We start from the raw sequence: 144,179 nt of genomic DNA on the forward strand, positions 1-144,179 counted from the left end.
AAAACGGATGCGTTTTCAGTTTCAAACGGATCAGTTTGTTACATTGGCATGAGTGTTTCATCCGTTTTCCCGCTCCATTTTGCACTGGAACCGTATACTTGTCGCCCTCACATTCGCGTTCATCTGCCTCAGATGGCACCACCGCTTGGGTCCACTGCATAGGAGAAGCGATGGTATATAGACTAGTGCCCCAGCAGAAGCATTGAAGCTCCTAATTGGATTGCAACAGACCAATAAGAATACTCCCTCAAACCAAGGGACTATTCTCATTGGCATTGAAAGAGGAGGAAGAAGGAACGGCACTGCAAAAGCATTTATTCCATAGTGAGGCACTGTAGCAAAATCACATCATGGTGAACAACATCAGAATCATGAATAAACATACTGGTGCAGGCGGGTAGTGTGATGCTGGTGGGTGCTGGGCATAGAACGCCTGATGGCCATTTCGCGCTGGAAAAGTGCTTCATTTCGCGCTGGAAAAGCGTGGCACCTAGTAGAGGGAAGTGTGAACTCTGCCTTCCTCCTCCATAATCAGCTGCCATACTGCTGTAGTGCCAGCCAACCTCTCTTTCATCCACCAGTATTCTCACTGTACTGTTAAAATCCAGTGGGAACCAAATGCTTCTGCTGGGGTTTGCTTGGATCAATATAAGCAGTCCCTGGACTCCTTACTGAACAGGTTTGGGCTCCAGCCAGGGTTCAAACGCTGGTCTATTAACCACTTGAGGACCTAGGGCTTTCTACCCCTTAAGGACCGGCCACTTTTTTTCCATTCAGACCACTGCAGCTTTCACGGTTTATTGCTCGCTCATACAACCTACTATCTAAATGAATTTTGGCTCCTTTTCTTGTCACTAATAAAGCTTTCTTTTGGTGCTATTTGATTGCTCCTGCGATTTTTACTTTTTATTATATTCATCAAAAAAGACATGAATTTTGGCAAAAAAATGATTTTTTTAACTTTCTGTGCTGACATTTTTCAAATAAAGTAAAATTTCTGTATACATGCAGCGCGAAAAATGTGGACAAACATGTTTTTGATTAAAAAAAAACCCATTCAGTGTATATTTATTGGTTTGGGTAAAAGTTATAGCGTTTACAAACTATGGTGCAAAAAGTGAATTTTCTCATTTTCAAGCATCTATGACTTTTCTGACCCCCTGTCATGTTTCATGAGGGGCTAGAATTCCAGGATAGTATAAATACCCCCCAAATTACCCCATTTTGGAAAGAAGACATCCCAAAGTATTCACTGAGAGGCATAGTGAGTTCATAGAAGATATTATTTTTTGTCACAAGTAAGCGGAAAATGACACTTTGTGAGAAAAAAAAAAAAAAGTTTCCATTTCTTCTAACTTGCGACCAAAAAAAATGAAATCTGCCACGGACTCACCATGCCCCTCTCTGAATACCTTGAAGGGTCTACTTTCCAAAATGGGATCATTTGTGGGGTGTGTTTACTGTCCTGACATTTTGGGGGGTGCTAAATTGTAAGCACCCCTGTAAAGCCTAAAGGTGCTCATTGGACTTTGGACCCCTTAGCGCAGTTAGGCTGCAAAAAAGTGCCACACATGTGGTATTGCCGTACTCAGGAGAAGTAGTATAATGTGTTTTGGGGTGTATTTTTACACATACCCATGCTGGGTGGGAGAAATATCTCTGTAAATGACAATTTATTAAATTTTTTTACACACAATTGTCCATTTACAGAGATCTTTCTCCCACTCAGCATGGGTATGTGTAAAAATACACCACAAAACACATTATACTACTTCTCCTGAGTACGGCGATACCACATGTGTGGCACTTTTTTGCACCCTAACTGCGCTAAAGGGCCCAAAGTCCAATGAGTACCTTTAGGATTTCACAGGTCATTTTGAGAAATTTCGTTTCAAGACTACTCCTCACGGTTTAGGGCCCCTAAAATGCCAGGGCAGTATAGGAACCCCACAAATGACCCCATTTTAGAAAGAAGACACCCCAAGGTATTCCGTTAGGAGTATGGTGAGTTCATAGAAGATTTTATTTTTTGTCAAAAGTTAGCGGAAAATGACACTTTGTGAAAAAACACAATTAAAATCAATTTCCACTAACTTGTGACAAAAAATAAAATCTTCTATGAACTCGCCATACTACTAACGGAATACCTTGGGGTGTCTTCTTTCTAAAATGGGGTCATTTGTGGGGTTCCTATACTGCCCTGGCATTTTAGGGGCCCTAAACCGTGAGGAGTAGTCTTGAAACGAAATTTCTCAAAATGACCTGTGAAATCCTAAAGGTACTCATTGGACTTTGGGCCCTTTAGCGCAGTTAGGGTGCAAAAAAGTGCCACACATGTGGTATCGCCATACTCGGGAGAAGTAGTACAATGTGTTTTGGGGTGTATTTTTACACATACCCATGCTGGGGGGGGAGAAATACCTCTGTAAATGGACAATTGTGTGTAAAAAAATCAAAAGATTGTCATTTACAGAAGTATTTCTCCCACCCAGCATGGGTATGTGTAAAAATACACCCAAAAACACATTATACTACTTCTCCCGAGTACGGCGATACCACATGTGTGGCACTTTTTTGCACCCTAACTGCACTAAGGGGCCCAAAGTCCAATGAGTACCTTTAGGATTTCACAGGTCATTTTTGTTTCAAGACTACTCCTCACGGTTTAGGGCCCCTAAAATGCCAGGGCAGTATAGGAACCCCACTAATGACCCCATTTTAGAAAGAAGACACCCCAAGGTATTCCGTTAGGAGTATGGTGAGTTCATAGAAGTTTTTATTTTTTTGTCACAAGTTAGCAGAAATTGATTTTAATTGTTTTTTTTCACAAAGTGTCATTTTCCGCTAACTTGTGACAAAAAATAAAATCTTCTATGAACTCACCATACTCCGTACGGAATACCTTTGGGTGTCTTCTTTCTAGAATGGGGTCATTTGTGGGGTTCCTATACTGCCCTGGCATTTTAGGGGCCCTAAACCGTGAGGAGTAGTCTTGAAACCAAATGTCGCAAAATGACCTGTGAAATCCTAAAGGTACTCATTGGACTTTAGGCCCCTTAGCGTACTTAGGGTGTAAAAAAAAGTGCCACACATGTGGTACCGCCGTACTCAGGAGAAGTAGTATAATGCGTTTTGGGGTGTATTTTTACACATACCCATGCTAAGTGGGAGAAATATCTCTGTAAATGACAATTGTTTGATTTTTTACACACAATTGTCCATTTACATAGAAATTTCTCCCACCCAGCATGGGTATGTGTAAAAATACACCCCAAAACACATTATACTACTTTTCCTGAGTACGGCGCTACCACATGTGTGACACTTTTTTGCAGCCTAGGTGCGCTAAGGGGCCCAACGTCCTATTCACAGGTCATTTTGAGGCATTTGTTTTCTAGACTACTCCTCGCGGTTTAGGGCCCCTAAAATGCTAGGGCAGTATAGGAACCCCACAAGTGACCCCATTTTAGAAAGAAGACACCCCAAGGTATTCCGTTAGGTGTATGGCGAGTTCAGAGAAGATTTTATTTTTTGTCACAAGTTAGTGAAAAATGACACTTTGTGAAAAAAACCTATAAAAATCAATTTCCGCTAACTTTTGACAAAAAATAAAATCTTCTATGAACTCGTCATACACCTAACAGAATACCTTGGGGTGTCTTTTTTTCTAAAATGGGGTCACTTGTGGGGTTCCTATACCGCCCTGGCATTTTACAGGCCCAAAACCGTGAGTAGTCTGGAAACCAAATGTCTCAAAATGACTGTTCAGGGGTATAAGCATCTGCAAATTTTGATGACAGGTGGTCTATGAGGGGGCGAATTTTGTGGAACCGGTCATAAGCAGGGTGGCCTTTTAGATGACAGGTTGTATTGGGCCTGATCTGATGGATAGGAGTGCTAGGGGGGTGACAGGAGGTGATTGATGGGTGTCTCAGGGGGTGGTTAGAGGGGAAAATAGATGCAATCAATGCACTGGGGAGGTGATCGGAAGGGGGTCTGAGGGGGATCTGAGGGTTTGGCCGAGTGATCAGGAGCCCACACGGGGCAAATTGGGGCCTGATCTGATGGGTAGGTGTGCTAGGGGGTGACAGGAGGTGATTGATGGGTGTCTCAAGGTGTGATTAGAGGGGGGAATAGATGCAAGCAATGCACTGGCGAGGTGATCAGGGCTGGGGTCTGAGGGCATTCTGAGGGTGTGGGCGGGTGATTGAGTGCCCTAGGGGCAGATAGGGGTCTAATCTGATAGGTAGCAGTGACAGGGGGTGATTGATGGGTAATTAGTGGGTGTTTAGGGTAGAGAACAGATGTAAACACTGCACTTGGGAGGTGATCGGACATCGGATTTGCGGGCGATCTATTGGTGTGGGTGGGTGATCAGATTGCCCGCAAGGGGCAGGTTAGGGGCTGATTGATGGGTGGCAGTGACAGCGGGTGATTGATGGGCGGCAGTGACAGGGGGTGATTGATGGGTGGCAGTGACAGGGGGTGATTGATGGGTGATTGATAGGTGATTGACAGGTAATCAGTGGGTTATTACAGGGGAGAACAGATGTAAATATTGCACTGGCGAATTGATAAGGGGGGGTCTGAGAGCAATCTGAGCGTGTAGGCGGGCGATTGGGTGCCCGCAAGGGGCAGATTAGGGTCTGATCTGATGGGTAACAGTGACAGGTGGTGATAGGGGGTGATTGATGGGTGATTGATGGGTAATTAGTGGGTGTTTAGAGGAGAGAATAGATGGAAACACTGCGCTTGGGTGGTGATCTGATGTCGGATCTGCGGGCGATCTATTGGTGTGGGTGGGTGATCAGTTTGCCCGCAAGGGGCAGGTTAGGGGCTGATTGTTGGGTGGCAGTGACAGGGGGTGATTGATGGGTGATAGGTGATTGGCAGGTGATTGACAGGTGATCAGTGGGTTATTACAGGGAAGGACAGATGTAATTAATGCACTGGCGAATTTATAAGGGGGGGGGGGGGTCTGAGGGCAATCTGAGCGTGTGGGCGGGTGATTGGGTGCCCGCAAGGGGCAGATTAGGGTCTGATCTGATAGGTAACAGTGACGGTTGGTGATAGGGGGTGATTGATGGGTGATTGATGGGTAATTAGTGGGTGTTTAGAGAAGATAACAGATGTAAACAATACATTTGGGAGGTAATCTGACGGCGGGTTTGCGGGCGATCTAATGGTGTGGGTGGGTGATCAGATTGCCCGCAAGGGGCAGGTTAGGGGCTGATTGATGGGTGGCAGTGACAGGGGGTGACAGGGGGTGATTGATGGGTGATAGGTGATTGGCAGGTGATTGACAGGTGATCAGTGGGTTATTACAGGGAAGAACAGATGTAATTAATGCACTGGTGAATTGATAAGGGGGGGTCAGAGGGCAATCTGAGCGTGTGGGCGGGTGATTGGGTGCCCGCAAGGGGGAAGATTAGGGTCTGATCTGATAGGTAAAAGTGACAGGTGGTGATTGATGGGTAATTAGTGGGTGTTTAGAGGAGAGAATAGATGTAAACAATGGATTTGGGAGGTGATCTGATGTCGGATCTGCGGGCGATCTATTGGTGTGGGGGGGTGATCAGATTGCCCGCAAGGGGCAGGTTAGAGGCTGATTGATGGGTGGCAGTGACAGGGGGTGATTGACGGGTGATTGACAGGTGATCAGGGGGGATAGATGCATACAGTACATGGGGGGAGGGGGTGTCTGGGGGGGGGGGGTCTGGGGGGAAACTGAGGGGTGGGGGGGTGATCAGGAGGGAGCGGGGGGCAGGGGGGGGATAAAAAAAAAATAGCGTTGACAGATAGTGACAGGGAGTGATTGATGGGTGATTGGGGGGGTGATTGGGTGCAAACAGGGGTCTGGGGGGTGGGCAGGGGGGGGGGTCTGATGGGTGCTGTGGGCGATCTGGGGCAGGGGGGGGGGAATCAGTGTGCTTGGTGCAGACTAGGGTGGCTGCAGCCTGCCCTGGTGGTCCCTCGGACATTGGGACCACCAGGGCAGGAGGCAGCCTGTATAATACACTTTGTAAACATTACAAAGTGTATTATACACTTTGTATGCGGCGATCGTCGGGTTAACATCCCGCCGGCGCTTCCGTATGGCCGGCGGGATGTTGCGGCGGGTGAGCGGCGCCAGGCGGAGGCGGAGGATCGCGTCACGGATGACACGATCGCTCCGCCCATGCCCATACAAGGACCGCCGCCAATTGTCAATACGGCGGTCCTTGCGGCGTCCACTTCCCGGCCGCCAATTGTATATACGGCGGTCGGGAAGTGGTTAAAGAGGAACTCCAGTGAAAATAATGTAATAAAAAAGTGCTTCAATTTTACAATAATTATGTATAAATGATTTAGTCAGTGTTTGCCCATTGTAAAATCTTTTAAATCCCTGGTTTACATTCTGGCATTTATTACATGGTGACATTTTACTGTTGGCAGGCAATGTAGCTGCTGCATGCTTTTTTTGTCAGTTGGAAACAGCTGTAAACAGCGATTTCCCACAATGCAGCAAAGTTCAAAGACAGGAAACTGCCAGGAGTACATACTCAAGAGTTTCTTGTGGGAGGGGTTTCACCACAATATCAGTCATACAGCGCCCCCTGATGGTCTGTTTGTGAAAAGGAATAGATTTCTCATGTAAAAGGGGGTATCAGCTACTGATTGGGATAAAGTTCAATTCTTGGTCTGAGTTTCTCTTTAAGTCAAAGATGGTGTCTTTAACCGATACACTATCCAGCCATATTTACCCATGGCTACACTGGGATATGTTCACTAAACTGCAGTAATCAAAATATAACAATACATGACATGCAATGCATTACACTCTATCATGACTTTAAGTATGTTTACCTGATTACCGCAGTTTCATGACTATGTCCCGTAGCCTGCTATCCAAGGTTCACAATAATAAAGCTTCACCCATCAAAGAAAACTGACCGGGCTTTTTTCCCCTGATACTGTGCAAAGCATGATGGGATTTCCAATGTTGTTGTTCTTGTTGCCTAGCAACTGGGAGGGGTGATCAGCACACAGGACAGTTGGAACTGTGTCTCATGCTCCCTGTCACCTCCTTTCAACCAAAAAGATGGCTGCCCTCATGAAATCAAACATTTGCCTGTTCTTTTAAAACAGGGTGGGTAAGAGATTATATTACCTATCTATTTTAATTAACATAACTAATGTAACTTAATGACAGTATGTTTGTTTAGGCTGAAGTTCCTCTTTAAGTCTTTGTGTAATGGATAGCGGGGATACTGCCGCAACAGCAAGCGGCAGGGCGGCTATCTCCACGTCGCAGCCGGCGGTTTCCGCCGCGCAGTTACATGCTGGTTCCTTTCCTGGTCCTTCTATCGCTCATAGACTAAGGGCTACGTGCGCGCGCCGAGTGACAGGACCTTTATGCATCTAGAAGGGGAGTCAGCTGATCACCAGTTCAGCTGACTCCAGCTATGCTCAGGATTGGCTGAGTGACTGGGGCGGCGCTGTGGAGCGCGTCTTGTATATATAGGACCTGCCTGTCAGTTGCTCCGCGTCTGCTGTTGCAAATGCTACGTGTTAGCACTCAGACCTATTCAGATCCCAAAGTGTGCTTAGAACCAGCAGGAGCTGGGGGTCCACACTTAGCCAGATTCTGTTGATAGCTTAAAGTATTAATTGAATTGTATTATTTGTTATGACCTTCTGCTATCTTGACTATTCTTCTGCTCACTGATCCTGTACCTTTGCCTATCTGATATAGTTGCCGACTTTGCCTGAAATACTACTCTGATTTAGCCTCCTGTCTTTGTACTGTCTCTGTCCGCTCGTTGCTGAACCTGCTTGTCTGACTCTCCTGTCCTCGCCAGTGAGTTAGTCACTGGTGAGGGATCCTCTGCTAAGTATCACCTATTCCTCCGGTGAATACTAACTGCAGTACAGTCTGAATCACCTACTCCTCCGGTGAATACTAACTGCAGTACAGTCTGAATCACCTGCTCCTCATGTGGTCAGTAGCTGCAGTACAGTCTGAATCACCTGCTCCTCAGGTGGTCAGTAGCTGCAGTACAGTCTTAATCACCTTTGTCTCAGGCGAATAGTCACTACAATACTATCCTCTCTACCTGCTCCTCAGGTGATAGTGGCTTCAGTATAGTCTGAATCACCCGCTCCTCGGGTGGTCAATACACTTGCTTTATAGATTACTACCCGCTCCTCGGGAGATCTACATCACTATTGTCTACTTCTCCAGCTTGCTGGAGTTGGTTCACATCTGTTATATTGAGATATTCTCTCTCCCAGCTCCTCTGGGAAAACAAGTATCTCTATCATTACTGTTGCACCAAACACCTGTCATTACATTGGTTGTCCTGGTCCCGGCTATACTAGTATTATTGGTGATTCTGCAGATCACACATAATCAGGTATAGCATCTGTATTATTGGTGATACTGCAGATCACCAATAATCAGAGAAATCTGTTCTCGCTGACACCAATCATTACACTTTGATTATAAATGCAATATAATTAATTTATACAGAAAATTATTAAAAATAACATAGAGACAGTATCCACAGTTAAAATAAAAGGGTCAAAACCAAAGAGAATGAATACTTAAAAGTTTTGAAAGAGGAATGTCATTTGAGTGGAAATCCAAAAAATTCAACGTTCCTTTGTTTCAGAATTCAGGAAACCAGCCTCACTGTCCTCTTCTAGCTTCAGTGGTGTTTCAAAATGGAGGACTCCTTGTTGAACTTGCTTTATTTCTTTTATCTAGACCTGCTCTGAGGGTGGAACTCAGAGCCTGACCCTGGGCTGGGCTTTGGGAGTTATTTTATTTTTGTCGGGAATCTTAAGTCCAAAATATGTGACATGTCCATATCTCAGCCCACGTTCACCACGCACAAATAATAGTGGCAAAAATCGGCAACCTCAAAGAATATGGATCACATTAATACCAGACATGAATAGTGTGTGACATTCCCTTCCTGAGAAGTTTAATAACACGGTTGCTGGTTATGCCAACTTCATAAATGAATTATGAGGATACTCAGCAGGACCTTAGCGATCACATAATATGATTTTCACATACATCATAAGTGCAGTATCTCTTAAAAAGGCAAAAATAAGAAAGTATAGTTGTTAAATATAGCCAGGACTCTCGCTTCCGCTCTGTTTGCCCCCATGCTGAGCTGAAGCTTGCTGGCTGCAGAGTACTACCAAATGTCTGGTGGTCACACCTAACTGTGAGGTGCCAGCTGAAGGAAGATTCTTTTCAAACTAGAATTCACACTTAGTTGTTAGCTGGGGGAAGCTATTTCCCAGAACAGAGATGTCACATGGTTTCCTGAATAGAATCTGTTATCTAGCTGGAATAGCCAGACCCTAGGTTTTGCCTGCTGCTGCTCCTAGACATGCAATCTGGATTATACTTTGAATCACAATTGATTGCGTTTCTTCACAGGTCGTCCCTGACACAGAACATATGCAGAACAGGAGTGTGCTTCTAGTAGTGGGGGCTATCATTCCACCCCCCTACTTTACAGGGCATCATAATATTAAAACAAAGACATAATAAACCAGGGCTGTGGAGTAGGAGTCGTGGAGTCGGAGCAATTTTGGGTGCCTGGAGTCGGGAAAAAATGCACCGACTCTGACTCCTAATGAATTTAAACTGTAATTAAAATAGAAAATATGATAAAATGTTCTATTTCTCACAGGGCTGTGGAGTCGGAGTCGGAGCAATTTTGGGTGCCTGGAGTCGGGAAAAAATGCACAGACTCCGACTCCTAATGAATTTAAACTGTAATTAAAATAGAAAATATGATAAAATCTTCTATTTCTCAGATAATAGTCATCATAAATAATTTCTACATACAGTAATAGCTGTGCTTAGTCCACAAAAATGAAATAAACCAATCAAAATTAGTTACTTGTGCTGCCTCAATAAAGCAGTCCCCGTATTTTTAAAGTCAGCTATATACATCTGATTGTGAATGTACAGTATATATGATGTGTACACAGGAATCTCTTATATATACTAAATAACATCTATGCTGTAAAAATAAAGCCTGATGTGTAGCCGTGTCACTAAAAGAGATGGTCAATGAGATGGAAATAATTCTGCGTTGATTCTGATTTATGCAAATGTGCTTTGCTCATGAAATCAAATCATTTGATACGTTGTTAAAATTTGGTTTGGTGACTACGAATTAAATGGTACCTGAGAAGGAAGAAAAGAAAAGTGTTATACATACCTGGGGCTTCTTCCAGTCCCCTTCAGGCTAATCAGGCTGTCCGCCTCCACCACCCGGATCTTCTGCTATGAGTCCTGGTAATTCAGCCAGTCAGCGCAGTCCGGCCGCATGCCGCTTCCACAGCCAGGAGCGCTCTGCACCTGCGCAATAGTGCTGCACAGGTGTAGTACGCTCCCGGCGGCGGAGTGTGTGCATGCGCACTATGCCAGACTGGCTCATGTACCTGGACTCATAGCAGAAGATCCTGGTGGCGGAGGAGTACAGCAAGAGACTGATTAGCCTGAAGGGGGCTGAAGGAAGCCCCAGGTATGTATAAAACTTTAATTTCATCTGTCTCAGGTTTACTTTGTTACACAGTAGTACTATACTCTACATATGCACTCTCCACAGAGCTGCAGGGAATCCACTGAGAATGTTGTGCACATTGAACACAGAGGTGTTGTCTATCACCCATAAACCTGGTTCAGATTGTACATGAAGAATGTGTAATAGAGGAAGAATCCCCTTATTCCCCTGCAGAGTACCTGCACATCACTCCTACATGTACCCTCAGTTACATTGCCTAGGGCCTGATAGGTGTTCTTTGTTCTGGTCTGTACCTTTTACAAGTACTCTTACCAAGGACTAGTTTTAGTCTATGACTAAAGGGAATAAATATGGCAGTCTCCATATCCTTCTCACTTCAGTTGTCTTTTAAAATTCCTAAGCGTTGGCAGTTAAGAGACAAATTTCATGTTACATACTTTCCATCAACAAGATTGTAATATGCAAATTAGAGGAGTCGGAGTCGGTGGAATCCTAAACTGAGGAGTCGGAGTCGGTGGATTTTTGTACCGACTCCACAGCCCTGATTTCTCAGATAATAGTCATCATAAATAATTTATATATACAGTAATAGCTGTGCTTAGTCCACAAAAATGAAATAAACCAATCAAAATTAGTTACTTGTGCTGCTTCAATAAAGCAGTCCCCGTATTTTTAAAGTCAGATATACATATCTGATTGTGACTGTACAGTATATAAATTGTGTACACAGGAATCTCTTATATATACTAAATAACACCTATGCTGCAAGTATAAAGCCTGATGTGTAGCCATGTCACTAATAGAGATGGTCAATGAGAAGGAAATAATTCTGCGTTGATTCTGATTTATGCAAATGTTTTTGCTCATGAAATCAAATAATTTGATATGTCATTAAAATTTGGTTTGGTGACTACCAATTAAATGGTACCTGAGAAGGATGAAAAGAAAAGTTTTATACATACCTGGGGCTTCTTACAGCCCCCTTCAGTCTAATCAGTCCCTCGCTGTCCACCTCCTCCACCTGGATCTTCTGCTATGAGTCCTGGTAATTCAGCCAGTCAGCGCAGTCCGACCGCATGCCGCTTCCACAGCCAGGACCGTTCTGCACCTGGGCAACAGTGCTGCGCAGGTGTAGTACGCTCTCGGCGGCGGGGTGTGTGCATGAGCACTACGCCAGACTGGCTCAAGTACCTGGACTCATAGCAGAAGATTCAGGTGGCGGAGGAGGACAGAGAGGGACTGATTAGCCTGAAGGGGGCTGGAGGAAGCCCCAGGTATGTATAAAACTTTAATTTCATCTGTCTCAGGTTTACTTTGTTACACAGTAGTACTATACTTTACATATGCACTCTCCACAGAGCTGCAGGGAATCCACTGAGAATGCTGTGCACATTGAACACAGAGGTGTCTATCACCCATAAACCTGGTTCAGATTGTGCATGAAGAATGTGTAATAGAGGAAGAATCTGCTCATTCCCCTGCAGAGTACCTGCACATCACTCCTACATGTACCCACAGTTACATTATCTAGGGCCTGATAGATGTTCTTTGTTCCGGCCTGTACCTTTTTACAAGTACTCTTACCAAGGACTAGTTTTAGTCTATGACTAAAAGGAATAAATATGGCAGTCTCCATATCCTTCTCACTTCAGTTGTCCTTTAAAATTCCTAAGCATTGGCAGTTAAGAGACGAATTTCATGTTACATACTTTCCATCAACAAGATTGTAATATGCAAATTAGAGGAGTCGGAGTTGAGGAGTCGGAGTCGGAGGAATCCTAAACTGAGGAGTCGGAGTTGTGGATTTTTGTACCGACTCCACAGCCCTGTAATAAACCATTCACTACTAGTGCTCTGCTTCTCTGCACTTAACAACTTTTCACAGACACACAGCGATCATGCAGTTCCCTGCATCTAATGGGCATGTGTAAGATTTACATAACATTGCAAATACTAAAGAAGAGTCTGTAGTCAAGTCTTCCACTGCCCTACCCAACATGGCCACTCCCACATTTGTGCCCCATCACAGGGCCAATACTATGGTTTGCATTTAAATGAAGGGGTGACAGGTCACTATTTATATCATGTCTATGAATCTATATTTGATCATTGGGTTCAATCGCATAGCGTTTTTTTTTACTGATGGTCCTCTTTAAAGAGGCACTAAAGCAAATTGGGAGCATTTCAGTTAATTTAAATAATTAATATCTGCCAGAGGTCTGAGTTTTAAAAACGACAGTGGCTTGTAAAAAGTGAAGAGGAGACACACAAAACTTACATCAGCTGTGGGCAAGACGTCGGAATTCAAGTTACGGTATGGTAACGGTATATGCAAATTTGCAGTAGGTGGAATTAGAAACTGAGGAGTTGGAGTCGGAGTTAGATGATTTTTGTAACTACTCCACAGATCTGTCATATACAGCATCCACCCACAGCCGGCTTCCCAGAGAGAAGCGTCCTCAGTGTAAAAATTGTGATTGGTAATTTGGATGCTGGTTATTGTTGTTTTTTGAATATCGTGAAAGATATTCAGATAACAGCTTTAGCTTCGGTAATCTGTGTGGTGCTATTGCCGTCGCTTTCTAATGCTAACCTGTAACGATTGGTGTCAGCAAGCACAGATATTCTGATTATTGGTGATCTGCAGTATCACCAATAATACAGATGCTATACCTGATTATATGGTGATCTGCAGAATCACCAATAATGCAAGTATAGCGTGACACAGACAATCGGATGCAAGAAGGTGCTTGGTGCAATAGAGTATCTCTATAGGGCACAGGAATACAACCTCCAGCAAGCTGGAACAGCAGACAACAATGATATACAGTATGAATTCACAAGTATTGTGGAAAAGTCCACCACACAGTAATTCCTCAGAGGTGTGGTTACCTCTGAATGGGAACCCCGTGTGTGAGATCCTCCAAAGGACGTAATGGAGGAGTCTCGGCCTCTAGCAGCAAGGGTTTGCTAGAGGCGGTCGTCTCAAGAGGCAAGCCTGTGATAGAACCCTACAGTGGGAGACGTTCCACTGAAGGGAGAAAGGTCAGACAAAATGAGGTTCGGCAAAAGATCAGGCGGCAACAGTACAGAAACGTGAGACAAGAGAATAGTCGGAAACCAAGCCAATAGTCGATAACGGTACGGGCTGGCAAAGTACAGAATCAGGAAGCAGAAGAATAGTCAAGACAGGCACAGAATCATACATGGTAAATCAAGACAGTATAATATGTGTAGATATTGGCGATAAACCAATATATAACACAATATCAAATACAAGGCTGACTAAATGTGACAAGAGCCGGGGTCCTGCCGGATTATCACACGGGAACTGACAAGGTCTGAGTGCTGACACAGGGTATCGCAAACACAGACGAAGTGTGACTGAAAAGCACTTCCTTGTATACTGCTTGGGAGAGAAGTCTCCACCCCAGGCAGCAACCAATCAGAGCAGGCTAAAATGTCAGCCGACCTCCAGGTCAGCTGACACGCTTTCTAAGAGTATAAAGGCGTGTCTTACCCCCTAGAGGTAAGATGGCAGAGCCCTGGTGAGCAGCATGCTGGTGAGTTTGGAGCAGAGTGCTCGGACGGGTTTGCGCAGCGGATGCGGACGGATTTCCGCATCCCGCGTTGGAAGGTCCGCTTGCCGGACTGGATGCGACCACATTTCCGCAATCCATCCGGCGTTGCGGATTTTTCGTTACATAACCTGTATCAACCTTTTTTGAGCTGAGGAACCCTTAAAATTTGTTTCATCTCAGGGAACTCCTGCAAGAAAATGATGCCGACAAACTTTGCAACTTCAATTTGCAGTCTACTACAAATGCCGTTAGTAAAACCAGCAATGACCTCCACATGAAATGCATGATATCCCATATGCAATGCAATCACCCTACATACAAAATGCAGCAATAATTCTCCATATAAAATGCAGCCATCACCCCCATATGCAGTGAAATTACCCCACATATACAATGCAGTAATAATTATCCATACAGTAAAGTACTGTAGCGTCTCAGTTATCTGTCACCAGTGCAGATCGGCTGATGCCCAATAAGTATGCTTTCTGGTTGCTTGAGGCTCAATGTTAAAAATAGGCCTAGCTAATATAGTACTATACCCCACTATATAAACATACCATGAACGCTGTATTAAATGTTAAAAAAAAACAGTAACTGAAAGTATCATAACCTTGAGGGAGCCGTGGAACTCAGTCTTTAACCACTTCCCGACCGCCGTATATACAATTGGCGGCCGGGAAGTGCACCCCGCAAGGACCGCCGTATAGACAAATAGCGGCGGTCCTTGTAGGGGCATGGGCGGAGCGATCGCGTCATCCGTGACGCGATCCTCCGCCTCCGCCTGGCGCCGCTCACCCGCCGCAACATCCCGCCGGCCATACGGAAGCGCCGGCGGGATGTTAACCCGACGATCGCCGCATACAAAGTGTATAATACACTTTGTAATGTTTACAAAGGTTTACAGGCTGCCTCCTGCCCTGGTGGTCCCAGTGTCCGAGGGACCACCAGGGCAGGCTGCAGCCACCCTAGTCTGCACCAAGCACACTGATTTCCCCCCCCCCCTGCCCCAGATCGCCCACAGCACCCATCAGACCCCCCCCCTGCCCACCCCCCAGACCCCTGTCACTATCTGTCAATGCTTTTTTTTTTTTACCCCCCCCCCCCCCCTGCCCTCTCCTGATCACCCCCCCACCCCTCAGATTCTCCCCAGACCCCCCCCCCATGTACTGTATGCATCTATCCCCCCTGATCACCTGTCAATCACCCATCAATCACCCCCTGTCACTGCCACCCATCAATCAGCCCCTAACCTGCCCCTTGCGGGCAATCTGATCACCCCCCCACACCAATAGATCGCCCGCAGATCCAACATCAGATCACCTCCCAAATCCATTGTTTACATCTATTCTCTCCTCTAAACACCCACTAATTACTCATCAATCACCCATCAATCACCCCCTATCACCACCTGTCACTTTTACCTATCAGATCAGACCCTAATCTGCCCCTTGTGGGCACCCAATCACCCGCCCTTATAACGGTACGGGCTGGCAAAGTACAGAATCAGGAAGCAGAAGAATAGTCAAGACAGGCACAGAATCATACATGGTAAATCAAGACAGTATAATATGTGTAGATATTGGCGATAAACCAATATATAACACAATATCAAATACAAGGCTGACTAAATGTGACAAGAGCCGGGGTCCTGCCGGATTATCACACGGGAACTGACAAGGTCTGAGTGCTGACACAGGGTATCGCAAACACAGACGAAGTGTGACTGAAAAGCACTTCCTTGTATCCCTCTGACCCCCCCTTATCAATTCACCAGTGCATTAATTACATCTGTTCTTCCCTGTAATAACCCACTGATCACCTGTCAATCACCTGCCAACTACCTATCACCCATCAATCACCCCCTGTCACTGCCACCCATCAATCAGCCCCTAACCTGCCTCTTGTGGGCAATCTGATCACCCACCCACACCATTAGATCGCCCGCAAACCCGCCGTCAGATTACCTCCTAAATGTATTGTTTACATCTGTTATCTTCTCTAAACACCCACTAATTACCCATCAATCACCCCCTATCACCACCTGTCACTGTTACCTATCAGATCAGACCCTAATCTGCCCCTTGCGGGCACCCAATCACCCGCACACACGCTCAGATTGCCCTCAGACCCCCCCCTTATCGATTCGCCAGTGCATTAATTACATCTGTCCTTCCCTGTAATAACCCACTGATCATCTGTCAATCACCTGCCAATCACCTATCACCCATCAATCACCCCCTGTCACTGCCACCCAACAATCAGCCCCTAACCTGCCCCTTGCGGGCAATCTGATCACCCACCCACACCAATAGATCGCCCGCAGATCCGACATCAGATCACCACCCAAGCGCAGCGTTTACATCTATTCTCTCCTCTAAACACCCACTAATTACCCATCAATCACCCCCTATCACTGTTACCCATCAGATCAGACCCTAATCTGCCCCTTTGCGGGCACCCAATCACCCGCCTACACGCTCAGATTGCCCTCAGACTAGGGCTGCACGATTTTAGGGAAAAATTGAAATTGCGATTTTTTACTCAGAAATTGCGATTTCGATTTTTTCACGATTTTTTTTTTCAAAGCAAGCTTTAGCACCAAATTGCACATATATGCAGGTGGGGCCTTCTGTGAGGACGCTGGGCTGGGGGCAGTTAACAATGTGTGGCGTATTGCGGAGTGCTTGAGCCGGGCAGCGGTTTCGGTTTTAAACCGCAAAACCGTGCAGCCCTAACACACGCTCTGACACACACACACACACACACACAGACAGACACGCTCTGACACACAGACAGACACAGACAGACACACACGCTCTGACACACAGACAGACACGCTCTGACACACAGACAGACACACACGCACACACGCTCTGACACACAGACAGACACGCTCTGACACACAGACAGACACGCTCTGACACACAGACAGACACGCTCTGACACACAGACACACACGCTCTGACACACAGACAGACACGCTCTGACACACAGACACACGCTCTGACACACAGACAGACACGCTCTGACACACAGACAGACACGCTCTGACAGACAGGCACATGCTCTGACACACACAGACACACACACTGGCACACACTGTACACTCATCTCCCCACCCCCACCTCCATGCAATCACACAGCTGAAAAAAAAAAAGTTACTTCATGGGGCAGCCTTTGAAGTTTCCTAAGTTTCCTGAAGGAAGGAGGGGGGAGAGCATCCCACACTCTCTTGGCTGGAGCTGCCTGTTCTCTCCATAGAGCTGTTCCATGTCATCCTTTTCAGGGAGGGAGAAAGCCGTGGATACAGCAGAAACAGCTCTGCTTGAGCGGCCACATTCTCCTGAGTCTCCCGGCGGCATAAGTTGTGCACAGCGCCCCTCCCCCGTCGCAGGGGCTGTGAGGTCAGCAGATAGCTGTCTCTGGGAGATGAAGTGCAGAGCGGGGCAGCATAGAAGCCAGGGATTAGCGTACGCCGGTGGGAGGTAGCAGAGCGGGCGGCAACACAAAAAACCGAAGCTACTGACGATCTCAAGATCGTCTGCATGTGAATCGCGGTTTCGGTTTTAAACCGCAAAACCGTGCAGCCCTACCTCAGACCCCCCCTTATCAATTCTCCAGGGCATTATTTACATCTGTCCTTCCCTGTAATAACCCACTGATCACCTGTCAATCACCCATCAATCACCCCCTGTCACTGCCACCCATCAATCACCCCCTGTCACTGCCACCCATCAATCAGCCCCTAACCTGCCCCTTGCGGGCAAACTGATCACCCACCCACACCAATAGATCGCCCGCAGATCCGACATCAGATCACCACCCAAGCGCAGTGTTTCCATCTTCTCTCTCCTCTAAACACCCACTAATTACCCATCAATCACCCCCTATCACCACCTGTCACTGTTACCCATCAGATCAGACCCTAATCTGCCCCTTGCGGGCACCCAATCACCCGCCTACACGCTCAGATTGCCCTCAGACCCCCCCTTATCAATTCTCCAGGGCATTATTTACATCTGTCCTTCCCTGTAATAACCCACTGATCACCTGTCAATCACCCATCAATCACCCCCTGTCACTGCCACCCATCAATCACCCCCTGTCACTGCCACCCATCAATCAGCCCCTAACCTGCCCCTTGCGGGCAAACTGATCACCCACCCACACCAATAGATCGCCCGCAGATCCGACATCAGATCACCACCCAAGCGCAGTGTTTCCATCTATTCTCTCCTCTAAACACCCACTAATTACCCATCAATCACCCCCTATCACCACCTGTCACTGTTACCCATCAGATCAGACCCTAATCTGCTCCTTGCGGGCACCCAATCACCCGCCTACACGCTCAGATTGCCCTCAGACCCCCCCTTATCAATTCGCCAGTGCAATATTTACATCTGTTCTCCCCTGTAATAATCCACTGATTACCTGTCAATCACCTATCAATCACCTATCAATCACCCCCTGTCACTGCCACCCATCAATCACCCCCTGTCACTGCCACCCATCAATCACCCGCTGTCACTGCCACCCATCAATCAGCCCCTAACCTGCCCCTTGCGGGCAATCTGATCACCCACCCACACCAATAGATCGCCCGCAGATCCGACGTCCGATCACCTCCCAAGTGCAGTGTTTACATCTGTTCTCTACTCTAAACACCCACTAATTACCCATCAATCACCCCCTGTCACTGCTACCTATCAGATTAGACCTCTATCTGCCCCTAGGGCACTCAATCACCCGCCCACACCCTCAGAATGCCCTCAGACCCCAGCCCTGATCACCTCGCCAGTGCATTGCTTGCATCTATTCCCCCCTCTAATCACACCTTGAGACACCCATCCATCACCTCCTGTCACCCCCTAGCACACCTACCCATCAGATCAGGCCCTAATTTGCCCTGTGTGGGCTCCTGATCACTCGGCCAAACCCTCAGATCCCCCTCAGACCCCCTCCTGAACACCTCCCCAGTGCATTGATTGCATCTATTTTCCCCTCTAACCACCCCCTGAGACACCCATCAATCACCTCCTGTCACCCCCCTAGCACTCCTATCCATTAGATCAGGCCCAATACAACCTGTCATCTAAAAGGCCACCCTGCTTATGACCGGTTCCACAAAATTCGCCCCCTCATACACCACCTGTCATCAAAATTTACAGATGCTTATACCCCTGAACAGTCATTTTGAGACATTTGGTTTCCAGACTACTCACGGTTTTGGGCCCGTAAAATGCCAGGGCGGTATAGGAACCCCACAAGTGACCCCATTTTAGAAAAAAAGACACGCCAAGGTATTCTGTTAGGTGTATGACGAGTTCATAGAAGATTATTATTTTTTGTCAAAAGTTAGCGGAAATTGATTTTTATTGGTTTTTTTCACAAAGTGTCATTTTTCACTAACTTGTGACAAAAAATAAAATCTTCTATGAACTCGCCATACACCTAACGGAATACCTTGGGGTGTCTTCTTTCTAAAATGGGGTCACTTGTGGGGTTCCTATACTGCCCTGGCATTTTAGGGGCCCTAAACCGCGAGGAGTAGTCTAGAAAACAAATGCCTCAAAATGACCTGTGAATAGGACGTTGGGCCCCTTAGCGCACCTAGGCTGCAAAAAAGTGTCACACATGTGGTAGCGCCGTACTCAGGAAAAGTAGTATAATGTGTTTTGGGGTGTATTTTTACACATACCCATGCTGGGTGGGAGAAATTTCTATGTAAATGGACAATTGTGTGTAAAAAAAAATCAAACAATTGTCATTTACAGAGATATTTCTCCCACTTAGCATGGGTATGTGTAAAAATACACCCCAAAACACATTATACTACTTCTCCTGAGTACGGCGGTACCACATGTGTGGCACTTTTTTACACCCTAAGTACGCTAAGGGGCCCAAAGTCCAATGAGTACCTTTAGGATTTCACAGGTCATTTTGCGACATTTGGTTTCAAGACTACTCCTCACGGTTTAGGGCCCCTAAAATGCCAGGGCAGTATAGGAACCCCACAAATGACCCCATTCTAGAAAGAAGACACCCAAAGGTATTCCGTTAGGAGAATGGTGAGTTCATAGAAGATTTTATTTTTTGTCACAAGTTAGCGGAAAATGACACTTTGTGAAAAAAAAAACAATTAAAATCAATTTCCGCTAACTTGTGACAAAAAAATAAAAACTTCTATGAACTCACCATACTCCTAACGGAATACCTTGGGGTGTCTTCTTTCTAAAATGGGGTCATTAGTGGGGTTCCTATACTGCCCTGGCATTTTAGGGGCCCTAAACCGTGAGGAGTAGTCTTGAAACAAAAATGACCTGTGAAATCCTAAAGGTACTCATTGGACTTTGGGCCCCTTAGCGCAGTTAGGGTGCAAAAAAGTGCCACACATGTGGTATCGCGGTACTCAGGAGAAGTAGTACAATGTGTTTTGAGGTGTATTTTTACACATAACCATGCTAGGTGGGAGAAATACCTCTGTAAATGACAATCTTTTGATTTTTTTACACACAATTGTGTTATTTCTCCCACCCAGCATGGGTATGTGTAAAAATACACTCCAAAACACATTGTACCACTTCTCTCGAGTACGGCGATACCACATGTGTGGCACTTTTTTGCACCCTAACTGCGCTAAGGGGCCCAAAGTCCAATGAGTACCTTTAGGATTTCACAGGTCATTTTGAGAAATTTTGTTTCAAGACTACTCCTCACGGTTTAGGGCCCCTAAAATGCCAGGACAGTATAGGAACCCCACAAATGACTCCATTTTAGAAAGAAGACACCCCAAGGTATTCTGTTAGTAGTACGGTGAGTTCATAGAAGATTTTATTTTTTGTCACAAGTTAGCGGAAATTGATTTTTATTGTTTTTTTTCACAAAGTGTCATTTTCCGCTAACTTGTGACAAAAAATAAAATCTTCTATGAACTCACCGTACTACTAAGGGAATACCTTGGCGTGTCTTCTTTCTAAAATGGGGTCATTTGTGGGGTTCCTATACTGTCCTGGCATTTTAGGGGCCCTAAACCGTGAGGAGTAGTCTTGAAACAAAATTTCTCAAAATGACCTGTGAAATCCTAAAGGTACTCATTGGACTTTGGGCCCCTTAGCGCAGTTAGGGTGCAAAAAAGTGCCACACATGTGGTATCGCCGTACTCAGGAGAAGTAGTATAATGTGTTTTGGGGTGTATTTGTACACATACCCATGCTGAGTGGGAGAAAGATCTCTGTAAATGGACAATTGTGTGTAAAAAAAAATTAAAAAATTGTCATTTACAGAGACATTTCTCCCACCCAGCATTAGTATGTGTAAAAATACACCCCAAAACACAGTATACTACTTCTCCTGAGTACGGCAATACCACATGTGTGGCACTTTTTTGCAGCCTAACTGCGCTAAGGGGCCCAAAGTCCAATGAGCACCTTTAGGCTTTACAGGGGTGCTTACAAATTAGCACCCCCCAAAATGCGAGGACAGTAAACACACCCCACAAATGACCCCATTTTGGAAAGTAGACACTTCAAGGTATTCAGAGAGGGGCATGGTGAGTCCGTGGCAGATTTCATTTTTTTTTTGTCGCAAGTTAGAAGAAATGGAAACTTATTTTTTTTTTTTGTCACAAAGTGTCATTTTCCGCTTACTTGTGACAAAAATTAATATCTTCTATGAACTCACTATGCCTCTCAGTGAATACTTTGGGATGTCTTCTTTCCAAAATGGGGTCATTTGGGGGGTATTTATACTATCCTGGAATTCTAGCCCCTCATGAAACATGTCAGGTGGTCAGAAAAGTCATAGATGCTTGAAAATGGGAAAATTCACTTTTTGCACCATAGTTTGTAAACGCTATAACTTTTACCCAAACCAATAAATATACACTGAATGTTTTTTTTTTTTATCAAAAACATGTTTGTCCACATTTTTCGCGCTGCATGTATACAGAAATTTTACTTTATTTGAAAAATGTCAGCACAGAAAGTTAAAAAAAACATTTTTTTGCCAAAATTCATGTCTTTTTTGATGAATATAATAAAAAGTAAAAATCGCAGGAGCAATCAAATAGCACCAAAAGAAAGCTTTATTAGTGACAAGAAAAGGAGCCAAAATTCATTTAGGTGGTAGGTTGTATGAGCGAGCAATAAACCGTGAAAGCTGCAGTGGTCTGAATGGAAAATAAGTGTCCGGAAAGCCCTAGGACCTCAAGTGGTTAAGCACAGCAAAACCCACAAGCAGCCTAAGAAGTTGCCTTCACCACTGTGAGTACTACCAGTGATTTCTGCTGGTTGGTTGACACTGCTGGTGAGCTGAGTTCTGTATAACCAATACTCTACTGTATAATATGCAGTCATCACCCCGCATATAAAATGCAGCAATAATTCTCCACATAAAATTCAGCCATCCCCCCCATATGCAGTGCAAGCACCCCATGTATGAAATGCAGCAAATCCCCATTATAAAAAGCAGCCATTACCCAAATAAGCAGTGGGCATTAAACCTCCTCCCCTTTCATCATTTGTGTCCGTGGACTATCACTTCTTTCCTCCGCCTCACTTTGCCAATAATCATATTATCACATACAAAAAAAGCCATTGGTGCCAGTGGGCTATCAGCTATCACCCCTATCCATAGCTAACATTAACTCCTCCTACCCTTACCTATCCCTGACTGCTGCACCAATACCTCTCCATCACAGCCGATAACGGTAGTTGCTATAGGTATAGCTGCATGATAGCGAATTGCGCCCCTGGCAGACCATTTAGGTGCTATAACCATAATCCACGGGTTTTGCTGTATTTTAGCAAGACTACGACACCAACATTGTACACTTGGTGCACCACAGCTGCAATTACCAATTGCAGTCTATGGTAGCGCCCAAATACTGAATAGGGCCCTAAGGCGTCTCGCCTCCATATACTGTGTTGTTCAGTAGTGATGCTTCTTGTGTAGTTGTTTTTTCAATGTCCCCCTCCTCTTTGTGCAGCTTGCAGTGTAGCCTGTGTTTTATTTACCTCTCTCCCACTGCGTCATGAATTAAGCTGGCACATTTCTTGTCTTGTGTCTCCTCGGCTGCAAGCACCACATGGCTATGATTACATCAGGGGATGGGAGCCAAGAAGGTGCATAAGATAGACTATCTAATTTTCACTTCAGAGCAGGTAAATGTCATCCACCGCCACACCAAAATCAGTGAATATGCTTACCGGCCTAAGACCCAATTTACAAGGTCTTACTGTGTGCAATCAATTGATAGCTCATGCCTTCAAACATTCACACTTTAAACACTCACACATTAAAGCGGACCCAAACCAAACATTTTTGTAATTCTAAATATTTAGTTGCACCACTCTGACACATACAAAGATAAATAAACACTCCTTCAAGCCTATGTGCATTTCAGTGCATGCTTTTCACCCTTCTCTTTTCATACCTAGGGTTATACAGGTGGCAGCCATTACTTCTGAGCTTAGTAGGAAGTTTTAGATCATGGGTGTGTTTGTCATCAGCTACCCTCTCTCACAGTGGCGTCGTCTATGTGAAGTCTCACACAAGCTGAGATCACCTCCCGTGTGACATCATCAGTAGCAGCCTGTGTTTTGTTTTTGATCTCCTTCACCAGTCTGCCGGATTCTGTCCCGGCAATATGAAAGGAAGGGAGGGGTTCCTCCAATAAATGTAAAATATATTATATTTGTCATCATGCAGCTGAAAAAAGGCTGCTATAAGTTAGAAAATAGATTTTATTTCTGAAATCTTGTATTTTTTATTTGGGTCCACTTTAAAGGGACTCTGAGCAGTGCAGAAACTATGGAAAGATGCATATCATTTTAAAGCTCTCTTTCTCCTCTTTCCAATGATATATAAACCGCCGCCCTACGCCTTTTAGTTTTCACTATTTTCGCGATTGAAATTGCAGCGGCCGCGATTTCAATCACGAAAATAGATAAATCTAAAAGGCGTAGGGCGACGATTTAGGGGTCACCAGAAAGAGGAGAAAGAGAGCTTTAAAATGATATCCATCTTTCCATAGTTACATTGTATTACACAGGGCGACTTTTTCCTAAAGTCAGCAGCTCCATTCTGCTGAATGGAGCTGGTGACACTTGGGAAAAGTGTCGTCCTGTGTAATACAATGTAACTATGGAAAGATGGATATCATTTTAAAGCTCTCTTTCTCCTCTTTCTGGCGACACCTAAATCGTCGCCCTACACCTTTTAGTTTTCTCTATTTTCACGATTGAAATCGCGGCCGCTGCAATTTCAATCGCAAAAATAACGAAAACTAAAAGGCGTAGGGCGGCGGTTTATATATCATTGGAAAGAGGAGAAAGAGAGCTTTAAAATGATATGCATCTTTCCATAGTTTCTGCACTGCTCGGAGTCCCTTTAAGCACATCCACTGTATCCTGTAAAGGTGGCCACACACCACACAATTTTTTAAATATCTGTTCAATTCAAGAATAGCAATCAATTTTTCTGACTGATTGTAACATTTCAAAAATATGACCAATGTACCACGCACATATGTTAAATTTTTCCTCAATTATGATAAAAATGATTGGAAACTCTGAGAAAATTGCTTGGGTGTATATATTAATAAAGTGACAATCTACCACACACCATTCAATTTTCATAGAAATTGATCAAAAAAATCCACCATTCCTGACCGACTTTTATCGAATAAAAATGGAAAATCCGATCAGATTTCTTGCTCGAATAAAAAAAGAAAACTTTCGATTTTTTGGGAAATCCGATCTTTTTTATCGTATTGCTGTAAAATTGGATCATTTTATTGTATTATTTGTGATTTCACGGATCTCAGGCATTACCTCAGTGTAATTACTGTTGTTTTGTACTGAACAAGGTGTGTTATACCTCTGCATTCTTTTAAATATTTTATGGTCTAAGGCAGGCCTGGTCAAACCTTTAAAGGTTATTGTGCTGTTGCGTATCTTTTAGAGCAGAGAAGAGTTCAGGTCCGCTTTAAGCTGGCCATGCACTATACATTTTTTTCCCCCTAATTAGACATTCAATTAGACAAAAACATCTAAGGGCCTGTACACACTGCTGCATTTGTGCTGTGTTTTTAAAATAGCATGTGTTTTTTAAATCGCAAAGGTCTTTTGAAAAATCATGAAAATAGTGAGGACCGTACAGGTCATCATGGTTTTCATGATTTTTCAATAGACCCATCACGATTTCATGGTTTTTTAAAAGACCTGGGGCCTGATTCACAAAGCGGTGCAAACTTTTTCGCGGACTTTTGCGCGCGCAATTTGCCGAGATCGCGCGAATCGCGGCACATTGCGCGCGCAAAAGTCCGCGAAAAAGTTTGCACCGCTTTGTGAATCAGGCCCCTTGTGTGCAACACTGGTGCAATGCGCTTTTAGAAAAACACAATCGCAGTGACTGCTACGCTTTTTAAGCACTGCGTTTGAAAAAATGCGATTTTCATTGCATTTTTAGGTAAACAATCAGGAGACCAGGAAAAGATAGCCTAAGGAAAATCGCAAGCGCACAGAAATAACAAGTAGTAAAAACTAAATCGCATCACACTGTGTTTCTGCTTGCGATTTTCAGTGGATCATGGAATATAAAGAGGGACACCTTTAAAGGGAATCTGAGGTGAGAGGGATATGGAGGCTGACATATTTAGTTCCTTGTTAACAATGCCAGTTGCCAGGCAGCCCTGTTGATCTTCTGGAATAAGTAGAGTCTGAATCAAAATCCTGGAACAAGGATATGGTAATCCAGTAAAACCTGAGTCTGCTGAGTCAGAGTACCTGATCTGCTCATGCTTGTTCAGGGTCTATGGCTACAAGTATTAGATACACAGGATCAGGAGGACTGTCAGGCAACTGATATTGTTTAAAGGACAACTGTAGTGAGTGGTATGTGGAGGCTGCCATATTTGTTTTCTTTTAAGCAATACCAGTTACCAGGCAGCCCTGCTGGTCTATTTGGCTGCTGTAGTGTCTGCATCACCCCAGAAACAAGCATGCAGCTAATCTTGTCAGATCCGACAATAATGTCAGAAACACCTGATCTGCTGCATGCTTGTTCAGGGTCTATGGCTAAAAGTATTAGAGGCAGAGGATCAGCAGGACTGCCAGGCAACTGGTATTGCTTATAAGGAAATAAACATGGCAGCCTCCACGTACCTCTCGCTACAGTTTTCCTTTAAAAGGAAATAATTATTGCCTCCATATCCCTCTCAACTTGGGTTCCCTTTAAGACACGTCCATGTCACACCCCCACTCAGTGGCGTAGCAACAGGTATTGCAGTAGTTGTGACCGCATCGGGGCCCATGGGCCAGAGGGCCCCCCTCAACCACAGTATTTGCTCTTTATCAGTCCTGTGCTGATAATATTTACTTCTATAGATGCTTTGAATAGTAGTGATTCAACTAGTGATCATTAATACACTGTTTCCCATCACCTTCTTGCACTTCTGACGCTGTGGTTGTCCTTGATTGGTTTTGGTGTGCTGTATCAATTGCTTCGTATATCATGCTTGGGGGGCCCCAATGTAAAACTTGCACCGGGACACACAGCTTCGTAGCTACGACACTGCCCCCACTGCACCCTAGTAAGGAATACCATAAAGAGTTCATAAGCAAAAAATGTAAATTTATAATTCAATCCACACTGGTCATTTTTATCATCACTACTTTCCATCATATTACAGTAAACTGATATAATTAAAGAAAAAAAAGAAAACAGCCAGATATTTACCTAAAGAAAGGGAAGGCTCTGGGTCCTAGAGCCTACCAGTCCCTCTCCCAGTCTCCTCATTGCAGTCAGTGTTGCCAACTCATCCCTTTAATTACTGACACATATGAATTATACAAGTTTTATGGCTAGGTAGATGCAGTTAAGGCACTGATTATGTGCAAATAGCCCCAGAACCTGTATAACTTAGATGTGTCAGTAATTAAAGGGATGAGTTGGCAACACTGATTGCAGTGATAGCTTTCCTGTTTGAATTCCCCACCGCGAGGTACTTCGGAAGTCTTCAGGAGCCGAGCCCTCCTGAAGACAGGTGGCTCCATACTGCGCACGCGTGAGAGAGGGCACAGTAAGTAGTGGCCCATCTTCAGGAGCACTTGGGCTCCCGAAGACTTCTGAAGCTTACCCATACGGGAAACGGGGACCGGCTAATTTTTCCTGCCACCCGGCTGGAAAAAAATTCTGGGGAGAACACTAGGAAGGCACCATAGGTAAGTATCTGGCTGTTTTTTTTTTTATGATTACCACTGACTTTAACCTATTTTGGTTCCTGGACGTAGTTTCTACGTCCAGGAACCATGCGCGCTACCGCGCGCTCCTGCGGCCAATCGCGCGTGTGCACGCGCACTCCCGGCCGCGGATTCGGTAGCCAGGGAATCAATGTATCGGGCTACGGAGCCCGATCATTGATTCCTCTCCCCCGCTGAAAAAGCGACAGCTTCTCTCAGAAGCTGCGCCTTTTCTGGCCGTTCCCTTCCCGATGCGCCACTCTAAGCGTGTGTTACGCTTAGAGTGACGTCATGTAAACAAACTCATGGCCGCCATCTTGTGGCCAAAAAGTAATACTACACCTGTAAAAAAAAATAATTTAAAATTAACACACATTTACATTATAAATCTATTGTTTACCTCCCACCCTCCCAAAACTACCCAAATAAAATGTTTACAATAAAAAAAAAACATGTAAATATTTACCTAAGGGTCTAAACTTTTTAAATATCAATGTAAAGATGAAATATTTCTATATTTTTTTTATTTTAAACTTGTAAATAGTGATAGATGCAAAACGGAAAAAATGCACCTTTATTTCCAAATAAAATATTGTCGCCATACATTGTGATAGGGACATAATTTTAACAGTGTTATAACCGGGACATATGGGCAAATACAATACGTGAGTTTTAATTATGGAGGCATGTATTATTTTAAAACTACAATGGCTGAAAACTGAGAAATAATGAATTTTTTCCGTTTTTTCTTATTCTTCCTGTTAAAATGCATTTACAGTAAAGTGGCTCTTAGCAAAATGTACCCCCCAAAGAAAGCCTAATTGGTGGCGGAAAAAACAAGATATAGATCAGTGCATTGTGATAAGTAGTGATAAAGTTATAGGCTAATGAATGGGAGGTGAACATTTCTCACGTGAAAACGACGGAACCTGAATGGGTTCACAAAGTAAAAATATATCAATTTAACGGCAGAGAATAAAGTTTAGAGTCCAATGCAAAGAAGAGGGACTGCGTTCCAAAAGGACAGCTTTAGTCTCATCTTCAGGTTCACATTGAAGGCTGGTCCCTTCCATCCCCTTACAGAGCAAAGCCCCTGTGGTGAGGCCTCATTCAACATAGCTGAATGATACCCTTGCATCAAAATACTGTCTTGAAGACAATTTTTATGGAGCGCTGTACTGCATGTACTATAATGACTGAAACTTTAGATCAGGGGTCTCAAACTCGCGGCCCGCGGGCCATTTGCGGCCCGCGATACAATATTTTGTGGCCCCAAGGCCCCAGAGCTTGTAGGGGCCCCCAGTGGCTACAAGAGGAAAAAAAAATTTTTCAAATCGGCCTTATAGTTTTTGAGAAAATCGATTTTAAAGTTGCAAAGGAAAAAAATACACATTTAAAAACCCGCCGACTTTAATGGTTAATAGCAAATCCACCTTAAATGCTAGAAACCCTAAATTTGCAGGATATGTTAAGGAGATCATTAGGAATAAGAGGAAAAAACAATTTTTCAAAAAGACCTTATAGTTTTTGAGAAAATCGATTTTAAAGTTTCGAAGGAAAATAGTATACTTTTAAATGCGGTAAATGTCACTTTTAGTAGCAAGCCTAACGGTAGTGTAATTTTACATGTATCAAAAGAAAGAGCAATACATTTCCTGACAGAGTTTCCAGGGGGTCCATACGCAGCCGCAGCGCTTTGGCCAGGTATCGCTATACAGCCGTAATATGGCTGTATGAAGATTCCTGGCATTTTTTCCTATTTTCCCAATTTTTTTTTTTATGTTTAGAGTGGGCGGGCAGAGGCGGCGATCCGCCGCGATTGACGTCAGGAGGGGCAGAGCTGAAGCTGAAAGCTCTGCCCCTTCCAGGAAATGCCGGCGGATTGCCCCCGGGGCAATTTGGGGGCTCTGCAGCCCTCGTTTTGCGGCGGGGACACGTGAACTCCCTTATGCGGCCCAGCCTCATCCTGACTTTGCCTCCTGCGGCCCCCGGGTAAATTGAGTTTGAGACCCCTGCTTTAGATGGAGTTCCACTTTAACAATTCTTATCAAAATCTTTGTATAACTTGTACCTTTATATTTTATAGACACCTGCTAATTTGCTGAAAAAAACGGCTGCTAAGTATATGCATTAAAATTCGTTCGAACTCTTCTATAGAGAGCTGCATGCAAAACACACTCACCATCAATAGTACAGCGAGCGGCCCTCCTCCCGCCGCATAGCGGCTGGAGGCGCGATGACGTCACGGAGACAGACGGCGTGACTCGCAGGCTGGACGGGCCCGGACAGTGTTCTATGCAGAACTAGGTGAGTAGAGAGGCAGAGTGGGCTGTTGGAGGGAGTGGGGGTAGCTCGCACCTTATGTTGCACCTTCGTAGCTCAGTCGCTGGTGCGCTTTGTTGCTATGGGTTTCCTAGACGGAAGACACATGTATGTCATTTAGGCTACACACACCATACACAGCTCGTAACAATGCTATGCTGTTTGATATTGGAACAGGGATGGATCTGTAGTATGTGTGTATTTGAACTGAAGTAGAGTTGCCCGGCGTTACAAATGCTGCTGTCTTGTACTTGCGAACAGTGCTGCTGTGTTGTTGCTTTTTATTGGACGCACATAGATTATGTGCTACATTCAAAGGGTTCGGCTTTTCTGCTTAATTATCTGTATGACTCAATGCAGACTTGTCTAAACTTACGAGTTAGAAGTCTTATTAAGACCAGTGTTGTGACTGAAATATCAAAACAAAAACCTGTGCGTTCTAAAACTGGTGCACAAGTCCAAAGGAACCAGGCAGGTGTTTCAGCTGTTAGTGGAAACCACAATGATTCTGATTGGTTGGTCTGGGTAGCTACTTCCCCATAGCAATTGTTTTTTTTTGTTTTGCAATTCTCTTGCGATTCTGACTGCGAAGGAAAAGTATGCTTATCACACTACTTAGCACGCAAAGCGGCTGATTTTGCACGCAAAGTAGTGCGCACAAAACTTTATGCACGCTAAACTTTACGTGCGAAGAGACAGTTTGCACGTGATAAGCGTCTTTTCACTGGCGTGCTAACACTTAGCACGCTTTTGTGAATCAAGCCCTATATTTGTCTCTTCCATGATGTTGTATTGCAGCGCTCAGTCGTTCTGAGGCAGTATGGCTGCCTTTCATAGTCATGCACTGCAGGTGCGTGCGATGTCCAGAGCCAATGCATGTTGCAGTGCACTAATAAACATCATACTATATTTGTCTGTTCCATTGCAGCGCTCAATCTTTCTCATGCAGCATGGCTGCCATTCATAGTCATGAATTGCAAGCGTGTGTGATGTCTGGAGCAAATGCATGCAGCAGTGCATTGCATGCATACTGTGAAAGGAGCCTGATGGGCCCATTCACACTTGCGTTTGCGAAACGCGGTGATTTTTGAAAAATCACTGGACACTGCGGCGATTTTCCTGTGATCGCGCTTATATAGCATTGAAACGCGATCGCCGGGAAATCGCCTGAAAATGGTGCAGGCGACTTCTTTGTGTTTTGGGAGATTTGCGATTAGCGCAAATCGCCCAAGTAAGAACAAGCTTATAGGGTTTTATTACACTAGCACTTTTTAAAAGTGCTAGCGTTTGAGCGTTTTGCCGAAATCGTGGAAAAACGCTCTAGTGTGAATGGGCCCTGAGGGTGTGTACACACATCCATTTTTGATTGGCCAGTGATGGACAACATTTTACCACTTCCTTGTAGTTTGAAATAAAAATAGCACGCAATTAGGGCCTGAGCCCATGGACGCAGTTGTGTCCGTTTTCAGTTAAACATCAATGTCAGGGCTGGAACCCACTAGAGCGATTTTCTGAGCGTTTAGGGAGCGATTGAAACTGCTAGCGATTTCCCTAAACGCTCAGCTAATGTTATGGATGGGCCAAATTCCACTGGAGCGATTGCGATTACCAAAATCGCAAACACAGGACATGCAGCATTTTTGAGCGTTAGTGATTAGCTTTTCTGCAATGTAAAGTATATAAACGCTGGCATAATCGCTTGTCAAAACCTACACAGCAATTTTGCTAGCGTTTTTACATTACTGCACAATCGCTTGTCAAAACCTACACAGCAATTTTGCTAGCGTTTTTACATTACTGCACACTGTAACAAAATTAAAATGAATTGAAAGGACCAATCAAAATTAAAACCGCTAATCGCTACACAACCGCTGGCAAATTGATTACACTTTTGAAATTGCTACCGAAAAACGCTTATGAAATCGGATACAAAACACTAGCGATTGCGATTAGCAATAGCGTTTTGTAGTGGTTTCCAGGCCTTACAGATGCTGAAAAGCAGACAGAAGTGGATACAACTGCATCAGTGGGCTCAGGCCTTTAATCTAGTCCGACTTCAGTCAGAGCATCGAATCTGCATGCTTGTTCAGGGTCTATGGCTAAAGGTCATAGGGCTGGATCACACTGCAAGAGCTTTGTATAAGTGCTTGTGATTTAAAAAGCTCTTGCTAATGTAGGCCTGAACGATTTTAGGAAAAAATTGAATTGAGCGATTTCTGTTTGAAATTGCGATTTCAATTTGATTCACGATTTCCTTCAAATCAAGTTTTGTCCTGCTTCTGTGCCTGTTTGTTCCCCCTCTGTCCCCCTGTCTTTCTTTGTGCCCCCTTTGCCTCTTTCTGCCTCCTCTGGGTCTCTCTTTTGCCCCCTTTGTGTCTCTGTGCCCGCTTTGTTTCTCTCGGTGTCTCTCTCTGTGCCCCCTCTGTCTCTCTTTGTGCTCCCTCTGTGTCTCCTGTGTCTTTCTCTGTGCCTGCTCTGTCTCCGTACTCGCTGTCTTTGTGCCTACTCTGTCCCCCAAGCTGCATCAGTTCTGGACATAGCTTCAAGCACGAGTCCAGCGATGCCCGTCTAACCACTTCGCCTCCTGCAGACTCTAATGCACGAAATACTTCCTGTATGTCATGTGACATAGAGGAACTCAGAGTTTTGCCAAGCACAAGAGTCGGCAGAGGACGGACATCGTTGGACTCGTGCGGAAGGTATGTCCAAAGCTGCGGGCCGCACGCGCCGGGACTTTGAGGAGGTTTGAAGCCACTTCTTCAAACATCCCCATGTGGAAATGGCGTGATCGCGATAATTGCTACTTTAACGATTCCGAAATTGTGATCTTGGTGATTGCGATTTCGGTTTAAATTCAATTTTTCTTTCAGGCCTATGCTAATGTAATGCTATGTGTGTGTTCACTTGAGCGATGTGACTTTATAAAAATCACCCATAGCATTGCATTAGCAAGAGCTTTTCAAATCACAAGTGGTTAAAAAAAACTCTTGCATTGTGAACAAGCCCTTAGAGGCAGAGGATCAGCAGTACAGCCAGGCAATTTGCATTGTTTAAAAGGAAATAAATCTCTCTCACTTCAGGTTCCCTTTAAAGAGACTCTGTAACATTCAAAAGATCCCCTGAGGGGTACTCACCTCGGGTGGGGGAAGCCTCCGGATCCTAATGAGGCTTCCCACGCCGTCCTCTGTCCCACGGGGGTCTCTCCGCAGCCCTCCGAACAGCCGGCGACTGTGCCGACTGTCATTTCAATATTTACCTTTGCTGGCTCCAGCGGGGGCGCTGTGGCGGCTTTCCATTCCGAACTACACGGAAATACCCGATCTCATTCGGGTCCGCTCTACTGCGCAGGAAACTTGCGCCTGCGCAGTAGAGCGGACCCGACGGCGATCGGGTATTTCTGTGTAGTTCGGAGCCGACAGCCGTCAGAGCGCCTGCGCAGGAGCCAGGAAGGTAAATATTGACGTCACCGCTGCCCGGACTCCACGGAGGGCTGCAGCGAGACCCCTGACGGATGGAGGACGGCGTGGGAAGCCTCATTAGGATCCGGAGGCTTCCCCCACCCGAGGTGAGTACCCACCAGGGGATCTTTTTATGTTACAGTTCCTTGCCCTTGAATCCTGTCATCAATATCTTGACTAGACACATGACAGTTGGTCATCGGTAGCATTGAATCAAATCAGAGGAAGCAAACTATGCTGCGGGCATCCCTTTAGATGTGTAAAATCTGTATTCTAGCATGCAGGAGAGCTCCCCCTGGTGGCTGCAGCACATCTAACGGGATGACAGGCTGCATTGGACAGAAAACCTCGTCACACACACGGTTCCCTGCATGCCTGCTGCCCTGCTAGAAGGCTGGTAAGTGACACTTACCGAGCGGGGCTTAGTGAATTGAGGCATGTTTGTTCAGTAAATTACAGAACTTCTGCCTCATGGGGAAAACTTTAGTGAATTTGGAAAAAAAAGTGTAAAATACCGCATGAGGTATTTTACCGTTCAAAATGATTTTACCAAACTGACAATTGTGAATAGAGCCCAATGAGTGGAAACTCCTCTGGGTTGAACTGGATGTTTGCACAGGACTGATAAGATTTGTATGGCTATGTCCCAGTTCACACTGCAAATTGCAAAATGCAATTCATTGCAATTTTTTCAAGCGGTTTTTAAGGGATGTGAAATTTTGCAGCATTGCTGTAAGTGTATTTGCGCTGCATGCAGCATTTTCTGAGCAATTGTGTTTGATTTTATGCAATTTGCAATGCTATAGTGAAAAAAAAAAGTACATTGTCACAGAGCTTTGCTGGTCGCCTGTGAACAGCAAAATGCTGAAAATCTCAGAAAAAGCAATGTGAACTAGCCTTAATGCTATTTGACAGCTAAATTTTACTATATATGTCATATACAGTAAGGCCTGGTGCACACCAGAGGAGTTTTTCTGAGCGTTTTGAGTTTTTAAATCTGCTGCTAATGTTATCCTATGTGTCTGTGCACACTGGAGCAATGAGGTTTTGTAAAAACCCCATAGCATTACATTGGGAAGATTGAAACCTCTAAAAGCTCTTCCCAATGTAATGCTATGGGGTTTTTTACAAAACCTCATTGCTCCAGTGTGCACAGACACATAGGATAACATTAGCAGCAGATTTAAAAACTCAAAACGCTCAGAAAAACTCCTCTGGTGTGCACCAGGCCTAAGTGCTTATTTTTCTGGTTTTCAAAGTCAGTGTTTGCCCATTGTAAAACTTTACCTCATCCTGATTTACTTCTGTTTTTCTTTCCAACTTTAAATTTGTTTTAGATATGTATCAACCCTTACATGCAATGCCAAGTTGGCTCAAATACCAAAATCCAATCTCTGATGACGGTGCAAATTATTTCATAACATACACATAAGTGTAACATACTCAGCTTTAATATCTGAAGATCTGGTATAAACATTGAGGGCTTAGAGATAAGCAAGGCAAATACAATATATTGGTTTTGTTTGATAAACGAGTAGCTGAAATGACTATAGTCAGCTTTGCTATCTATATTGCATTCAGAATAAAACTTTAAGGTGTCCATTATGGTATAATTTTTAGCAAGCAATCATAATTTCAATAAGATCATTCAGGTTGAAAGAAAATATTGTATTTAATCTATCCACACAACTAAAGAATTCAACTTGTGATCATAACTTTGCCAGTTATGATTATCTCTACCGTATTTTTCAGAAGATACACTTTTTCTTCAGGTGCGTCTTACATTCCAGAGATGGTATTGTGGCCCCCGGAGTATACTTACCGGAATCTGCTGCTACATTCCTCTCCTCCCCCGTCTCGCTTTGGTCATCCCAGGGGGGCCCCCGTCATTCAGGATAAAGCTCCTCAGGGCACCAGCTTCCACACTCCTCTTCACTCTCCGTATGTAGACTGCAGCATTGCGGTGTACGCGCGCTGTTTCCGTTGCCGCTACATTTCACTTACCCCTGCTGTCACCACAAACTACACTCCACTAACTAACCCCTGCTGCCACAGACTACACTACACTTCACTCTTCACTTTGCAGCCTTGCGGTGTACACATGCTGTTTCCATCATCACCATCCTTGGAGGAAGGTTACAGCATCCTTGGCACTTCCTGGTTACAGTGGCTCTACTGCTTGACATGCGGCAGGGTCACACATGATGCCATGTCTAACCCTGGTGCACGTGTGCTGCAAGTCATGCAGTAGATGCACTGTAACCAGGAAGTGCCAAGGACGTTGTAACCATCCTCCAAGACTGGCGATAATGGAAACCATATGTGTTAGTAAAGTGTTGTTGGTGGCAGCAGGAGTTAGTGAAGTGTGGTGTAGTTTGTGGTGGCAACAGGGGTAAGTGAAGTGTAGCTTAGATGGGCAGTTTACGGGGTAAAGGTCCATAAGACACCCCTTCACTATAGACGCATCTAGGTTTCGTTTATTTTTACATTTTTTTGCCCTCTAAATCTAGGTGCGTCTTATATTCCGAAAAGGAAAGTATGTAAAAAGCAAGCAGATCATTTCTTTGAGGATTTAGGAATAGTTTATAACAGTCAGCTTCTCTGTTTTCATGCAATACCATCTGAACAATCTGATTGAAGAAAAAAAACAATAGTTCACTAAAAAAGTGTATTGTTAATGAGCACCTTTAAGGCCCATACATACATGATGATCGCCTGTGTGTACAGCGGGCCGTCGACCAATCTGGCATGACGGTTGTTATCACCCACGCGATGCCAAGCGACGTTCACATGACTGTGCACCTGTACCCACGTCACAAGATTGTGAAAATGACTGTCGCTCAAAAAAAATGCTGGTCATTGGGAAAATTGTCGGAAAACAAATCATGAGGTGGGTACAGGCCTTTAGATTCTGTAGAATGTACATAAACTTGATATACTACATGCTAGGACACCAGAACTGAGAGGGATATGGAGGCTGACATATTTATTTCCTTTTAAACAATGCAGATTGCCTGGCTGTCCAGCTGAACCTCTGCCTATAATACATTGAGGGCCTGTTTCCACTACACGCAGAATGGATGCAGAAAAACTGACTCCAATGAATGCCTGTTTCCACTAAACGTGATATTTCTGATGCAAATTTTCCCATAGACATTCATTGGAGATAGTTTTTCTGCATCCAATCTGCGTGTAGTGGAAACAGGCCCTTAGCCATTGACCCTGGACAAGCATGCAGATCAGATGTTTCTCACAAAAATCTGACAAGATTAGCTGCATGCTTAATTCAAGTGTGTGATTCAGACACTACTTCAGCCAAATAGATCAGGAGAGCTGCCAAGCAATTGGTATCGGAAGAGCTGTGGGAAAAGAAATCGCAATTGGTTTTCTGCACCGATTGTTGCTAGCGAGCCAGATCAAAATTGTATGTTTAGGTCCTAGCAGACTGCAGCCTTGGGGTTTTTCCTTTGGTGAAATCTTGCCAATCAGCTGCTAGCAGAGTTCTTTTCATGAGATATGTTTGCTCTCTGATAAGGAATGTTTGTTTATTTACCTGGTTCAAAAGGAATTCCTTCAGGGACCAGCAACCCCAAATGGCAAAGTGTTGCTGGCTCCCTTTATGGATAAAATAAACACCACAGGAGGCCTCTTCAGGATCTGGTCTCTCCAGACCCGCTGGAGCGGTCAACCAACCTTAGGAATACATGGAATATATGATTTTTGCTTGTTTAACCACTTGAGGACCACAGTCTTTTTTTTCCCTTAAGGACCAGAGCCTTTTTCTTCATTCAGACCACTGCAGCTTTCACGGTTTATTGCTCGGTCATACAACCTACCACCTAAAGGAATTTTACCTCCTTTTCTTGTCACTAATACAGCTTTCTTTTGCTGCTATTTGATTGCTGCTGCGAGTTTTAGTTTTTATTATATTCATCAAAAAAGACATGAATTTTGGCAAAAAATGACTTTTTTAACTTGCTGTGCTGACATTTTTCAAATAAAGTAAAATTTCCTATACATTTGAGCGCGAAAGTTATTCTGCTACATGTCTTTGATAAAAAAAAAAACCATTCAGTGTATATTTATTGGATTGGGTAAAAGTTATAGCGTTTACAAACTATGGTGCCAAAAGTGAATTTTCCCATTTTCAAGCATCTCTGACTTTTCTGCGCCCCTGTCAGGTTTCATGAGGGGTTAAAATTCCAGGATAGTACAAATACCCCCCAAATGACCCCATTTTGGAAAGAAGACATCCTAAAGTATTCAGTGAGAGGCATGGTGAGTTCATAGAAGATTTTATTTTTTGTCACAAGTTAGCGGAAAATGACACTTTCTGACACAAAAAAGAAGAAAAAAAAGTTTCCATTTCTTCTAACTTGCGACAAAAAAAAAAATGAAATCTGCCACAGACTCACTATGCTCCTCTCTGAATACCTTGAAGTGTCTACTTTCCAAAATGGGGTCATTTGTGGGGTGTGTTCACTGTCCTGGCATTTTGGGGGGTGCCTAATTGTAAGCACCCCTGTAAAGCCTAAAGATGCTCATTGGACTTTTGGCCCCTTAGCGCAGTTAGGCTGCAAAAAAGTGCCACACATGTGGTATTGCCGTACTCAGGAGAAGTAGTATAATGTGTTTTGGGGTGTATTTTTACACATACCCATGCTGGGTGGGAGAAATATCTCCGTAAATGACAATTGTTTAATTTTTTTTACACACAATTGTCTATTTATAGAGATATTTCTCCCACTCAGCATGGGTATGTGGAAAAATACACCCCAAAACACATTATACTACTTCTCCTGAGTACGGCGATACCACATGTGTGGCACTTTTTTGCACCCTAACTGCGCTAAGGGACCCAAAGTTCAATGAGTACCTTTAGGATTTCACAGGTCATTTTGAGAAATTTCGTTTCAAGACTACTCCTCACGGTTTAGGGCCCCTAAAATGCCAGGACAGTATAGGAACCCCACAAATTACCCCATTTTAGAAAGAAGACACCCCAAGGTATTCCGTTAGGAGGATGGTGAGCTCATAGAAGATTTTTTTTTTTTGTCACAAGTTAGCGGAAATTGATTTTAATTGTTTTTTTTTCACAAAGTGTCATTTTCCGCTAACTTGTGACAAAAAATAAAATCTTCTATGAACTCACCATACTCCTAACGGAATACCTTAGGGTGTCTTCTTTCTAGAATGGGGTCATTTGTGGGGTTCCTATACTGCCCTGGCATTTTAGGGGCCCTAAACCGTGAGGAGTAGTCTTGAAACCAAATGTCGCAAAATGACCTGTGAAATCCTAAAGGTACTCATTGGACTTTGGGCCTCTTAGCGCACTTAGGGTGCAAAAAAGTGCCACACATGTGGTACCGCCGTACTCAGGAGAAGTAGTATAATGTGTTTTGGGGTGTATTTTTACACATACCCATGCTGGGTGGGAGAAATATCTCTGTAAATGACAATTGTTTGATTTTTTTTTTACACACAATTGTCCATTTACAGAGAGATTTCTCCCACCCAGCATGGGTATGTGTAAAAATACACCCCAAAACACAATATACTACTTCTTCTGAGAACGGCGATACCACATGTGTGACACTTTTTTGCAACCTAGGTGCGCTAAGGGGCCTAACGTCCTATTCACAGGTCATTTTGAGGCATTTGGATTCTAGACTACTGCTCACGGTTTAGGGCCCCTAAAATGCCAGGGCAGTATAGGAACCCCACAAGTGACCCCATTTTAGAAAGAATACACCCCAAGGTATTCTGTTAGGAGTATGGTGAGTTCATAGAAGATTTTTTTTTTTGTCACGTTAGCGGAAAATGACACTTTGTAAAAAAAAAAACAATACATATCAATTTCCGCTAACTTGTGACAAAAAATAAAATCTTCTATGAACTCATCATACACCTAACAGAATACCTTGGGGTGTCTTCTTTCTAAAATGGGGTCACTTGTGGGGTTCCTATACTGCCCTGGCATTTTACGGGCCCAAAACTGTGAGTAGTCTGGAAACCAAATTTCTCAAAATGACTGTTCAGGGGTATAAGCATCTGCAAATTTTGATGACAGGTGGTCTATGAGGGGGCAAATTTTGTGGAACCGGTCATAAGCAGGGTGGCCTCTTAGATGACAGGATGTTTTGGGCCTGATCTGATGGATAGGAGTGCTAGGGGGGTGACAGGAGGTGATTGATGGGTGTCTCAGGGGGCGGTTAGAGGGGAATTTAGATGCAATCAATGCACTGGGGAGGTGATCGGAAGGGGGTCTGAGGGGGATCTGAGGGTTTGGCCGAGTGATCAGGAGCCCACACAGGGCAAATTAGGGCCTGATCTGATGGGTAGGTGTGCTAGGGGGTGACAGGATGTGATTGATGGGTGTCTCAAGGTGTGATTAGAGGGGGGAAATAGATGCAAGCAATGCACTAGCGAGGTGATCAGGGCTGGGGTCTGAGGACGTTCTGAGGTGTGGGCGGGTGATTGGGTGCCCGCAAGGGGCAGATTAGGGTCTAATCTGATGGGTAACCGTGACAGGTGGTGATAGGGGGTGATTGATGGGTAATTAGTGGGTGTTTAGAGGAGAGAAGAGATGTAAACACTGCACTTGGGAGGTGATCTGATGTCGGATCTGCGGGCAATCTATTGGTGTGGGTGGGTGATCAGATTGCCCGCAAGGGGCAGGTTAGGGGCTGATTGATGGGTGGCAGTGACAGGGGGTGATTGATGGGTGGCAGTGACAGGGGGTGATTGATAGGTGATTGACAAGTGATCAGTGGGTTATTACAGGGAATAACAGATGTAAATATTGCACTGGCGAATTGATAAGGGGGGGTCTGAGGGCAATCTGAGCGTGTGGGCGGGTGATTGGGTGCCCGCAAGGGGCAGATTAGGGTCTAATCTGATGGGTAACAGTGACAGGTGGTGATAGGGGGTGATTGATGGGTAATTAGTGCGTGTTTAGAGGAGAGAAGAGATGTATACACTGCACTTGGGAGGTGATCTGATGTCGGATCTGCGGGCGATCTATTGGTGTGGGTGGGTGATCAGATTGCCCGCAAGGGGCAGGTTAGGGGCTGATTGATTGGTGGCAGTGACAGGGGGTGATTGATTGGTGGCAGTGACAGGGGGTGATTGATTGGTGGCAGTGACAGGGGGTGATTGATTGGTGGCAGTGACAGGGGGTGATTGATGGGTGGCAGTGACAGGGGGTGATTGATAGGTGATTGACAGGGGATCAGTGGGTTATTACAGGGAATAACAGATGTAAATATTGCACTGGCGAATTGATAAGGGGGGGTCTGAGGGCAATCTGAGCGTGTGGGCGGGTGATTGGGTGCCTGCAAGGGGTAGATTAGGGTCTAATCTGATGGGTAACAGTGACAGGTGGTGATAGGGGGTGATTGATGGGTGTTTAGAGGAGAGATGTAAACACTGCACTTGGGAGGTGATCTGATGTCGGATCTGCGGGCGATCTATTGGTGTGGGTGGGTGATCAGATTGCCCGCAAGGGGCAGGTTAGGGGCTGATTGATGGGTGGCAGTGACAGGGGGTGATTGACGGGTGAGTGACGGGTGATTGACAGGTGATCAGGGGGGATAGATGCATATAGCACACGGGGGGGGGGGGGGTCTGGGGAGAATCTGAGGGATGGGGGGGGATCAGGAGGGGGCAGTGGGCAGGGGGGGGGATAAAAAAAAATAGCGTTGACAGATAGTGACAGGGAGTGATTGATGGGTGATTAGGGGGGTGACTGGGTGCAAACAGTGGTCTGGGGGGTGGGCAGGGGGGGGTCTGAGGGGTGCTGTGGGCGATCAGGGGGCAGGGGGGGGGAAATCAGTGTGCTTGGGTGCAGACTAGGGTGGCTGCAGCCTGCCCTGGTGGTCCCTCGGACATTGGGACCACCAGGGCAGGAGGCAGCCAGTATAATAGGCTTTGTATACATTACAAAGCCTATTATACATATGTGCAGCGGCGATCCGGGAGCTAGTAACCCGCCGGCGCTTCCGAACGGCCGGCGGGTTACTACGAGCGGTGGGCGGAGCGAGTCCCCGGCGGCTGATCGCGTCACGAATGACGCGATCGCCGCATAGCCACTCCCGCAGCCGCCCCTGCCGATGGGCGTATTGCGGTCGTTTGGGCCCGGACTTTGCCGCTGCCCATCGGCTGGGGGCGGTCCTCAAGTGGTTAAGGAATACTGTTTATATGAGAAGTATGAAAAATATATAAGGCCCCGTTCACACTTGCGTTTTGGCATGCAAACGGACCGGATCGGATCCAGTCCGTTTGCATCAGGAATGTATCAGGCTGCCATCCGGATCCGTGTGGTAAAAACAGCGAAATTACTAATAAAATTGTTGGGGTCAGCAGAAGGTGCACCTTGTGCACCTGTAGAATCGGGTCCTCCGCTGTTTAGGCCTCACCTCCACCTCCGACATACTGCCAAACAGCTCCAGCACGTTAGTCACTGCTGCTCCACTGCTGCCCATGTGTCCCCATCCGAAATGGCCGCTAGAATACGCATAGGAAGTGGGGTAGAACGTCAGGTGTTTGTATCCTGTGTGTTCTGTGCTTTCCGTTCCCCATAGGTTTCTATTTCCGGATGGTGCAGTCAGGCTCCGGTCCGGGTGCGTGGGCCGGATGATCCGGACCCGAAAAATAGCACATGTTGGAAAAGTGTCCGGATCCGATCCGGCTCCGTTCTGTACGCAACGTACGCATGTGAACGCAGGGCGGTGGAGTCGGTCCAAAAATCCACCGACTCCGACTCCTCAGTTTAGGATTCCTCCGACTCCTCGACTCCGACTCCTCTAATTTGCATATTCCAATTTTGTTGATTAAAAGTATGTAACATGAAATTCGTCTCTTAACTGCCAACGCATAGGAATTTTACAAGACAACTGAAGTGAGAAGGATATGTAGACTGCCATATGTATTCCCTTTAGACTAAAACTAGTCCTTGGTAAGAGTACTTGTAAAAGGTACAAACCGGAACAAAGAACATCTATCAGGCCCTAGGCAATGTAAGTGTGGGTACATGTAAGAATGATGTGCAGGTACTCTGCAGGGGAATGAGGAGATTCTTCCTCTATTACACATTCTTCATGCACAATCTGAACAAGGTTTATGGGTGACAGACAACACCTCTGTGTTCAATGTGCACAGCATTCTCAGTGGATTCCCTGCAGCTCTGTGGGGAGTGCATATGTGGAGTATAGTACTACTGTGTAACAAAGTAAACCTGAGACAGATGAAATTAAAGTTTTATACAGACCTGGGGCTTCCTCCAGCTGCCTTCAGGATAATCAGTCCCTCATTGTCCTCCTCCACTACCTGGATCTTCTGCTATGAGTCCAGGTACTTGAGCCAGTCGGGCGTAGTGCGCATGCACACACTCCGCCGCCAGGAGCATACTACACCTGTGCAGCACTATTGCGCAGGTGCAAAATGTTCCTGGCTGTGGGAGCGGCATGCGGCCGGACAGCGCTGACTGGCTGAATTACCAGGACTCATAGCAGAAGATCCGGGTGGTGGACAGCGAGGGACTGATTAGCCTGAAGGGGGCTGGAGGAAGCCCCAGGTATGTATAAAACTTTACTTTTCATCTGTCTCAGGTACCCTTTAATTTGTAGTCACCAAACCAAATTTTAACAACATATCAAATTTGATTTCTTAAGCAAAGGGAGTGCATACATTTGCATAAATCAGCATCAATGCAGAATTATTTCCATCTCATTGACCATCTCTATTAGTGACACAGCTACACATCAGGCTTTATTCTTACAGCATAGATGTTATTTAGTATATATAAGAGATTCCTGTGTACACATCATATATACAGTCACAATCAGATCTGTATATCTTACCTTAAAAATAGGGGGACTGCTTTATTGAAGCAGCACAAGTAACTAATTTGGTTTATTTCATTTTTGTGGACTAAGCACAGCTATTACTGTGTATATACTGTATATATACATTATTTTTAATGACTATTATCTGAGAAATAGAACATTTTATCATATTTTCTATTTTAATTACAGTTACAAATTCATTAGGAGTCGGAGTCGGTGCATTTTTTCCCGACTCCAGGCACCCAAAATTGCCCGACTCCACGACTCCGACTCCACAGCCCTGTGTGAACGTCCGCATAGACTTTGCATTGCTATGCGGAACGTACGTTCCGTTTGTACAGTATATGGTCCGGATCCGATCAGGCGGATCCGGACAGGAAACGCTAATGTGAACTAGGCCTAATTCTGCTGGTCCAGATCTGGTGAATATTTTTACACTAAATTGGTGGCACTGACATACCCAGCCACCAAGTTATTCAGCTGCTTGGTGCCAGAACATGTGACGCCAACCAAGTTTGATGTCATAAGAATTGTCATATTCTGAGGAATCTGAATCTGTGGTTGGTATGTGTGTGCGGGAAGCATGAGCTGAAAAATGAAAATGTCATATTTTTGTGGACACAAACGCCCCACCCACAAGGTTGACCGCACCCTGGGCTGAACCTGAGACCCCACCCAAAAATGTGGGTCATTCAAACCAACTCGACAAGGACTCCTCTCCAGTCCTCCATCTTAAACACGGACAGGAGAGCATGCTGCTAGCCTGAGGACTGAGCTAGTGGCCATCTTGTTTGAACTTTGCTCTGAAACAAAGGAACCTGTACTGAGAAAAACCTCCCCAGGGGTACTCACCTGGGGTGGGGGAAGCCCCCGGATCTTATCGAGGCTTTCCCCATCCTCCTCGGCGGAGATAAAGCTCCCCAAACAGCGGGGATGTAAATATTTACCTTCCCGGCTCTGGCGCAGTATCGGCTCTCCCCTCAGAGATAGGCGGAAATAGTGGATCGCTGTCGGGCCGCTCTACTGCGCAGGCCTAAGTCTCCTGCGCAGTAGAGCAGACCCGACGGAGGTCGGCTATTTTCGCCTATCTCCGTGTGGAAAGCCGCAACAGCACCCCCGCTGGAGCCAGGAAAGGTAAATAAATCAGCGCTTGTCAGGCTTGTCGAGATAGGATTGCCAGACACTTCGGGAGAGCCAGTGCTGGACTGCCTGCAGCTACAGGAGAGGGCGAAGCTTAATTGGGACCCTGAGGCTTCCCCCTCATGAGGTGCATACCCCCCAGGGGAACTTTTTTTTTTTTGTTACAGGTTCTCTTTAATGTGTTTCCCAAAGCAGACATATTTCTGAAAACCTGAAACTTAAGTATTCGTTTTTCTTCCCTTTTATTTTATACTGTTACTGCTATTTTTAATTGTTGATTTTAATGATTTTCTGTGTATATTAATTATTTACAGTGTTCTCCTCAGGCTCTTTTAGCCGGGTGCTCCACCCAGCTAATTTTGGTGACCACCCGTCTGTCATCCGCTCACCTCCTCATCCTCCTCCTATGCTGTAAACAGAGTTGCAACGGCCCTACATTCCCCCGGCTGTGCCCCACCCGGCTACTTTTTCATGCCACCCGACTGTAAAACATTTCTGGGGAGAACACTGTATTTATATTGCATTTATAAATACGACTTCTAATAGTCATTTATTTTTTCAGCTACACCTACTATTCAGCCACACAGAACAAATCCTAGCTCTCCGTAGAGTCGCTACTACTGTTCATATATTTGTAAACAAAAGGGGAGTCCTCACTTAAGATCCATGCTGAAAGACTTTTTTCCCCACGGGAGCACTTCACTCCTCTTTTTTCCCCAGCTTATTGGGCCCTATAACTTAACCACAGAATTAATGTCAACCAATTCTTTAGCTAAAAAAGGGGGCCTCACAGGATCCAAAAATACAAAACCTTTATTGTGGAACAAGATTACGGCAATCAACATACATTAAAATACTTTAAAAACTGAGAATCTCCGGAGTCTCTCATCCACCCCTCACACACTTCACCATGCATACCTCACATGCCATATTCATCATAAATTGCTGCAATCGTTGGTAGCTACCATAATAATCACATGAGTTGCTTGCACTGTCCCTTTAAGGCCAAGGCTCTAAACGGAGCAGCCTGCTCTGAAAGTTCCTCCTTCCAAATGATGAAAAAATTAACAACAAAGGGCTTGATTAAACAGTCCACTACTTTTTCCGTAAAGGGAGAAGGAAGGAAAGTAGCTCCCAAACAGTTCCAGTTTACTAGAAACTTCCATATATACCAAAATGGGTCTCTTCCAAGAGCTTCATAGTGCACTATCAACAGTTCATGCAGATAACAGGTCACAGCAATTTCATATGACTTTTGTAGCTTACTTGTACTCCCATGGAGTCAGCTGGTCACGGGTCACTTGAAACCGTCAGGACTCGCAGGTCCCCAACACTGCGGTCCGCGGTGGTTAGCGTGATTACAGGCGTCTATCGCTGCTCCCGTACGCAGCACTTAGTCAGCTGGATGGCATGGATGGCAGCCGGTGCTGAGCGCGATCAACCCGCTTGGAGCTAGTTGGCTCAGCGTGACGGCGGGGATCGAGCGCTCCGGTGCTACTGGTGGTGGGTGAGACCGGTCTCCTGGAGCTCCTCCCACTTACATGTTTCGCCAATAGGCTTCCTCAGAGTGACGTCAGGGGGAGTGTCAGGACATCTTTGAGGCTTTTTTATACTTTTCCTTATAGTCACGTGATGTATCCTCGGCGGCCATTTTTAATATTGGAATTTCAGCGATCATTTGCCAGTAGATAGTGTTTATATTCTACCATTGTAAGCAGAGCAATATACAGTTATACCCAGCATGTCTTTATCTGGGACATCCGGACGTTAAGAGCAGGACCATCCCTCTAGGCTCAGAATTCATTCCTTTTCCCATAGAGCTTCTTATTGACAGATATGTCTCAGACAGTGAGGTAAGTATATGTGATAGTATGCATGCAGCCAATATGGGCAGCTACAAATAAATGTTACAATCTTATCACGAACTATCAATCATCCATCACTTGCACTCGCATAGGCGCACATCTTATTTTTATCAAACACGATTAATACATCCCACTGTCATTATACCTTCAATTAAGGAATACAGAGAAATCAATCTCTGAATTTAGGCCAGAGGGAGATAACGTGCCCAATTTATAGATCCACATCGTCTCTACCCGGCACAGTTCCTTCTCTATGTTGACCTTTCTTGCTCCTTTTTTCAGGGACATCAGGACCTTTACCAAACTTCCTTTAAAATTACCCCCATGGTACCGCTGATAATGATCCCTTAGGGGGCCCTTACAGTTCTCATTTTTATTTCCCACATTTGATACATGTTCCAAGATGCGAGTCTTGAAGGCTCGCGTAGTCATTCCTATGTAGTGTAGACCACAGGGGCAGGTAACCATGTACACCACCCCCGTGGTCTCACAATTCATGAACGCATCAATATTATACTCCTTTTGGTGTTTTGCATCCCAGAATGTTTTAGTTTTATGTACAAAGGGGCATATCTTGCATCTGCCACAGCAGTGCATACCTTTTGGGGGGGGGGACCGATGAGAGCCAGTTTTTCCTTTGCTCTTCCTCCTTTTTACTCCGAAATTCTGAGCTAACTAGGTGGTCTCTTAAATTCCGTGCCCTTCTAGCTGTCATTGTGGGAGAAGGTCCCACAATCTGGGCTATATCAGGAGATGCTAGCAAGATTGGCCATAATTTGTTTAGACAATCCCTCAGGGAGTTCCAGTGAGACCCATACTGTGTCACAATTCCCTCCTTTCTGGCAGCATTCGATCCATCCCTTCCTTCCTGTGTGAGGAGTGATTCACGATCGCGGTCCCTAGCCCTCTGCAGACACCTCCTCAGGGTCCTGTGGGAATACCCACGTTCCCTCAGGCGTCCATACAGCTCACGGGACTCAGCTCTAAAATCCTCCTCTTTGGCACAGTTCCTCCTTAAACGGAGGAACTGGCCATATGGGATGTTCTTCACCAGGTGACCGGGGTGATGGCTGGAGGCGTGGAGGATGGTATTACCAGCTGTTGGTTTTCTATACGTGGTGCTCACCAGGTGTCCCCCCTCGACCGCAATTTTTAGATCCAAGAAGGGCAATTCCCTGGAGTCACACGTATAGGTCAATCTAATATTCTTATCATTGGCATTCAGAGTATCAATGAATACCTCCAATTCTGCTCTTCCTCCTCTCCACACCACCAGCACATCATCAATAAATCTAATCCAGAGGGCAACGTGGCGCCGGAACATATCCATAGTGTACACATCCCTCCTCTCCCAGTATCGTAGGTGAAGGCATGCATACGCCGGCGCACACGCCGCCCCCATCGATGTACCGGCCACCTGGTGATAGAATCTGCCTTCAAATAAGAAGAAATTTTCAGTAAGTATTAATTCCAATATGTCAATTAGGAATTGATTATGTTCAGGTATATTCGGATGGGACTCTTCAAGGAAGAAAGAAACTGCTTTCAGGCCCGCCTGGTGGGGAATTGACGTATAGAGTGACTCAACGTCTATCCCCACCAGCAGGGCCTCTGGAGGAACATGGACAGTCGAGATGACCCTTAGGACATCCCTTGTGTCTTGTACATATGATGGAAGGCCTTGAACTAGGCTTTTTAGTTTTTTATCCACAAACTGTCCAAGCTTCTCCGTTGGGCCCTCTATGCCTGACATAATTGGGCGGCCCGGTGGTCGCTCTCTATTTTTAGGTAGCTTTGGGATAAGGTAAAAAGTGGGTCGCACATACTCGAAAACCTTTAGGTACTCAAACTCTGACCTTAATATAAGGCCTTCTGAGAGAGCACCTTCCAGTTTTCGGTTGATTTTCTCAATCAGGGGGGGAAAGGGGTCTCCACTGAGGCGTTGATATGTAGCCCCATCATTCAGGTGACGATACACCTCGACCAGATAATCCTCCTCTCTCCAAAGAACTACGTTACCCCCCTTGTCACTTGGTTTTATCACCACCCCCTTCAGTTCCCTTAGCTCTTTTAACGCTTGCCATTCCTCTTTGGACAGGTTATAGTCTGTTTTGGGGTCAATTTGCAGGGACTCTATTTCTTTTCCAAAAGTTTCCAAAAATACCGACAAATATTTATTTGAACTGATTGGTGGCATAAATTTTGATTTCTTTTTCAAACCAGTTGTCGGTATTTGATCCTCTTTCAAGTTTGGGGTTTCCCCCCCCTGGTCGTCCTCCTGCAACTCTACACTCCCTTCATCCCACAATGTCTCTAGGGCTATAAGGGCTTCTCTCTCACTTAAGTTCAGGCACTGATAACTGTTTCCCACATCTAAATTCTCATTCTCTAATTTTTGTTTATCCTTGTACATAAGTTTCAGCATAATTCTTCTCAAGAATAGTAGAACATCTTTATAGATCGTAAATTCATCTCCTTTTTGGATTGGAGCGAATGATAGACCTTTTGATAATAAAGAGACATGGCGTGGTTCAAGCCTGAAGTCAGTGAGATTCACCACATTATTTCCTACCTGTCCTTGACCTCCTTGTTCTGACTGCGTCCTCTCCTTGGTTCCCCTTTCTGGTCTTTCTCCTTTTCCTCCTTGCCCCTTCGATCTTTCCCTTTTATTCCTTTCCCTGAACCTTTTCCTTTGTCCTGGTCGTCGCTTTCCAGATCCTCCCCATTGTTGTCCTCTAAAAAATTGACCTGTCTAGAACTTACCTCATCTCCCATTTCCTCCAATTCTTCATCCCCATTTGGCTCTGGGGCACCTTTTGGTACTGAGGGGCGTGGGCGTCGTGGCCGGCTCCCACTTCCCCTCCTCTTTGATCTCGAACGTCCCCTCTTAGGTTTCAGGGATGGATCGAATGCTGCTTCCAAATTCCACTCTGATACATCTTTTTGAAATTTAGTCTGTTTCATCTTTTTAATAGTATATTGGGCCTTCTCTATATATACTTTCAAGTTATTATTCAATTTCAAAAAGTCAGGATTCTCTTTAAAGGCATCCAGTTCTATTCCACTTTTCTCAACTGCCTGTGATAGTTCCTCTAATTGTAATTTCTCTTCCTCTATAAATAAACTCAGAATGTGCAAGCCTCTCCTTAAGCAGTCCTCTTGCCATATCTTTTTAAACCTTTCAGTTTGCAAATTTTCAGCTGGTAATATCCTCTCACGGATCCCGTGTGGGACAACCTTAGCTTTATAGTAGGACTGCAAAAAGGAGACGTTCCACCTTCTTTTGAGTTGCTTTTCCATTAAATTCCTATGGTTACGAAATAACTGCCATAGAGGCTCCTTCTCACTGGCAGCATCATTGGAGCCTGAGACCCCTGACCTTGAGAAAGCTGTTTCTATTTCTTGTTCAAATGTATCTGGTAGTCTGTAAGCCATTTTTAATCACATACACTCCCCTGACTTAAATACAATCCACACATATACCAATCAGATTGCTAGAAATCAGAATGTCCACAATAACGGGGTCCCTAAGAAAGATAGGGTACTTTTGAAGGGACTGCAAGAACTAGTGGTTTTTAATAAACCTTCTCACAAGCAGATATTTGTAAACAAAAGGGGAGTCCTCACTTAAGATCCATGCTGAAAGACTTTTTTCCCCCACGGGAGCACTTCACTCCTCTTTTTTCCCCAGCTTATTGGGCCCTATAACTTAACCACAGAATTAATGTCAACCAATTCTTTAGCTAAAAAAGGGGGCCTCACAGGATCCAAAAATACAAAACCTTTATTGTGGAACAAGATTACGGCAATCAACATACATTAAAATACTATTATGGTAGCTACCAACGATTGCAGCAATTTATGATGAATATGGCATGTGAGGTATGCATGGTGAAGTGTGTGAGGGGTGGATGAGAGACTCCGGAGATTCTCAGTTTTTAAAGTATTTTAATGTATGTTGATTGCCGTAATCTTGTTCCACAATAAAGGTTTTGTATTTTTGGATCCTGTGAGGCCCCCTTTTTTAGCTAAAGAATTGGTTGACATTACTACTGTTCATATAGTCAGATAAAATAGTGTGTTTTAACCATTTTATCCGCAGGTTTTAGAATCAGTGAGGTTAGGTCTTCTGCCCTTCTGCAGAAGTGGTGGCAGTTTTGTACCCTGAAAAGTGTGTAATTTGTGTTACTGTAACTCACAAGCTGCCTTCTAGCCTGTCTGCTGCCAAAATTCCAACGGTTTCAGCTCATCCATTGCGCCAACGAGATTGGAGGGTCTGTGTGCTGAAACCGATTGGAAGGCATTGTGCTGTCTGGCCACCAGAGGGTGTGTGATAGTATCGTTTAGGCTGGTTTCACAGTGGGACATTAAAGTCCCACGTTACAGCAGCCAGTAACGCAGCCTAATGCTGCATACACACTTGAGATAAAAGTCTTTGGAAAAGGCAAGATCACAGACCAATTATACCCCATTCCATGTAGTATGAGAGCCATACTCTACACAGTCTATTCTATGGAGCTGCACTCCCCATCAGATAAAATTTTTGCAAGATGCTGCACACAAAGATGCTGTACACATTCAAAAGATCATTATCTGCAAAAGATCTCTTCCTGCAATAGATCCATTCCTGCAAAATGCATTCATAGTCTATGAGATCTGCAGATCCTCATACACACCTTGTTTAACAGACTTTCATCTGCATATCTGGCAATCATCTGCAGATCTGAAAATCCATCCCGGTGGATCTGATCTGCAGATGATTGCCTGTTAAACAAGGTGTGTATGATGATCTGCAGATCTCATAGACTGAATGCATTTTGCAGGAATGGATCTATTGCAGGAAGAGATCTTTTGCAGATAATGATCTTTTGAATGTGTACGGGCATCTTTGTGTGCAGCATCTTGCAAAGATTTTATCTGATGGGGAGTGCAGCTCCATAGAATAGACTGTGTAGAGCAGTGGTTCCCAACCTTTTCCAGGTCGTGACACATCACGCCAAACATTCAGATATCCGTGACACGTCACATCACGCCAAACATTCAGATATACGTGACGTGTCACGTATGATAGAAAAATAAGGATAATAATTTGAAAATCAATAGAGTGCATTTTTCAGAACACACTTGAAAATGAGGGCTAGAGCTTTTCATGTATATGATTAAGGGCTGCATCGACAGTCTGCTTCTGCTGCTGGAACAATGGGGGGCTCAGAAAATCTTCTGCTGGTGCAATGGGGGCTGCAGGGACAATCTGCTGGTGGTGCAGGGACAATCTGCTGATGCTGGTACAATGGGGGCTGCAAGGACAATCTGCTGATGTTGCTGAAACATTGGGGGGGCTCAGAAACAATCTGCTCTAGCAATGGGGGCTGCAGGGACAATCTGCTGCTGGTGCAATGGGGGGCTCAGAAACAATCTTCTGATGCTGCTGGTGCAATGGGGGCTGCAGGGACAATCTGCTGATGCTGCTGCAATATACTGCTGCTGACACAATGTGGGGGGGAGGTGGTTAGAGGGACGCAATGCTGCTGCACAATAAACATTGGGCTGCAGGAATAATTTGCTGCTAATGCTGCTGCTGGCGCAGAATAGCTTGAGGGACAGTATTCTATATGATTGGTACAGGGACAGTGTACTGCTGCTCACACAGTGCCACAGGAAGAAACTTCCCTAACTCACCGCTCCATGGCCACCCCGTTGCCCCTTATCCTCCTTCCCTCCAAGCATCCAGACTTTGGCTCCGTCCTCAATGCTCCGCCTCCACCCTCTGACTCGTAGTTAGTAAAGACTACAAGAAAATGGCCGCCGATGTCTGCAACTGCAGACGGCGGCAGCCATTTTCTTGTAGTCCTGCACTAATAGGAGGAGAAGGGCAATTAGCGGGGAGGAGATAGAGCGGGGGAGATGAGCGGCAAGCAGAGTGGCGACACATAGCCGGTGCTGCTGCGACACATAAGTGTGTCGCGGCACACCGGTTGGGAACCGCTGGTGTAGAGTATGGCTCTCATACTACGTGGAATGGGCTATAATTGGTCTGTGATCTTGCCTTTTCCAAAGACTTTTATCTCAAGTGTGTATGCAGCATTACTCACAGCACTGTAAAATCAATTGTGCTGTTCACAGTGCACACGTTGGGTTTCATAGTACCGCAGCACGTTTAAACAAAGTGCTGCATGCTGTACGTTATACTGGGCTAAGGCACGTTAGACTGCTTGCACATGCTCAGTATTGTTGGAGGAGGAGGTCTCCCCTCCTCCTCTGCAGCCAGCCACATGGCTAATTAATATTCACTGCACTGTGATGACTCGTGGTGGGACTGTAGTGTTGTCTGGTTCATGAACGAATCCTTCATTTGATCCATATCCTTTTTGTGAGTCGAATCATCCGGATCATCACAATGAAAGATTCGGTTCACAGTGGATGTCTGTCGGGAAGAAACAGGAACATACAGAATGTACAGTGCAGAGAAAGTCCTGTCCTGCTAGTCATTTCACCCCCAGTCTGCTTCCCTAGTAAAATGATTCAAATGATTCGGTTCAAAGATCCGGATCTTTTCAATGATCCGATTCAAATGATCCGAATCCTTAAAAAGATCCGGACTTCCTATCACTAACCTGGAGCTGCTGCTTTGAGAGCTGCATAACGCAGCTCAATCTGACGTCCAAATTCAACACCACCATGCGTTGAGTTAGGGGCACGTTATGCCTTAATGGAAATAAATATGGCAGCCCCCCTGTACTTCTCGCTTCAGATTCCCTTTAAGCAATTCTGTTTTTGTAAATTGTTTGGTATCCTTCTCCTGTTAGTTTCCTAGCTGTAACTAGTCTTGTTGATATATTACCCTACCCTCAATACTAACACTTTTTTGATGCTTAAAGGAGAACTGTAGTGAGAGGTGAGGTGAGGTGAGGTGAGAGGAGGCTGCCATATTGATTTCCTTTTAAGCTATACCAGTTGCCTGGCAGCCCTGCTGATCAATTTGGCCGCAGTAGTGTGAATCACACCAGAAACAAGCATGCAGCTAATCTTGTCAGATCTTACAAAAATGTCAAACACCAGATCTGTTGCATGCTTGTTCAGGGTCTAGGGCTAAAAGTATTGGAGGCAGAGGATCTGCAGGATAGCCAGGTAACTGGTATTGCTTAAAAGGAAATCAATATGGTAGCCTCCATATACCTTTCACTACAGTTCTCCTTTAACCAATATTTCACAGCCCCACCCACATCTACCCAACCTAACATTAAAGTACACCTGAAGTGGCATGAGATAAACATACACATATAATACTAGTCCTACTAAGAAATTAACTAAAGCCCCTTTCTGTTTTCCAGTACAAGTGAGTTAACTGGAGCAGTTGCCTATACAAATAAGCTTGTCAAACAGTCAAATTCAGTCCAGGTTTTTGAAAATTATCAGAAGCCAAAACTGTTTATCTGACAGAGAATGGGCTGCTGATAAGGTTTTAATACTGGAAAGTTTTTAATGCTAGGTACACAATACTTTTTTTTCGTTCGATTGATAATTTCCATCATGTCTAATATTACTTTAGATTGTTTTACCACTCGATTTCTCATAGAAGTGAGTGGAAATTGATAAGAAAAGATAAGAGAATTGAGCGGAAAAACAAATCGAAAATTGATCGAACGGCAGAATTGACCGAATAAAACGCAACGTGTGTACCTAGTGTAAGCTTCTGTTTATCAGTTCAGCAAGGCAGATTTGTCATTGCTCCTGTTTACACATACAATTAATCATCTCATACGTTTATTTTCACTTCGGGTTTGTTTTAAGCTCTTCTTGATGCCTAACGTCTTCCCATATAATTCTTTCCTGGTGCCTAACCTTAATTTTTTTAAACAACAATGAAAGCTAATTTCTCTCTATACTCTACACTAATTTTCTTAAACTCACACTAACTAGTGATCCTAACTGATACCTTCTGCTGAATCAATTTCTTATGAACTGTTCATTTAGTGCGTATTGACTGATGCATGTTTTTCATTTAGCAATGTCGCCAATACTAATGGGAATACCTTTTTCATTTAGCAGTGCCGCCTGTACTAATGATTACATTTTTGTTTGCTTTGAGTGGTGCCAAATTGACTTTCTTGACTCCATAATGGTTGTAAACATGTTACATAGCTGATTGCCTTTATAACAATCATTGGTGGTCCATGTACCCAGTTGCCAGTCAATCCCTCCTCTCTATACTTTTTGCAGCAGTATCCTAATTGGTTCCAGGGCTAAGTTAAAAAGAATGTTTAAATTGTTGTAGTCAGTAATGTTCTGATGCCTAATAAATTGAGATTGTATTTACCATATATGTGTATATAATCTAATTAAAAAAAAATTAAGCTCTCTGTTTTACATAAGAGGACTAGAAATTTAGAAACATTACAGGTTGACAAAAAACTTCACATACCCGGTAAGGAAAATAAACTAGAATTGCATAGCTATAGCTTTTAGACTAAAGCTTAAAGAGACACTGAAGCGGAAAAAAAAAATATGATATAGTGAATTGGTTGTGTACTATGAATAATTACTAATAGATTAGCAGCAAAGAAAATATTCTCATACTTTTATTTTCAGGTATATAGTGTTTTTTCTAACATTTCATCATTCTATAATATGTGCAGATTACACAACACTCAGCATTCAAAATGAGTCTTTCAGAGCAGTCTGTGAAGTAATGACCTCTCCTCTAGCAGAGTAAAAGTAAATAGTCCAGGAACAGTTGAGATAATAAAAGTCAGATAACAGCCCTCTCCAGGACTAACTTAGTCGGAGAGCTTAATGGCTTGTTTGCATAGAGATAACAACTGGAGTTTCTCAACTCTTCCTGTACTGGAAACAATTAGACTGTTGTATCTGATCTTAATGTTTTATTTCTTAGCTGTGCTACACATACAAATCATAATATCATCATTTTTTTTTTCGCTTCAGTGTCTCTAAACCAGTTCAGTGTTCTCTCCAAGCACTTTTAGCTGGGTGCTCCACCCGGCTAATATTGGGGAGCACCCAGCTGCCGTAGAATCACAAACTTATCCTCCTCCTATGCTTTAACCAGAGTTGCGCAGAGAAGTGCTGGAAAATATATTTTGTGTATTTAGAATTTTTCTATTATGGATTCAATATGGATTTAGAAGTCTGAGTTTGAGGTACCATAAATAAAATCAACAGTGAGTAAAAGGTGTTATGAGATGAATTCACATCCCTGCTAGGTTTGCCACAACACATCAGCACAGACACCTCCACTGGCTCCAAGGTCTATACATAAACACTTATTCCTTTATGCCATGTCCCAGGAAGTGGCACATTGTTATTATTTATTGTTTTTATAAAGCGCCAACATATTACGCAGCGCTGGACAATTAATAGGGATACATACATTGCAATGAGGGGTAACAGGCAGAGAGGTAGCAAATGGTTATACAACATAGCACAAGGTTATACATACAATCAGGGTATAAAATGCGGTTTACAGAAACCCGGCAAAACAAGTACGAGTTAGTCCATGAGAAGGGTGTAATTGCTGGGGTAGTAAAATTAAGGACACACTGAGGGGGGAGGCCCTGCCAATGCTTACAATCTAAAGGGCATGCACATGCGTGTACGTGTGGTTCATACTGACACTGAAATGCAGTGGCTGGATAGATGCTCGGTTTCTGGGTAGACTTTGCTTAAAAGTTAGCCATGAAGTTGGCCAAGCAGCTAGGGTGTTTATTATTGTAGAGGCATTTTGTGAGGTCTTTTTAACAGTGCACTTTTCTCTAAATGTGGAAATTCATGTTTTGTTTTTTTTCACTGAAACTACCGTATATACTCGCAAGCAAGCCGGCCCGCATATAAGCCGAACCTCCAACTTTTACCCGAAAAACCAGGAAAAAATGATTGACCCCCATATAAGTCGGGGGTAGGAAATGCTGGCTGCGTGCTCCCCTCCCCCCCACCCCCCCCAGTGTGTCCCAGTATAGCTAGTATAGTGCTCAGTATAGCTAGTATCATGCTCAGTATAGCTAGTATAGTGCCCAGTATAAACAAACAAACAACAACAACACAAACAAACACAGAACATTTATATCGTGCTGGCGGACTCAAAGCGCCAGAGCTGCAGCCACAAGGACGCGCTCTATAGGCAGTAGCAGTGTTAGGGAGTCTTGCCCAAGGTCTCCTACTGAATAGGTGCTGGTATACTGAACAGGCAGAGCCGAGATTCGAACCCTGGTCTCCCGTGTCAGAGGCAGAGCCCTTAACCATGACACTATCCAGCCACTTTACACTATCTAGCCACTATATATAGCTAGTATAGTGCTCAGTATAGCTAGTATAGTGCTCAGTATAGCTAGTATAGTGCTCAGTATAGCTAGTATAGTGCTCAGTATAGCTAGTATAGTGCTCAGTATAGCTAGTATAGTGCTCAGTATAGCTAGTATAGTGCTCAGTATAGCTAGTATCGTGCCCAGTATAGCTAGTATCGTGCCCAGTATAGCTAGTATCGTGTCCAGTATAGCTAGTATCGTGTCCAGTATAGCTAGTATCGTGTACAGTATAGCTAGTATCGTGTCCAGTATAGCTAGTATCGTGTCCAGTATAGCTAGTATCGTGTCCAGTATAGCTAGTAAAGTGTCCAGTATAGCTAGTAAAGTACCCAGTATAGCTAGTATAGTGCCCCAGTATAGGTAGATAGCGCCGAGTATACTGCTCAGGGTAGGTAGGTAGTTCCCCCCCCCCCCCCCCCCAGCCGCCGCTGTGCTATTACCTTACATGCGGCTTCCAATATTCCCCTCTCCGTCTCCTGGGGCATGTAAATAGTTCACAGCAGCTCGCCCCACGGCGGCTGCTGTGTGATGACGGAGGAAGCTTAGAGAGCGGCTTCCTGTAGCGGCGATATGTATCGCCGTTACTATGGGAACCGCTCTCTCTATGCTTCCTCCGTCATCACACAGCTGCCGCCGTGGGGCAAGCTGCTGTGAACTATTTACACGCCCTGCACGGAGACGGAGAGGGGCATATTGGAAGCCGCCGGTAAGGTAATAGCAGCGGCGGCCGGGGGCTAACCCCGGGGGTTAGCCTACGCGGACATGACTCGCAAGCAAGCCGACCCCCCCCCAACTTTTGGCCCACTTTTGGGGGGTCAAAAATTCGGCTTGCTTGCGAGTATATACGGTAAGTGGTTAAACATTCCAGTGTATTTTCTCATCCAAATGTCCAACCATGACCTTTGGCATATACTTTATGACCTGATTACATGTTGTTCAGGTTAGTTTTTTCCCCCCTTCCCTTTGGAAAATCTTGGACTGTATAACCAGTAGAATGTAAGCTAGGCAGACAAGAGGCTTCCATCACAGCAGAATAGTTTGAAATGATTTTTTATTTTTAGAAACTCTGTATTATCTATATATATAGCAAGACTTAATTGCAAACATTTTCAGAATATTCGGACCCATTTCTAGTACAAGTTTGCATTTTACATGTAAAAATCTGCATGCAAATGTTCACATGAAACAAAAATGTGCAAATTTGAGGACCCGTTTCCACATGTGGGGTTTGTAATCGCCGCGGAAAAAAATTGCATGCGGATGCGAATTTCGCATGCGGTTGTATGCAAATTTTCATGCGAATTTGCGTGGATGACTATGCGAATTTAACCATGGCAGTGCCTGTGTGCTTTTCCATTGTTTCTATGCAAAATCGTATGCGAATTTGCATGAAAAATCGCATACCAAAACCACATGCGAATTTCCTATTAAATACATTGTATGCGAATCGCATAGCGGTATGCAAATTCTGATGGCTCTGCACAGAAAAACGCTCAGACATCCTGACAAGTGGAAACAGTCGCATCCACTTGTATTGTCTATACGAATCTGCATGCAGGAAACGCATGCAGATTCGCTCTAGTGGAAACGGGCCCTGATACTTTCAAAATGTTTTGCCTGCATCTAGGATATATGCCAACTTACTCCTACTTTGCAAAGCGTGTTTTCACATACCTGGTCTGTATGCATGTTTCAGATGTGAACACATGCAGCAGGCTGTCTGGTGACACTACTGAACTTTCAGCATATTATATACAACCAGCATTTTTTTTTTACTAGAACAGCATTCAAAGGGTTACACACAGGACTTGAACGTTCAGTGCAGAGAAATTTGGACTCATCCTAAGTGGAGATAATGTTATCTTGTATTTACTTATTGTATCAAGTGAGGAATGTGACACATTCTCTGACTGTGCAGAAGCTCCTGGACACAGACAGAAACTCAAAGCATTTCTGCCTTCAATACATAATGAATAAAACCAGTTATGAATACAATGCAAAATCAATTCTCAAAGCAAAAAACTGTACTTTTGGGAACTTGTAATTTATAAATGAATAATAATACTTATGCACAAATGCAAATATAACTGTATGGCATATAAAAAGTAGGAAAACATGTCTTTATCGAATACTATGTCAGGGTTTTATACCGCTTTAAAGATAAAATTAAAGGAGTACTGTAATACCAAAAAAAAAAAACCTGGGGCTTCTACCGGCCCCCTGCAGACTTCCTGTGCCCGCGCCGAGACAAAAATCCTCCGTTGACCTGCTGTGGGTTGCTTCCCCACGGCAGGGCATCAGAGGATCATTTTGTCCCTGCGGGCACAGGGCGTCTGCCAGGGGGTGGGGTTATTTTTTTTTTGTTACTGTACTAACTTTAAAGTGACAAAAAATATGCATATTGCCATTTGTAATATAAAAGACTACATTGTAGGTTTGCTATATGGATTATCTGCCTCAAAAGGTACAGGGAGTCTCCAACGTATAAACTCGACTTACGAATGACCCACTGATACAAACAGGCCAAAAAGTTTGATTCTGCGGGAACAAGTTACAAAAAAAAAGTTTAAAATGGCCTTGCTTTTGAGAAAATCGATTTAAATAAAATTAAAAGAAAAATGTTTTTTAAACTTTGTAAAGTGACATTTTGCCGCAGTGCACTTTACTGTGTAGTGAGTGTTGAGTTCATGCACATTTTAAAGCAAACTTGTGATTCAGCACTGGGACCCTCTGGAAGTTGCAGAGGGGACACTGAGGGGACAGAGGTGATACACAGGTGGGGGACAGGGATGGACAGAGAGGGGGACACTGAAGGCACAGGAGAACAGAAGTGGTTCAGAGGACAGCACAGGGAAGCATAGAAGAGGTACAGGGGACAGAGATGACACATTAAGACTTATGGGCTGTTTCAGGTTAAAAAACACACAGTGCCTATCTTGTTTGTTGATCCGGGACTACCTGTATATACAAACATTTTGCCAAAAAATCAGCAAATTACTCATGCCAAAATTATGGTAATAGTTGTTACAAAGCAAGATACCATATGTTTTGGAGATTGTACTAAAATGTAATAATTTTATTAGGTGGAAAAATGTCTAGATGAGCTTTTAGACCCTTTTGGACATTCATAGCTGACTGAATTAAACTGAAGTTGAGACTTTGGTTCCTTAGACCATCTATACAGACAGCTAGAAAGGAGATAAAATGTATTTAACTGTGGAAATGTAGAGAAGGTGAGTCTTCAAAAGTTGACCTACCCACCAGACCCTGAATCTCCTCCAAAATCCAACAGAATTTAGGTCTGCTAGCTCCAGAAATTACAATTGTTGCAGAATTGAATATGGTAGCTACAAGAACAACTTAATATAACCAGTACTTGAAGCTGGTGCTTCATCCCTGCTGCCATTACAGATCAGTTGGTATGAGCCATAAAATCATTTATAGACTAGCCACAGTCAACTCTTGAAACCTATTACGAAGGGTCAGTGGAGATAGACAACCAGAAGGAAGGTGATAATTGCCACATGACATTCTAATATTGGCAGTTCTGCACCATTTGTCATCTTTGCATTTTTCTTTTAACCAAACTAATGCTGATTCTAAAGTAGAGTTGACCTGTTTCTGGGCCTTTAGAAGAAGTTGTTAATGCTGCATACAGATATTAGATTATCATTACCCAGTCTGGGCAATTGCAGATGGATCTGGCAATAGTCATATTCCTATATGAGCTTCTGCTGTGCTCTAGGTCTAATTCTGCTTTGGGGAACAGCAATGTGCCTTTTTGGGTTTACGGAGTTTGGTTAATTTGAGCATCAGGAATTATGGTACTGGATTGTGCTTTGCATATCTGACGGCATGCATCTGCACTTTGTAAATGCATGCGCTTTTAAAAATATTACATGTGGTCTTCCACATGAGTTGTAATGTTATTGATGGCAATGGAAAGCATCAGTGCACAGCGAAAACCACAATTATGAATGCAATCTAAACCTTTTTTTTTAATCACCTTTCTCCAACTTGTTGTTTTCTCTTATATTTGTCATAGTTCCTGAAATTTGAAATAATTACTTTTGGATGATTTACAAATTCTGTACAGGGACAGAGTTTGCCTTGTTGAAGTTGGTGATAATAAAGTGTTCTGCAGCTGGTTGTGTTTACACTGGAGAACTGAAATAAGTTAATAGGTTGCTAATGTGTTTTCCAGGATCTACAGAGATACCCTATCGCCATGCATCAGAAGCTGCTCAAGAGCGCCCACTACATTGAGCTGGGGAGCTATCAGTACTGGCCAGTTCTTCTTCCCAGGGGAATTCGACTTTACACCTATGAGCAGATTCCTGTTTTTCTGAAAGATAATCCATACATTACAGATGGCTACAGAGCTTACCTTCCATCCCGTTTATGTCTGAAAAGGTACAGTCAATGCTTAGTAACTGTGTTGAAAAGAAACTGCTGTGTGTGTTCTGGAAAGAAAATGCATTATATTGGGATACGTTCAGTTGTTGGTCTTGCAGCTTCCAGTTGTGATTTGGGACAGACATAGGCCCTTGCAGGCCCTGCAGCTGCACACGGCCCCATGTCCTCTGGAGATCATGCAGCTGCAGCACAGTCAGGGCCAGGATATCCTCTAGGTTTATGTATGTGTCGGCACTCAGCCCATTCAGAAGCTGTCTCTCCCTCCCTGTGTCTTTCCCTCCATGTCATTACCCCCATAATATTTGCTTGTGGCCCAGTCATGCATGAGAAATAATGCATAGGTAGAAAATATGTTCTACATTAATAAAATGCTTATACCTCCCAACTTTTTGAGATAAAAAAAGAGATACAAGCCACACCCCTAATCACTCAAACCACATTGGTCCTTTCTATCCTGTTTCATTTTCCTTTGTTTACCTTGTGAAAACAAAAAAATATAAATTTTAAGGATGGATCTCTGTACATCAGTCCTGGAAGAGGGACAAGTCAGGAAAAAAGAGGGACAAAGGAATTGGGTTCCAAAAGAGGGATAGTTGGAAGCTATGAATGCCTACAGAATGCAGCCTAGGTTCAGATATGTTATTGGTCATTTTTGCATCCACCCAGGATCTGTTATGACAACTCGCATGGGGCCCACTACAATTTTATTCTGCAGAGGGATCCACTGTTGGCTTTGTCCATCACTGATTTGTTGCATTGTTTTAATTTATGCCACTAATCTCTTCACAGTAGCTGAAAGCTTTAACATCCAATAAGTAGAGCTAGATGGGGAAGATTTCAATATTGAATCTTGGTTATGTTAAAGTACACTGAACGTTGCCTTAAAGAGACCCTGTAAAAAAAACGTCTGGGGGATACTTAACTTGGGAGGGGGAAGCCTCAGGGTCACAATGAGGCTTCCCCATCCTCTGTAGCTTGGGGGAATACAGTGCTGGCTCCCCCGAATCCTCCTCGACAAGGCTTGAGAAGCAGCGCAATATTAACCTACTGCAATCCTGTGCAGTAGCAGCTCTTCCTTCGGGCTAAGGCGGAAATAGCTGAGCCCAATTGGATCCGCTCTACTGCGCAGACGCAAGTCCTTTGCACCTGCGCAGTAGAGCGGATACGATTGGCTCAACTATTTCCGCCTTAGCCTGAACGAAGAGCTGTTACTGCGCCTGTGCTGGATTGCGGTAGGTAAATATTAACCACGCGCTGTTCAGGGGGACGCAGCGCTGGATTGACAGGAAGGGGGAAGCCTCATTAAGATCCAGAGGCTTCCCCCTCCAAAGGGTTTCTGTAATATGGTGCCAGCACATATGTCTTTAGAGAACATTCACCCACTATGTGCTTGTAGTTCTCTAAACTTTAGAAGCACAGATACTGATTCTCTGAATGTTAGTATTCAGTATTTGTATGGCTTGGGCAAGCATTACACCCACATCTCACAGGGCTGTATATGGTTCTGGCTGTTACACTGGCACTATATTAGAGTGGAAACAACGGGATATCAATCATATATTCAAGTGTTCGTCTCACCCATGAGCATATCTATAGAACAACAATTGGGTTGGGGAGCCCAGAGCATAATGTAATTCAAAAAGGCTTTATTAAATATCTAGTAGCAAAAATGCATACATACAAACCATATAAAATTCCCCCCTTAAAAAAATCAGAAGCACCTAGTGCTAATGGCCATAACTTAGTCCTTGTTGGAGTGCACTCCCATTTAACCAGAACTATATTGTGTACACAACTTTTAATCTTCAGGCCCATAGAACAGGTAATCTTCAATTGTAACAGCCAGAAATCCAGTAAAGCTATTATAAGCCTCAGTCCATTTTTAAGGGGGGAATTTTATATTGTTTGTATGTATGAATTTTTGCTACTAGATATTTAACCACTTCACCACTGAGGGGTTTTACCCCCTGAGCACCAGAGCAATTTTCACCTTTCAGCGCTCCTTCCATTCATTCGTCTATAACTTTATTATTACTTATCGCAATGAAATGAACTATATCTTGTTTTTTTCGCCACCAATTAGGCTTTCTTTAGGTGGGACATTATGCCAAGAATTATTTTTTTCTAAATGTGTTTTAATGGGAAAATAGGAAAAATGTGGGGAAAAAAATAATTATTTTTCAGTTTTCAGCCATTATAGTTTTTAAATAATGCATGCTACTGTAATTAAAACCCCTGAAACGTATTTGCCCTTTTGTCCCGGTTATAAAACCATTTAAATTATGTCCCTATCACAATGTTTGGCGCCAATATTTTATTTGGAAATAAAGGTGCATTTTTTTCAGTTTTGCGTCCATCCCTAATTACAAGCCCATAGTTTATAAAGTAACAGTGTTATACCCTCTTGACATAAATATTTAAAAAGTTCAGTCCCTAAGGTAACTATTTATGTATTTTTTTTAATTGTAAATTTTTTAATTTTTTTTTAATTACAAAAAAAAAAAAAAATGGGGAGTGTGGGAGGTAATGAGTTAATTTTATGTGTAAAAGTCATTTATTTGTATGTGAAAAATGTGTAGGGTGTAGTTTACTATTTGGCCACAAGATGGCCACAGTAACTTTTTGTTTTAATGCGACCTCCAAGCTTCCTTCCGGAAGCTTGGAGGAAGAATAAGGAGGCTGGACACGTGAGTTTTTTCTCACAATGATCGCGCTGCCCATAGGAGAGCAGCTGATCATTGCGGGGCTTAGATCAACGAACGGGAATGGATTTTCCCGTTCATTGATCTCTGGGCGAGCGGGCGGCGGCGGTTTTACTAGCGGCGGGCGGCGTGTTTACGAGCGGCAGCGCGGGCAGCGTCGGGAACGCGGAAAGTACGTGTTTCTCCGTCCCTGGTTTTTAAAGGATGGAAAAAGGGGCGGAGAAATACGTACGCGCGGGGGTAAAGTGGTTAATAAGCCTTTTTGAATTACATTATGCTCTGGGCTCCCCAACCCAGTTGTTACACTGGCACTCTGCCTAGTCGGCACTAGTGTGAACAGGATCTAGCTGTACTTCAGAATTCTGCTAAAGAAAATTAGTTAGCTCCAGAGGTACAGCGGCAGATCACTCGATTTAGTATTTCAACAAATGATCCAGGTTAGGTTTTAGCCAATATGCTGCTGTCATTGTGTTGCCTATGTAATATAATCTTTTCTGTATAGTCTTGAACATCCTGAAATATCATGGCAGTGTTCAGAAAAATTAATTTGTGCTATATAGCGCCATTCTCTTTATACAGTATCTCACAAATGTTAGTACACCTCTATCATTTTTTGTAAATATTTTATTATCTCTTTCCATGGGACAGTACTGAAGCTATGACACTTTGATGCAATGTAAAGTAGGCAGTGCACAGCTTGTATTAGTGTTGTTGCTGTCCCATCAAAATAACTCAACACACAGCCATTAATATCTAATTTGCTGGACACAAAAGTGAGTATATTCAAAAGTGAAGACTGTTAACATTCTGCCCAAAGTATTAACATTTTGTGTGCCAACCATTATTTTCCAGCACTGCCTTAACTCTCTTGGGTAAGAAGTTCACTAGAGCTGCACAAGTAGCCACTGGATGCCTCTTCCACACCTCCATGAGGAAGCAGGTGGATGTTTGAGTCCTTTCGCTTCTCCACCTTGCATTTGAGGATGGAAACATGCTTCTCTAGTCCAGCGCCTTTACCCTCAGTTTAACAAGGCAGTGGTCATCTTGGAGGTTTATTTGGGGTCATAATCATATTATATGATAGTATGGCATATCCTATCATATATAGTATGGCAGCCTCGGCTCTTGGCTTTTGGACATTACCCCCCCTCCATCCTTCCAGAACCTGTATGTTGCAAAACCAATTCTGGGTACAACCCCCCGTTTGTACTTGGCAAAATAAATGATTCTGATTGGAATACTGCCCTACAGCCCAGTTTCTGAAGGGAGGGGATCATATTCTATTTCAGTATGTCACAGGACGTGTTGGTGTTCATGGTTCCCTCAATGAGCTGTAGCTTCCCAATGACGGCAGCACTTATGAAGCGCTAAACCACCATACTCCCACCACGATGGTTCACTGTAGAAAATACACACTTATCTTTGTACTCCTTACCTGGTTGCTTCCACACATGCTTGACACCATCTGAACCAAATGCATTAATTTTGGTCTCCTCAAACCACAGGACAGGGTTGCTGTAATCCATGTCTGTAGTCTGCATGTATTCAGCAAAATGTTTGCAGGTTTTGTTGTGCATCATCTTATGAAGAGGCCTCATTCATGGACGACAGCCATGCAGACCAATTTGATGTGGTGTATAAGTGTGTAGTGTCTGAGCACTGACGGTCTATCCGTCCACCCTTTCAAGCTCTGTAGCAATGCTGCCAGCACTCGTGTCTATTTGCAAAAGACAACTAGATACGACTGAGCAATGTGCACTCAACCATGGTGAGGCTTGTTCTGAGTGAAACCTGTCTTGTTTAATCATTGCTTGGTCTTGGCCACTGTGCTGCAGCTCCATTTCAGTGTGGTGGCAATTTTATAGCCTAGGCCATCTTTATATAAAGCAACAATTCTCTTTTTTTTTTTTTTTCTTTCTTTCTTTCTTTCTTTTTTTTCTTTTTTTTTTAAGAACCTCAGAGAATAATCTGCCATTTGGAGCCATGATAAACTTCCACTGACCAGTATGAGAGAGTGTAATGAGCGATAACACCAAATTTAGCACACCTGCTCCCCATTCACCCCTGAGACCTTGTAACAATAGTAGCAGGTAACAGGACACTAGGGAGCGAAAATGTTTAATTCGGCACAATTTTGACCTTCGCTAAATTTTGTTGCCAGTGGTTTAGACATTGATGGCCGTGTGCGATTTTGATGGGACAGCAAATTTACACTGTTACACAAGCTGTACACTGACTACTTTACATTGTATCTGTGTCATATCTTCACTGTTGTCCTATGAAAAGTTCTAATAAAATATTTTTAAAAAATGAGTTGTACTTGCTTTTTTGTGTAATACTGTATCAAAGGAAAATAAGAAACCGGTAGCATGGCCTTGCTGTTACACAGTACCATGAGAAATTAGATTTCAGCTGTTACAGATACAATTAATGATGCTGACCCTCTAAACCTTCCAACTCTTCTAAGCAAATTTGGATACCTTAGCATTTGAAGGTTTCCATAGTTGTTCTTGCCCTTACAAGACCATGTTTAGGTCCAGGGTCAGAAGTAATGATGCTGGTGTCAGGAGGGTAAATCGCTGTCACAGCTTTTGGCCGTGTACTGGGAGGAGATCGGGGTATCGGGAGACTTTTTTTTTTAATTTAAATCCGATATATCATATTTGAAACTTGTTTGTTTTTCAAACCATGGTTACATAATACTGAAGTAAATAATACAGAGGGTAACAAATGATTCAGACTTATTCAGACCTAGGACATTAAGGCTCGTGCATATGCCCGGGTTTTTCAAACAAAAGTTCTTGCCGTAGCACCAGCATGGCACTTCAATCACATTACTTTCAGCAACCCTAAATATGATTCACGGTCATGGTATAAGTGTCCTGAAGAAGTGTGGGATCACGCGAAACAGCTGTTGACACAGACATTTTTTACCTCTTTTGTAATCTGTTTTTGTACTTGAATAAAGAATCTAGTTCCGGAATCCGCATCTCTTTTGTTGCAACTCAATATGATTCTCTTAGAGGACTGCTGTTCTGTGTCTTGTAGCGTCAGGGGTGGTAGGGGGGAGGCTGGAGAAAACCGGGGAGCCCCGTGCATGGTAGCAGTAATGTAATTATGAACAGAGATGAAGTATTAATCACTGCCACCAGCTGCCTCACCTTTGTGTCTGCCTATTTTCACTGGCTTAAAGAGACACTGAAGCGAAAAAAAAAGTATGATATAATGATTTGTATGTGTAGTACAGCTAAGAAATAAAGCATTAGGAGCAGAAACATAAGTCTAACGTGTTTCCAGTACAGGAAGAGTTAGGCCCTGTTTCCACTATCGCGAATCCGCATGCGTCTTGCGTATGCGTATTCGCATAGACAATATAAGTGAATGGGCCTGTTTCCACTTATGCGTCTGTGGGAGCGTTTTATTGTGCAGAGAAAAGCTGCACGGAACACCCTGCAGAATTCGCCTGCGTGTGGAATGCAGGCGAATCGCACACAATGTATTTAATAGGGAAATCGCATGCGTTTTTCCCATGCGGTTTTTGCCGCGAATTCGCATAGGTACCAATGTGAATTCACACAGGCAGTGACATGGTTAAAATCGCATATACCCTCACCTATGCGAATTCGTGGCAAAAAATGCATGCGGAATCGCATCCGCATGCGATTTCATCAGCGGTGGAATCCAGGCGATTCCGCACCGCAATAGTGGAAACGAGCCCTTAAGATTCTCCAGTTGTTATCTATGCAAATAGCCATTGAGTTCTACTACTTTGAAAGTCCTAGAGAGCTCTGATTTCTGATTAGGTTATCTCAGTTGTATTGTGTTTTTCTTTTGCAGAGAATAATTCAGGACAGGTTAAAAGTTCACTGCCTGTTCTATAAAAACATTTAGAATGCTGAGTAATGTGTAAATTGCACATATTAGAGAATGATGCAATGTTATAAAAAAAAAAAAAAAAACTATATAACTGAAAATAAAAATATGAGAATATTTTTTTTTTGCTACCAGTGTTCTAGTAATTACCCATACTACACAATCAATTAATGATATCATTTTTTTTCCGCTTCAGTGTCTCTTTAAAGGACAACTGAAGTGAGAGGGACCTGGAGGCTGCCATATGTATTGCCTTTTAAACAATACCAGTTGCCTGGCGGTCCCCCTGATCCTCTGCCTCTAATACTGTTAGTCATAGACCCCAAACAAACATACAAATTAAGTGTTTCTGACATTGTCAGATCTGACAAGATTATCTGCATGCTTGTTTAGAAACACAAACACTGGTGCACATGGCAGACTGTGACCCTGGACTCTGCCACCACCCGGGATCCCCAAATCTCCATGAAACACCAAGAGGGGGTTGTAGGTGAGCCCCCAGTACTCCCACCACCAGGTCATTCACCCACACTGCCACCATCTAAATGCTGAATGCAAAACACGCGAGAAGCAAATGCTCACTCCCAGCCAGCAATTTGCCATGGGCTCAGGCCCCCTTCTGCCATGTGCACCAGTGTTTGTGTTTTTACATTTCTTTTTTGCAGCTTCCACTATGCAGAATCGGGTAAGTGGTTAGGGAGGGGGGCATGAGAGGGTATACCTGCACATGGTGCCCCCTGCTGGTGTCCTAGTCTGCGATTATGTCCGGCCAAACTCTCTCAACTGAATTTTGCTGAACTAATGCAATTCCTGCTAGATTTGGTACTGCAGACACTGGTGTACACCATTAGGCCTCTTGCACACGATTCCGATTCAGATTCCGCTTTTTAATCAGTTTTTACATCCGATTCAGATTCCGATTTGCAGTGTGCAGGGAGCAAACTGCAAATCAGAATCTGAATCGGATGTAAAAACGGATTAAAAAGCGGAATCTGAATTGGAATCGCTTGCAGTGTGCAAGAGGCCTCACACTTGATTGGCTGACTGGCAGTTTGTGGGCCATATAAAATGGCAGATTGCCAGCTGGGAGTGAGCATTTGCTTCTCGTGTGTTTTGCAGTCAATTTTTTACCAAAATCTAGGCGTCGCTCAGAAAAGTTACGAACTTGAAACCGCTGAGATGGAGATAAGGGTGTGGAGGAAAACATACCTTTCTTTAGACACACATAGTTCAGAAATAAACTCCGTACCTGCGCACACACATGCATACACCACAGGACCAGCACACACATGATTACTGGTAAACATACCTCACTTGTGGGAACATCAGCTATGTCATCTCCCACACAGAGCCCCCAAAGCTCTGAATGCAAGCCCCTTTCTCTTCCACCTGTAGTGAACTGTGGAGCTCACTGTGGAGGTGCAGTTATTAAGTGGCTAAAAGCCTGCTTTTGCTGCTTTACATCTATGGATAGCTAAAATAAGGCCTAACATGTGCGTGCTCCCTGAATGAATTGCCATAATAATTGTCATCTGATATTATCTTTTAATCTACTGACATGAATTCTTCCTTGCTTTATAGTTGAGCTTTAATTCTCCTACTTTTCTTTTCTGCAGCCTTTTCATCATGTCCAATGAAACTGTGAACATCTGGAGTCACTTGCTGGGTTTCTTGCTCTTCTTCATTTTAGGCGTTTATGACATGATGTCCGTTCTTCCTTCCGCAAATGCTTCCAGGGAGGACTTCGTTATCTGCTCAATATGCCTGTTCTGTTTTCAGGTAAGGTCATTTATTTTTTTTTCTAAAGGCAAGAACCTGTTTATTAGAAATACTTATCTTGTGTTATGTTTTATATTTTGTAACTGCCAAACAAATTAAATGAGAGCTCTGTTGCAGCACGCCTGGTTAGTTGGTTATATTGTCTGTACATGCTGGCTATTCTCTGTGTCATTTAGTAAGCTCAGTTTTTCCCCCATTTTATATACAGTAGTCGGATCCAATCAGGTTTATGTAACATACAGTGGTAAACAAAGAATGAGGTGAGGGATTTTAGATCTGTGCAGAACAATCAAGTACTATTGAATGTAGCTTTTAATTACAATCTTCAATAACAGATGAGTGTGAGAAATATAATGGAAGTCCATATGTCATGTGATATTGTCAGGAATGACCTAACTCATATTTCATGGCTTTGAGAACAGATGCTTCTTCAGTGGCATAATGTTGCAATTTTAAAAATGGTGACAATAGGTAGTTAAAAACATAAAAAGTGGACTCTAGTGGACACCCACATCAGATTCTCCAGGCTCCCTCTCTTCTCTCAGCCAAGTATCAACTAGTGTATATATAACCAGTAATGACCACTGGCGTTATGGTTGCAAAAAAAAAAACTGCATTGCTGTGTAGCAGGAAAAGCGGTGGCTCCCCTGAATGCATTCTGAGCCATCCTATGGACAGTAGTGGCATGGCTGGAGTAAGCTTTATGTAAGTAATTGTGAATAGGTGTTTTTCAAAATTAACATTTTTAGACGTTTCCACTACTGTGGACTGATAATAGGGTTATTTAGCCTGTGGTAAGCTCTCTGCTACCTTTGTGAAACATTAGGGAATCCCTAATTAAATCATTGACAGCAATGGGACACTTTGGGGAAAAAATCCTCACTATCCTTTTACTTGCTATATCAGTATTCAAATAAGAAAAACTTGCTGGGTCATTAGTGAGCAATGAACGAAAGCTGGGTGAGATTTTTTTCTCTTATAGTATCCATGCTGCTGGCAACACATGAATAGATTTCAGTGCAGACTGTAAAAGAAAGTCAAATTAATGCTTCAAAGGGGTTTATTTGCTTATACCTACATCACCTATCTCATTCCATAAAATAACCATATTTGACCGAAAATAATGGCAGCTAATTGATCATTGTTAACTTGTCAGTTTAATTTTGTATAGATGTGATAGTTTTATTGAATTGAAGGTGTCATTGAATGTTCGCAGGTGAGATGTATGTCGACTTAAAGAGAACCCGAGGCGTGTTTAAAGAATGTTATCTGCATACAGAGGCTGGATCTGCCTATACAGCCCAGCCTCTATTGCTATCCCAAACCCCACTAAGGTCCCCCTGCACTCTGCAATCCCTCATAAATCACAGCCGTGCTGTGAGGCTGTGTTTACATCTGTAGTGTCAGTCTCAGCTGCTCCCCCGCCTCCTGCATAGCTCCGGTCCCTGCCCCCGTCCCTTCCCTCCAATCAGCAGGGAGGGAAGGGATGCAGGCGGGGACCGGAGTTCTGCAGGAGGCGGGGAAAGCAGCAGACTGACACTATAGAGATAAACACAGCCAGCTCTGACAAGCTGTTTGTCAGCAGCGTGGCTGTGATTTATGGAGGGATTGCGCAGAGTACAGGGGGACCTTAGGGGGGTTTGGGATAGCAACAGAGGCTGGGCTGTATAGGCAGATCCAGCCTCTGTATGCAGATAATATTCGTCAAACCCACCTAGGGTTCTCTTTAAGATTTTTTCCAATGTGGACAACTACAGTAGGATCCCTTAATAGTAAACTCTAAGGGACCAGGAAAAGTAGTTCACTATATCAGAAGTTCATCATATCAGAATTGGTCATACATTCTATATTTTCAGAGCTATCTATCAGGGTTTACTATAATGAGAGTCTACTGCACTTGCCGTATTACACTATATTAGTGTCTAATATTGCAGGTTCCACACCCTGTATAATGGTATATACCAGGGGTCTCAAACTCGCGGCCCGCGGGCCATTTGCGGCCCGCGATACAATATTTTGTGGCCCCAGGGCCCCAGAGCTTGTAGGGGCCCCCAGTGGCTACAAGAGGAAAAAAATTTTTTTCAAATCGGCCTTATAGTTTTTGAGAAAATTGATTTTAAAGTTGCAAAGGAAAAAAATACACATTTAAAAACCCGCCGACTTTAATGGTTAATAGCAAATCCACCTTAAATGCTAGAAACCCTAAATTTGCAGGATATGTTAAGGAGATCATTAGGAATAAGAGGAAAAAACAATTTTTCAAAAAGACCTTATAGTTTTTGAGAAAATCGATTTTAAAGTTTCAAAGGAAAATAGTATACTTTTAAATGCGGTAAATGTCACTTTTAGTAGCAAGCCTAACGGTAGTGTAATTTTACATGTATCAAAAGAAAGAGCAATACATTTCCTGACGGGGTTTCCAGGGGGTCCATACGCAGCCGCAGCGCTTTGGCCAGGGATCGCTATACAGCCGTAATATGGCTGTATGAAGATTCCTGGCATTTTTTCCTATTTTCCCAATTTTTTTTTTTATGTTTAGAGTGGGCGGGCAGAGGCGGCGATCCGCCGCGATTGACTTCAGGAGGGGCAGAGCTGAAGCTGAAAGCTCTGCCCCTTCCAGGAAATGCCGGCGGATTGCCCCCCGGGGCGATTTGGGGGCTCTGCAGCCCTCGTTTTGCGGTGGGGACATGTGAACTCCCTTATGCGGCCCAGCCTCATCCTGACTTTGCCTCCTGCGGCCCCCGGGTAAATTGAGTTTGAGACCCCTGGTATATACTAATGTGAACTTGCCTGTTCCACAACATTGGTAGTATGCTGGGATGTGTTATTGCATGTGTATACTCTGTAGCAGTCATGGAATAAAGTCCTTTTTTCAGTAAAATTACTGTGTGTTTTGTTTTTTGTAGGAAATGTCTTCCTTTAACGTGCCTCAAGTCACATGCTTTAAATGTATGAGGCTCATAGTTTTCAGTAATTATGCATTTCTGCCTTGACGTAGGCCTGAATTACACTGCAGAACAAATTTTGGCAGCCAGTAAAACCTAGTTATTTTTATTTGTAAATACAGTATTGTTACGGTTATTGAGAGCATCAGGGGGTTTGCACTGGGATCGGAAAGGGGGAGGGGGGGGGGGGGGAGTTGGCGGCGTTAAGGTTGGGCATCAGGATGGGTGATTGCGAAGGAGAGGTTAAGGTTAGGTGTTGGGAAGTGGGGATTTAAGGTTGGGGTAAAGCATTGAAGGTGGGAACATTCTGTGTGAGAATAGGGTTAGCTGTAGTAAAATATCAGTAATATTTATCGATATTTTACGAACAAAAATTAACACTCTAAAATAGCCAAAGATCTGTAAATATTGCCAATATTCTACTATAGGGTCGAGCGATTTTGCGGTTTTAAACCGAAACCGCGATTCCTGTTAAGACGATCTAGTGATCGTCAGTAGCTGCGGTTTTTCCGTTTCCCTGCTGTGCTGGTCTGTACAGCTCCACCTACCGCTGCGCCATCATGCCACATAGATTCAGCGATTGACAAAGTGATGTGCTGCTCTGGATCCGCCACCCTCATACGCAATGAGATGATCCAGGGAATGGGAGAATCTGGGCTGCTCTCTACAGCTCCACCTACCGACACGCCGTCACACCAAATAGATCCAGTGATTGGCGAAGCCTGTGTGCCGCTCTGGATCCGTCCCCTGCCGCTCTCATACCCGATGAGACTCTCACTCCACAGGCTCCAAGTCCGCACAGTGTCACTGTTCACTGTCCCCAGCGTCACCACAGAACCCCAGCAGCGACATCACAGAAAGCTCCACAGCCTTCATACATGCATTGCTCTGTGAAGTTCCACTGTCTCGCACAGAGCACACAGACCCTGCCACCACTAGGCTCTGCACCCGAGTGCCCGCATACACTCCAGGTCCAGTCCAGAGTGTTCAGCCCCCTGCTAGCAGCATCACAGACCCCACCCCCATACACTATCTCAGTTTGTCGTGCAATGAATAGATCATCACCCTGAAGGTGAAACTGTATTAAAATTACATGTATAAAAATAAATGGTGGGGCCGGAGGACAGCGCAAGCTGTTCTTACACCAAACTACTACTGCATCAGCTGGGCCACTAGGATTAGTCCTTCCTTTAGCTCTCTGAGACTCTGCACTGGCCTGTCAGTCAAGCTTTAGCCAATCAGCCAGTCATCATGCCTGAAACTAAACACAAGTTTTTTTGTTAGGATTAATCACAGCTCCGCCTCCTGTAACACAGTGTGGATGAGGCCACAGCTTGATGTGGTGATCTGCAAAGCTGTTGTGTGCTGGCCTGCTGCTGCTGGGCACTGTGCAAAGGAGCTGTGATCCCAAAATTGTGTTTCTAGGGCCAGGCTTTATAACTGTCTGTAGTTTGACTGACAGGGCTGCAGACTCTGAGAGCTAAAGAAGTACTCTAAGACTAAGTTGCTTACAAATGGATTCTTGTGGCCGGCCCGGGGCCCAGCTGATTATGTAGTTGGCGGAAGGAGAGAGTGAGCCGCCACCAGGAGTGGTGAGAGCCACGGCACTGACTACTGTGCACAAAGCAGCGAGCTGTTACTGCACAGCGGGCTTCAGGAGAAGCACTGTCACTGTACTGACCCATTCCCTGCCCCTACGTCCAGAGGTGGTAAGTAACGGTAACCAATGTCTTACTTAGCAGTTTATTACTGCACATGTCATTTTATGACAATACATGTTTGTAAATGTTACTGTGCATCATAAATTTAGTACTAGAAATTGATTTGAAGAAAATCGTAAATCGAATCAAAAATCGCAATTTCTGACAGAAATAGTGCAATTCAATCTTTTCCTAAAATCGTTAAGGCCTATTCTAGTATCAGCTGTATTCCTGGTGCTTTTATTTCTCGTACGTGCACCCTTACTACCCAGTGAAACACAATGCATGAACATTGTAAGAAATAAGCAGAAGGAGAGCTAACCTATTACACACTTTGTCCAAGATGTCAATGTGGCGTCACATAAGATGTAGTAAACATGGGATTTTTTTTTTCTCATACTTTGGTTATCTACCCACCAAAATTCAAGCTACAATGTGTTCTCAGTACTGATGACTGTGTAGTATTGTGCTGCTGAGGTTGCCATCTGCAAAGGCTGCCATCTGCAAAGGCTGCATCTATTCACCAGAGCATAATGATTTGGAGTTGAGAAACGTTTTTTATGTTATTCGAGTGATCAAAGAAAAACTTACATTTCCTACAAGGAGTTTGTAGCATTTTTGTGTGTAAGTATAGAGAACCAGGGTTCCCTACCTTTTTCGAGTTGCCACCACACCAAAATGTCATTAGTTTGTTGCACACCAGAATGATCTGTCAACATGTTTCAACTAAAAATCCTTTTATTGTGATATTAACCAGTAATTTAACTTACCTCTGTAGAAATCTGTCTAGCCATTGTGAATTAGGCTGCAAAATGTCTTGTTTGGCTTTGCTAGCTGTCCTTAATTGGGTCAGTGCTGCCTTTTCTTGCCTAGAGCTGGTTTAGCTGAGCCAGTGCTGCCTTGGCCTGATGTTGGTTACCAGTAGTGTTGAGCAACGGATGAATTCCGAATAGGTTTTATTTGGAATTAATCCAGGTAATTAGCACACCTGAGCGGTGGGGCGCAGGAGGGTTAAACTTACCCAGGAGCCTTCTGCTTGAGGCAGGGGTCACACTTACCGGCTTTCGTATGCGTTTTCTGCACAGAAAAACTGACTTCAACTGAGAACTCATGTTAATCAATGAGCTAGGTCACACTTTAATGCAGATTTCGCATGCAGAAAAAAAACTGACATCTTGCGCAATTTGTCAGTTTTCTCTATAAATTACATTAGCTGTTGTACGGTAGAGGTCACACTTGTCTTTCAGTTTTCTGCAAAGTGTCGAAACTGAAAGACAAGTGTGACACCTGCCGAATCCTTCCTGCGGTGCGTCCCACGCTGCATTCCAGTTCACGGTCACGTGACTACCGCACATCCTCCTTCAACCCGAAAGGCGGAAGTGCGGTAGTCACATAACCGTGAATTGAAACGCAGCCTGGGACGCGCCCTGGGATAGATTAAAGCAGAAGGCTCCTGGGTAAGTTTAACCCTCATGTGCCCCACCGCTCAAGTGTGCTAATTACCTGGAGGAATTCCGAATAAAACCTATTTAGAATTCATCCGTTCTTATCACAGTTACCAGTGCTGCCCTAACACTGCTTTGCAAGTCTTGTTTCTGGCTGACATATTGACTGCTGACTTCCACACTTTATGCTTTGCATTCATTTGTACAAAGTGCACATTCTAGTACACTTCAGGATTTTATGAGAAATACTGCATTTAATTAGGATTCCTATCTCTCACAAAATGGCTGCTAGAACCTGCAATGTCTGCAATCTCTTGTGGGCATTTTGTAGAAGTCTTTGATTTGGTATCATGTAAGCTTGACTGGCACAAGATTCTCTAGTGCCCAAGGCAAAGTTATCGAAGAGCACTCTCTGCTGTCCATTTCCGGCTACTACTTTTCTGGGCACTGTAATAAACCAAAAAATGCAGGAAGTTGAATGAATGAACTAGAATTTTGTCAATGTGATTTGTTAGGAGGCACCAAAAGAACGTTAAAATAGAAAAGCTTAAATAAATAAATGATTAATATAAATAAGTCAAGGGGAGCAAGTGATAAGCGGGCTCCAAAACAATGAACCACGGGTCAAGTTAAAGCTTTGACTCATGATTTTGTCAAGTCATTTTTTTCTGTATGGGTGTGGCTTGCTGTCTTGTGAAACAGTACTACATCACAACAGTGGCCCAGCCATCAGTAGTCTTTTGTGAAAGGTAGCATGTGCCTTTTAACCCCCTTCTCTTTGTTCTTGGAAGGGGTACCACTAGCCTCCCTTCACAGTTTAGGCAGTGGGGCATTGCTATGGTGGTGTTCACATGGCTTCGGGAGATGGGGTACTGGCATTTTCTTTATTTTTTTTAAATGCAGCACAGGTTTCCTAGTATTAGGCAAGACTGGTCTACTTTTCAAACTCCGTAACATTCTTGCTCAAGGGAGGGGATGCATACTCAGGGTTGGGGCAGTAGTTAGACAACTATGGTGTAAAGAAGAGCTGAGCTGCCTACTTGTGGCTGGAGAGACCCCCAAAGATGAGGCCTCATTAATCTAAATGTGAGACGGGGTTGAGCGATCCGCCTTCGTTTTGGTTAGGGGTAGTACCATGTTTCCCCTAAAATAAGACACTGTCTTATATTGTTTTTTCCCTCAAAAGATGTGCTAGGTCTTATTTTCGGGGAGGTCTTGTATATTCTGTTAGGGTCGGAAGATCCCCATTCCCCCACCGCCGCTTTACCTTCTGATGGCCCCCTCCTCCATAAAGACGCATCCCCGTTCTACACTGCCCGACATACCGGTAATTCAAGCCGCAGATCAGCGGTAAACTGCGATGAAGGCAGCTAGTTACACCGTAACAGCGTCTCCGTATACAGGAAGTAAACCGATGTCACGTCCTGTACACGGAAGTGCTGTTACAGTGTAACTAGCTGCCTTCACCGCAGTTTACCACTGATCTGTGTTTGAATTATGCCGGCGGGCAATGGAGAACGGGGCCATCAGAAGATAAAGCAGCTGTGGGGGAATCAGCAGAGGAGGGGGTCATCAGGAGGTAAAGTGGCAGTGGGGGTAGGGGGGGCAGATAGACTGGACTTGTATTTCGAGCATGCTCAAAATATGTGATAGGTCTTACTTTAAGGGGATGTCCTACTTTCGGGGAAATATGGTAGAAGGGAGAAAGAAAAACAAAACATGCATGTTCATCATTACATATTACCCGCTGCTTAATATGTTGGCACTTTATAAATACAATAAATAATAATATAGTGGCCTTACTGAATCTGATGCAACGCCACATAAATCATATAATAGAACAGAGTGTAGGAAAGAGCATTAGATGTGTGTAGACAGAATGAAGCGGTCCATACTTTGTACAATCTTGTCCAGCCTTGTCCATTTCTGTAGTATAAGGAACTACCTAAAGATTCTACTCAAAGAATATTCAGTCTGTTTACCCTTTCACTACATACATTTAATGACACTGAATAAGAATATACAATCAAAATGTATATGGTATATGACAAGCTTTAGAGGGCATTATCGATGGATTAAGTCCCTATCCTCAATCACAGGCTATTGAATCAATGCAGCAAGAAGATGTCATTTGGCACTGTACTAAATTACTGCAGGAAATGTATCCCTCAACACAGTTATGCACAGTGCTTAAAAATTAGGCAAAACTACAATCCTTGTTTCTGAGGCTTTGCTGGGCTTTGTTGATGCACGAAAGCCGAGTATGAAAGATTTCATACGTTTTTCCAACGCTGCCTCTTGTCATGGCATAGGGCAGTGGTTCCCAACCTTTTTGGAGTTGTGACACATCAAACCAAACGTTCAGATCTCCGTGACACGTAGACTAAATGCATGTAATGAGAGACAGCGTTTCCCCACTAAATGCACATAAGAGACAGCGTTTCACCAGTAAATGCACATAAGAGACAGCTTTTCACCAGTAAATGCACATAAGAGACAGCTTTTCACCAGTAAATGTACATAAGAGACTTCATTTCACCAGTAAATGCACATAATAAGAGACCTCTTTTCCCCAGTAAATGCACATAAGAGACAGCTTATCACCGGTAAATGTACATAAGAGACAGCCTTTCACCAGTGAATGCACATATGAGACCTCTTTTCACCAGTAAATGTACATAAGAGACCTCTTTTCACCAGTAAATGCACATAATGACAAACAGCCAGTTGTCCCCAGTATATGTAGCCAGGGATATATGTGCCCAGTATATGTAGCCAGAGGTATATGTCCCCAGTATATGTAGGCAGGTGTATATGTGGCCAGTATATGTAGGCAGGTGTATATGTGGCCAGTATATGTAGGCAGGTGTATATGTGCCCAGTATATGTAGTCAGGGGTATATGTGCCCAGTATATGTAGCCAGGGGCATATGTGCCCAGTATATGTAGCCAGGAGTATATGTGCCCAGTATATGTAGCCAGAGGTATATGTGCCCAGTATATGTAGCCAGGGGTATATGTGCCCAGTATATGTAGCCAGGGGTATATGTGCCCAGTATATGTAGCCAGGGGTATATGTGCCCAGTATATGTAGCCAGGGGTATATGTGCCCAGTATATGTAGCCAGGGGTATATGTGCCCAGTATATGTAGCCAGGGGTATATGTGCCCAGTATATGTAGCCAGGGGTATATGTGCCCAGTATATGTAGCCAGGGGTATATGTGCCCAGTATATGTAGTCAGGTGTATATGTAGCCAGGTGTATATGTAGCCAGGGGTATATGTGCCCAGTATATGTAGTCAGGTGTATGTGTGCCCAGTATATGTAGCCAGGTGCCCCCCAGGAGGAGAGAGTGAGGGAAGGAGAGTGGCACTTCAGGGTGCTCTCCCTCCCTCGCTCTCTCCTCCGGAACGAAGTGCGGTGGCTGGCAGAGGGGCGGAACTTACCTTCCGTGTCTCCGTCTGGTCTTGTCGCAGGCGCGATTGATTTGCCACTACTCTGGTCTGATCCAGACCAGAGAAGCGGCTGCGGCACCAGAACTTCCGGCGCTTGGAGCGACACGGATGGTAAGTCCTGCCCGCTGCAAACGCCTGACCGCAGTTAGTTCCGGAGGAGAGAGCGAGGGAGGGAGAGCACTCTAAGATAAGGGAAGGGGGGGAGTTGGCCCCCTTCTCCGCCGCTGCCCACAGCTCTCCCTCCACTGCGCTGCTTTCCTCCGAGAGCTGACACTGCGACACATACCCGAAGCTGCCGTGACACATGTATGTGTCGCGGCACATGAGTTTGGAACCACTGGCATGGGGTAAGTAGACCATATTTCAGGAAAATCACTCCAAGTATCTGTTTATTACCTACAATTGTTGTTCTGTGAGCTTAGCACAAATCGGCAGCACTTCGTTCTGGGAGTGTCCTCAGATCTTTTCAGTGCTCCAGATTCCCCTCTCTCACTTGCATGTGGGAATCTGGGGCAGGCAGATCCCCCTGTGTTGCCAGATATTTCCCTACAATTGGATTTATTGAAAACTGTTTATAGGTCATTTGATTTCAGCCTGGCCACACTGATAGCTGTACTGTCCCATTTCTGAGACTGGAGATACATTCACAGGCCACGTGTGTGCATCATATAATTAATATGCTTCTTTCTTTTACTGTAGGACATGACCGCAGCATATGCTTTTTCTCTTAGTTATTAGATTACATCCATGTAATATTTTTTCAGTGATGTTAGTGCTGCATGAGCAAGATGTGATTGTGTGGTCCATTTTCAATAAATGCACTTCTTCTTTTCAGGTCTGCATGTTGTGTTCTGTGGGATATCACCTCTTTTGTTGTCACCGTTCTGAGAAAACCAGCCGCCGATGGATGGCATTGGACTATGCAGGCATTTCAGTTGGCATCTTGGGTTGCTATGTCTCCGGGGTGTTCTATGCTTTCTACTGTAACAATGTATGTAATCATTCATTCTCAGTTTTCATACTTGATCAGTAAAGGAAACCGTTCATTTCCTGGCTCAAATCAATTAAGCCATCACATTGGATTCCAGTGCCCTAGGCAAGGTTTTATTTTGTATTCTCCAGACCTTGAGTCTTATTTATCTTGCTAATGAGCACTGTTGGGAACTGAAGTCCACATCATTTTCATGAGTGAATTTCCATATTAAAAATAATGAGTGAAGGGACATTTGAACTCATGCCTTCTGTGTGTCCTTTTTGAACACGCTTTGCCAACTGCATCTGCAGCATGAGAGCTTACACAGCAGTACTTCAAAAACCGTCTTTTATGGCAGGAAAGCAAATGCCAACCTAACCATTTGGGGTTCATTAACTGTAGTCTTTGATTGGGGAATTGATTGGGTCAGTGGACTGTTTCTGGATTTCTGAACAGATTATGTATGGGATGCTGCATGAGTTTAACTGTATATATTATTTTACACTGAGTGGAAGTTTGTTTTAGATATATCCTCAGTAAAGCTAAGGAACGTATTTAGCATATCTTTGATGGTTTCTTTTCCCTATGACAAAAAAACAAAATTGAACCTTTCAGTACGTTTATTTTACCTACTTCATTTTGGCTTTTGAAAGCCATATTGGGAATTCCCAGTTAAACTGGATCTCCTCATTTGCGTGTAACTGATTTGATGTAGTAACACAAATTGGCCCACTCCCAATATAAACAATGGTTAGAGGAACACAATATCACAGCATGACCATTTTTAACATCCCTGAATGGATTTGTCTTAGTCCTCTGAACATTGAAATGAATAAGTAGAGGTCCTGCCATTGTAGGAAAGAGGCATGCAAGTAAATGGCACCTCTCTGGAGTCCTAAGATTATGAATTTCCATGTATATTGAATTTCAACCACAAATCTTACAATAAATCTGTTATCCTAATATTTTAAGCTATTAGTGTAGGCGCCTAGAGGCACTAATATGCTGCCTTTGCATATCTGAAAATGACCCAGGAAATGACCAGGGTCATTTTCAAAATCTCACTCCTATCCTGCTGGTCATGACACCATTGTCCCATTTCTGTGACAGATGAATGTACTGCCTGATATTAAGTAGGGATGGTTAGTGAGATGCAAATAATTCTGAGTTGATGCAGAATTATGAAAATGTTGCATGCAAATGTATGCAGCTTGAAACTGGACCATATTCTACCACTTCTCCACCTAACCCTCTTCTCTCACCAACCCACCCCCCACCTACTCTTAAAGGAGAACTGTAGTGAGAGGTAAATGGAGGCTGCCATATTTATTTCCATTTAAGCAATACCAGTTGCCTGGCTATCCTGCTAATCCTCTGCCTCTAATACTTTCAGCCATAGGCCCTGAACAAGCATGCAGCAGATCAGGTGTTTCTGACAATTTTGATAAATATGACAAGATTAGCTGCATGCTTGTTTCTGGTGTGATTCAGACACTACTGCAGCCAAATAGACCAGCAGGATAGCCAGGCAACTGGTATTGATTAAAAGGAAATAAATATGGCAGCCTCTATGTACCTCTCACTAAAGTTCTCTTTTAACACTAATCTACCCACCATCCTAATTCCCCTCCAACCCCCCTCCCCCCATTAGTATCTGCGCCACGATCTCCAGCGCTAATATGTTCCTCTGCCAATATTAATTTTGTTTATAAGCTGCATCTCCAGTGCCCAAATTATACATTGAAAACTGCATAGTTACAATTAACATTGTGGCGTGTGGTGCCCACGTTAACAGCCGGCCGCTGACTCAACAATGACCTGCTTCCGTGTAACACTGTATTTGTACTGTGCAGAATTATTTATCCACAACTGTTTCATGAATGCATGAATAGGATGGTTTGATTCTATCTATTTTTATTTAAACCAATTCTTCTTTGTGTCCATATGTTTGAAGCATGTTGACAGTGGATTGTTAGCTTAGTGCTTATTGGAGGTCTTCATGTTAGGCCAAATAGGTACTCTGGGTACACATAGAAAAATCAGTTTAGCATAGATTCAACTAGACACAACTCCCGAGGATCTGAACAAGGAAAAGGTGTTTATCAGTTAAAAAAACAAAAAAAAAAACGTATCCCCAAGATATAAGTGAATTAATAACGTGCTGAAGTGCATAACTTGTTTTTTTAGTAAGACATTATGCTACCCACTCAGTTACTATGTACCATCATTTCAAACACTTTGCAGGACTATACTATATGTTGCTATGGTAGGTTGGAAAATAAATAAAAAATGTGATACTCGTTCAGTATTCCAGTGCACAAGTAGTTGGGAAGCTGTAAGCCAGATGGTGCTGCTTGGGTTGTAGCATGTAATTAGCTGGAAGTTGTATATGAGCAGTGAAACATTACACTATAGCATTATCCCAGTTCCAAGACAAATCTATCAAGGCTGAGTGTATGAAGAAAAATACTTAAAGTGGACCTGAACTCTTGCACAGGAAAGAAAAAATAGAGAAATTCACCCTTTATGTATTTAGAGAGTTTAACGTATCTAATCCCCCCTTATTTGTGTGTAATCACAAGTTGTAATTTGATCTCTCCCCGGGTCACCTGATGGCAACTAAGCTAAAGCACATGACAATATGTCTTCTTCCATGAATCAGAAAGTAGAAACTGATTTATTTCAGGATTTATATCCGCTGTAACAAAGAAATGTTTTTTGTTTAAAAGTTATTATGCTTTTGCTTACCTTCCAGAGCAGAGAGGAAGTTCTGATTTCAGGGCTGCTTTGAGGTTACATTCAGTGAAAACTGCATGTTACCGTAATCAGAAGTCCCAGAAGTATAACTTGAAGTAAAAAAAAAAAAAAGTAAAATTGACCTTTTGTGATGGGCAATGAAGCTAGTGACTCAGGTGAAAGTGGCTGTGCCAGGCAAATTGTTACCAAACAATGGCCTCAATTCACTAAGATCATGCTGGAGATAATAAGGCAAGAGAAAACTTACCTCCACATAGTGAGAGAGTTTTCTTATCTCTTCATTCCTTACGTTACCTCTTCTGTAGTTAATTTACCTCCTCTGTAGTTAGTTTACCTCCTCTGTAGTTATTTTCACATGCAGTTAATGAACAGCCTGTCTTTAACTCTGCAGTTATTTTCAGGATTGAAGAGTTAACTTAAAGACAGAAGAGTTAACATTAGGTTTGCCTGAGGTAAAATGTTTCCTGAATACTACATGCCTTATCACCATGGTAACAGCTCTAGAAGAGTTATTAAAGACAGGAGATAAGCTTAGTGAATTGAGGCCATTGTCATTTTAATATTTCAGAACTAATTTTTTGTATGTATTTTTCTTAATTCTGTCTGTGCTCAGTTTATATTGCTATGTAATATAACAGGTTCACACTATCATAGTATGGGACGAGTAAGAACAGCTGACATTTGACATTTTGGTCAATATGATAATGCCCTTCTTCCTGCCATGGCCGCCAGCATACATTTGGTGACATTTTTATAGGTAACCTCAAAATAGTTTCAGTATTTGTTTTATATTGTATATCTGCCGTAGGATCTTGACCACAGCATGTTTTTCTTCTGTGTTTATGAAAATATTGAATACACCTTTTCATTTTCTTACAGTACTGGCGCCAAGTGTACCTAATCACAGTACTTGCCATGATTCTGGCAGTATTTTTTGCTCAGATTCATCCCAGTTACCTCACTCAGCAGTGGCATAGATTGCGCTCAGTTATATTTTGTTCTGTTTCTGGGTATGGAATAATTCCTACTGTCCACTGGATTTGGCTGAATGGAGGTGTGGGCTCATCCATAGTCCAGGTAGGAGAACATGCAATATCTGTTATTTGTTTGACTTATGGTGGTAAATTCATAAAGACATTTTTTTTTTCCCCTGCCCCAGGAGTTTGCTCCACGTGTCATTGTGATGTACATAATTGCGGGAGGTGCATTTCTTTTTTATATTTCCAAAGTCCCAGAAAGATATTTTCCAGGTAAGATGCTTTAAGTTTAACACGCACTGCATTTTTAACAGCAAGTGTATCATCAGCTTATTGATTCTCAGCACAAGCTTTGTACACCTTATATTGTTCTCATTGGAAAGTCATTCTTCAGTAGTTCTTTACATACACGTAGGGTGAAATGTCTACAGCTCTCTTTAAAACCCCCCTCAACAGATTTTACACTAACAATCTATGAATTGGGCTTTTCAAAATGTTATGGTGTCCACTTTGTGCAGGGCGCAAGTACATTTTCCTAACTATGTGCAGACTATTTCAGATTTTATTGAGCATCACAATTCCAGTGAGTCACAAGTTTATACACTTTAACTAGTTTAAAAAATGTCAGATAATAATAGCATGCCTTAAGGAAACTAGACAGTGGCTTAATTGGAGTCAACATGTGGATGTTATGGCCTGTTATCAAAATCACTGCATCTTTGCTTGACCTAATGGGAACATTTTAAGAAATCAACCAAGGACCTCAAAAGAAAAATCTGGTTTATCCTTAAAGGGAAGGTTCAAGCAAAATAAAAAAAGTTTCACTTACCTGGGACTTCTACCAGCCCCATGCAGCCATCCTGTGCCCTCGTAGTCACTCACTGCTGCTCCAGTCCCCCACTGGCAGCTTGTCGACCTCGGAGGTCGGCGGGCCGCATTGCGTACATTGTTACGCATTCCCGCTCGTGCAGGAACATTAACGCATACATTTTTATGCATTACTGGTTCAATGTGTAAAAATTTACGCATTGAACCAGTTACGCGTAAAAATGTATGTGCTAATGTTCCTGCACTAGCGGGAATGTGTAAAAAATGTACGCAATGCGGGCCGCCGACCTCCGAGGTCGCCAAGCTGCCAGCGGGGGACTGGAGCAGCAGTGAGTGACTACGAGGGCACAGGATGGCTGCATGGGGCTGGTAGAAGCCCCAGGTAAGTGAAACTCATTTTTTTACTTTGCTTGGACCTTCCCTTTAACCTCTCTGGCGGGCTATAGAAACCGCCAGGGGGCAGCGCATCACTATTAAAAAAAAAAATTTAAATCATGTAGCGAGCCTAGAGCTGCGGCGAGGGACTCATGACTTCTAGGGGCTGGAAGAAATCCCATGTAAGTAAAGCTTAATTCGCATTGTCAGTCACCTCACAGCTCCTTTAAGAACAATTTCTAAATACCTTGAAGGACCTGTACTGAAGAAAAAACAGACACTTACCTAAGCAGAGGAAATCTTTTGGATGCTCTAGAGGCTTTCTGCTTCATCCTGGACACCACCACTGCTAGTTGGGACCCTTTTTTGTTGTTTGTGGGCACGCTCCCCTCTGTGAACGAGTGCAGCCATACTTTCACTGCATGAGTACAGCCACACCCGCGCACTAGCACAAAGCTGCTAGTTCCAGAAGGAAAAAGCCATGCACAAGTGAATTTGTGCTTTTGCACATGGGCATATGGGTGGGCCAACGCTTTGTATATGTTTGGGTCCTTACAGTTTCACTTTAAAGCCAACAAAAAACAGAATAACTTATAAATGTGGATGTTTTAAAGTTGCTGTATAATGAGCTTTATTGGATAACTGATTATTTAGGTTATTTCTTTTTGCAGGATAAACCTTTTTCACCATACTAAAAGTTTATATATTTATGGTTTTATTTTTAGGACAGCTAAATTACATTGGTTCCAGCCATCAGCTGTGGCATATATTAGCAGTGGTAATGTTGTATTGGTGGCACCAATCTACAGTGTACATAATGCAATACAGACATAGCCAACCATGTCCTGCACACGTGGAACATCTGTGAGGTAAGATCATTATACAAAAAATTATTTGAGCAATCAATAACTAGTTATAGCTCTCAAGAGGCAAGGAAAAGATGATTGTTTTTGCTTTTGTCTTTGCTGTTAATCTAACTCCACAATTTGTTCATTTTTTGGAAGGCGCAACTAACATTACAGTGTACTCGTATGTGAAGTTTTCAGTAATGTTTCCTTTTACATTTTCCCTACTGCTCTCGCTAGTCCAGCACTTTAAGGTCCCTCTAGCTTGTCTAGAACATGGTGGCAGACAAAAAAGGCCACTGTAATGAAGAAATTCACAATAAAGGAAACTTGTAGTGAGAAGAGTATGGGCAATGCCATATTTACACCCTTTTAAAGATGCTACGTGTCCGACTGTAAGGCCTCGTTCACACTGCACGCGTTTCCAGACGCGTTTTGGGAAGGCCGACACGCACGACATCAAACAGTGTATAGAGTGCACTGTCTGATGTTCGCACTGCATGCGTTCCGGACCAGTGCGGACCGGGAATGCATGCTGCACGCATTTTTTTTCCAAAAACGCACGGCTGTCCCATTCACTTTCAGTGAATGGGATCAGCCACACAACGCATACAAACGCGGATGGCATGCGTTCCGAATGCACGGCCGTCCGTGTTAGTAATGTGAACTTGGGCCTTATACTCTTTTCTGATTCTATTGCTGTTTTAACCTACTAACACAGCTTGGCTTTCCATCACCCAAAACTATAATTAACGATCGATGAAGATCTAAAATATCTAGAGGTGTCAATGGTTGACTACTGGTGCTCATGATGGAACTTATAATGAATGTCCAACAATGGTGTTGCCACCTGTTCTTTCTCCCCCTCACAATAGAACAGAACAGGTTGCCTGCCAGAGAACTGGGCAGTGTGTTTGTAGAGCGATGTTCTACAACTTTCACCTGAAATTACCATAAATGATAGCTCCAGGCAACAAATTAAAAATGTGTACATAGCTTATGCTACTTACCAAATAAATATATGCAGTGATCAGGCCCATATCTCATACTGCTGTCGGCGTGCTTGTTGTAGGTGTGTACTAAAAAGATTTCAGAAGCCACATGGCCAGTATTACAGCTAGGCAGTTGGCATTTTTAAAAGAAACTGACATAATAGTCAGTCCTTTTAACAAGGTTTTGCGATTGCTCTGATAAGTAAGGTCTTGTTTTAAAGAGACTCTGTAATAAAAAAAAGTTCCTGGATCCTATCGAGGCTTCCCACGTCCTCCTCTGTCCCACAGTGGGCTTGCTGCAGCACACTGAATGCACTGCCGATAATTTGTCAGGCTGTGCAATATTTACCTTTCCCTGTTCCAGCAGGGGCACTATTGTGGCTTTTGGCTCGGAAATAGCTGATCTCAGTCGGGTCCACTCTACTGCGCAGGCGCAGGAGACTTGAATCTGCACAGTAGAGAGGACCCGACTGGGATCAGGTATTTCTGCCTACCGTATGTCCGAGCCGAGAGCCGCTACTGCGCCTGCGCTGGAGCGGGGAAGGTAAATATTTACATGCCCACTGTTCGGAGGGGCACAGCGAGACCCCCGTGGGACACAGGACGACGAGGGAAACCTCAGTAGGATCCATGGGCTTCCCCCTCCTGAGGGGGGTAACCCCCAGGGGAATTTTTTTATGTTACAGATCCTCTTTAACCACTTCCCGACCGCCGTATATACAATTGGCGGCCGGGAAGTGGACGCCGCAAGGACCGCCGTATTGACAATTGGCGGCGGTCCTTGTATGGGCATGGGCGGAGCGATCGCGTCATCCGTGACGCGATCCTCCGCCTAGCGCCGCTCACCCCGCCGCAACATCCCGCCGGCCATACGGAAGCGCCGGCGGGATGTTAACCCGACGATCGCCGCATACAAAGTGTATAATACACTTTGTAATGTTTACAAAGTGTATTATACAGGCTGCCTCCTGCCCTGGTGGTCCCAATGTCCGAGGGACCACCAGGGCAGGCTGCAGCCACCCTAGTCTGCACCAAGCACACTGATTTCCCCCCCCCCCCTCCCCTGCCCCAGATCGCCCACAGCACCCATCAGACCCCCCCCTGCCCACCCCCCAGACCCCTGTTTGCACCCAATCACCCCCCTAATCACCCATCAATCACTCCCTGTCACTATCTGTCAACGCTATTTTTTTTTTATTCCCCCCCCCCCTGCCCCCCGCTCCCTCCTGATCACCCCCCACCCCTCAGATTCTCCCCAGACCCCCCCCCCCCCATGTACTGTATTCATCTATCCCCCCTGATCACCTGTCAATCACCTGTCCATCACCCCCTGTCACTGCCACCCATCAATCAGCCCCTAACCTGCCCCTTGCGGGCAATTTGATCACCCCCCCACACCAATAGATCGCCCGCAGATCCGACATCAGATCACCTCCCAAATCCATTGTTTACATCTATTCTCTCCTCTAAACACCCACTAATTACCCATCAATCACCCATCAATCACCCCCTATCACCACCTGTCACTTTTACCTATCAGATCAGACCCTAATCTGCCCCTTGCGGGCACCCAATCACCCGCCCACACGCTCAGATTGCCCTCTGACCCCCCCCCTTATCAATTCACCAGTGCATTAATTACATCTGTTCTTCCCTGTAATAACCCACTGATCACCTGTCAATCACCTGCCAATCACCTATCACCCATCAATCACCCCCTGTCACTGCCACCCAACAATCAGCCCCTAACCTGCCCCTTGCGGGCAATCTGATCACCCACCCACACCAATAGATCGCCCGCAGATCCGACATCAGATCACCACCCAAGCGCAGTGTTTCCATCTATTCTCTCCTCTAAACACCCACTAATTACCCATCAATCACCCATCAATCACCCATCAATCACCCCCTATCACCACCTGTCACTGTTACCCATCAGATCAGACCCTAATCTGCCCCTTGCGGGCACCCAATCGCCCGCCTACACGCTCAGATTGCTCTCAGACCCCCCCCTTATCAATTCGCCAGTGCAATATTTACATCTGTTCTCCCCTGTAATAACCCACTGATTACCTGTCAATCACCTATCAATCACCCATCAATCACCCCCTGTCACTGCCACCCATCAATCACCCCCTGTCACTGCCACCCATCAATCACCCGCTGTCACTGCCACCCAACAATCAGCCCCTAACCTGCCCCTTGCGGGCAATCTGATCACCCACCCACACCAATAGATCGCCCGCAGATCCGACATCAGATCACCACCCAAGCGCAGCGTTTACATCTATTCTCTCCTCTAAACACCCACTAATTACCCATCAATCACCCATCAATCACTCCCTATCACCACCTGTCACTGTTACCTATCAGATCAGACCCTAATCTGCCCCTTGCGGGCACCCAATCACCCGCCTACACGCTCAGATTGCCCTCAGACCCCCCCTTATCAATTCGCCAGTGCAATATTTACATCTGTCCTTCCCTGTAATAACCCACTGATTACCTGTCAATCACCTATCAATCACCCATCAATCACCCCCTGTCACTGCCACCCATCAATCACCCCCTGTCACTGCCACCCATCAATCACCCGCTGTCACTGCCACCCATCAATCAGCCCCTAACCTGCCCCTTGCGGGCAAACTGATCACCCACCCACACCAATAGATCGCCCGCAGATCCGACATCAGATCACCACCCAAGCGCAGTGTTTCCATCTATTCTCTACCCTAAACACCCACTAATTACCCATCAATCACCCCCTGTCACTGCTACCTATCAGATTAGACCCCTATCTGCCCCTAGGGCACTCAATCACCCGCCCACACCCTCAGAATGCCCTCAGACCCCAGCCCTGATCACCTCGCCAGTGCATTGCTTGCATCTATTCCCCCCTCTAATCACACCTTGAGACACCCATCAATCACCTCCTGTCACCCCCTAGCACACCTACCCATCAGATCAGGCCCCAATTTGCCCCGTGTGTGCTCCTGATCATTTGGCCAAACCCTCAGATCCCCTTCCGATCACCTCCCCAGTGCATTGATTGCATCTATTTTCCCCTCTAACCACCCCCTGAGACACCCATCAATCACCTCCTGTCACCCCCCCTAGCACTCCTATCCATCAGATCAGGCCCAATACAACCTGTCATCTAAAAGGCCACCCTGCTTATGACCGGTTCTACAAAATTCGGCCCCTCATAGACCACCTGTCATCAAAATTTGCAGATGCTTATACAGTGTTCTCCCCAGAATTTTTCTCCAGCCGGGTGGCATGAAATAGTAGCCGGGTGGCATGAAAAAGTAGCCGGGTGGGGCGAGGTGAAAATGCAGGGCAACTGTGCTTACAGCATAGGAATAGGTGAGGAGGTGAGCCGATGACAGCCGGGTGGTCACAAAATCTAGCCGGGTGGAGCACCCGGCTAAAAGAGCCTGGGGAGAACACTGCTTATACCCCTGAACAGTCATTTTGAGACATTTGGTTTCCAGACTACTCACGGTTTTGGGCCTGTAAAATGCCAGGGCGGTATAGGAACCCCACAAGTGACCCCATTTTAGAAAAAAAGACACCCCAAGGTATTCTGTTAGGTGTATGACGAGTTCATAGAAGATTTTATTTTTTGTCAAAAGTTAGCGGAAATTAATTTTTATTGTTTTTTTTTCACAAAGTGTCATTTTTCACTAACTTGTGACAAAAAATAAAATCTTCTATGAACTCGCCATACACCTAACGGAATACCTTGGGGTGTCTTCTTTCTAAAATGGGGTCACTTGTGGGGTTCCTATACTGCCCTGGCATTTTAGGGGCCCTAAACCTGCGAGGAGTAGTCTAGAAAACAAATGCTTCAAAATGACCTGTGAATAGGACGTTGGGCCCCTTAGCGCACCTAGGCTGCAAAAAAGTGTCACACATGTGGTACCGCCGTACTCAGGAAAAGTAGTATAATGTGTTTTGGGGTGTATTTTTACACATACCCATGCTGGGTGGGAGAAATTTCTATGTAAATGGACAATTGTGTGTAAAAAAATCAAACAATTGTCATTTACAGAGATATTTCTCCCACTTAGCATGGGTATGTGTAAAAATACACCCCAAAACGCATTATACTACTTCTCCTGAGTACGGCGGTACCACATGTGTGGCACTTTTTTACACCCTAAGTACGCTAAGGGGCCCAAAGTCCAATGAGTACCTTTAGGATTTCACAGGTCATTTTGCGACATTTGGTTTCAAGACTACTCCTCACGGTTTAGGGCCCCTAAAATGCCAGGGCAGTATAGGAACCCCACAAATGACCCCATTCTAGAAAGAAGACACCCAAAGGTATTCCGTACGGAGTATGGTGAGTTCATAGAAGATTTTATTTTTTGTCACAAGTTAGCGGAAAATGACACTTTGTGAAAAAAAACTATTAAAATCAATTTCCGCTAACTTGTGACAAAAAAATAAAAACTTCTATGAACTCACCATACTCCTAACGGAATACCTTGGGGTGTCTTCTTTCTAAAATGGGGTCATTAGTGGGGTTCCTATACTGCCCTGGCATTTTAGGGGCCCTAAACCGTGAGGAGTAGTCTTGAAACAAAAATGACCTGTGAAATCCTAAAGGTACTCATTGGACTTTGGGCCCCTTAGTGCAGTTAGGGTGCAAAAAAGTGCCACACATGTGGTATCGCCGTACTCGGGAGAAGTAGTACAATGTGTTTTGGGGTGTATTTTTACACATACCCATGCTGGGTGGGAGAAATACCTCTGTAAATGACAATCTTTTGATTTTTTTACACACAATTGTCCATTTACAGAGGTATTTCTCCCACCCAGCATGGGTATGTGTAAAAATACACCCCAAAACACATTGTACTACTTCTCCCGAGTATGGCGATACCACATGTGTGGCACTTTTTTGCACCCTAACTGCGCTAAAGGGCCCAAAGTCCAATGAGTACCTTTAGGATTTCTCAGGTCATTTTGAGAAATTTCGTTTCAAGACTACTCCTCACGGTTTAGGGCCCCTAAAATGCCAGGGCAGTATAGGAACCCCACAAATGACCCCATTTTAGAAAGAAGACACCCCAAGGTATTCCGTTAGGAGTATGGTGAGTTCATAGAAGATTTTATTTTTTGTCAAGTTAGCAGAAATTGATTTTAATTGTGTTTTTTCACAAAGTGTCATTTTCCGCTAACAATTACACGTTTAGTGTAAATTTTATAAGTTACTTTTAGCACAGCATATTTCAATTTAGAAATCTGTAAAGCTTTGCCAAACAGCAGCTGCGCCACTATCCATACAGATACAAGAGCCCTGATTGGGCTGCTTTCCTGTTCAAGTCTACAGTTGACTGTGGCAGCGTAGTGAGTGACACAAGATCCCATCCATCTCTTTTGAAGAAAACTGATAACATGAGCAAACCATTGCCATGTTCCTCCCTTGTCTTCAATGAGGTCTTTGCCTTTTGTAACCAACTTCATCACAGTTTCTACTGGAATGCTGAGAAATATAGTCTGGTCTCTATTCTTCCTTTGCAAGACATATTCACTTCTGATTGTTCCACCCACCAACTATACATAAGTGAAAAACAAGTTGTACTGCTGCTCCAAGCAGATTTGACTTATGAAAAGCGGTTTTGTCTGCCACTAGAGACTGTCAATGAGATGCACATAATTCTGAGTTAACGCTGATGTTTAATGTTAGTGAATTGTATGCAGCTTGAAAACTGACCAATCAAATGCTGAAGCATCAGCATATGATCGGTCTATCTTCAATCTGCATACATTTTCATAAAATTTGCATCGACTCATGATTTTTTTTCTTTCTCATTGACCGACCCTAGTGACCACAACTTTGCTTCTAAACACCTTTATATTCACAACATCAATCTGATTGCAAATTTACTTGTTGAATTTTGGAATTAGTTGGGGCTTAAGTGAAATATAGAGGAGCCCCAGTGATAGCTTAACTCTTTGGTGGAGAGGAGGGCTACATAGAGTAAAGTAGCAAAGGCTAGCAAAAAGGGTAGCTGACAAGACAATCTTTATAGTAATACCATTTGACCTTTTGCAAGGTCTACATTTCTAGTTTTATAGGCAGGGGGGCTCCCTCTCGCTTTTCTATTAATGTAGAGTGAGCCGCAGCGGAAACCATGGATCTATTCCAGTGCCAGGCACCAGGTCTTCTCATCTTTTGCCCATTAACTCTGTTCTATGTGTATCAGGGTACCTTCAGCTCCCAATGAATGTCATGTGACATTGGGTGCTGGAATTACTCTGATGTCTGATGCATGCAAAACGGTGTGAGCGAGGGACAGATGAGAACGCGGCGTTGGAATATGGTCGGTCTGTAGCTGCTTTGAAGCACGTGGTGGGGATAGATAGAGGGTGGGGTGGATCTGAAAAGGGGTCCTGTCCACAATAATTAACAAGGGGGGGGAGAGTAGGGAGCATACCTGGCCACATTTATTGACAAGGAAGGGGGGACAGTTAGGACAGATTCTAGCTAATCTAATTACCAGGAGGGTTGGGGCAGATACTTGCTGCACTGATTGATAGATTGTGAGGGGCCAGGGGGTTACAGATCTTTGCCACACTGATTACTATACCTGGGGGCGGGGTATGCATAGTGGCTGCACTGATTGGGGGGGGGGGGCAGATTCTGGACGCATTGACTACCGGGGGACTGTTAGCAAAAATGAAGAATAATGCATAATGAACACGTAACATTCCTTCATAAGCTGCTTGAAGGCATTACACCTTTGATGGCTCAATAAATAATCAATGATCATTTTGTTTGTCTGTAAGGAATCCCCTTTCTGTTCTGTTAAAACACAGGTGACAAGCAATAGGCAGCTGTTGGATTTTTTTGTCTGACCTGCTTTATTCCTGGGCACTGTGGGGAGCGGATTTAGAAGAAAGACTTAAGCCCCGTCTACACGTGGAGATGTTGTAGCGATCTGGCGGCTCGATTAGCCGCCGGATTGCCTCTTCCACGTCCCCGCTCGCCGCGCGTGCGCCGGATTCGATTCACCGCTCGTCCCCGCCGACGCCGCTTATCTTCCGCTCGATTCCCTGCCATTGTCCCCTCGCGGAAAGCGAGCAGGGAATCAGCGGTGAGGAGATCCGTCCTGTCAGATCTTATCAATCAAGCCGCATCAGCGGCTCGATTGATAAGGAACATCGCAGCCGCATCTACGCGTGTAGATGCGGCTTTAAAGGACAACTAAATTGAGAGTGATATATTTATATTCTTTTAAACAAAACATCTTGCCTGGCTGTCCTACTGATCTTCTGCCTCTAATACATTTAGCCATAGACCCTGAACAAGCATGCAGATCAGATGTTTCTGACAATTAGCTGCATGCTTGTTCTGGGTGAGTGATTCAGACACTACTGGAGCCCAAGAGATCATCAAATCATCAAGGCAGCCAGGCAACTGGTATTGTTTAATAGGAAATAAACATGGCGGCCTCCATATCCTTTTTACTTCAGTTGTATTTTAAAAGTTAAACCCTGAACCGGCTCCTTACCAATACCAGCCTGCGTGAGCTATGACTTTCGGGGACTCTGCAAAAGAGGGGTATAAATTCTTCCATTCTCTTGTAAAGCCCTCTTCTCCATGCCATGGGACTTATTCTAACTCTGTGCTTGGAGAGTTGGGGAATCTACCACTCCTGAAAGTTCAGTGCTACTTCATGGATAAGAAATAAATACTACAAGCAAATTAGTGCACGTTGGGTAGGTGCATGTCCGCCACTAAGCCTATTAGGAATATATGTGAATAATGAGATTGTTACACATATCAGATGATATGACCAATTGAACACCAACAATGAGGGCACTTTATTTTTAGATTTATATTTACAATATATGAAAAAATGCAAGTTGTGCAAAGAAAAGTTTGAATTTTGCCAGCTGAGTGCAAACTTGGGTTTTTGCTTGATGACACTGATTGTATGGTAATTTAACCACTTCACCACTGAGGCGTTTTACCCCTTGAGCACCAGAGCAATTTTCACCTTTCAGCGCTCCTTTCATTCATTCGTCTATAACTTTATCATTACTTATCACAATTAAATGAACTATATCTTGTTTTTTTCCGCCACCAATTAGGCTTTCTTTAGGTGGGACATTATGCCAAGAATTATTTTATTCTAAATGTGTTTTAATGGGAAAATAGGAAAAATGTGGGAAAAATTCATTATTTTTCAGTTTTCGGCCATTATAGTTTTTAGATAATGCATGCTACTGTAATTAAAACCCATGAAATGTATTTGCCTATTTGTCCCGGTTATAAAACCGTTTAAATTATGTCCCTATCACAATGTTTGGCGCCAATATTTTATTTGGAAATAAAGGTGCATTTTTCCTTCCGGACGCTTGGAGGAAGTACTAGGAGGCTGGGAAAGGTTTTTTTTTTTTTTTTTTTCCACAATGATCGCGCTGCTTATCGGAGAAGCAGCGGGTCATTGCGGGGCTTAGATCAACGAACGGAAATGGATTTTCCCGTTCATTGATCTCCGGGCGAGCGGCCGGCGGCGTGTTTACGAGCGGGAGTGCGGGCAGCGGCGGGAGCGCGGAAAGTACGGATTTCTCCGTCCCTGGGTGTGAAAGGATGGAAAAAGGGACGGAGAAATTCGTACGGGCGGGGGTAAAGTGGTTAACACTAAGACTGAGGACGCTTTATTCTTAAGGTGCGTACACACGCACTACTTCCGCCAACGATGGGTCCGACAGACCCTCCCGCTGGGCGGACGTTCAGCCGACAGTAGCGCGTGTGTACACGCTGTCGGCAGACTGGGATCGTTCAGAAACAGCCTGATCAGTCTGCCGACAGCGCGTACTCAAGCGCTACTGTCTGCTGAATGTCCGCCCAGTGGGAGAGTCTGACGGACTAGTCGTTGGCGGAAGTACGCACCTTTAGATTTATATTTGCAATGTATAAATAATGCAAGCTTTGTGCACTAGAGATTGACAGCAATGGGGGTGAAGAATGTCACTAGACCACCAGGGAGGGAAAGCCATATGAGTGGACAGAGGGCACACTGTGCATGGCAGAGGGATGTGGCGTGAGGGAGGGTTGTGTGGAATGTTGTTTTTTTTTCTAGCTTACAAGGGGGAGGATGGATGAAAATATATTGGAGGGGAACATTTGTGTGGCATAAGATTTCATGGGAGATGTGTGTAGATTAGTGGCCACTCCCACAGGGTGGGCACTCTGAACTGTGTGAAACTCTCACAGGATGTGAACAACTGAGGGAAGAGGATATTACATCATGTGCAGTTGTCCTCTAGGTCCATACTCTCAGATTCAATACTTTTTTCCTGTTTGATCTGATTTAATATATGCATTGGGATAGGAATTGAGCTAATGGAGCAGAATGTTCAAGTACAGAAACCCTGAGGGGGCTAACAAATACCGTATTGTAATTCTAATCCTCTTTCCTCTAGCAGAGGTCCTATGTTCTATAGGGACTTGCAGATTGCTTGCGTGCATTGTAAAAAAAATGGGGTAAGACAACAAAAAGGATAGCCTGGTTTAACCACTTGTATCAAATAATTTTGTCTTTCAGCATCTTCGTCTTACGCAACAGGACACCATTTCTCCTATGTGTTTATGAAGACGTCTTCAGCATGGATGGTGGTATCATATTCTGTTTTGTGTGACAGACACAAAAAACCTCCTTCTACATAAGTGCGGTTTGATTTTTCAAAATTAAAATGGGGATGTGAGGTCACACAGCACTGATGAGATTTTCTGCATATACCACACTTGTGCGACCTTTTATGGCTTATGTTAAAGATGGCGACAGTCTGTTAGGTAGGGAACTGCAGCTATGGATTTGGTAACAGACCGTGCCAAATCTTTGAACGTGCCTGCTATGCAGTAAGCATATATGTTTGCAGAGACAGCACTGTGGCAACAATGTCAAACATTCCTTGTGTTGAATGACTGATATGGAATTGAAAAATTAGGAACAAGTACTGCAAAGATGCCAAAGATTTTCTTTATTTTATCACCTTTGCAAAAGGCCCATGGATGTGACGTTAGACTGTTATCTTCCATTGCTTTAATTTTGCCAAGTGAGCAAAATGTGTTAGAAATGGTGAAAATCTTGTGATGGCTGCCAGTCTTACAAGTTATTTTGCATTCTGAAATGTCTTTAGTTGAACAGTATTTCTAAAAAGACTATTGGAAGTTGCCATGAAGTTTGGACCTTCATAGTGACTAGGTCATAGTTTATGTACTGTATCCTCTTATGTATCACAGATGACGTTTAGCTCTTGGCTATAACCTAAAAAGGCAGGCTTAAAGAGGAACTGTAACATAAAAAGATCCCCTGGGGGGTACTCACCTCGGGTGGGGGAAGCCTCCGGATCCTAATGAGGCTTCCCACGCCGTCCTCCATCCGTCAGGGGTCTCGCTGCAGCCCTCCGTGGAGTCCGGGCAGCGGTGACGTCAATATTTACCTTCCTGGCTCCTGCGCAGGCGCTCTGACGGCTGTCGGCTCCGAACTACACGGAAATACCCGATCGCCGTCGGGTCCGCTCTACTGCGCAGGCGCAAGTTGCCTGCGCAGTAGAGCGGACCCGAATGAGATCGGGTATTTCCGTGTAGTTCGGAATGGAAAGCCGCCACCGCGCCCCCGCTGGAGCCAGCAAAGGTAAATATTGAAATGACAGTCGGCACAGTCGCCGGCTGTTCGGAGGGCTGCGGAGAGACCCCCGTGGGACAGAGGACGGCGTGGGAAGCCTCATTAGGATCCGGAGGCTTCCCCCACCCGAGGTGAGTACCCCCCAGGGGATCTTTTGAATGTTACAGAGTCTCTTTAATGGTGTCACTTCATACTGCTTCAAACCACAGTATTGTCCATAATGTATTTTGTTTACAAGTACAGTTTGTAATGAAGCATTCAAATCATGCCCAAACTGAAGAATTGTATAGGTTTTTAATGACATGCCACACAGCACTACTGTTCTTGTAAAAAAAAAAAAACCCTTTTCAGTATTTGTAACTAATTTTGAACATGTATAGCATGGAAACAAAATTATTTCATAGACTTTTTATTTTGGATACTTGCTTGCTTTCGGGTATCAGTATAATATGTCTTGATTTTTAATACTTCTTCTGTGGAGCTGAATCACTGTCTACTTAAGGTGGCCACTTACAGTCCAGTTTCTAGTGAAAAATCGTTTGAGCCAACAGAAATCTCTGTTGATGGGCACAATCTATTACGAACGATTATAAAAACAATCGTCCTATTGAATTTTCTTCTTCCCAAAATTTGTATTTTCTTGTTGGTTGTGATAGGTAGGAAGCAAAGGTTGGTTCATTGATGGTGTAGTGAACGATTTCACTTACGATCAGAATTTCTGATCGCTCGAACGATTTTTCGCTAGAAATTGGATCGTTATTGGCCACCTTATCTTATCTTCCTGGACTGCAGCTATAAGATCTCTCTCCCTACTCTGCCTTCCCCTCTTGTAGTAGTTGCACACTATAATGGGTGAGCCTCTCATCTCATTTTACTGCATGCTCCATAATAGAAAGCCAACTAGGAGAGTAGGACAGCCTTGTGCAGAAATGGCTGCGCCACAGTCCTGGACAAACCTCAGAAACTGAACTGTGTGCCAGTGATTATCGGTCCTCCTCATCTCAGGGATAGCTGCACCAGTATAATGTAAACTCTTTTGGTAAATCTCAAATTCAGCTGTATATTTTACTTTCAGCAGAGTAGCTCGCAATACATTTTGTCTGTCCACAACATTGGTTACAAGTTGCTGGTTGTTTTCAGTTTATAGTTCCACTTGCATAAGTTATATCAGCAGCTCCTTTATCTGGGCTGTGACATTTTCCCTAAGACAATTCAACTTTTTCAACCTGGAAAGTAAGTCCGTTTCACACAAACATATCACTAACGGTTTAAGAATATTTAGTAAAGTACTCTTGTACATTTATATACTGTGGAAGGTTTCTAGTATAGTATAAACTTGTTATAGTAAACTCTGAAATCGTAGAACTTCGGGTATAATAAACTACATGGCCAGGTCCTGTCCAAGCACCATTATAGGTATATGGGAGTAATGCATGGTATAGTTAACTCAGATATAATAGAACTTCTGTTATAGTGAGCCTGTTTTTTGGCCCTGGCAGTATTTTGTATCAGGCTAAAATGGGTGGGCACATGCGTCAGATTAGGTAGAGACCCAGGAACCATGGTCCCTGGGCGGGCTGGTAGCCACTTGTAGCCTATTTGCTGTCTGCATGCTTCTCTAGGCCTGTGTGGCTTTTCTACAAAGCACCATCTGACTGCAAGCTGCTTCTACTGGTGAGACCTATGTTTCCTGTGTAAGCTGCTGCCCGATTACTGAGGGAATTACCTGTGACTTGCATGCAACACTACTGTATCATCCAGGCTGCACAGAAATATGGATAGAGGAGCATTACTGTACAGTACTCTACCTGCATTAACTGATGAGACCTATGCTTCCTGTGCAAGCTGTTGCAAGATTATTGCATAGAAAATCCCTGTATATGAGCATCGTGCATTTTGATGTAGCGCATATTTTATATGCTCGAGTAGGACAATTTCTTATATAGTAAACTAAGATTTATATTTTCAATGTATGCATATACTTTTCCCGGTCCCTTGGAGTTTACTATAAAAGGACTCTACTGTATTTAAATGAAAAAATATGTATAAGAATTTTAAGTATTTCTTCCCCAAGAACAGTGGATCCCAACTTTTTTTGTGACACATCACTCCAAATGTTCACATCTGTTATACACTGTTGCTGGCATATTGGCAGCTGTTGCTGGCAAAGTGGCGGCTCCTAATCAGTTGCTGCTTCTGCTGCTAGTACATTGGTGGCTGCTAATGAGTGGCTATTACTGTTGCTGGCACAGTGGCAGCTGCTAATCCATGGTTGCTGTTTCTGCTGGTACAGTGGAGGTAGATAAGTGGTGGCTGCAAATCCGTGGCTGGCACAATGATGACTGCAAATCGGTAACTGCTGTTGCTGCCTGCACAGTGGTGGGTGCTAATCACTGGCTGCTGCTTGTCAGTGGTGGACACTGGTTACTGTTATAATGCCCATTCTCCCTCTACTTTTCAATTCTTTTCTCAGACTATTTTGACCTCAAGAAAGTAATAGAAAACTCATCAGTAGCCCTGACTTCACTGATAGGGATACAAAGCTCAAGATTAATGTGCCTATAATATGCCTGCACCCGACCCTCTCTACATACACCATATGCAAACACTTTTTTTCTCTCTCTCCGTCGGTCTTAAGTTCTGATTCAGCCTTTGCTCTCCTCACCAGCCCTAATCGAGACTTCTGCAGACATTTTCTGTAGTCCCAAAGGAGTAACTATAGGACTACAAAAAAAAATGGCCACCGAAGTCGCACTTGCAGATTATTGGACTACGGGAGAGCTGAAGGGGGCTGCAGAGAGGTGACATATGAATGCGTCACGGCACATAGGTTGGGAATCTCTGGCCTAGAACCTCTAAATTAGACATTTAGTTAGAAAGTGTTATTGATTTTGCTTTCATAGCTCTGTATTGTGAACCCCAGTAAACTGCGTTCATGGATTATGGGAAGTCCTTTCTTCTCCCTGCAGCTTACTACATAGATCCCTGAAGATTAATTTCTATGAAAAAGTTAGAAGTCCAAACCTGGTCTCAGTAATGTGACACTAAAAGCGTTCTGGCCTAAATGCTAACTTTCAAATTCTGCAAAATAGTAGCCTGTAAATTAGTGTAGTTTGTACAGTGGCGTAATGCACAGCTGTATGCATATCTCCTCTACTAGGCTCTGCTCCTAATGGTGTGGAAACTACAGAACATCCAACGGTGTTCCTTTTGCAGCTGATGTTGCAGGTGAGAAAGTGTAATGGTTCGGTTTGCCATTGCCCAAATATAACCAGATGTGATTGGGTCATTGAGCCATGTGACCACCAGAACCCAGAAACGTAAAGTAAACCACTTAGCGAGAGTTTCTGACTCTGAGCGGCCCTCAAATACTAAGTACCCATTTCTACCTTCAATAGAACAAGATCTTAGAAGCAAGGTGTGGGGATTACTTCACCCTTAAAAAATAACTGTATTTAATTGGGCAAAACATAGTATTTAATATGATGCTTTGTTTGAAACAATGTAAGGTAGACATACCTACCTTACCCTCACTTTCAGCCTATGATCATTCTTTGAAATTCACTTTAAATTGTAATAATAAATGGTGCCCAAGCTGACCCTGCTTTGCCTGGCGGCCCTAATGAATCTCTGCCTCTTTTACATTCTGTATCACTGATCAATAATGAGAATGGTTGATAAGTCTGAGTTATTGGGCTGCACACATGCTACTGAAGCCAAAAGATCAGCATGGCACACGGCCGCCATCACACGCCGTGTGATATAACGGTGGCATTTTAACACAGAAAGTCTCACTATAATAGTCTATGCAATGTTCAAAGTGTATCCTGTGTAATGCAACCCAACAGACTACAGTATCCCAACACTGTGCAAGCAGTGTGTTACCGCATAACGCACATGTTAACAGTGCCAGTAAAGCATACTTTTCATTGACTGTATGTGACAGTTGCAACTTTTCCGTTTCGTTGTGTTCTGTTTTTACAGGGAACGCAAAGCAATTTCAACTGAACCCAGCCTAAAGGAACAGAATCAGGACGGTGGTAAAAATAGAAAAACTACTGAATAAAGAAACCATACATTGCTTACTAAAACATATAAATACAGGCAAATTCAAAAGCTAAAAATATGAAAAACAAAGTAAAGATAAGAAAACCATAGGTATACTATCAAATCCCAGGATGTCAAAAATCCCCCCAAAAATCTAAAACAGTCCCAATGTTCTACTCCTCAAAACTGAGAGAGGTGTACAAAATAACTCACGGCTGGTGTAGAACACAGGAAAGGCTGCATAGGGTTTGCCACATACTAAGACCTGTTTTTAAAGGATGTTAAAAGTTATGAAATGATCTTCACAGTGGAAGGGACATGCCCCTGCTGCTTTGAACTTGTTTTCTCAGTACTTCATTGTACCATATTGCCATATCTTTTAACCTCCCTAGCGTTCTGGATGAGCTGAGCTCGTCCAGAGACGCCGGAGGTCACCGCTCAGGCCCTGCTGGGCCGATTTGAATAATTTTTTTTTTCAAACACGCAGCTAGCACTTTGCTAGCTGCGTGTTTGCTGCGATCGCCGACGCTACCCGACTCGAAAGATGGCCCCCCCCACAGACCCCGTGCGCAGCCTGGCCAATCAGTGCCAGGCAGCGCTGAGGGGTGGATCGGGACTCCCTATGACGTCACAACGTCTATGACGTCATTCCGTTCGTTGCCATGGCGACGGGGAACGCCCTGAAGGAAATCCCGTTTAGAACAGGATTTCCGGACGGGCATAGGCGCCAGCAGCGATCGGAAGGGTGGGTGGGAGGGAATCGGAAGGGGGGGGGGTGTATCATGTAGCTAGCGCTAGGCTAGCTACATGATTAAAAAAAAATTAGGTTTAAAAATCAAAACACCAGGGAGGTTAATAGGCAAAATCCTTTTTATTGAGTAACCAAATTATACCAATGCTTATACTCACAGAGGCGTGGATGGTATTTGCTAGACATTGGAAAGATCCTGCACATTCTTCATAAATGTTGATGGGAAACGCCTGCCAGATATGCCACTTAGAGATCATGCAGTCGTTAAACTTTGACAAGAAAAAATATAAGGTTGTGTAGACCAAATGGAAATGTGTAATGGTGTCATTCCAAGCCTGTCCAAACAGCCGAACAGTAGTGGGACTGTAGGCAATATTTTTGCTAATTAAACCATATATTATAAAATAATGACACATTACACTCAGAGCTAGCTTTTAAAGAGAGTCTGAAGCGAGAATAAATCTCGCTTCAGACCTTATAAATAGCAGGGGCATGTGTGCCCCTGCTAAACCGCTGCTATCCTGCGGCTTAACGGGGGTCCCTGACCCCCCAAATCCCCTCGGTGCAGCGGGGGAGCGCTTCCTGGTTGGGGCAGGGCTAACAGCCGCAGCCCTGCCCCTCGCGCGTCTGTCAGCGTGTATCTGCGCCTCTCCCCTGCCCCTCTGTCTTCCTTCACTAAGGGGCGGAGGAGAGGCGGCGATGCGCCGCTGATAGACGCGACTGGAGGCAGGGCTGCGGCGGTTAGCCCTGCCTCCAGGAGCGACCAAGTCTGCGACCAAGTGTTGCAGTGGGGGGTTTGGGGGTGAAGGGACCCCCGTTTGGCGGCGCGATGGCGGCGGTTTAGCAGGGGCTTTGAGCTCTGAAGTGAGATTTATTCTCGCTTCAGAGTCTCTTTAAAAGGCCATGGCCATCTTTATTGGTTAATAAAATCTTTAGGTCCATAAAAACTTTGTTTAAAGAGAACTTTATTGAATAAACCAAAAAACATAACTCAGTTTATATCCAACCATCATGGTTCAGAGATAATTCAATTTCATAACACTCCGTAGGACCCACCCGCTAGCAACACAGTATTGTCAGTCACCTCCTTTTGCCACCAAGTCTCCGGCCACCGAGCCGCAAAACATTTTCCACACCAAAATGCTTAGCAGTCTACGCTACTGGATGCATCAGTGTAGAAGTTAAGTCCATCATTGGTTATAAACTCCTCTTGCCATATTAATCAGAAACTCTGCCCATACCAGCAGGTCAGCACTTATATCTGAAGTTATTCTAATATGGGAATTTGGAGACTTTAAACCACTCACAGATGCTGATAGCCGCCTGGAGAAGACCCTAGTTGCAAAAACTAAGCAACCCAGCAAGGATTGCATTTTTTTTAAGAGTACTTTTTTCTGTCTTATAAAAGTAAAGATCAGGGACTGGAGCTTATCCAACTTTTCTTGGGGCAAATAAAATTCCATCAAACCTGTATCAATTGAGATACCTAGAAAATCTAAGCATGAGCAGGGAAGAACGGTTTTCTCCTCGGCTAGCGGAATACCACATTCCTTACATACCACTTGGAATGTGACTAACAGCTGATGACAAACCTCAGAGTCAGCTGAGCCCATAAAGAGAAAATCATCTAAGTAGTGAATGAGTGATGTGTGCCCCGATATAGCCGCCACCACCACCCATTCTAGAAAAGTTGAGAAGCTCTCGAAGTAGCTGCAAGACAATGCGCTGCCCATAGGCAAACATTTTTCAAAATAATAGCTACCATTAAAATGGAAACCTAGGGAACTGAAAGGTTCTGGATGAATGGGCTATAAGCGAAAACCCGACAGAATGTCAGCTTTAGATAATAGGGCACCTCGGCCTAAAGGGCCCTAGATTTCAATAGCACTATCAAACGATGCATATGATACATCACTCGAAATGTCATCGTTCAGGGACTGACCTGCTGGAAAGGACAGATGATGGATCATCTGAAAAGACCCAGGCTCTTTCTTAGGCACGATACCCAGCGGTGACAAACGGAAATTTGTAAAAGGTGTGGAGAAAGGGCCTGCTATCATGTCCTCAACTAATTATTTTTTGATTTTTTCCAAAACCACATCTGCATGTTGTTCAGCCGCCTTCAAGTTCTTCATCCAAGAGCAGCCAACACCAGAAAAAATAGGCAAAAACCATAACTGAAACCATTAATTAAGACCAGGGCTTTCTCCTGATCTGGGTATATTCTGAGCCATGGCAGCATTCTTGCCAGCCTCACTGGTGTGGCTGCCCTTGAGAAACAGTTCCTTGGAGCTGACTTGTGAGCGGACGAGACAACGTCGCCTCCGCCACTGCAGCCGGACCTCCGCTCCTCCCCTCGGAGTCAGCCACAACCAGATTGATTGCGCACACTAGTCTGGCTGGCTCTGCCTCCCGAGCGGCCCGATTGGCCGCGAGTTCAAGCTGGGCTGGCCCTGCCTCCAGAGCGGCCCGGTTGGCTGCAGGCTCAAGCCGGACTGGCCCTGCCTCCTGAGCGGCTTGATTGGCCACCACTTCGATCCAGGCTGACTCCGCCCCTCAAATGGCCCGATTGGCCACTACCTCAAGCCGGGCTGGGCCCGCCTCCTCCGCTCTCCCATTGGTCGCCTTCCTCTGCGCAAAGCGTGCATCCACTGGGCCTCCTTTTGCCGCCTTCTTCCTGGAGCTGGAATGATGCCGATCTCCACCCCTTCTCTTCCCCCGATGCACCGCTTCTGGCCGGCGACTTCTTTCTGCTGGGCTGGGACATGCTGTCGCTGGGCTCGCTCGGCGAGTAGGACCGACGGGCCTTCCTCTTGGCCTCTAGCGCTCTGCTTCACCACTGTCTTCCACCCGATCTTCCTCTCCGGCCAGCTGGAGGCATATGGTAAGCACCTCCAATCCGCCAGGCTCTTTGGCTCTTGCAGCCAACTGCCTTGATATATCCATAGCGGCTAGGCAGCTCAGTAGTACAAGCTCAGTATTACAGCTCAGAGCTTGACCTAGACCACTTCAGGAAAAAAGGCAAGTTAGAAGGCTGAAACAGCCCTTTATTTACACCTTACTCACCTGTGATTTGTTCCTGCAACATTGTTTCACCCTAGCAACACCTGGCAGAAAATCTAAACTCCCTGTGCTGACCAATCATGAGAAAGATGCCTGTCCCCTCACTGCAGTATCCTACTGACCAATCAGGGACTTCGCTACCTCAGAGAGGGAAAATGTAAAACACCACACAATCTCCGCACTACACTGCCACAGAACCATATAGGTCCTTCTTTATATAATACGGCCCTTTTCATCAATGTAATTCTGTTACAATTCACTGGTTTTGAATAACAAAATTGTTAGCCAAGACCAGACCTTTCAGACTGGTTGATCCTCATCAGTACATGGCATGGTTTAATGTAACTCTGAGGTAGGAGTTCAAAACAGTCTGTATGTATGTTGGATTAGTATGGCTCTGTAATATTAACAAGATGACACATCATTGCATTCCAGCGGATCTGGAGGTGTGCTTAGCTATCAGGGTCAACAAAGAGATGATTTGCATACTCGGCAGTGATGCACTGTGGGACACCTCAGAGCTCACTTCAACCTGAATAATCACAAATACCTTCTGTTAGTAAAATACTAATACAGGATTAGGCAGAGAACCCCAACATGATCTCATTGGAGAAAAAGTGAATTGGGTCATTCACTCCATTGTTATTGTACATTTATGTATAACTGTTAAATAAAATAAAAAGTTATACAAAAATAAACATACACACCTATAGTCTTCAATTTAATTTTCCACGATGCACTCAACATTACACAGCTTTCGCTACAGTATTTTCACTTGCATGATGGAATTGTCCATTGCTTGACTCAAAAGTTGTTAAATAATTGTAACGCCGTCAACTCACTCAATGCTTGCAAACCAGCACCTATCTTGTGAATAAGAAATGCTCAGTCCACAGAAAGCGGATGTTAAGTTCAAAGAGAAATTATAAGGCTAAATTCACAGTGGGATGCTATAGTAGCACATTATAAACATTTATAATGCAGAATAGCACAGTGCAATAAAAAAATGGATGTGCTTGTATTTTAATGTACAATGTGTGACGAATTTGGATATTGTAAACTTCTATATAGTAAACTTGGTCAGGTGCCTTGACGTTTACTATAAAGGGATTCTACAGTACTGGGTTAAGTTTTTGCTTGGTTGGAGTATGAAGATTTGTACTTGTTTGAATGGTAGTTGTCAGGCTGAAGGGAAGTAAAAGCTTCAGATCATGGATAGTTGGTGTCCTGAGACCTTAACAGCTGAATAGATAAATATAAGTTTTATTTCTCGGAAATGTAAGTGGATTGAGATATATACAGGGACAGATCAGGATCATCATGCTATAACCATCTGGTCCCTTGTGCCAAGTTAGAGTCTAGACATGTTGTCACAGTAGTGCATTGACTTCTGAAACTGCAGTTGGGTAGGGAGAGGGGAAAGAGTGGATAGGACCAAGCAGAAATCCAGAATCTGTCACTTTAAGAATAGCTGCAATATATACTCAAGGATAAAAGATTTATTGCAGGTAAGTATTCTTTTTTTTGTTGTTGTTTAGATTTGTATTATTAGAAGTGTTGCTGCTGTTTTATCTGTGGCAGAATATACCTGGTGGGCTTCTCTCCCTTTGCTTTGTGACATCATATTATGCCTTCATTCTATTTTGGTCCACTTGAACCTCTGCACTGCCATTATTCCTAAGTGATCTCTCTGGGCAAACTGTTGTTTACACACTGCTGTCCCCTACTATAAGGTTCCCCCAGTGTGTGTTATTTTCAAGGTACTGAGGGTGCAAGGCAGTCTTTTTGCGCTAATCAGAATCTCTGCTCTTAGAATTGTTAGGTATTATACCGTTCACTGAAAGATGTCTCACCCCAGCACGTTCAGAATATCCTCAACTTCGACGCATTAACCAATCATTGCGCAGACCCAGACTCCATGGTCCTGATTTACAACCATGCAGTGTCATCTGCCTATGACGCCCTCGCTCCAGTTCGCATCAAACGATCTACACCACTTCACCATGCACGGTGGTTTGACAGCTCACTAAAGGACCTAAAGAAAGAAGTGCGCAGACTAGAAAGGAAGTGGCGAAAATCTCAGAATTCAAAAGATAAACACACCCTTGTCTCTCACCGGGAAAGCTACCAAAATGCGATCACCAAGAAAAAATCCTCCTACCTATCACAGGAGATCGCAAAGGCCGCCAACAGACCAGCCCAACTATTCCGCACAGTTGATAGACTATGTAATCCATCCTGTCTAAAACCCACTATAACTCCCTCAAAGGAGCTATGTGAGAAATTTGCCTGCTACTTTGCTGACAAAGTATCTTCTATTCGGTCTCTCATTCAGTCCACAGCACCCAAGACTCATGCAACTAATGGAAATAGCTGCAAAAACAACCTAACACCCTGGACTGATTTCAAAAGTATTAGTGAGGAAGAGATCTCAGACACCCTCTGTCGTCTCCACCAGACAACCTGCGACCTGGACCCTGGACCAACTAAACATATGCTGAAATGCCCTGACCTGCTTGGTCCAGCATTTCACAAAATAGTAAATTGCTCTCTGCAAGCAGGGAGGTTTCCTACCTCTCTAAAAGAAGGAATCATCAAGCCCCTTCTCAAAAAACCTTCCATGTATCCAGATGCTATGAGCAGCTACAGACCTGTCTCCAACCTCCCCTTCTTAGGTAAAGTTATTGAAAAGGCTGTCTATCTGCAACTTGAAACCAGGCTGTCAGTAAACAACATCCTGGACCCTCTACAATCTGGCTTTAAGAAACACCACAGCTGTGAAACAGCCCTCATCCAAGTCTGCAACGATCTGCTCATGGCAAGGGACAGAGGGGAATGCTCCATCCTAATCCTGTTGGATCTCTCAGCTGCTTTTGATACAGTTGACCATGAAATCCTGCTTAACAGACTGCAGGAGTACTGTGGCATCAGTGGATCAGTCCTCCAGTGGTTCAGATCATTCCTGACTGACAGAACACAGAGAGTATCCCTAGGACCTATAATGTCCAAACCTGCACCTCTACAATTCGGAGTGCCACAAGGATCAATCCTATCCCCTCTGCTGTTTGCAATCTACATGTTGCCACTCGGTACACTTATCCAACGACATGGCCTGACGTACCACTGCTACGCCGATGACACACAGCTATACCTGTCCTTCAAACCTGGTGGAACAGACCCTACCCCAAAAATAAACTCTTGCTTAGCTGAGCTTCAGGCATGGATGAATGATAACTGGTTGAAACTGAATGCTGACAAAACTGAGGTCCTGTTTGTCCAAAGCCAGTGCTCGCCATCAAAACAGCTCTATCCTAAAGCAACACCAATCAGGATTGGGAATTCAGACATAAACAGCTCCAACCTTGTGCGCAGCCTTGGCGTACTAATCGATGGGGAATTGAGTTTCAGAAACCAAATTTCATCTGTAGTTAAATCTTCCTTCTTTCATCTGAAGAACATTGCAAAGATTAAACATCTGATTCCCCCAGAGGATCTTCAAACCCTAGTCCACGCCTTCATCACATCACGGCTGGACTACTGCAATGCCCTTTATGCTGGCCTCCCCAAAAAAGACTTGCGTCGCCTGCAATTAGTGCAGAATGCTGCTGCCAGATTGCTAACAAACCAGCCTCGCCACTGTCACATTACACCGATCCTTCGCTCACTGCACTGGCTACCAGTAGAATGGAGAATACTCTTCAAGATTGGACTGCTGACATTCAAATCCCTGCACAATCTGGGCCCTGGATACATGAAGGACTTGCTGAAGCTGCACCACACCTCTCACAACCTCAGATCAGCAAGTTCTATAAACTTGGTCACTCCCAGAGTGCACCTCAAAAAATCTGGAGACAGAGCCTTCTGTCATGCTGCCCCTACTCTTTGGAACTCCCTACCACACCCAGTAAAGACAGCACCATCCCTGGAGCTATTCAAATCCAGACTGAAAAGCCACCTGTTTAGCCTGGCATTTCCAGATTTATAAAATTCTTCCCCTGTACCACGATGGTCGGAGCCATGCGCTTTGAGTCCCACGGGAGAAAAGCGCTTTACAAATGTTATTTGTTGTTGTTGTTGTTATTATATATTGAAGAAAGACAGGCAGTCCAGACCATAGATCCTGAGCATAAGCTTGTTCAGGGTCTATAGCTAAAAGTATTAGAGGCAGAGGAAGAGCAGATTAGCCAGGCAAATAGTGTTGCTTAAATGGAAATAAATATGGCAACCTCCATAACCCTCTTGCTTCAGGCCCAGTGCACACCAAAAACTGCTAGCAGATCCACAAAACGCTAGCGGTTTTTGAAGCGTTTTCTTACTATGAAGCGTTTTGCGGTTTTGTGGAGCCGTTTTTTTGTGTAGCAGATTACAGGTATTGTTACAGTAAAGTTGTTACTGAAGAGCTACTGTAACAAAAACGCCGTGAAAACCACTCTGATCTGGCGTTTTTATCAAGCGTTTTGCGTTTAATCCAAAAAATATATAAAAATACATTATCCAAGCGTTTACTCAGCTGCAAGCGTTCCTAAAAATGCGACCAAACCGCTCTGGTGTGCACTAGGCCTCAGTTGTAGAGAATCTGTACTCTAAAATTCTTACAATAAAAAGCATACCATTCTATTCATTATGTTCTCCTGGGCCCCTCTGTGCTGTTTCTGCCACTCCCTGCTGCAATCCTGGCTTGTAATTGCCAGTTAAGGCAGTGTTTACAAACAAAAGACATGGCAGCTAACATCATGTGATAGACTGAGAGTAGCTCAGTGTGTGTCATACAGAGCTTGGAGGGGGCCTGGAGAGGGTGTGTATAGCTTCTATCCTATCACAAGCAACATACCAGCCTGAGCCCGACAGAGCGGACAGAGGAAAGAAGATTGGATTATATAACAGAGATAACAGTCACTGTGCAGCTAGGAAAGGCTGCAGTAAGCCAAAGCACATTAGAACAGGTATAAGAACTTATAGGATAGAAGAAATAAGGCTGAAAAATTTGTTAAAGAGTCTCTTTAAAGGGGAACTGAAGAGAGAGGTATATGGAGGCTGTCATGTGTATTTCCTTTTAATCAATACCAGTTGCCTGGCAGCCCTGCTGGTCTATTTGTCTGCAGTAGTATCTGATTAAAACCAGAAACAAGCATGCAGCTAGTCTTGTCAGATCAGACTTATAAGTCTGAACCACTGAAACACCTGATCTGCTGCATGCTTGTTCAGGGGCTATGGCTAATAGTATTAGAGGCAGAGGATCAGCAGGGCTGCCAGGCAACTGGTATTGTCTAAAAGGAAATAAACATGACAGCCTCCATATACCTCTTTCTTCAGTTCCCCTTTAAGCATGCCTAAAGGAAGCACTAGGTGAGGGGCATATGAAGGCTGACATTGTCTGGCTGTGCTGCTGATCCTCTGTCCCTGATACTTTTAGCTATATACCCTGAACAAGTATGCAGATCAAGTGTTTGTGACAAAAATATGACAAGGTTAGCTGCATGTGTGTAATTCATACACTACTGACCAGAAAGACCTGCAGGGCTGCCAGGCAACTGGTACGATTTAAAATGAATTAAATATGGTAGCCGCTATGTCTCTCATCTTGGGTTCCGTTTAATATGAGGTTCTGATAATACACTGGTACAGTATAACTGGTTTTGCTTCTCAATCTCACCCTAAGTACAAGCTTTTTCTGGTTGGTTACATTTACACATAAGCAGCCTGTACTGCACAGTCCTGATGTTATCAGCACTTAGAGGGATGATGGTGAGTGCTGAGATTTAATTTAGAACTGTAGAAGCAGTTTTAAAAAACTATTAAAGCAGAGATCAGCACAGGCTGTACCTAATTTACTTTCAGTGTAGGCACAGTGTTATGCTGGGTACACACAATACGTTTCTCCGCTCGATTTTTCACCCGATTGTTTTTTCCACTCGAATCTGCGCTCAATTCTCTTATCTTCAGCTCGTTTTTTAAAAAAAAATTTCTATGATAAATCGAGCACAGAATCAATAGGAAGGACAGAGGCTCCCTATGCTGACTGTTTCATTGTAGTTTGGCACTGTTACTTGGCCTGAGGAAGCGGGCTCAGACCCGTGAAACGCGTTGCCTGTGCTATTAATAAAATCCTTGATTCATCAGTGATTTTCGTTATTTGAGGTAAGCTACCTCAAAATATTTTGTCATTTTAAACTGCTTTTAAGTGCTTTTATAAACCACCAGGGCGCCTCTTTCAATCAATCTGTGCATTATATACCCCCATACCTTATGGTCTGAGGGGTCGGGACAGAATACGCGTGGCTTCCCACGGTTGGAATCTGTCTCCCTTCTTTTGCCAAGGAGAGCGACCGCATCCAGATCCCTAGGGATCACCCCGAGTGGAGTCGGGTTTGTTGTCTCCACCTGCTTCCTGTGGTCAGTTGCCCCACTGCAACCCACCTTTGTGAGTAGCTTTTTTCCATTTCTTATATCCACCATTGGTTTGACATATTACACTATTGGGCTCCCGTCCCCGTCTCCTGTGTTTTTTCTTCAGAGGGTGCACAGACACCCACACTTTGCCACGTCAATAGGAAGGAATATCGGACATGTTGGAAATTATCGAATCCATCTATCGAGAGTAAAAACTTATGGTGTGTACCCAGTATTACAGCTTATAATATGCTTACCGCATTTCACATTCCAATATCATGAAATGGGGATACAGTAAAATACCAGTATATTGGGTTCAATTTAAAGAGACGTGGGCTCAAAACTCAGATAGCCAGCAGCTAACACAGCATCCTAAAATAAATGTGATTTGGTGCCACATAGCTAACAGGCTTGTGGGTTAAGCCACTCTGACGGCGGCAAGGCCAATCTCCTAGAGGGGTCCCTATGCTAACGGTGGATGCATCCACATCCTAAACATACAATGAGCATATCCCCGATTGGACACGTCTGATATAGCATAATCCTAAGAGCAACCAATATATTGGGTTATTGCCCAGAGACTAAAGTAAGATTGTAAACACACCTGCGTACACTAATACTTTAAAGGATAATTGTAGCCACAAACACACAAAAATATAAAAATGTAACATTTTGGTTGAATCATGTGTGGGCACCCTAAGAGCTGATTCACACTACAAGAGTTTTTTTAAGTGCTAGATATTTTAGCATCTCTTGCTAATGCAATGCTATGGCGGATTTTTACAAAATCACATCGCTCCAGTGAGAACATACACATAGGATAACATTAGCAAGAGCTTTTAAAATCACAAAGTGCTTAGAAAAGCTCTTGTAGTGTGAACCAGCCCTAAGGGCTGGTTCACACTATAAGCATTTGTAGTATTTGTTTTGTTTTTTAAACACTGGCGATTTTAGAAATCGCCCCAAAAGCGATTGTGCAATGATTCCGTATGAAAGTGTTCACATATAAGCGTTTCAATTTCATTGAAATAACAAACTCGCTACATGTACCATTTTCTGATCGCGTTGGCTCAATGGAAGGTATAGGGAAATCGCAAAGCGATTGAAAAAGCGTTTTGTATAACGATTTCCCAAGTGTTTTTATGAATAAATACATTGTATTCATTTCCGGGTCAAAGAGTTCACTTCCTGACTGTCATCAGGAAGTGAAAATCTCAATCACTCTGCAAATGCTCTAAGAAAAGCGCAGGGAAGAGCGCTTAAAAAACATCTCAAATCACTCAGTGGTTGCGATAGCGCTGGCGATTTATAATGTGAACAAGGCCTAAACGTTTTTGATATGGAGATCTGAGCACTGTGGCTTATGTCCATGGCAAGCAATGCACCCCATTTTTGGTCTAGCCAGTATCTCGACTATGGGGTAGCTCCAGCTTCATGACTACTGTTGCCTCTGGCATTCATGCCTTACCATCCCAGGTCCAATCATGGTTGTTTATGTAATTTGCCATTTACAGTAGTTGCAATGGTTGCAGTTGACAAAGAGGCAAAAGGTGCAGCCACCAGATTTCTATAGCTTCTTCACCCTAGACTACACCATAGGTTTTCAACATGTGGTAAGTGTACTCCAGGGAGTAGTTTTGATATGGGCCTTGGCCTATCTAATTATGTACAGTATAACACAATTTGAGTTTTAGAGAACATAAACATAAGAGAACATAAATCATAGATAAAATACCAAATATGTATTTTAGCTACTTAAAAGCAGCAAAGAAGTGAAGTAAAAGCATAGTGAATGCTTGGAAAAAAATGTATAAACCATTACAGTGTACCATTATTGAATGTATATGTGCCAAGGGACACTTGAGATGATCTTTCCTGTTGGAGGAGGTACAAAAAAAAATTCATAAGAGGAACATACCAAAATAATGTTGAGAAACACTGCTATAGACAAGCAGGAGGTAGTCTCTCTAGATTTGGTGATGTCAGATGCAGGCCTTGGGTTCCTTTTTTCACTTGAGAGTTACTTGAAGCAGTAGTGCCGCCAGGCAAACAAGTACCCTGATGTACTGAAAGGATCGGGTATGTAACAGGACAGAGTTACCGTACTACTTAGTGTTTAGATTTTTTTTTTTTCTTAAATTTGTGCTCATCTTTGGTGTAGACAAACGAAAATGTAATTTTAAACTTTGTTTTAAACTTTGTTTACATGTATGCTGGATGTAATGAATGCACAATGCAATTTCTATGTTTAATGAAATGCTTAATGTAACTAATTTATTAATTTTAAAGTAGGATGCTCTAAAAACTAATTTCCAGTTTAATATTTTTTATAAATATAATTTAAATGTATTTATAAAGCTGTGTGAGCAAACATTGTGTAATAAAGTATTTATTACAAACAAAGGTTTTGTATATTTTCTGTCTTATTGTAGTCAGTCAAGTAATGCTTTTCAGTTCAGTACAATAACAACAAAATAATCATTTGGCTTTCGTGAGAACAAACACATAGCATTACATTAACAAGAGTTTTCAAAATCACAAGTGCTGAGAAAAGTGCTTGCCGTGGGAACCAGCCCTTAGGCCTGGGGCACACCAGAGGAGTTTTTCTGAGTGTTTTGAGTTTTTAAATCTGCTGCTAATGTTATCCTATGTGTCTATGAACACTGGAGTAATGAGGTTTTGTAAAAAAAAAAAAAAAAAACATAGCATTACATTGGGAAGAGCTTTTGAAACCTCTAGCGTTTGGGCTAGATTTGAGTGTTTTATCTACAGTAGCGCTTTTTATTTTTAACCACTTCCCGACGGAAGCCAAGGGCTGGGCCTAAACGACCGCAATACGCCCAACGGTGGCGGGCGAGGTTATGCGGCGATCGCGTCATGTGTGATGCAATCAGCCACCGGCGACAGGCTCCGCCCCCCCTTGCGCAGTAACCCACCGGCCGTTCGGAAGCGCCGACGGGTTACTAGCTGCCCGATCGCCGCATACAAAGTGTATAATAAACTTTGTAATGTATACAAAGCGTATTATACAGGCTGCCTCCTGCCCTGGTGGTCCCAGTGATCGAGGGACCACCAGGGCAGGCTGCAGCCACCAAGGTAAGCACCCAAGCACACTGATCTGCCCCCCCCCTTCCCTCTGATCCCCCGCCCACCCCTCAGACCCCTGTTTGCACCCAATTACCCCTCTAATCACCCATTAATCACTCCCTGTCACTATCTGTCAACACTATTTTCATGATTAGGTCCTAAACTGCCCCCTGGGGGCTCCTGATCACCCCCCCCCCCCACACACACACACACACACTCTCAGATCTTTCCCAGCCCCCCCCCCCCCCCCCCGTGTACTTTATACATCTATCCTCCCCTGTAATCGCCTGTCAATCACCACCTGTCACTGCCACCTATCAGATCAGACCCTAACCTGCCTCTTACGGGCATTTGATCACCCACCCACACCATCAGATCGCCCGCAGATCCACCCTCAGATCACCTCCAAAGTGCATTGTTTACATCTGTTCTGCCATCTAATCACCCATCAATCACCCCCTGTCACCAACTGTCACTGCTACCCATCAGATCAGATCCCTATCTGCCCCTAGGGCACCCAATCACCCACCCACACCCTCAGAACGCCCTCAGACCCCAGCCCGGATCACCTCGCCCGTGCATTGCTTGCATCTATTCCCCCCTCTAATCACACCTTGAGACACCCATCAATCACCACCTGTCACCCCCTAGCACACCTACCCATCAGATCAGGCCCTAATTTGCCCCGTGTGGGCTCCTGAGCACTTGGCATGGTGGTTTGGGGGCCCCAGTGAGTGAGAGAGACCTGGGGCCCCTGGGCTGTCATGTGGACCAGTGTTTGTCACTTGGCCAAACCCTCAGATCCCCCTCAGACCCCCTTCCGATCACCTCCCAAGTGCATTGATTGCATCTATTTTCCCCTCTAATCACCCCCTGAGACACCCATCAATCACATGCCCATGTTCTCTGCTGCCATGTCCAGGTCACGATTTGAGAACACCCTGCGCTTCCTGCACTTCAGTGCCAATACAACCTGTCATCTAAGAGGCCACCCTGCTTATGACCAGTTCCTCAAAATTCGCCCCCTCATAGACCACCTGTCGTCAAAATTTGCAGATGCTTATACCCCTGAACAGTCATTTTGAGGCATTTGGTTTCCAGACTACTCACGGTTTTGGGCTCCTAAAATGTCAGGGCAGTATAGGAACCCCACAAATGACCCCATTTTAGAAAAGACACCCCAAGGTATTCCGTTAGGTGAGTTCATAGAAGATTTTATTTTTTGTCACAAGTTAGCGGATATTGACACTTTGTTAAAAAATAAAAAATCAATTTCCGCTAATTTGTGACAAAAAAATTAAATCTTCTATGAACTCACCATACACCTAACGGAATACCTTGGGTTGTCTTCTTTCTAAATTGGGGTCACTTGTGGGGTTCCTATACTGCCCTGGCATTTTAGGGGCCATAAACCGTGAGGAGTAGTCTCAAAATGACCTGTGAATAGGACGTTGGGCCCCTTAGCGCACCTAGGCTGCAAAAAAGTGTCACATGTGGTATCGCCGTACTCAGGAGAAATAGTATAATGTGTTTTGGGGTGTATTTTTACACATACCCATGCTGGGTGGGAGAAATATCTCTGTAAGGCTAGGTCCACACTAGACACAGTTGCAGGACGGACACTGCAGTCCGGATTAGGGGAAGTACCACCGTACTGCAAACTGATGAAAGTGCATAAGTTTTGCATCAGTTTCCGTTCAGTTTTTCCCTGACAGAAAACGTCTCCATCATTAGGAAGGAGTGGGAGGATTTTTTTGGGCCAATCCTAAAGCTCAGGCTATCCGTTTTGACATCAGTTTTTTGCCTGTGGAGCTGGAGATGCGTTTTCTCATTGCTTTCACTACCCCTGCGTGTATCCGTGGTCCTGATACGTTGCGTGAAAATGCAGCAGATCCGGACCTTCCGTCCAGGGTTTGAAAACGGGTCCCCGCAAACGCAGACTGATCCATTTTTTACTTGGGTGAGGCTGGCTGCTATTTTGAACATTAGTATCCGGGACTCCGTTTTTCATCAGGTTTGAAAAATGCAGCCACGGATACGTTTCCGGACCTAGTGTGGACCAGGTCTAAATGGACAACTGTGTGTAAAAAAAAAAAAAAAAAAAAAAAAAAAAAAAAAAATTTACAGAGATATTTCTCTCACCCAGCATAGGTATGTGTAAAAATACACCCCAAAACACATTATACTACTTCTCCTGAGTACGGCAATACCACATGTGTGGCACTTTTTTGCAGCCTAACTGCGCCAAGGGGCCCAAAGTCCAATGAGCACCTTTAGGCTTTACAGGGGTGCTTACAATTAGGCACCCCCGAAAATGACCCCATTTTGGAAAGTAGACACTTCAAGGTATTCAGAGAGGGGCATGGTGAGTCCGTGGCAGATTTCATTTTTTTTTTTTTTGTCACAAGTTAGCAGAAATGGAAACTTTCTTTTTTTGTCTCAGTGTCATTTTCCGCTAACTTGTGACAAAAAATAAAATCTATGAACTCACCATGCCTCTCAGTGAATACTTTGGGATGTCTTCTTTCCAAAATGGGGTCATTGGGGGGGGGGTATTTATACTATCCTGGAATTTTAGCACCTCATGAAACCTGACAGGTGCTCAGAAAAGCAAGGAAGGCCGCAATATCAGCATAGGGGGCGATGATGTGGCTGGGACCGCGAATAATCACTCGCGTTCCCAGCCTGTCTGGTCCTGACGGCGAAACCGGAAGTGGTCACCGGCGGGGATGGGAGGATCGCAGAGACACGCCGAGGGCACCGATCAGCTGCAGGGGGCTGGGGAAAGCCCCAGGTGAGTAAAACTCATTTTTTTTTGGGGGGGGGGGAGACTTAAGTGCCTCTTTAACCACTTGAGGACCCACCCTTTACCCCCCCTTAAGGACCAGCGCTGTCTTAGCTGATCTGTGCTGGGTGGGCTCTGCAGCCCCCAGCACAGATCAGCGTGCAGGCAGAGCGACCAGATCGCCCCCCTTTTTTCCCCACTAGGGGGATGATGTGCTGGGGGGGGTCTGATCGCTCCTGCCTGCCGGGTGTTGCGGGGGGGGGGGCACCTCAAAGCCCCCCTCCGTGGCGAAATCCTCCCCCTCCCTCTCCTACCTGGCCCCCCCTGGAGATCCGGGCTGCACAGGACGCTATCCGTCCTGTGCAGCCAGTGACAGGCTGTCTCCTGTCACATGACGGCGATCCCCGGCCGCTGATTGGCCGGGGATCGCCGATCTGCCTTACGGCGCTGCTGCGCAGCAGTGCCGTACAAATGTAAACAAAGCGTATTATTTCCGCTTGTGTTTACATTTAGCCTGCGAGCCGCCATCGGCGGCCCGCAGGCTATTCACGGAGCCCCCCGCCGTGAATTGACAGGAAGCAGTCGCTCGCATGAGCGTCTGCTTCCTGATTAATCAGCCTGCAGCTGGCGACGCAGTACTGCAGTCCTGCAGCTGCCACTTTGCCGACGCACGGTATAAGCGTGCGGTCGGCAAGTGGTTAAGGGGCGAAAAGACTGTTCCTTAAGTGGTTAAACTGGAATTGGTAAAAATGAGAAATGTCGTTCCCCCCCCCCCCCCATTAAAATGCATCCAAAACAAAATTGTTTGAGGGAAAATGCCATACAATAAAAGCCTAGTTTGTCCTAAAAAAAATGCCTCTCAAACTGTCATAACTGCTTGCTGATAACTGCTCACTGCTGCCTGGCAACTGCTTGTTGAGCACACAGTTCAACTGTCCATGGAAAAGAGGTGTTTGAGAGGAATTTCACTGCTTATCAACTGCCTCTGGCAAAGAGGCCTAAACCTTGGTGGAACCTGATTGGTCCATTTTCAAGCTGCAAACATTTGCATACAGAATTGAACAACTCTGCATCAGTTAGAATGATTTGCATTTCATTTGCCATCCCTAGTGGTCAATCAATTTTTGGTCTGCATGCAAATTCAAGGCAGGTGATCTCCTCAAAGACTAGTGTTATTCCTCTTTTCCACGGACAGTTGAACTGTGTGCTCAGCAAGCAGTTGCCAGGCTGCAGCAAGCTGTTAGTTTGAGAGGAATTTCACTGCCTATCAACAGGCTGTGGAAAAGAGGCCTAAAACTAGAGCAGCCACTTACTAAGCAGAGATTTCAGCTTATCACTAACTACATATTTTGACCGGCCCACATGCAGATGCATGCTGACAGACAAGGGTGGCCTGATGTGGCTAGTAACTGATAGCTTGTTCTATCGCAACCCTGTTGTTGCGGGGCACTTTGCACCCTCTCCCAGGACGGTGTGCACAGCCTCCGTCCATCACTCTGCTGGTCCATAAATGTGACCTATCTACTGTATTTATTTATCCCTCAGCTGCTACAACTCCATAGTAAAATGAGCAGTGTATGATGGTATGGTTTGGTCTTCACCCTCTGGTTGTCTGAAGTCAGTCATCAATAGCAACAACATGGAATGCTGGAAAAAAAAATTTCAGAAGACCTGTATTCTGCTTTGCCGTTTATTAGCAGATTTCACACACAAAGAAGAGGAAGTGTGTTCATCACTTACTGCAACGTGGTGGTTTTGTGCACAAGAGGAAGTGGTGATTAGAGCATCAGTCCTACATAAAAATCATTCAAAATCAAGTCCTTAGATGAACCTCAATTTCTACTTATATAATCTTTGCTCCCTAAACAGTTTCCCATCACAGACTATCAACAAATTAAAATAAGGCTTAACACATTCCATTAAGAACAAAATTATAGCATCTCATTGCATGAGACTAAGATACCCCTTTACAGGAAACCAGAGCTGTAAATATAAAAACAACCGATACTTACCGCTGCTTCCTCCTGCAGCATAAAGACGTGAGAGTCCCTCGCTGTCCTCCCGCGGTTTGCTGTTCAGCCCCGGTAATTGGCTCAGTCATGTCAGTCTGGGCTGCTGCACATGCACAGTAGCCCAGACTGATCCCAAACTCACACGTGTTTTATGCTGCAGGAGGAAGCAGCAGGTAAGTATCAATTGTTCTTACAATTTACAGCACTAGTACACTTTAAGGGATGGGACCCACTACAAAGCGCTATTGCAATCGCTAGTACTTTGTAAGTGATTTTAGAAGCGATTTCACTGCTCCTATACAATACACTAGAGTGGAAATGCTCCCAAAATGCTGTATGTTCTACGATTGCAAATTCCCTAATCGCAATTCCTCTAGTGGGATCTGCTCCATCCACTTTCATTGGCAAAGCGTTTTGGAAAATTGCTAGTGATGGAAAGTGATCCCAAAACTCTGCCAAAACCAGTTTAGTGTATCCCAGCCCTAATATAGATCCTCTATCTGTCAGTATATCTCTTGAAGTTCTGGTAAGAGACGATCAATGAGATGCAAATATTTCAGAGTTCTTGCAAGATTATGTACATTTTGTATGCAAATTTATGCAGCTTGAAACTGGACCAAGCAATTAAAACCCTGGTGGGTCCATTTTCAAGCTGCATAAATTTGCATACAACATTTACATAATCCTACATGAACTAGGAAATAGTTGTATCTCATTGATCATGCCTAGTTCTGCCTAGTAGGGATGATCAATTATATGCAAATATGTCTAAGTTTATGTAAATGTTTATGCAAGTATATGCAGCTTGAAAATGAACCAATCAGTATAAACCTGGGTGGGACTTGATTGGTCAATTTTTAAACTGCATATATTTGCATAAACTCAAATATTTGCATCTCATTGATCATTACACAATAACTGGTGCACCGGTCCCTATAGGGCACAATTCACCTCGGGACAGTTTCCACAGGGGAAGGCTGGTTGAAAATTTAAAAAATGCCACAATATAAACAACCGCCACTCAAAAAACTGTATGCCAAAAATGTTTATTAGAAGAAAATTAGCATGACCTCCATCCCCCTAAAAAATGAAACCCCTAAAAACAAGACGTGAGCATCAATAACCAAGGAGTACTCCTGGAATCAAGCATACCAACACTCTCCTCACATTCACACTCAGATCTGAATTGTGTGTGTGTGTGCGTGCGTGCGCTCCCTCCTATGAGCAAACTTATATCAGCACAGTTCATGTACTTTCCTTGTCAGTTCCGCATCAGGGGGCATCATAGGAGTCAGTTACCTTGATCTCGCCGAAAATCCGTGCAGGCAGCCGCGGCATCCCGTGGCTAACAGGAACCTGTATACAGTTGGCTCGCACACCGCCGCCAGGCTCACCGCTTGGATGTTGGGCATGCACATGTTCCAGGCTATTCCTCGAGCCCGACGTCTCCAAGACCCGACCACATACATTACGCCCACTATCACGTGGGCTTCCTCAGTGTGATTATGCGATGGTGGCTTGCAGAGATCTTTTATTTGTTTCAGCATAATAACGTGTCCTCTGTTCATTCTTTCCCACATTATTTGACTTCTTAATAATATAATAATCTGAACATTTGTATAGCGCTTTTCTCCTGTCGGACTCAAAGCGCTCAAGAGGCCACCCTGCAGTGTTAGGGAGTCTTGCCTTGAACTCCTTACTGAATAGGTACTGACCCTAGCCAGGATTCGAACCCTGGTCTTCCATGTCAAAGGCAGTGCCCTTAACCAGTACACTATCCAACCACTACATTAGAACAAATATGGGCAGATTCGACCAAGAGACAAATTTATCTCTAATCAAATCTGATTAGAGATAAGTTTGTCTCTAATCGAATCTGCCCATACACTACAGGCCGATTCCCTTCCGATTTCAGCATGAAATCATCAGGGAATCGGCTGAGCCGCCGCGTCCCCCTCGCCGCTACCCCAAAATGTATAAATGTATGTAATGTAGTGCATTTATACATTACCTGTCTGGTGTCGGCCTCCACGCGGTGACCTTCCATCTTGCCGGGTAAGCCGCATACACGCTAGCGGCACATAGCGTCTGACTTTAGACGCTACGCGCTGCCGGCGTGTATGCGGAACCCGACGAGATGGACAGAAACCACGTGGAGGCCGACACTGGACAGGTAATGTATAAATGCACTACATTCCATCCATTTATACATGGCAGCGGCGGGGGTTTTGTCATCTCGTCGCTCGTTCGCAAATCTACCGCCGCGCACCCGACCAACCAAACTCGGCCCGAAATTTACCAACATGCGCGATTGACTGTGTTTGGCCAATTTCTGTCCCGAAATTGGTCGCTTTGTCGGTCGGGCATGCACCAATTTTCATCCAATTCGATTATAATAATCGAATTGGATGGTCGATTGGTTGCTTGGTCGCCTAGTGTATGGCGCCCTTTAGGGTTTTTGCTTATCTCTGATCATTGTCAATATTTAATCTGATTCAGTTGTATAAACAGATCTACTATATTACAAATGCTGCATTGCCTTCATAAATCCAAGAGACATGCCCACTTCACTCAGAAAGGGTTGCTGAGAGTGTATTTCAGCACACACAAACACACAAACAGCCATTTGTTTGAAATCTAGTCCCAATACATATTAATCCCATATACATCCTTTCACGCTTAGCCCAGATCTTTCTTTCTCAAATGGGTGGGAAGTACATACTGTATATAGTGATCAGAGATAAGCAAAAACCCTAATGGTGGCCATAGATGGTACAATTTTTTCATACATTTTTTCATATCTTACCATTTCTATGTAGTATAAGGGTAAATTAAGTGAATATACTGAAAGGATAATTTATGCAGTTCCCTTATACTACATAGAATTGGTAAGATTGGATGAAAAAATTGTACCATGTATGGTCACCATTAGAAGTAAAATAATGTGGGGAAGAACAAACAGAGGACACTTTATTATGCTGAAACAAATAAAAGATCTGTGAGAATATGATTCTAGTAGAGCCTGGGCAGTAAAGTGATGAAAGAGTTTAAAGAAAGACTGCTGGAGCTTAAAAACACAGGAAGGAGCCCAAAACGAGGCTTGGCTGTCTAAGTGAAAGGGAGGGAGACCCGTCCTTGCAAGCCACCATCGCATAATCACACTGAGGAAGCCCACGTGATAGTGGGCATAACGTATGTGGGCAGGGCTTGGAGACGTCAGGCTGGAGGAATAGCCTGGAATGTGTGCATGTCCAACATCCAAGCGGTGAGCCTGGCGGCTGTGTGCGAGCCAACTGTATACAGGTTCCTGTTAGCAGTGGGACGCCACGGCTGCCTGCACTTATTTCCGGCGAGATCAAGGTAACTGACTCCTATGATGCTGGCTGATGCGCAAGTGACAAGGAAAGTACATGAACTGTGCTGATATAAGTTTGCTCATGGGAGGGAGCACGCTCATAGGAGGGAGCACGCTGTTTAAACTGCAGGCCACGAGAGATATAATTGCACCTGCAAAGCAGGGACCATTCTTTGTACTTGATGGAGCCAAATTGTGGTAGCCTTGTTAAGACGTAAAAGTCCCGCAAAGACAATTGACATTGCGCTCAGGGTGCATTCTCTGAAGTTGAGGATCAACCAATCTGCGTGTGAATGTGAGGAGAGTGTTGGTACGCTTGATTCCAGGAGTACTCCTTTGTTATTGATGCCCACGTCTTGTTTTTAGGGGTTTAATTTTTTAGGGGGTGGAGATCATGCTATTTTTCTACTAATAAACATTTTTGGCATACAGTTTTTTGAGTGGTGGTTGTTTATATTGTGGCCTACTGGTTAGTACACCTCTTGTTATCTTGGAATGAGTTTGTGTTGCAAAGAACAGACACTCATCTGAATATACACTGCTTGACTGTTTAATAAAACATTCCAACATACAACATACCGTATATAAAATAACCATACATTTCTCACATCAGGGTCCATTGAATATGGAGCCACATGAATCACAAGCCTTATCATAAAGGTTGTTGCTGCTGCAATCACTATTCTCTAATCTGCCCTATGCCCCTATCAGTTTTGTGATCAGTTTCCTCGGGTGATTCTAATTTTATGATTTGGGTCTGAATGGAGTACTGTAGGCCTCTTAATTTGGTGACTGGTGGTGATTGGAAACTGTTGAGAAAGCAGCGCTGAAGATTATATGCAGTGATGTGAGTTGAAACATACTTGATCATTCCACACTACTGTATCCTCAGTGAAATACATATGCAAGTCTAGGCTCTTAAAAGCTGTGAAATCCTATTACAATTTGGTTAAGCAATACCTTAATGAGGAACCAATTTTCCCCTTCACCTATTTTCATCTGCCTGAAAAAGTTTTTCTTAACCTCTTCGGCTCCAGACCTTGTTTCCTATTCATGCACCAGAGCAGTTTTGATGTTTTAGCTATCTCCCTAATTAGTAATAACTTTATCCCTAGTGAGGCTTCATTCACATTGGGTGCATTCAGAAATTTATCATGGATAGGAAGAAAGCAGGCTGGCACATGCATGTTCCGAAGCATTAAAACAGCTTTATTTCATCCGGCTGGTAGATTAAAAGTATGCAGCATATACATCACTTAAAGAGACACTGAAGCGAAAAAATTTTTTATGATATTATGATTTGTATGTGTAGTACAGCTAAGAAATAAAACATTAAGATCAGATACATCAGTCTAATTGTTTCCAGTACAGGAAGAGTTAATAAACTCCAGTTGTTATCTCTATGCAAAAAAGCAATTAAGCTCTGCGACTTTCAAAGTCTGGGAGAGGGCTGTTATCTGACTTTTATTATCTCAACTGTTATTGAACTGTTTTCTTTTCCTCTGCCAGAGGAGAGTTCATTACTTCACAGACTGCTCTGAAAGAATCATTTTGAATGCTGAGTGTTGTGTAATGTGCACATATTATAGAATGATGCAATGTTAGAAAAAACACTATATACCTGAAAATAAAAATATGAGAATATTTTCTTTGCTGCTAAACTTCTAGTAATTATTCATAGTACACAACCAATTCATTATATCATTTTTTTTTTCGCTTCAGTGTCTCTTTAACCACTTGCCGACCGCACGCTTATACCGTGCGTCGGCAAAGTGGCAGCTGCAGGACCAGCGACGCAGTACTGCGTCGCCAGCTGCAGGCTGATTAAATAGGAAGCAGCCGCTCGCGCGAGCGGCTGCTTCCTGTCAAATCACGGCGGGTGGCTCCGTGAATAGCCTGCGGGCCGCCGATGGCGGCTCGCAGGCTAAATGTAAACACAAGCGGAAATAATCCGCTTTGTTTACATTGTAAGGCAGATCGGCGATCCCCGGCCAATCAGCGGCCGGGGATCGCCTCCATGTGACAGGGGACGTCCTGTCACTGGCTGCACAGGACGGATAGCGTCCTGTGCAGCCCGGATCACCGGGAGGGAGAGGTAGGAGAGGGAGGGGGGTGAATGTCGCAGCGGAGGGGGGCTTTGAGGTGCCCCCCCCCCCGCAACTAGCCTGCACACAGGAGCGATCAGACCCCCCCTGCACATCATCCCCATAGGGGGGAAAAAAGGGGGGCGATCTGATCGCTCTGCGTGCCTTTTGATCTGTGCTGGGGGCTGCAGAGCCCACCCAACACAGATCCCTTCAAACAGCGCTGGTCCTTAAGGGGGGGGTAAAGGGTGGGTCCTCAAGTGGTTAAAGTTGCCTACCCTTCTGTTGATGGCTGTGGGGCGAAGTGGCAGGCAGCAGGGTCGCCTAAATGTATTTAAGCTCATGATAAAAAACGCATTTCAATGCGTTGTAGTACGCTTGCTTAAGTGAACCTATGCATTTTACATGCACTTAAACTAATTTTTGTTTAGCATGCAATTTCCTTATTTGATGTAGCATTTATCAATAAAGAGGTTTTCATTTGGATTTTTTTTACTCCCTGCTTATTTCCTAGAGAGAGGCATTAGGGGTAAAAAAATATATATGCATCTCCAAAGCGCATTGCTAAGCGATTCTATGCGCTAAAATAGCACACACATTTACCCACATTGTTGTGCCGCACAGAAATGCATGCAACACCACGTTTGCCAAATGGACAGTAACGCAGCGCATAGATGTGAACATGGTACATTAGAACCAATGGAAAAAGCTATACTTAGCAAAGCGCACAGCGTAATGCACTGTGAAAAGCATATAGCGTCCCTAGTGTGAACGAAAGTCTTCGAAGGCCTTATGACTTCCAAATGAAATATATATAGTTTTTTTTCAAGACAAACTAGGACTTTCATTGTATGGCATTTTTTTTCCCTAGAACAATTTAATTTTTTAATGCATTGTAACTACCTAACGACCGCTCCACGCCAATGGGCGTGAACGCGGCGACAGCCCCAGGACCGCCTATTGCCAATTGGCGTCAGATCCTTGAGCCGGCTACTGCAGGAGATCGTTCGCAGGCTGCACGCATCTTCTGCTCGGGAACGGAGCTCCAACCCACCTTCAGTCTCCGATTTGCGATCGCCGCTCGGGAGACTGTTAAGACGCCGAAATCGCCGTCTTTTCTGTTAGGACAGCGCTGCGATCAGCAGCAGCACTGTACTGGGGACAGCCGTGTACCACGGCTGTCCCCCTGGGGCACTTGAGAGTGATCGGCTGTCAAAGGCAGAAGCCTATGACAGCCGAGCGCCAGGATTGGCCGGCTGGGGGGAGGGAGGGATTTGTATATAAAAAAAAAAAAAATTGTAATAAAAAACATATAAAAATAAAGATATAAATATTTATTTTTAAAAATAAACAACTTGGGGACGATCAGATCCCACCAACAGAGAGCTCTGTTGGTGGGGGGGAAAGGCGGGGAGGGGGGGAAATCACTCGTGTGCTGTGTTGTGCGGCCCTGCAGCTTGGCCTTAAAGCTGCAGTGGCCATTTTAGTAAAAATGTGCCTGGTCTTTAGGGGGGTTTAAAACACTAATGTAGTAAATAAAAAAAAAATGTGTTTGGCTAATTCTCACGTTTAGAAATAGAAAAAGTAGTGTGGCACTTCCCCTTTAAAACGTGGTATTGCTGGTGAGAGGCAGTACTGATGGTGGCACAAACTGACAGTGCACACTGCAACCTTAGAACCCCTTGTTCGCTGCCTGACGTGTGCTCCGCTGATATAACCCAACAGAAGAAAGTCCACGACAATTGTAAATGTAGAACAGAAAGGAGCGTGCACCTTCCGTTAGAAACTGTGGTATATTTATTAATCCAAGTTCAGCAGCATAAATAAGTAGATGATAGGGGTTGCAAAATACAACAACAGCTAAAGGAAGGTACCTCATTCATTGTTGTGCCGCTTGCTGGTGCAGGAGGTGGGAGTGGGGGTAACGGTGGGCCTAGCGACGGCCGTTTCGCGTCCACACGGACGCTTGGTCACGCTGCGTTCCACTGAAAAGGCGAGAGTGACAGCCGCGGGATAAGGACAGAAAACTCTGCCTCTTCCGCCGCGTCATCTTGCCTCCTGTGATAGGAGCTCAATTGTTCGGAGGGCGCGCCTCCCACCGCTGAACGGAAGCCAGAAGGGTTCAATGTAGGAGACCTGTAGGTCACGTATTGCGCACCATTGTGCTGGAACGCATGACGCGTCTATCATGCGACTCTGCGGGCGTGACATACTTCAATCCGGTAGCGCTGCCCAGAATAGCAGAATGCATGTAGATAAAACCTCCAGCAGAGTGCGCTAACCTCCAATAGGAGTGTAACGATAGGTGTCAGCAACCATAGAGAGAATCTGATTCTTGGCGATCTGCAGTATCCCCAAGAATACAGATTTACCTGATTATTGAGGATCTGCAGAATCGCCAATAATCAAATATGTCTAACCTCTAGACACCAGAGTGTGTAAGTGTTTTGGTGCAACAGTAATCTTTGGACCACCGGGGTAGCAGGTAGTCCAATAAGTAGAGAAGGCTCTACTGCAGTCAAGGACACCTGGAGAGGGAGTCCCTGACTGATAAGGAGCAGTGTCCCCTCTGTAGAGCAGGGGACCCCTGCGGGAAGGCTGGACACCCTGAGAGGGGGGTTACAGCCAGAAGGTCAGACAGGCCGGGTCGGCAACAGAGTATCAGAAATGCAAGGTACCAAATCAGAGATCAGAAGAATAGTCAGGAAAGCTACAGGTCATAACAGATATCAGAACAAGGCCTAGTCTGAGGTGTGAGGTCCGTGATCTCAACACCCTGGAGCTATGCTAGAGATACACACAGATGATATACAGTATCCCTAGTCTGGGGTGTGAGGGCCATGATCTCAACACCCTGGAACTATGCTAGAGAATAACACAGATGAAATACAGTATTCCTAGTCTGGGGTGTGAGGGCCCTGATCTCAACACCCTGGAACTATGCTAGAGAATAACACAGATGATATACAGTAACTGGCTAAGTGTGGATTCCCAGGTCCTCCTGGTTCCACCACACTGAAAGATCTGACTAAGGTCTGAGTGCTAACACATAGGCATTCGCAACTCCAGACAACCAGCAACTGAACAGCAGGAGATATATATATATATATATATATATATATATATATATATATATATATATATAGTAAAGCGCCCCCCAGCTCCCATCAACCAATCACTGGCTGAGCAGGAATCAGCTGACGGCCCTGATCAACTTATCTTCCTCCTATTGGTATAAAGAGCTCGTCTTACAGCGCGCGCGCACACGTAGCTCTCCATCTGTGTGCACTACTAGGTCCAGACAACCCAGACGCATGTTGCTGCGGGGAAACTGCCGCACTGGACGCGGAATCCGCCGCCTTACCGTCAGAACATGCGGCGGCCCCCACGCCCTTCTTCCATGTGCACCATTAGTTCCAGATAACCCAGACGCATGCTGACGCGGACAAACCGCCGCATCAGACGCGGAATCAGCGGCCTTACTGTCATAACATGTGGCGGCTTTTCCGCTATTCATCACAAGGAGGTATTGTTTCACATTGGACTCCACAGCCTCCTAGGTTCATACATTGTAATATATGCAGACACAAATCTCGGCGGCGGAGAAGCCCATCACCCGGACAATAGGCCATTGTGACAAAGTGCAGTGCACAATAAAAAAGCCCTGGGGCCACAGGAAGCAAGGACCTCATATTTCTGGGGTCACATCAATATGCCACCCTTTTTAAAAACATCCCGAACTGACGGGAAAGAGGGAATAAAGTGGAACAGGGATAAAAGGGGGGGGAGGGGAACAAAGGGGGAATATTTGTTGACAAGGCCATAAAGATTACCAATCGTATATTACAACATTACAACGAATGATTCTATCTTTAAGCGACACTATATAAGTTACAGCATATTTCTTACTGGTCTACTGCCTCATAAAAGATCAGTTATTTAATTAACATCTTGTTGTCAAGGATCCAACATACAGGATAACTCGATTTTATCATTAAGGTCTAGAGGACCTAGGGCCTGTGTAAAAAGGATGAGCTTTGTTTCTTGCCTAAGGAGCATTTTGTCCCTATCTCCACCTCTGCTGGGACAACCTACCACCTCTAGACCTGCAAACTTGATCCCTGTGGTGAGGCCACCATGTTCATCACGCATGTGGGAGATAAATCGGGTGCAGCCTTTTCCACTTTTAACTGAACACAAATGTTCTCCTATTCTCTTTTTTAGGCGACGTGTTGTTTGCCCAATATAATACCGTCTACAGGGGCAAAACAACACATACACCACATATTCTGTCTGGCATGTAATAAAGTCCCTCATCAGAAGTTGCTCTTTTCCTATCTGAATACACTTTTGAGTTATTAGTCGACTACAATGCTTACAACGCCCACATCGAAAGTTGCCCCGTGGCAACGTCCTACCCAGCCACATGTCCACCTTTGGGGAGACAAACTCACTATGTGTGAGCATGTCTCCCAAAGTTGGAGCTCTCCTAAACGCTATTCTCGGGAGCCCTTCCAATTTACTGCCCAGGGTCTCATCCTTGGTCAAAATTGTCCAGGAGGAAAAGATAGCCTTTCTTATGGCCTCTGCCATTGGTGTGTAATCAAAAGTAAATGTCATTCTATTTTGTTTACCAGCTCCATTGTTACCAGATGGGGACAATAGTTGGTGCCTGTCCTGTCGCCCTCTCCCTGGCCTGTTCCAGTAGCTGTGGGTTGTAACCTCTGTTTGTCAGACATTTTGTCAGGAATCGTCATCCATATTGTTCCGTCTGAGCCTCAAATAATGGCTATACAGAATGGCTTTGATAACGTGTTGTGGGTAAAAACTTCCCGCATGCAGCAGGGAATCCGTAGCAGTAGGTTTCCTGTAGCCTTTACAGCAGAGTCTATTATTATCAACATAGAGTTCAAGGTCTAAAAAAGTTACTGACAGACTACTGCTTTCAGCAGTGAACTCCATGTTGATTGTTTTACTATTAATATATTGCATGAAATCATCAAATTGGCTTGTTGAGCCTGACCACACCACCAGGACGTCGTCCACGTACCTCGACCATTGTCTGACATGCTCCCGGAATGGGTTCTTGTCCGAGAGCACGGCGTACTCCTCCCACGCCCCCAGAAAGAGGTTCGCAAAGGAGCATGCCACAGGGGTCCCCATGGCCGTACCCGCTGTCTAACGGTACCATCGTCCATCGAACATGATGGCATTGTGTTTCAACACAAATTCCAAACAGGAACAAATGTAATCAATATATTCCGCGTCCTTATTGGTTTGATTCAAAAAATGTCTAACTGCTTCGATGCCCTGCATTTGGGGGATACGGCTGTATAGACTGACCACGTCAATCGTGGCCAGTCTCACCGGGGATCCATGTGGCACGCTCCACCATCCACAGAACCTCCAACGTATCCCTCAAGTGTGAGGGCACCCCCTTAAGGAGGAGGCGCAGGAGATGGTCGTGGTACCTGGACAGCCTCTCAGTAAGAGACTCACATCCAGAAACTATGGGACGTCCCGGTGGAGTGGGCATTGATTTATGCAGCTTTGGTATGTGGTACCAGACCGGGCGTCGAGGAAAGGAGGGGAGTAAATCACAGGCCAATTTTTTAGACAGAAAGCCCCTCTCTACTCCTACCCGGAGCAAAGAACGGAGCCTAGCTTGGTCATGAACAGTAGGGTCCCTGGGGAGCAGGCAATAGGTGGAAACATCCCCTAATTGCCTTTCGGCTTCAGCTTTATACTGGGTGGTTGACATTATCACCAAGTTTCCACCCTTGTCCGCCCCCCTAATTACCAAGTTTTTGTTCTGTTTAAGCCAGGATAAAGCCCTTCTCTCATCATTCGTCAAGTTAGGTACCACCGACTGGTAGATCTCTGCTTTTATATCCTGCACAACTTTATCAAAGAAACAGTCTATACTGGAACCTGCTGAAATTGGGAAAGGCCGCACTGATCTACAGGCCCGAAACTGTCCTGTCTACCCTAACTTCAATACACTTGATGTTTGTATCTCGTCCCAAATAGGGACTTTCTCAGTAGCCCAAAACTCCTCCACTGCCTGAAGCAATTCCTCATCTGTAAGGTCCCACTGTACCATAGGACTGAAACCCAGGTGTCCAGTGTCAGTACCTTTTGTCATTTGAGGAGCCTGAGTGTAGTGGAGGATGTTAAATCCCTCTACTGGTCTGTCAGTTGGTTCGGGTGTTACCCCATCCAAGCTGTTGTTACGACCAACTGTCATTGGGATCTCATTAGAAATAATGGCATTTACAACAATTTCCTGCTGGAAGTCCAAATGTCTAATGCCAAAACCCTCTGCTGTCGCGGAGGTGGAGGCATGATGTAAAGTAGTCTGTTCCTCAACTGGTCTAACAAGTGGTATGGGTGTGACCCCTTCCACGGTGTTATTATGGCCAACTATCATGGGGACCTCAATGGACGTTGGAAGGTCTGTAGCATTCCCTTGTCTAGGATGTGCATCTTGGCTGAATTGTTGACAAATGGCCAACTTCCGTGTGGCTTTGTAAAGATCTATGGTGAATGATACCAAATCAAAGTCTCTTGTTGGACAAAAACCTAAACCCTTCTTCAACAGGGATAGGCTAGCCATAGGTATCTCAAATTCCAAGATGTTTATTACTTGGAGATCTTCTACTACTACAAAGCTTTCCTTTTCTTGACATTGGGTTTCATATTGTCTGCTCCCTCCCAATGGACATTTCTTGTTCTTCGTCATCTAAAGGGCCCTTGGCTCCTGTGTTTTCTTCCTCCTCTAGACCACTAGGTCACTGATTGGGGTTCTTTGGATGCCTTGGTTTCTTCTGTGGTCTCTTCTTGAGTGGTTTCTTGGGTTTATTGGGTTGCTCGTCTTCGCTATCGGAGTCTGTAGTCCAATAACCCTTCCCTTTCGGGTGTTTAATAAAGGGAGGGGCACCCCAAGTAAAAATCTTTCCCTTATCGAAATCCTCTTTGTCCCAAAAAAACTTCTTCAACTTTCTGGCCTTTATTTCATCCTGTATCTTACTCACTTTATCTTCTATTTTGGCAGTAATGGCCTCATATTTCGCTTGAGGTACAGAATCTTTGTATCTCTGTTTAGTCTCACTTAAGTCGTCAGAGACCTTGTTGTATTCTATCGTTGTGCGTGCCAGCACAATATTTTCTAAATGTTTAGCATGATCCAAATGGGCCTCTGTCCACTCATCAACAAAAATGGAATCCTCCCGATATTCGGAGGGTTCCCAGTACCTCCTGAAGCCCCTAGCCACTATTCCATCCCTCTTGTAACGTTTAAGGGTGGTGACAGTCCAGAATAGTTTGGTCTCGTGTCATTTTTACACAGGCCTTAGGTCCTCTAGGCCTTAATGATAAAATCGAGTTATCCTGTATGTTGGATCCTTGACAACAAGATGTTAATTAGATAACTGATCTTTTATGAGGCAGTAGACCAGTAAGAAATATGCTGTAACTTATATAGTGTCGCTTAAAGATAGAATCATTCGTTGTAATGTTGTAATATACGATTGGTAATCTTTATGGCCTTGTCAACAAATATTCCCCCTTTGTTCCCCCCCCCCCCTTTTATCCCTGTTCCACTTTATTCCCTCTTTCCCGTCAGTTCGGGATGTTTTTAAAAAGGGTGGCATATTGATGTGACCCCAGAAATATGAGGTCCTTGTTTCCTGTGGCCCCAGGGCTTTTTTATTGTGCACTGCACTGTGTCACAATGACCTATTGTCCGGGTGATGGGCTTCTACACCGCCGAGATTTGTGTCTGCATATATTACAATGTATGAACCTAGGAGGCTGTGGAGTCCAATGTAAAATAATACCTCCTATTGGAGGTTAGCGCACTCTGCTGGAGGTTTTATCTACATGCATTCTGCTACTCTGGGCAGCGCTACCAGATTGAAGTATGTCGCACCCGCAGAGTCACATGATAGACGCGTCATGCGTTCCAGCACAATGGTGCGCAATACGTGACCTACAGGTCTCCTACATTGGACCCTTCCGGCTTCCGTTTGGCGGTGGGAGGCGCGCCCTCCGAACAATTGAGCTCCTATCACAGGATGCGAGATGACGCGGCGGAAGAGGCAGTTTTCTGTCCTTATCCCGCGGCTGTCACTCTCGCCTTTTCAGTGGAACGCAGCGTGACCAAGCGTCCGTGTGGACGCGAAACGGCCGTCGCTAGGCCCACCGTTACCCCCACTCCCACCTCCTGCACAACAATGAATGAGGTACCTTCCTTTAGCTGTTGTTGTATTTTGCAACCCCCATCATCTACTTATTTATGCTGCTGAACTTGGATCAATAAATATACCACAGTTTCTGACGGAAGGTGCACGCTCCTTTCTGTTCTACATTTATAATTCTCACGTTTATCACAAAGCTTACCGTATTTTTCGGACCATAAGACGCACCTAAGTTTAGAGGGCAAAAACCAGGTAAAAAAAAGAAGATTCCATTACAGCAGTGCCAAGTGCATTGGCTTTTCCCTTTCCAGTGCACAAGTATTTCTTCCTCTCACTGTGTTAATGTAGAGTTGTACCATTACCTAACTTGTCTTAAAATAACTTAAAATTGGGGCTCATTTAATAATCAAATTGTGCTTGTATCATGTATTTTTTTTTCCAGTTTTGAGATCTAGGGACAGGTGCACTGCAGTGTTAATGCCAAAAGCCATATCTGAGCCAGGTGTACTCTGCACATTCTACATCACTAATTGTAAGTTATCCAGACCCAGTGTCTTGCTATGTAAAGCCTTATGCACATGATTTTCAGCAGCATCAGATTTCTACCATCAGCACTTTTGTCCTGCTATGCAGTTCTTTGATTTGTTAGGAGAGATTGAGAAATGACAAGTTAGCACCGTTACCTCACAATTGTCCAAATCCTCTGTCCACAGAACATAATGCTTGACTGCAGCAGAGTGATCTGTCATCCAAAATGATAGTAACAATAAGTTGAGACAGCTATTGAATGTCAAAGGGCCTTAAAAACAATGTTTCTCTTATCCCCCTTTGACTCTGTAGCTTGCTGGGATTATTTACACTTCAGAAGGAGGGCAGCAGGCATAGTTTCTCCTGGTTCATTAACCTTTTCACCTTTATGATGCACAGGACAGGAGATACTTGAGCAATTCACAAGCAGGAGAGCTGTCTTCATGTGCTGCTTCCTCACTTCAGACCCAGGCAGATCAGGGCGGCAATATGTGTGAGTAACCTGATCCTGGCTCACAGCTGGACGTTTCCCCTCAAATCAAAGATAGCTTTATTGGCATGACCAAGATTCAGTACAGGTATTGCCAAAGCAAGGGGAAATAGGGGACATGGGAGAGGGTGGGGTAGGGGGACAATGGCTAAGCAGTCTGTGGACATTTTTTTAGGTTTACAGTTCCGTTATGCTCCTCTCAGTCTGTGGCATGCTGTGACATAGTGTGCAGCGATTGTCACTGTGGATTCCTCTTCTCCTAGTAGGATATATGTTTTTCTCTCATCTTCTAGTGTGAGAAAGTCTGGGAATAGTTCCAACAATTTCTTAAAGAGGAACTCCAGTGAAAATAATGTAATAAAAAAGTGCTTCATTTTTACCATAATTATGTATAAATGATTTAGGCAGTGTTTGCTCATTGTAAAATCTTTCCTCTCCCAGATTCACATTCTGACATGTATTACATGGTGACATTTTTACTGTGGGCAGGTTATATAGCTGTTTCTAGCTGTTCTGGCCTTGCAGACAGCTGTAAACAGCCATTTCCTGTCTGTGAACATTGTTACATTGTGGCAGTTTGCCCAGAGTACCATACGGTACCAGAGCCTCTTGTGGGAGGGGTTTCAGCACAAAATCAGTCATACAGCGCCCCCTGATGGTCTGTTTGTGAAAATCATTATATTTCTCATGTAAAAGGGGGTATCAGCTACTGATTGGGATAAAGTTAAATTCTTGGTCGGAGTTTCTCTTTAAAGTAAGTGTCCCCGGTTGCAGTATATTTGGGGCAGTGCAGCAGTTAGTGGCTTTCATCCTCAAGGGTCTTCTGCTCACAGTGTTGGCAAAGTCTCTCCTCCCTGGGTTTGTACGTCTGTCTGTGTCTCCCAGACTCTTCTCTGTGTTTAGAAGCACTGTGATCCTGCTGTGTGTCTATCTCTCAGCCCTGCCTTTCTTACTGTATGTCACCTGAGCTCACCTGATGTGTAGGAGGACTGGGGCTGAGAGATGGACACAGAGCAGGATCGCAGCACTGTTAAGAGCAGAGAGAAGACTTCCAGCTGTGAGCCAGGATCAGGTTACTTACACCGCGCTGATCTGCCTGGATCTAAAGTGAGGAATAACAGCAGCTCATAAACAAAGACAGCTCTCTTGCTGATCTGCAGAGAGCTGATCTGCACAAAAGCACACACAAGGCTGCCGCTGATCTGTTTTACCAGGTCCGATGGTCTTGGAGGCGGGACCACAGCTCCCTGATCGAGGCCAATCACTGCACTTACTGAGTGTCAGTGACCTATCAAATGCCAGTGGGAGTCGTTCTTTAACAAACAAAGGAATGACTTCCTCTGACTTCTGATAGGTCACTACTACTCAGCAAATGCAGTGATTGGCTACTGTGAGGGAGCTGTGGTCCCGCCTCCGAGACTATCGGGCAGCTGTTGCAGAATGGATCATTGCGGCATTGACAGGGGGGGGACTTCTAGAGCTAGCCTGAATTTTAGTATTCACACCATAAGACTTTAAGACTTTTCCCCCTCACTTTTGGGGGAGAAAAAGTGTGTCTTATGGTCCGGAAAATACAGTAGATTATGTTCCCGTCACAATTCATGGTGAGGATATTTGATTCTGAAATGATGCTACAGTGTGTACTTTTCACTATGAACTGAGAAAATAATAGTATTTTTTAATGGTAAACATCTATCTTATTGGCTCAGGGAACATATATTCCCTTTCACCAATTAGTGCTGCAGCAGATAGTGCCGGAGGTGTGCACAGGAGTCCAATCATGCACAGCTGTGCTTCTGCTACAAGACATATCTATGTCCTCTCTGCTTATATTAAATCACAGAGGAAGTAAATATACTGCATCTGAGGCTAAAGTGGTTAAAATCTGAATGGGTTACAATATAAAATGGCCACTTGTAGCAGTTTACATTATTTATTTTTACCATTACTAATGGCAACTTACCGAGATAGAAAATAAATGACAACTATGATAACTGGCTTGCATATGTAATAACTAATGCACACACACTTAGGGCCTTGGCACACCAGAGAGCATTTTCGGATTGTTTTCGTTTTTAAAAACTGCTTCCACTAACTTGTATTAAAATCACAGAGAAATTGTTACAATCGCTTTTATAAAAAATCGCAGCTATTTTGTCATGATTTTAATGCAATGGAAGAGGGTTTTTTTTTTAAAGAAAATTACCCACAAAACTCTTTCTGGTGTTCCAGGGCCCTAAGTTCAGTACTTTTTTTTTTCTTGTAAATATGACACTACCTTGTTACAATGAGACAAAACATAATTGGCAAACACCTTTTATAACTGGCTGGCCGGTGTGATAAATGTTTGTGCACGGTTACGTAATTATATACATTTACCAACAGAAACACTTACTTGTTACAGAGAGAAAGAAATTAAGGCTGTATTCACAGTGGGATGTTGCGTTTTAATGCAACGTTAAATTTGCACTGTGTCTACGTTAAGATGTAACGCACTGCAAGCACTGCGAAAGGACGGGGAAGGCTCAATAGGATCTGGAGGCTTCCCCCACCCGAGGTGAGTACCCCCAGGAGAGTTTTTTTCATTAGGGCCCGTTTCCACTAGTGCGGTGCGGAATCGCCGCATATCACCGCTGACAAAATCGCATGCGGATGCGATTCCGCATGCGTTTTTTGCCGTGATTTCGCATGCGATTTCGCATAGGCAGGGTATGTGCGATTTTAACCATGTCACTGCCTGTGTCAATTTACATTACTTTCAATGCGAAATCGCACGCGAAATCGCGGGAAAAACGCATGCAAAAAACGCATGCGATTTCCCTATTAAATACATTGCCTGCGATTCGCCTGCATTCCACACGCAGGCGAATTCTGCAGGGTCTACCGTGCAGAAAAATCCTGCACATAAAAACGCAAATGAAAACTGACAAGTGGAAACAGTCCCATCCACTTGTATTGCCTATGCGAATCCGCATGCGTTGTCTGCATGCGAATTCGCGCTAGTGGAAACGGGCCCTTACAGATTTTCTTTAAGTGGTTAAAATAATACCAGTTGCCTGACTCTCCTGCTGATCCTGTGTATTTAATACTTTTAGCCACAGCCCCTCAACAAGCATGTTGATCAGGTGATCTGATGGAAGTCAGACTGAATTAGCTGCATCCTTGTTTCAGGCGTGTGATTCAGCCGCTACTGCACCCAAAGAGATCAGGACTGCAAGGCAACTGGTATGGTTTAAAAGGAAACAACCATATCCCTCTCAGTTTAGGTTTCCTTTAACATCCTGTGCTTTCAAATGAGCTTATCTGCCCTGGCAGGCAGGTGACACAGGGGAAAGATCAAATTACAACTTGTGATTAGACACAGATCAGGGTGAATTAGACAGGCTAAACTCTCTAAATTGATACAGGGTGCATTTCTTAGGTTTCCTTCTGTCCTATGCAAGAGAAAATACAGAGGCACCAGCAGAATAAAAGTAGTACTAATTTAAAACCAATTAAAATGTGGGTGGCAATGGTGGACTTGCCTACCCTACAAAAAGCCAAAAAAAAAAAACACTTTGTATGGTATAAAAATATTAAATTTAATTAATTTAGTACTCCAGACAAAAACAGTTTGCAATGCGTTTCATGGGTCCCAAGCCCGCTTCCTCCGGCAAAAAACATACAAGCAGGAGCAACAAAGCAGTAATGTGTACTGGTGTGGCGCCTCACCAGTACACATTTAATTTAATATTTTTATACCATACAAAGTGGTTTTTTGGCTTTTTGTAGGGTAGGCAAGTCCACCATTGCCACCCACATTTTAATAGGGTTTAAATTGGTACTATTTCTATTCTGCTGGCGCCTCTGTATTTTCACTACGCAATTATCCACCTGGTGGATGGGTGTGGACATTCTTTCTTCTTCACAGAGAGCGACTTCTTAGCCTGAGCGGGGACAGGTCTAATCTCCCCGTCTGCATAATAAGTGGTTGCCTGATCTCGGCAACCCACTTTTGTGAGTATAACTTACTATTACTTACGTTCACATCAACTAATTTACAATAATACACTATTGGGGTCTCTCGATTGTCTCTTCTTTTCTCCCTACATGTCCTATGCAAGAGTTCAGGTTCACTTTAAGTGAGCAGAAACAATACCTGCTCTCCCAGAGTCCTCTGAGACAGAACGCAGTGATATCATAGCCTAGGCTAATCATCATTGTGAGGTGTTCCTGAAGCTGAAACCGGGATAATTAACGTAAAATTTGGTATCCTGAATAACGTATTACATTCTACTATATATATTGTTATTATGCCTTAAAGGTTTTTTTGTTTGTTTGTTTTTTTAGGTGGGGGGGGGGGGGGGGTGTCATCTGTACCATGTAACAAGTGATACACTGAAGAAATAACAGACTTTTTTTCAAACAGCACAAAGCAGTGAAGATGTTGAGTGGTCTATAACATAGATGTACACCAACAGCCAGAGGTGCAACAATAGCCACTAGGGGGCCCAAGGGTCATACAGCCAATCACCATGCAGCTTCCATCCCTGTCACATGACATGCATTGGCTGTAAAGCGCTTGTACACTGATGAGGCTGCTGCTCTGTGATCCATACCGGAGCGGGTCCTCCAGGCCCCCTGATATGGGGGCACAATGCAGTGACGCCCCTGCCAAGAACACCTGCCTGTACAAATCCCACAAATGCTGTGCACCCCACAATCATAAACCTGTTGTTCTTCCCCACAATTTCCTTTCTAACTACCTCCTCAGCAGTACTGGTGTAACTAGCTAGGAGGGCAGAAGCAGTGCAGCTCTACCGGAATCCACAATAAGACACAAAGCTAGCTGTTTATGTAAAAACATCTCATTCCTTTATTAAGATTGTATGTGGCTGCCAAGTGGGGCGCTGCATCATCTGCAGTTTATACTTACAGAGAAATATCATGAATCTTCTTGCAGTTTCCTTTTATTTGCAAAATATATTACTTTACAGTATTTATAATACATAAAGGGTCTTTCGCCAGTCAGCTGACACAGGTTTCTTATTTTGCAGACAAAAAAAATGTAATCTAACAGGTATAGAATGCTGGATAATTATAGAGATTCTTTTACTTTGTCTTGTAACACAAGTCCCATAAAGGAATGGGTGAAAATGAATAGGCCACAGGTGCAAAAGATACAAGCTTGCTGCTTTAAAATAGTGTCCACCTTGTAGTGCTTTTCAGTTGGTTGTTATTCCTCTGGTCTCCACTTGGCTTTCTGAACACACAATGAAATGTGACATCATAAGAAGTAGGCAAAGCGACAGTTGTGTAATTCCCCTCCATAAAGAGCGACACAAACAGGACAGTGAAAGGTTTGCGTTTGCTTTGGGAAAGCAGTTTCTAATGATAATGGCACTTGCTAATAGGCACAGTTAATGTCTTCCTTTCAGGAACCATACTAGTAGTCCTTGCTTTATAACATGAAGACCACACATCAATAGCAGTCGTTTCTCATAGTGGAGGTCCAGAGGGACAGAGAGTTGCTCTTGCCTTGTAAGATCTAAAGTGCCAGTGAACCAGTAGAGAAAAACATACAGTACATCATTTCTACAGAATACACAGTAGTAAATGCAGGGATCTTTGAATAAGCTTTTTATATAAAATCATAAAAACATGGCCTAAGTCTATACATTCTTAGAGTCAGGATAATACACTGAGAAGAAAACAAAAGTACTAAAATCAAGACTAGTCCCACACAAAAACTATACAAACAGAAATCAAATTCTGTTGACCAGAATGCTGCATCAGTAACAATCGGCTCAAGTTTTAGATCACATTTTTGGGCAATCAATGTAAACTGCTATATTCCTGTAATCTACCTATTACCTATACAGCTCTGTGGATTATCTATATAATACAGATTTAGATTAAAAATAAAACCACAACCAGTACAGATCATGGTAAATCCAAGCATGTTTCTTGCATTGATGAATGCATATTACTTAGAAAGTGGTGTAAGTAGTAAGATTCATTCAGTTCTTTAACTAGTGAACATGTTATTTGACACTTTACATTTGGCAGCATTACAAAAGGACGAAAATGTGAAGTGTAAGGAAACCAGTTTTATTCAAAAGTTATTCTACTTCATACCAAATAAGTGTTTTGATGGAAATCTATCTCCATCTTATCCCCACACTCTGCTGTTGTCTGTTGCGAAAGAACTCTTCATGAAGTCACTAGGGCCAAGACATAATCTTGTAAGGCAATGGCAAGCACAGCTATATTTAAGGGTCATGCTGTGTATAGAATCCTGGAGTAATAACTTTACTCCATCCCAAAATATAGTGCAATAATGAACGTAGCACATTCCATGTACACAATGTGAAGGTAAATATCATAGGTTTAAAATTGATCTGGGAAATTGTGAGAGTCCAGGGACCAAAGTAAACTTGGGTGCGGCATAGATAGTATCAATAGTAGAGCTGCCCAAATTGGGTATGGGAAGTGACAACTGTAGACAAAGCACTAGGGAAGCGGAGGGATGAAAATATTTCATCACACACAGCGGTGGAGAGGGAAAGTTACAGAGTTCGTGTTAGGAGTAGCTTAGTGTTAGGCCTAGATAGCAGTAGGTTAGTGTTAGGAGTAGGTAAGGGAGGATGATGTTAGACTTAGATCTTGGTAGGTTGGTGATAGGAGTAGATAATGGAGGGTTAGTGTGAGCGCAAGGTTAGGCTATAATAGAATACCGCTAACATTTCTGATATTCTATTATCATAGTTAGCCAGCTCTCAGTAGTAGAATATTGTCAGCATTGCCAATATTCTATTTGTGGCTTCACCTGGCAGCAAAATCTCCCAAGCACTCTTTTAGACGCGTAAAAAGTGAATAGGGATTATGGATAAAGATAGTGGCGGTAAGGTTCATAGTGGACAGTGAAAAGTAGTGTGCCTGGACGGCAGTGTGCATTTATCAACTCCAACTCTTAGTTCTACCACTGGATTTCATTACAATTATCAGGTGACAGAGAGAAGGTGGAGGGGATGGGTTCAAATATATTAACAATAGAACAGTGTTGGATGCTGCCGATGGTATTGGCCTCAAGTACCTAATGGTAAGAGTATGAAATAACTATTGAAACTTTGCAGTCACATTAAAAACAGATACAACTATATACCTAAAGCTTTGGTGAATAAAACCATACAACTGATGAGGAAAATACTGTCCAGTGTAACAGTGTAGGTGAAAGTAAACTGGGTTAAATGAAATGTATATAAACATTAAAATAGAACATAGCATGCTGTATCATATTAAAAAAAAAACTAAATCTAAAAACCATTTGAGTTCTGGATTTTTTTGGTGAATATTTACAGTATAATTTCCACTGTACATAAATGACCATTAGACCACCTATTAAAATGTTACTTCAGAAGTGCAATTAATAAGCAGGAATGTGCTCTCTTAGAGATATATTAAAGCTATTATAATTTGAATAAGGTATCAAAAACATGTCCTGGCTTTGCAGGGCTAGGTTAAAAAATAGGCTAAGGGATTGGATAATGTCGTCTAGGACAGGTTTATAGTATCAAAAAAGTATACAATTAAAATATTATTAAAAAGTCCTATCTACTGTTTTGATGGAAAGGGAGCTGCACCAAACGGGTCTAAATCTAATGGTTGTGATTGCTGGCTTGGTTGTTGAGTTACACTGTGCAACACTAGTTCTGTGAAAGGCACTGCACCAAAGTCATCCATTTTTATGTTATCACTGCTACTGAGATAAGCACCGTGCAGTGAGCTCTGTCTAGGCCGGCCAGCTGCTGCAGAGTGGTTATCACCACGGTAATCTGAAAGTCCATGGTGCGGAGGTTGCTTCAAATCTTGAGGAGGAAAAGGTTTGGCACCAAAAGGGTCCACTATAGTTTCATCTGTCTGTAAGATGTTGTTTCTATCTTTCACATCTGTAAGAGAAATGCTAATATTTTCCTTTGAGTCTGATATTGTGAGAAACTCGTTACTGCTTTGTGAATCTCGCCTTCCTCCTTTTTTGTGCCGGCGGACTTTCTCTGGAGTACGGTAACTGGGTTTGGCAGTTTTCTTTGTGCTAGAGGGAGTGCCATGATGACGTTTTCCATTGTTGTTTGATGGCTCCTGTTTTGTACGTCTTTGGCGAGAGGATACCTTCTGCATGTTACGTTGTTGTTTAACCTTGTGCGGTGTCTGACTTTCTGTTATTTCTTCAAAAGGCACCAATCCAAAAAGATCTGATGGCCTTGCTTCTTGTGTGAGAGCAGGCTGAAAGGGTGAGCACCCAAATACATCCACATTAACAAAAGAAACCGGCGATGTGGCCTCACCATCCTGTTGATCTTGTTTCCTACTAAATGGTGCTTGTGAGAACACATCAAATTCATCCTTTCTTTTGTTTCTTATTGCAGGAGGATTCTGAACGCTTTCCTCTTTTGACCCATGATTTTGTGTGCTAATGGAGAAAAATGGCACAGCTCCAAAAGCATCTAACTGTTGATCGTCTATGGTGCTCACATCATTTTTGCTCACTGAAGGAGTGGTATTTTCCCTTTGATGACTCTCTTTTGCATGTGCCTTCCTGCTATTTGTTTTCACAGCAGTGGTTTTTATTTTTGTACGGTCATAATCTGAATCAGAACTGTGCTTTTCTTCGTCCTCTTCTTCATCTGAGTCCATCAGCAGTGGCCTCTGCCCAGTATTTTCTGGCTCAGTGTCATTGTCTTCATGAAATACCCCTTGATCCCGGTGCAATGCTTCTTCATCTTCTTGATCCTCCTCTTCACTACTCTTAGGGGATGGTGGATCTGATTCAAAGTCACTCTCCGAGTCCGCTCCTTCTTTAGCTGGCTTCTGAAGGGGAGACTTCCCTTGCATATTCTGCAACTGTGCTTTCTCTTTCAAAGATTCTGGTTGCTGTAAACCGTTTGGGGCTTCAGTGGTATTGTCTTCCGTAAATGCTACTTTTTCAGATATTTTTCCAAGGGAACCTACAAGTCAAAGATACAGGAGTTCACAAAATGTAAAACCAATTAAAATAATGCACTGCTGAGCTGGTATCACCTATGATAAATGAAAAGTATACAGATCAATGATAGGTTCTCATTTTACTAAATAAAATGTTTAGTAACATTTTGCTCTCTGCAGGTATCAGTACACTTTTGTTATTTTGGTAAAAAGTATAAAAATCCTTACGTGTCAATTTTTTTTTATACCTTTATAGTAAACTTCAAGGCCAAGTAGTTTACCAATTCAGACGTTTAATATGTCAGAATTGGTCATACATTGCATATTTGCTTCACGAGCTATCACTACAGATTGCGGTTTGGCATTTCCTGTGACCTGCTCCTGATGTTTATGTGCGCTGTGAGCCTCTGGGGAGGCGGCCTTTGGCCATGGGACCCGTGTCGGGCAGTTTTATTTTGTGAGGTGGATTTCTGAACTGTGTCCATACTCCATGTCCGCAACTTGGAAGATTTGTGAATGAGGAGTGGAGGGTGGATTTGTTCCTCCAGAAACCAGTGTTTTCGTATTTGGACTGCTGCACATTTAGTGCAATGTTCAGGGTGGAACTAGATTATCTGTTTTAGTGTGGCTATTGCAGTGCATATTTATACCAGCACATGGTTGGGACGTGGGGACTGAGATTACTATAGCCAGAGGTCTACTTTATTAGAGTTTACTATATTGAGACTCTACTGTATACATTTAGGGTGACCTGGTTTAATATAACTGCACTGCATATATGTGACTTAAAATGACATGTCAATTTACTAGACTTTTAGAAACCCTTACTATGATGTGATAGTTTTGCAACCTAATTGCAGGCAATTTAACCACTTTACCCCCGGCGGTACGAATTTCTCCGCCCCTTTTTTCCCTCCTAAAAAACCAGGGACGGAGAAATCTGTACCTTCCGCGCTCCCGCCGCTGTCCGCGCTACCGCCGCTCGTGCACGCCGCCGCCCGCTTGCCCGGAGATCAATGAACGGGAAAGTCCATTCCCGTTCGTTGATCTAAGCCCCCGCAATGATCTGCTGCTTCTTTCAGAAACAGCGCGATCATTGTGAGTCTCCCAGCCTCCTACTGCTTCCTGTAAGCGTCCTTCCGGTCGCTTACAGGTCGCATGTAAACATACTCACTGTGGCCATCTTGTGTCCAAATAGTAAACTACACCCTAATGCATTTTACACATACAAATAAATTGTTTTACATAATAAATTAACTCATTACCTCCCACACTCCCCAATTTTTTTTTTTTTTGTAATTTTTAAAAAAAAAATATATATACAATAAAAAAAAAACATAAATAGTTACCTTAAGGACTGAACTTTTTAAATATTTATGTCAAGAGGGTATAACACTGTTACTT

General features: G+C 44.1%; 2 protein-coding genes across 3 annotated transcripts in view; one reads left to right on the plus strand and one right to left on the minus strand.

The window, feature by feature from the left end:
* The first annotated feature begins 29,605 nt into the window (after nt 1-29,605).
* Nucleotides 29,606-96,681, plus strand: PAQR3 (progestin and adipoQ receptor family member 3). 2 transcript variants are annotated; one of them, XM_068233654.1, is made up of 8 exons: nt 29,606-29,667; nt 60,514-60,722; nt 68,917-69,079; nt 79,461-79,616; nt 83,235-83,432; nt 83,515-83,605; nt 85,261-85,404; nt 95,942-96,681. In XM_068233654.1, exons 2-7 carry the CDS (start codon nt 60,538-60,540, stop codon nt 85,401-85,403), a joined length of 936 nt encoding a protein of 311 aa, XP_068089755.1. In that variant the 5' UTR covers nt 29,606-29,667; nt 60,514-60,537; the 3' UTR covers nt 85,404; nt 95,942-96,681. The 2 variants fall into 2 exon arrangements, with proteins under 2 accessions (XP_068089755.1, XP_068089756.1); XM_068233655.1 differs by lacking the exon at nt 29,606-29,667 and having other exon boundaries at nt 60,637-60,722; nt 68,991-69,079.
* A 41,964-nt stretch (nt 96,682-138,645) lies between these two features.
* Nucleotides 138,646-144,179, minus strand: part of BMP2K (BMP2 inducible kinase) — a 221,533-nt gene continuing 215,999 nt past the window's right edge. Inside the window, exon 16 of the mRNA XM_068233657.1 lies at nt 138,646-142,798. Within this exon, the coding sequence (XP_068089758.1) occupies nt 141,408-142,798 (1,391 nt within the window). The 3' untranslated portion in view covers nt 138,646-141,407. The remainder of the gene's footprint in view (nt 142,799-144,179) is intronic.

The sequence above is a fragment of the Hyperolius riggenbachi genome, chromosome 1, assembly GCF_040937935.1.
Source record: "Hyperolius riggenbachi isolate aHypRig1 chromosome 1, aHypRig1.pri, whole genome shotgun sequence".
NCBI classification, from domain to species: domain Eukaryota; kingdom Metazoa; phylum Chordata; class Amphibia; order Anura; family Hyperoliidae; genus Hyperolius; species Hyperolius riggenbachi.

What these genes read in the sequence shown, in the direction of transcription:
- PAQR3 (XM_068233654.1), top strand. Translation starts at nt 60,538, where the DNA reads ATGCATCAGAAGCTGCTCAAGAGCGCCCACTACATTGAGCTGGGGAGC. An exon ending in TGGGCTCATCCATAGTCCAG is followed by an intron (nt 83,433 to 83,514) that starts GTAGGAGAACAT and finishes CCCCTGCCCCAG; the next exon opens with GAGTTTGCTCCACGTGTCAT. An exon ending in CCCAGAAAGATATTTTCCAG is followed by an intron (nt 83,606 to 85,260) that starts GTAAGATGCTTT and finishes TTTTATTTTTAG; the next exon opens with GACAGCTAAATTACATTGGT.